This window comes from Scomber japonicus, chromosome 3, assembly GCF_027409825.1.
Source record: "Scomber japonicus isolate fScoJap1 chromosome 3, fScoJap1.pri, whole genome shotgun sequence".
Classification (NCBI taxonomy): Eukaryota; Metazoa; Chordata; class Actinopteri; order Scombriformes; family Scombridae; genus Scomber; species Scomber japonicus.
In genome coordinates, this window is record NC_070580.1 from 21,492,244 (window position 1) to 21,621,268 (window position 129,025).

Here is a 129,025-nt window from a genome sequence, read left to right on the forward strand (position 1 = left end):
TTTTTTTTAAATCATGAATAGATACTAATAGAGACTCATTGTCAGTCTTGCAGTGAGGACAAACTCAGCTGTAATAACCCAAGACACTGCCCCTACCTAGCAACACCTACCCCCTTGCAAATAAACACATATACATATTAACACAGAGAAACACACACCTTACCTCATTAGTGTTGTTAGTCTCCATGGAAACACTAACAGGTGACATTATTCCAAAGGGGGAAAGTCTGGGGAACTGACAGGCTACCACCCTGTATGTGTATCTTGGTGTGTGTGTGTGTGTGTGTGTGTGTGTGTGTGTGTGTGTGTGTGTGTGTGTGTGTGTGTGTGTGTGTGTGTGTGTGTGTGTGTGTGTGTGTGTGTGTGTGTGTGTGTGTGTGTGTGTTCTTAGCTGTGCTTCCTGTGCTGGCTGTGAAGGGTAGGACTTTGGCTGTGATTGCACTCAGGCTTAGCTGTGTCTGGAGAGGCAGGACGGTGCCAGGTCACATTGACAGGACATGTCAGCTGCCTCTGGCCAGTAACATCCTCATACCTCAAATAGGTATACCAATAAGTATACTCATGCTGTAGGTAGCTCAGTCCTTGGCAGACTCACATCCACACACTCCTCTGAATTATTAAACATGTAAAAAGACGACATGGTTACTTTATCTGTCTTCTTACTCAAATGCTCTTTAGGGAATGATACACCAGGAGTTCCCAGAGAAATAAATGAATATTCTATTTTGTGCGCTTTTATTTTTAAGTGAAGCAAAAAAAAAAAGAATAATAAAACAGAAAATGTATTTTGTATTGTATCCTATATTAATATGACTATATGTATATATCACTGATGATTTCTGAAAAGTTAATGCTGTATTTGGGTCAAATTTCTGTAGGATTATCAGAATAACATGATGAGCACCCATGAGGTTGACTGGTGACACAAGCTAATGCCAGTGAGTGAGAGTCAAGGAAGTGATGCCAGTCTGCTTGTTAGTTTAATGGGCCAAGAAGATACTCAGATACAAAGAAATGCTTATATGTGAAGGCATGACCAGACGAAAGTGTCCTGAGGCATTTCCTATGTATGCCAGAACAGCAGGGATGAATCCACAGTGGATTAGTCGACCTCTTTGTAAATAGCCTTGTTACCACAACAAATAGGGTTGTTTGTGCACATAAGGAGAGACAACCAGAGGGTGGTCTGGTGGAGTGGGTGCAGGGATAACCCCAATTCAGAGCATGACCAGTTTAATATGTAGGGCAGCCTTAATGTCATGAAGCATGGTTTGGAGCTGAAAAGGAATGGTGTGCTGACATATTTCATGTAGGGCCACAGGTCAGAGTTCATCAATCTAGTTAGCCTTCACTTGTTGCAAGTGCAGCAGTGAGTGTGAGGCTATGCTCTCCTAAAATACTTGCAGCATAATGACATGAATCCACTTTAGATGCATGCTTTCTTCGTATGCCCCTAGAGCCCATGCGTCTGTGCGATCGTGCTGTGCCTGTAGACTCACTGTGAAAGAGACATCCTAGAGAGTGTTTGTACAGTTTACGTCGCCATGACAACAAAACTCAATTGGGACTGGAGAGAGGAAAGGATGATCACGCATGTACAGTAGATTCAAATGTTGCTACAGGTGAACACGTATCACCCCACATGGTCTCTGATGCTCTGACATGTCAGGCTTTCAACCATCGCTGCTGCACAGGGAGATAACTTACATATAGGGTTGATGAGGGAGAGACTTAGGCTGAAAACATCAGTGTGTCAGCAGCTCTCTCTCCACAGTGGGCTGTCAGACATAAACGAGGGCTCACTCCTTTCCTCTTGTTCGTATGCTGCACTGCAGGTGAGCGTCAGGCTTGAATCTGCTAAGGCTTCATTAATATTAAAAATTGAACCCACCAGCAGGCAGTGAGCACAGCTGTGCCTAAGAGCTGGTTGTGGGTGAGGCAGGAAAACTCTTCCAGCTGTGTGGAGAGATATGGAGAGAAAGATGTACAAAAAGACAGGCACAGGGAAGGACTAGGGAAGGTGCAGAAACATTTTTTGCAGCTAGCGAGTGTCAAGAAAAAGATCCAATTACAGAACAACTGTCACACGCAGGACATTACTTTAGGTTGATTTTGAAAAAATGCCACATTCCACAAGAAATGCCCATCATTTTACTGCAATTTTATTAGGAGTTGGAAAAACTCCCTGTCAGAGGTTTAGCCAGGTCCCTGTGAATATACAGTAAATGAGTGCCCTCTTGTCTAACCTGACTCTTTATGTTAATGAGAAGTGACACTGAAGATGTGGCTGATTTCCTACATGGCCCTGGCAGTCGCTTTGCGTTAGCAGGGATGACAGATGATTAAAGGGAGAGGCAGAAAGCGGTATCTCGCTGAGTGACAGTCAAATGAGGGGAACGCGAATAAGGCAACAACCTGCAAGAGGCAGGAGCTTGATTACTTGATCGCTCCCTCTCTGCTGCTGTGAATGCATGCAGGCTCCCCAGCAAATTTTAATGAGAAAAAGATGCAGATGTAGATAGTCCAGCTGAGTATCTATTAGCACAAGAAAAAAACATACTTGTTGGAAGAATTTGGCATTATCATGCTGTTTTATTCACTGCTATACCTAAATGTGTTATTATCTATGTGGTGGTGTAGAAAACAACACTTAACACCTCTGAGGAATCAGGAGACTGTGCCATTTATAGACTTGTAGCTTTTTTGCTGTTGGAATTTCAGCATTTGTATCCGACATTTAATCACCTCATGTCTTATATAAATGAACAGTTAACTGCAGTATCTCAAACAATAGCACATCATTATGTCTCATCAGTGTCTGAATTTGAAGTCTGATGCTGTTTACTTATTTGTATGAGGACAGCGTCACAGTTAATTGCAGATTGTAGATTGTAAATTCCCACAATCACCCTCCACAGATTGATGCCTGTAGTTCTATATGAGGTTTCTTTCACAATAGATACCTAAAGCCATATTCACTTAACGCACACACTCCCGCAGGTCTGCTAATTTTTTTTGGTTTGTTAAAAGCATTCCACCATCCTCCTTCCTCTTTCAGTCTGCCAAATAGTAGTTTCCTGACATTTAAAGGTCTGATTGTCATTGTTTGGATAATAAGGGTTTCCACCATCCCCCCTCAGCCTTATTGCTGGCATGTCAGTCCAGAAGGGACCAAAGAAATCTGGCTGCTGCAAGTCTTTGTGCCTCAGGGAGAGCTGCATGTGGGGTTTTCTCCTACTGTTTTCAGGAAGGGATTAGAAAATTTATTGTGATTACTGCTGCATTGTGTTCAACCTCCCTTCATTATCTCTTGTTGTACAGAAAAGCACCAAAGTCTAAGCTCATCAGGAATATCAGCCCCGGATGGCTCTCATTTGAATTTAATCCATATCATATTAATAACCTCAACTAATTAATTACCATGTTGTACACAAGTTGACCAGCTTCACCCAGTCTTCAGGACATTTCAAAGAAAAATAACAAAGCATACATGCCACTTAACATTTCCCATACATATCAGTTTACTTAACATTGGTTAGGCATGTAAGTACTGAAGAGGTGAGGGGTCATGTCAGAGCCTGGTGACCCAGGTCCAAGAAGCCTCTGGAGGGAAGTCCCTTCATGACACCCTGGGGTAGCTCATATTGCAAAGATGTCTAAAAGTCATAATCCTTCAGGAAAAGAAGGCCAATATCACATCCACTTCTGAGCCCTTCTGACCCCTTAGCCAATGTGGCAAAGAATTCAAGGCCTTTATTTTCCCCTGGTAACATCTTAAAGCATGCAAACAGATTTTCAGTTTGCTTGAAAACCTATCTGCTGATTCTCAGTTTAAATCATCTTGCACGTTTCTAGGTCTATATTTATGTTTTTGGGGCTATACTGGAGTATAAAATATATGTATGATTTACTGCTTACTTCAGCCTCTTTCTGAAACAGGTCGTTTTAGCTTAAGTCTCTTTAAGGCCCCTGCCTGATGAGCCCACACTGTTCTGATTGGCTGGTCTCGGGAGGTTTCCTCAGCAGACTTACATACAGACATACATAACAAACAATAGAAGTAGGATTTCACTTCTTTGTCTCATTCTTTACATGAAATGGCAGTTTCTCAAATACATCCATATATGTTTAAGCACAACACAACACAACACAACACAAAGAACCTCAACAACTAAAATTGTAAACCAACAGCCATGACACAATGAGCTGACGTCATCCCATGGAGAAAAATAAATGTAAATGAAGTGTTTAGAGCAGGATGAAACTTGCTTCTGACTTGCAGGGAGCATTTTTATACATTCACGTCAAATGTTGTAACTTTTACCAGGTTTAACATAGGCATTCAACAGCGTAACAGTATATAAATGACAGAAATTAATAAAAAGCATGATATGTCCCCTTTAAAAAATATAGAGCATCAATAACCAGCTTGCAAAGAATTTACAGTCATAGATCCATTGAAATATTTGTGCTTGAGAACGGTGACCTCTCAACAGAAGCTGCTGGGCACACAGAGTGGAGACAGCATCGCCTCATATCTTTTTTGATATAAGGCGATACCACATATCTGTCTTGACTACCTTTGGCCTTTATCAGCACGGGTGCATGAAGCATGACATACTGCATGCCAGTCTGACTCCAGCATGGATTAAATGTGGGATACTTCATATATCTGTGCGGGTTGTCACAAATCGCATTGCTGATGAGGGTTATTAAACACTGACACATTTTCCCGCTCCCATCCTCAGCTCTGTAAATAGGCCATATTATTTCCATCTTTTGCCAAAACTATTTCTCAATTTTATCATCCCCAGATTTAGACGTAATTCAAATGGACTTTGTATTACGTCAAACAACCAGCGTGTCGGAGATGGTTGGGAATCCTGATCTGCTTTGAGTGAAGCTAGCGCAGCCTTGACTAGCATGCTTGTCAAAGTGAACCATCCATGGCCCCTGTCCTGGGCATCATGCCACAGGTCTATTGCTGGAGGCATGAACTCTTGGGAATGTTGGGATAAACAGTAGGTCACTGTATGATTACAGCGCATGTCCTTTTTCCTGTAAGACAACAACCCCAAAAATAGGAAGAAAAAGGAGAAAAATGTGCAACTATATTTCGTATTAAAATAATTTAAATTATCTTTATTCATATCTTAAAGTGTGTTGCAAGTACTGAGGTTTTGCGTGAAATCCATTCATTAAAAAAAAAAAAACAGCGACTGGAACAAAGCCATAAATGACAAAACTTGAAAAACTATGGATTTGGCAAGTTTTAATTAACTTAAAGGACACGTTCACAATTTTTCAAGTTTGTCTTATGTCTTATGTCTAACACTGAAAGAGGTTTTTCTTCACTAATCATTTCTCCTGTTAATACTGAGTATTAAATGATCCCCTTTAAATGTGCTTTCAGTGTAAATGGTGCCCACCAAAGTCCACCATGTGTCCACACAGTCACTTTGCGCAAAAAAACCTTTAAAACTTTATTTGAAACTTATTCAGTGGTCTGCGTTAATAATATCAGGTGGTTATATGCCACATTCAAAAGTCTTTTTAGCATCAAATTCCCTCTTTGTGTTTCCCTGTTGAGCTGCAGTGGAAGTATAGTAACAAAAAAGGAGCTTTGGCACTAAAAAGACTGTAATGACTGTAATGTTTAAAAATGTGTACTTTAATTGACTAATTTGGATGGCTAAAGCTTCACATTAACTTCAGATAAAAAAAAGGACATTTTGCAGCTTTCTTTTTGATATTTGGATGAGGAGATATGTCACTTGTGTCTGTATGCTAAATATGAAACTCCAGCCATCATAAAATAGCATTAAATCCCAACCAAAACCAAAGTGTAAAAAAACAAGTGGATTCCTGGAGTCTTGTCAAGATTGTTAAGCTCTTAATTTTTCCACTTTAATTTTAGTATTAATTAAAATAGGTATAAAAAATTGACTGGTGACCTTTAGATGTGTTGATAGGCAGATTTCGAACAGACTCAAGCGACCTCCCCACCTCCCAGCTTTCTTTTTCAAGCATATATTTCGTGTTGTGCTTGGAGTTCTTGTTTTATTTGTTCTATATAAATCAATGTTTCTGCTGACAAAAATGAAAATTGCATCAATTCCTTTGTGCAGGGGGAACCTCACCAAAATGTATCAATCTATGCATGAGATGAATGAGTTAGTGATAGGGAGTTCCCAAGAGAGGGACAGATTTTTTGCATTTAAAAAAAAAGAAAAAAACGTACAAGACACTGGACCTTAATTTAGACTTGTAGGAAGGCAAGCTTCACATTTTAGCAGTGCAGTATTTGAATTATGATGTCATGTTCCCCTCTCAGCCAACTGCTTGGATTGTGCAGGGTCTTTTAAATACAAATGTAGCAGAGCAGGGCAGAGGGGAGCTGGGCTTTGAGACTGCAAAACAACCTCATACACCAGGGAAAAGGTGGAAAAGAAAAGGTCTGCTACCACCTGCCTTTTGACACAGCAGGTGGGATTTTTTTTTCTTTGGATTTGAGGTGGATGTGCTCGTTTGTGATTGGCAAGCCAGAGGTGAGAGGTTTTGACGGAGGCTGCGGGGCACACATAAGAGTCTGCCTGGACCCACTTGGTATGCTGTGGGCTCTCAAGGGGCAGAGAGGAAGGACGGGGGCTTCAGTCTTTGCTAATCTAGTTGGCAGATGACTGACGTCTCCCTGTCCATCAAAGTGTGACCTGGGGCATACTTTTAATGAGATCCATTCCACATGACAGGCGCCACTTCTCCCTGGGCTGCCTGTCTGATCGCCTCCTCTGTTCCAACCAGATTGCTGACTACATGTGTTGCTGCTTTATGTACATAGTCTATGTGTGTGTGTTTAGGGTATGCTCTTCAGTGTGTGTGATAAATATCTCAAACACAGAAAATGAAGTAATGTCAAGACCTCCAACAAAAACTGAATGAACATGTCAAACTCAACACCAGCCTGTCAGTTGCTTCTGTCAGGCACCAGTCTTTGACTTCAGTGTTTTGAGTAACAGCTCATTTTCCTGAAGATGAGGTCAGCTTTGTATAACAGCATATGTTCATGTCTTTACAGCCAGTACAAAACTCTCACATAGAGTATGTAAGTGTTTACATTGTGCAAAAAAGTGCCCTATACATTTGTGGAGGTTAGTATATTTACTCAACAGTTGAATTTGTCAACCTCTCTTTAGAGTACATGTGCTGATGTGGAATTTATGTGAGCGTGCCAGCATCCTTCATACACCCAGAAGAAAACTGCTGGAGCATCTAAGCCTTGGCTGAACTGTCTTGGCCTGTTGGTTTGTATCAGAAACACATCTTGCTGAGGGGGTTGTGCAACCTCCGCCACACATCTTTAAAACGGAGTCTTTAGCTGGAGTAAGAAGTACTACATATCAAGCTAGAGGAGAAGAGACATGTGGGGTCTGTGATTTTTGGCTCCTTCACTATTTCCCAATCTATTCAGTAATCATTACACAATTTTAGAACTGCTATCCATGTGGTATGAGACAATAGAGTAACTGTTTCTGCTCTCTATAAGTTACAAGTAACATAAGGAACCGTCATCCCACAAATGACAATTGCACACAAACACAATGTCAGTCCTCTTCGTTAAGTGGACAACACAGCACCAGATCTGAAATTTTATATAGACGCGAATGATCTGGCTGACAGCTTCACACAGGGAACATGAGATTAGCTTTCTTTGGCTGGCAACTGCTGGCACAACTTTTTACTGAGGGCTGCAGAATGAGGAGCCAGATGTGCCATTTACTGGCAGATGTCTGAGGCTGGACACTGTCCCCAGTGATTGACCATAAAACTGTCAACAGTACCTGGGTGTAATGTTTGTAAAGCAACTTTTATAATATTGTTTTATTGAACTTCTTGGTATTTTACTCTTATATTTCACTGTACATCTGAGCAAATTGATAAAATGACCATTATATTAAAGGGAGTGTATTATGCATGTTTCCAGGTCTATAGTTATATTCTGTGGTTTTACTGGAATATCTTTGCATGATTTACAGTTCAAAAAACAGATTTCTCTCATGCCAGCCCTTTATGCAACCACTCAGCTCAGCCTCTGCAGACTTCCCACAACTCTGGAGGCTACCTGAACAAACAGTGGTAGGATTTCACTTATTTGTCCTGTTCTTCACTCAGAATGGAAACTTCTTAAATATGATGTGAAATATGCAAGTGGACAATGCAAACAATCCATTAAACAACCATAGCATGAAATAAAATCATCACACAGAGGTAGAAGAGGTAACTTTGCACACAAAGTTCTGAGTGCCGGCTGATTCCCTGGCTTTTGACTTGCAGGCAGCATTTTAAAAGTCATGATACATCCCCTTTGACAATTTGTGGCCACTTTTAGAGCCCAGGGTCTGATGATAATGTTTTGCTTCTGTTTTGCTGCCAGAGCTGAATGAACCGCAGCTGACTAACAATATTACAGTGAAGCGGACAGAATCTTTTGTGAAATATGTGAGACCGATCGGTAACCTGAGTGTTAGAGTGGAGGGAGCGCTGATGGGAAAGCAGACGGTGATAAGACTGAATGACTCTCTTCAGGGATTGACCGGGGAGCCACCGACAGTTAATTAAATTGAGAACTAAGCCATAGTGAAAGACATAGTTTAGAATATGTGCTTGATGTGTCACACTGTCTCCAGACAAACTTACAAAAGGATCTTTTACAACACAACTGCTGCTGGAAATTGTGGGAACAGATGTCTGCTCAGATTTGCTCTCTTTTTGCAGAGCTTATAAGACTTTTCGTTAAGGCCACTGCTTCATGTATTTAAACAGATTCTTAATGTTACATAGAGAGCATTTCTTCTTATCATTGCAAGTGACTATATCTGTTTCAGCCGAACTTTGAAAAGCCACAGTCATGAATGCCTTTGTCCAATCTGTCATTGCTCCCAGCTCTTCATCTGTGATAATTTAGAACCAACAGTTTGTATCAAGATGGATTTCATTAACTTTAATTTAATTTAGGTGTGTTCTGCCAATAGCCTAAGAATCAAAGCAGAAGGAGTAATCTTACAAAATAACTGTAAAATATTGTATAAAGAAATGTGGTAGTAGGTTGCAGAGATTACCAGCCAGAGAAACGTTAACAAAAACAAAAAAGTAACTACATTTGTATTTTGTTTGTTATTGTTTTTCAGGGGTGGCCTCTCACTTTCTTCTTCTGTCACGCATGCACAGTCTTTCTCTGTGAATGTGACACACACACACACACACACACACACACACACACACACACATACACACACACTCGCACGCACACACACAACTGTTTGGTCTGCATCTCTCCTATGTCATTTTGAATTCTCGAGCCACCTGTTTCACGGCCTCATCAGAGCGAGTGATGACAGGAGGATGAGATGGGGAGAGAGGGGGGAGGAGGAGCTGAGGGAAAGGGTGAAGGACAAGGGACTCTACATAGTTCAACCAGAGGCGTTGCGAAAGGAGGATACATTAAAGACAGGCATCATAAAATGTATATTTTAAACACTGTATTGTAAAAACTTTCAACAAACAACCCTGTCCCTGTCTCTACATACAGGAACAGTTATATTTTACATTTCTTTTTTTCCCCATAAAAATCATAAGAAAAGGAGGAAGAGGAATGTGAAAAAGGGGAAAAGAAGGATGAGTTGTCATGTAACATTGTTTTGTTATAGCAGCAAAGTCATGTTTTGTAAGCCAACACTTCTTCTCCAAGATTTTCAGATGGAAAAGGGGGAAAACACAACACAAAATCGCACGTTTCACTCTGTAATTTATTTAAGAGCTTTACTAAAACAAAAACCCAAAAGTCCCATGTATTCTCCTATCAGACCACAGACTACATTAGATTGACATCAACTACAAATGTTGACCACTTCCTGCCCAATGAGTACAGTGTAGAACAAAAAGCACAGTCATTTCCTCTCGCTGTCTTCAGTCTCACACTCTGGCCAGAGACCTGCGGCTGAATGCCGATGAAGAATAACACTGACTGACTGGACCCTCAGGAGGCCCGTGTCAACGACACTGCATGGGAAAACTATTAAATGACCCCCACCAACCAACCACAGGTAGTATGGCTGAGGCACCTTCAGCCACAAAGTCATGCTAAATATACAACCATTGTTATTGTTTGCAGAATATTTTACTGTGAAGAACAAAATGATGAGGGGTAAAAAGAGCTGATGTGATATAATACACGCTCTTCTCGAGTTGATACTGGTGGAGGCGACCCACCAGACAAAGAGAACACAGGATCAGACCCTGTGGAGCCTGTTAGAAACAGCTTTAATTCATACCAAATCATCCCACCACAGCTGCCCTCCTCCCTTCGTTCCCAGGGAGGAGACATGTGAGCCAGATACAATGAGACAAACTTGTGTCATTTAAAAAAAGGCAGCTGTCCCACTTTTAGCCTTGCAAAGCTCCAGCTGAGTCATAGTCAGCTCCTGTGACAAAAGACTGAGGAACAAATACAAGCAGAAAAATGACAATCAGCCAAACACAGTGAGATCTGCATGGGAAAAAATAAGCACGGAGAAAAGAGTGCCATTAATCTTTAGAGTACAGCTCAATCCTCAATTGTGCTTTTCTGTTTATGATAAGGCATGTCATGGTTGAGAAGTTGAAAGAAGAAGAATTTATATCACAGCATAAATGTGTAGCTAATTACTTATTCAGTAAGCAATAACATTCCCCTCAAGCATTATAGAAAGACTGTTTTAGCTTTACAGAGTCTTGACTTAAATTGATAAAGTCAACATTTTAGTATCAAGCAGGCCAACAAAAATAGAAAGAATTCAAAGTATTTTTCTAGCTTGGGTTCACTTAAAAACTAACAATATGTGGTTTGAATGGGAATCTCCAAACATGTGGTGAATGTCTCCCCGCAGGCATTATTGAACAGTGGAGAAATATTGCTGTGTTTATTAAAACAATTGCTTAATTGTGGTTTTAATATTGACAAGAAAGACACTGCTCCAAAAACAAGTTAAAGATATTTTTATTTGAGATTTTTATGCTTTTTTGTTGTTTTGCTATCAAGTACATGAACAGGAAAACATCCGCTAATTCCTATTATCCATTAATCCATTAATCCACTATCCATTAAATCACTGTCATATGAAATTGGAGTTTTTACAAACTTCCCCAAGTGGACATCATCATATCATTGCAGCATCTTATAACCTGCTATAAAATGTTTATTGTCTTACAGTTATGAGCAACATACAGTAAAACACGTAATGACCCAATATTAGTAATAAAGTGCAGCTATTTCTGCTCTGAGGTATTTAAGAACAGCCAAAGTTTTCAAGGCCTGATACAAGTTTTCTTCTCTGTCTGCCAGCTTTGTGATGGAGGTATGACTCTAGGAAGTACGGCGTTATCTTTTTCCCATTTAAATGCTAATGAGCGTGCTGCCATACTAGTCAAAGCGCTGCAGAAACAGTGTGAATTTTTAATATCTTATCACACCAAAAGGTAACAGCACTCCCGGTGAGGTGGAGGGATGAGTACATGTTCCCCTCATTAAATTCGACACAAACGTTGCGCCCCTTAGAGAGCACTGAGGGCCATTCTGTGTGTGTCACAGCATCCACAGCGTGTTGCTAGTGTACTGTGCATGGTCAATTGTGTGAGAATGTGTGTTGCACTCACATCTGTCAATAGCATTTAGATGTGTCCGTACATGCAGTGTGCAGGTGTACTGATTTCTTCACCTCATCAGTAATGAACAGCTGTTAATTGCCTCCCCATCATGTGGTGAAGCCTGCTGACAGAGGTTAAGGTTGCCACAATCTGTTAATAATTACTTTCCATGGCTGGTGTAGTCATTGATGGCAAAAGGTTAGAGGAAAATTCATTGAATGTAATGAAACTCATATGAGAGAATAACCCCCAAATACTGCCTGGATTTGAATTCTTCATTCGTCCCTGTTTCCATGAAAACCACCAGTGTCTTTACATTAGATCTTAGTGTCTTTGTGCATATGTGCTTGTTATAGAATTGCAGGGGATAAATAAATAAGCAGCTCAGAGTGATAATAACAATGTTCTATGCAGTGTTACCTTCATGTCCTCCAGGGAAATTACAACATTTTTAAATAGATATGACCGACTAGTCAAAACCACGTAGTTAAAACTGACAAGTTTAGTTTGACTTTTTGTGATTAAAAAAAGCATTTAAAATGAAGAGATGCAACAAATATAAAACTTCTCAGGAAGAACAAAGTCTTCCACTAGAGACAATCAGATTTACAAACTTGGCTTCTCCTCTGAGGAACAAAAGGCCTTAATGTCACTTGTCTGACAGAACTCCTCTAAATGTGTTGCCTCTGTGGTCTGGCATCCACAGGTGATCGTTGGTTTCAGTATTATCTCTCAAATTGTATTCCTTATATAGCTGTTGGAGAAAGCAACACTAGAGGAAAAAACTGGAAGGCAAAGGGGACTTTTATGAAGGCGGGCGCTACTCAAAGCCAGGATTCAATAATTGCTTTCCTCTTGTCTCACGCGAGTGACAGATGGTGAAGCCACCAGAGGCCTGAAGATGGGAATAATATTGTTGATTAAAAAGAAATATAGGAAACAACATGCATCTGTTGGCTATGAGACAGAGAATGAAAGACAAAAAGAAAGTGGAAAGGGAGAAAATACTGTAGACATAGTGGAGCTGGGAAACAATAGAGAGTATCAGTAATGACACAATAAAAATTGGCTTGTCCACCCTCTTTTTGACTGGAGACTGTTTGAACTGCTGAGTTGTGAAGTTTGGGAAAGAGGCTTTTATTGTTTGACTGATTTATTCTTGCTGAGTCCTGAGGGATTGGGAGTTGTATTCCAGATATTTATGAAAGTTGTTATTTACTTGGATCTGTACAGTCTGATGTTCAGATCACCCTTCAAACATGAACGCCCACCTGTGTATGTGTGTGTGCGTCTTTTTGCGTGCGAGAACAAGAGTTTGATGATTTTTTAAGATTTAGATAGACTAAAAATGTATCAATATCTTCTTTCTCTAACCACTGTGTGCATGAGCTCATACGTGTGGGGGTAATTGTTTCCCACAGCTCTTTGCTGGTATCAAGGGAAATTTAACACTTTTAATGGCAAATGCTGATGCTGAGCTCTCTTCCTTTCTCTCTGCTATGAGCATCAAAGCGTGGAGTCTCACTGCGAAGCCTCTTTTGCATAGACTAATGTAATAATTGTCTTTCCTAGACAATCTTTCAAAGGACAGAAAACTCAAAGTCACAGCCAGATATCCAGTGTATGCAGGTTGGAAGTAGGCACAACCTTCTGAAAAATTACTAAATCAATGTGCAAATATTGAGAATACACTGCTTATTTTAAATGGAGTGCACAGCCTGCCACTGTAATAATATCCTTCCAGTGAACTAACAAACAGACAACACAGTAAATCAAATCTACAGCCATGATTAAATGAAAGAAAATCTCTGTAACCCCCTAATTCCTATCTGATTTTATACATTGCTATTGTAATGTCTCTTCGACTGCATGAAACCTAAGCTACTGTATTTAACATTTATGGAATAATAAGCATGCACACAGGGCGTCAGCTGCGCTGTGCGTTGACTGGATAAGAATCAAAATAAGCCAGTGCGATCAGGGGAGGGATCGGGTGAGATTAAAAGATTTAAGGCTCCATTTGCCCATGAATATCTGATGCCTATCTGAGGCCAGAGCCAGTGATCCTCTGTCAGGTCGTTGAGGTGTTGGCGGAAATCTACCTTATCTGCATCTGGCCACTTTTCCACAGTTTCTTATGTGAAAGTGCAACTACATTCCTGCTATGCAGCAGCTGTAAGTATCAGATAAAAACGGTTTTACTCATCTTCAACTGTTGGCGGCTTCATTTTCTTTCTGCTCTACCCGAGTCAAAATATAGTAAGTGATTCATACTTAATGCAGAAGGCAAACACTGCTCCACATACTGCGGAAAGTGCCAACATCAGAAGATACTGAACAATGATTTGACTCAAACATGGCAACTGAAAGCTTCACAGCACAACTCTCTCAAGTCAAGCAAATAAAATAGCAGTAGCTGGCAGTCACAGGCTAATCAAGTTGTGAAATGATCTCAGCATTATTTTGAAGCATTGCCATGTGAAGCAAGCTTTCTCTGGACATCCAAAGTAATAGTTCTCCCTCTAAAAACATCCCAAGTGGCTCTGTAACTCCTGAGTTCAGTGCTTATTCTTGCAATTTGGAAGCATGTTGCATGGTTGTGAATTTGTCATAGTAAAAAAAAAAAAAATTAAATTGCCTCCCTCATACAAAATAAAGCCTACATCAAGTTCCCATGTGCCCCGTATCACAGAGAGTATGTGTGTTTTGCTTCTTTTTTATTATTATTCTGCAATGATGTCATTAAGGGTATATTTGAATTGGAAATGTTACTGTTTTTGAATTCTGCAGAAAAACTAAACTTGTCTGTGTGCCTGCTTGCTGGCCTGTAAGTTTGATTAACCTATCTTTATCTTAATCTTTATCTTAATACATCTGCTTTTTCAGGACAAAGACATATGCTAAAAAATAAAAACAAATGACAGAATTTTTGCATACTCTAGGCTTTCATGTTTCATGTCAGTGTTTCATTAGAATGCTTTATATCAACTTAAGGATAACAAATCACAGTGACATTGCAGTAACTTGAATGCAACTGTGTTCCCACGCCTCACTGAAAAACATGAAAACCCCAAATTGCAGAAAAGTCTGAATGGGAGATATGGTATGATAATTACTGATCACAGAGATGTAAGTGCTCGCACAAATATGCAAAAAGGCTTTTAAACACATGTTGAATGTGATTTAAACTAAACTATATATATATATAAACTATAGGTTGCACTTTTTAAGGTAAATTATATATATGTTTAGATTTTAGCAAACATTTTTGGACAACTCCTCTTAACTCCTCCTCACTTCTCCTCCTCCCCTTCAAGGGAATTACATGAACATCAACTCTTGCTGCCGCCCTTTACACCACTTGAACAGTTTGTCCCCACTGTTATAAGCGAGTTTACCTCTATACCCCCGCCTGAAGTGCAAGAATATGCAGTTCAGATTTGTCTTATCTTTCATTTTGGGCGGGGTCTGAGCGCAGGGATGCTAAGGTAGGTTCCCTCCCCCATGGGTGTGTCCACTGCCGGGAGACCTCAGTCTATCCACCTGCAGAAGCCCCTCTCTGCACTCAACACTTAAGCGCCACCGCGCACGGCTGAACCTCCTCCGCTTCTCATCTCCAGGAAAAAGTCTTTGTTTCCGACCTCCTCCAGTGGAAAGTACAGAATCTGTTGATGCGATTTAGAGAGCACTTCAAGTTAAGGCGGCTGCGTCAAGTTAATTTAAATCCAAGCTTTGTTTGGCTCTGGGATAATCGTGCAGGATCTGCATCGGATTCACTGGCACTCCTGCGTGCGGACAGAGGAGCTCAAAGGATCTGGATGGATGGTTTTAAATGTTGACCAGTTTTATCACAATCTTCACAGGACATAACTAGAAGGTAGGACATGATGCAAGTGTCGTTATTGATACAGGACAAGTCAATTGAATGATTTCTATGAGACAGATGTGTTCATACATCAGTATAGGAAGCCACATGAGACGTGAGTCGAGCTAAAGGAATAATGCCTGCGTTACATGTGCAGGATAGAAGGCTCTGATAAATTATATATCTTTTTAAAGTTCAGTAAAATTATATTGGTATGTGATATATTGATATTAATGATATTTCTGAATATTTAGAATGGTTTATTTTAAGCAACAGGCTTCGGTATTTATATTTACGAGTAGGTTTGTCTTCTCTGGCAGGTAGTTTTGAAATGAGCTATACTCTCAAATACAGATTTTTAAGTATTGTAAGAACAGTTTGTGTGTGTGTGTGTGTGTGTGTGTGTGTGTGTGTGTGTGTGTGTGTGTGTGTGTGTGTGTGTGTGTGTGTGTGTGTGTGTGTAGTTTTTTTTTAAAGTGTTTGCTGCATATTGATGCTGTAGGCCCTACTTGAAAATTCTGCCATCTATATCTTCATCACAGTGAAGATGTGGGTGTCTCTAGTCCTCAGTACTATTTTTCATAATTTTAAATTACAGGTATCTCCAGCCTATAAATGACACGTGGTTCATGCTTGTCCTCATAACTCAGAGCCCTGTCACGCTTTATTTTGGTTAACGGCCTACTTTGGAGTTTTGCCTTCGGGGCTCAATGTGGAACTTGATCTTAAACCCGGACTGACAGTTTGACCTCAGCCTCAAATCCACGTTTACAAGTAGATCAGTGCCATGCATGGATAATTACAGCAAAGCACCGCGCGCTGAAGTTATTGTCTCCAAACCTCTGGCACCGTTATTTCTTTTCTTCAAGGCAGAGTTGTGCTGGCAATAAGCATAATCGTGCCACACTGATAACCTGGAGAGTCCTCAGATCCTTTTATGGGAGTATTATTATCTCCAGCTCCCTTTGTGGCAGATAACAGCATGTTGATGCGCTTTGTGATTCAATCTACGAGCACGCAGCGCGCGCCAGGCTTGACGAGCAACTCCGTGTCTAGCTATTAGTGAAATTTGCCGTAAGGAGTAATAATAATCCTTTAACTCTTGATACGTATTAATCAATATGTTTTCAATTGTATAATAGTGTAGAAAATGAGGATCCGATCTGTAGAGAGTGGCGCGGTGGTGCTGGCAGCAGCGCAGGCTCCTTCTGGCTCTCCCAGCTGGAAGAGGAGTCCGTCCATTCAGACTGCTGCCCTGTAGAAAACACAGACAAACCACAGCAATAATAATGTGGATGGTTAGGAAATATATTACAATGTTACAAAAAGAGGCCCATCAGAAAATCCAGCAGTGGCAATAGCCTAATTAAAACTACATTTTAAACTAGCAGGATTTCATTCAGACTCCAGAAAAGACTCCAGATTGGTTCAGGTTAAGTTCATTAGCAGACACGATGTCTATATTGCACAACCTAGTGAATTTAACTGTATTTCCATTCCCCCATAAAAACATATACACAATATGCACAACATGCATAAAAGTCTATAAAGGAAAGATTCAGTTTTTAGCTTTGGGTTTCTGTCCCTGGTTGATCTTCTGTCTTGTCATTATGATTAATGTTTCAGTACTAGAAGCTACTGACTAAGACTGTTCTATATGTAGCACCCTCTGTATTATAGAAAACTAGTTCATTACTGCAGTTCAGTGTCTGAGACTTGGTTGTTGCAGTTGCTGTGTGAGGTGGAAGTGTTTGCTCATTGTTTAAAGTTAGTCCTTCTCTGTCCCTCAGCTTCTGGATTCTCCTTCTCCTCTGTTAACAAATAGAGGGACAATGTTGTGGGACAAACTGTGCTGGCTGCTGGCCCTGTTGGCCTTATCATCCGGGACGCTGCCCACCTCCAACGAGCCCCTCTCTGCTCCCAGGATCTTCCTCTCCTTCAAAGGTAAGGCACTCTCAAACTGTTGGCTTGAAATACTACCGTGTCTGTGACCCAGTTTGTGTTTCTCTACAGAGAGATGTAGATTTGATTGCCGGTGTAACACTTATTTGTGTCATCAGTCTTTGATTTTTTGGTCTTGTCCGATAACTGGAATGGGTAAACTATTGGCACCAGCTGAATTCAAGGCTTGGCAAGCCTGGCATTTGTCCCCTCAGTGCTTAACAGAGAGTTTGATTGTGTGTCGGTGTGAGAGGCGTGATGAGAGGGATGAGGAGATGCTGCTGATTGTCCTGACCATTCAGGCCCAGAGAATATGTCTTCATTTAATCGCCTGGCTGCTATTAGTTCTCCAAACAGGCCTTTGTGTGACCTCAGCTCCCTTCTGAAATCAAGTCAGATTTAACACTTGGCTGGGCACACACTCAGGCTCTGATCCAGCACGTTATGAATGTTTGCCAGTGCCACATGAGACCCTCTGTGTGTTGAACTGTCCTGTTAAAATAGGTCTCAGTGGTGCAGTCTGTGGTGCTCTGTCATTCCAGTGCCGGTGTAGCTACCGTGTCCATGTAAAGCGCTTTATAGTTGGGTTTATAGTACCTACCTCTGAAAAGTTCAGATCTCTGTCTTTTCATGAGACCACCACACTTCAGATCTCAGCTCTGTGTCAAAAATAGGACAATAAAGTGGGAACTGGAGGTATCTCTGCAATTCATAGCATTGACACCACTTATGAATAATGAAAATCTTGTTTAGTTTTTGTCAGAATAACCCTACATCTATTCAACCCTAGAACAGCAGAAATGACTTATTTCCTTCATTTGTTTGTTTTTTACCTCACTTCTTCGTCTTCTGTTAAGCTGATAAACCCTTTAAATCGAAGGGCTTTGTGAATTAAGTTTTGCTCCTTCTCATTCTCTCCCTCCCCCTCAGACGTTTTTGCTTACTTGTTTGTTTTCTCCGTCTTTCTCCCTTGAATCCTATCTCTTTCTCTCTGTCTCTAATCAAGTTGGATTTAACACTCCACTGGTTTCACGTATACTTTGTAGAAAAGAGTTCATTTATTTTCTATTTCTTTTAATCGAGTTCTGTTTTGTTTTTAATTAGATTTGGAGGTTTCTTTATGCCTCACGGAGCAACTTTAGATAGCTGGAGACCTGAAATGCACATAAACTGTGCATTCCTTGATTATATTGGTTTTGCACTGCACTGCTGGGAATAGCTCTTTCAATGTTTTTTTTATAAATTTTTTATGTGCAAAGTATACTTAACCAAATAATTGATTTTCTCTTTCATAATAGCTGTCTGGCACTGGCATACAATGTCTCATGACAACGTAATCCAGCTAATTTTTAATAAGCATTTCAATTTTGATGATACAACAAAAGAAGACAAATGTAGGCTTTTAAGTGTGGAAGTTGTGTTTTTTTTACTGTGCTGTTGAGTTTGCTTCTGTCTGTGCCCCAGTCTCACATGTTTATCCATAAAGGTTACATAGTATTACTTTCCACTGATTATTTGCATATTATGAAGCTGGTAGAGGAGATTTAGCTGCTCCTGGCTGTGATCCAAAATGTAGACACAAAATTTTGTCTTCGCTTTTCGAACTGTTGCCCTCTGTCAAAGCAACAAACAACAGAGTTATAAACATATACACAGGCACACACACACACACACAAGAGAAAGAGTGGATAAGAGAAAATACATAATCCAAAGAAAACGGATCATATATTGTATACACCGAATATACAGTATATACAGTAGAGTTCAAAAGTCTGAATGTGAAAGTGGTCTCAGACTTTTGGACCCTGCTGTATACAATACTGGGACTCATTTCCATCTACTCAGAAATGCTTACATTAACATTCCAAAATAAGTCTGACCTCCTCACTCTGCAATGTATTAATCTCTTTTTTTTTTTTTTTTTTTTAAATGTGGCGTCTATTTAGTTTGATGGGTTTTATATCATATGTCAATTTTCCTGAAACTCAACATGTCTGAAAGCTAAGGTGTTTGCACGCTGATCAAATGTTGATCACATGTAACATCATTGTGACAACAGCTCAAGTTGAATTTCTGAGAGCATAAATCAGGCCATCACATTTTTGTATTATCTGGTATATTTGTATTAATATGTTTTGATTAATTGTTCTCTTACACCATAATCACATTTTCACATTAAAATAACATTTCCACACTTATTATGTATATTCTTGTTCAACATTTAGTTCCACTTAAAACAAACAAACAACCAAAAACAAAAATAATCTAGTAAGTTTTTACTACCATGTTTACAACGTAAACCACCATTTGAAACCTAAGCTAAATAATTTGGCTTTTGTGGTTCCTGAAGTAGCTACTGAGTATGTTAGTTCAGGCTGAGTTATTAACTGTGATAAGGGCCATGAAAGCAAACAGCGGCTAAGACCAAAGGAATGTCCATTCAAAGTGAGTGGGAGATCATCAACCCAGACTTCAAACAAGCTGAAAAATAGCACACACATACACATATACACACACTTAAAAACAAGACACCAGGCAGCAATCCATCTCTGAAAATAAGGATTTTGTGTTCAAATAAAAAATCGATTAAAGGACACACAGCGTATATACAGTGTATCCTACTCTAACCTTTCTTCATTAGTACATTAAATCAGAGTTATAGGTTAGGTTATGGAAATAACTTTTTCAAATGAGATTGTCAATTATTAAAAGCTTTCACTATGAAGAACAATAACAAATGTCACATGTGCACAGTTATGTAGGTGCATTCTCTCACAGAAAGACTGGACGAGCCTGGCTTAGATCAGCTGCTGAGAACTCCTATATTTACTTTTAAACAAGGTCTGTAATCACATGCTATTTTAGTGTGAGGAGCTCTGTGAGGTTGTGACCCTTCAAACAGAAGCCAGTCACACCCGAGGTTAACTGCCCTCAAACTATGGGAGAATGGCACCATATTAACAAGTAATAGCTTGTTACTCTAATCCTCAGGCCCATTTGAAAGTGTTTAACTTTGTTATTCCTTCTGCCTCTTAAGTCCACGGGGGAACACCTGGGTGCAAGGTTAGGTCTGGGAAGAAAGCCTGGAGAGAAAAAGACAAAGCTGGGCAGTCCTGTAATTGGACTAATTCTCAGGGACAATCTGAAGGGTTACCTCCGCCTTTGCACTCTTTTTGTCCCACGTAACGGGTCGATGATTGTCGCCTGAACAAAGACTTTACTATCGCCTCATCTCTCCTGACATTTTTCAGGGTTAAGATCAGAAGTGCAAGATGTCCTACACTGCTTTATTCTTTGAATAATTAGGAGTTGCTACTGAGTTTGAACTTGTTCTATTTCTGACTCTACAACAATAGACCTCATCCTCCACAGATTATGCTCAATAAGGCAGATTTATGTATATAGAATACATGAAAAGAGCCTTTTGTCCTCATCAAGTTGTATCAGTCTGACGTCCCTCTATGTAGGTGGTCCTTTTCCTTCAGTGTCCTTTCGACTTCTCTGAGAAGAGAGAAAGTTGTAGTAATCATTTTTGTCTTGCCATGTTACACCTTTCCCACAGATTGTTAGAAGGATACCAAAGCAAAGTTTATCTCTTTGCACTTCTCCCAGCCTTCTCACTTCTTATATGTAATTGTGACACTGGAGACAGAGCTAAGTGCTTGTTATAAAAGTGTTCCTGAAAGCTTATATAGTGCTAACCTGTCTACTAGCAGATGACCTCTGGTTACACAGGGCCGATATTGAGTCTGGCCAGTTGAAGTCCACACAAACCTGACAGGCGGGGCTTTGCTGCAACGCACCCACATATCTGCTAGCGGCTTCAATTGTCTTGATCCGTCTCCTTCAAACAAAGGTGAACAGACTCAATAATACCAGATACTGTGATTGTCTAATCACTTGGGAGACAGCAAATGCAGTCAGTCTGGGAGTACGTTGTTCTCATAACCCAGAAACCATCCCACTGCTTAGCTACAAAAATGTCATTAATTAGCCACATCATCACACTGCATTTCTCATTACAGTGTATTAAATTACACGCCTCGACAGATGTTTAACATAATGATACATGCATTGCACAGTGGAACATACTTTATTAGGCTGCCATAGTGCAATTAGGAAAGTAGTAATACATGAATATATTTGTAATAGTTAATAATGATAATGATCATATTTTTTGTGAGGTGCTAATGTTATTGCGTTGCCTAATGAAGAGTTGCATCATAAATTTCACTTTTTATAATTCTTCAACTGCAACATCCACATCCTCGTCATCATTATGTCAGAATCAGTTACTGTCATTTGAAATAAGCTTAGATGAGAAATGACATAAATGTTAAGCAAGCACTGCCTGGATCGACATATTCTTACTACTCTGATGTCTTTGAGCCAGGATCAAAGTGTATTAGCAATCTATTTGTTTTCAGCGATAAGATAATAATGACAAGAAACACTGGAGAAGAAAAGTAGCATAACAAGGGAGTAAAAGACATTAAGTTACTGTACATCAGTACCTCTATAATAAATAATGAGTGATGTGGTTATTTTTGAGAAAGAAGCAAAAACTGGTCTGCTGCAACTCTTCCACAAGACAAACTTGCATGCCTTAAATGCCTCACGTGCAACATTCATCCAATCACATCCTCTGTACCCTTTCACCTACCAGCTGTGCTTGTGTACTTTCTTTCCCAGCAGATAAACATCATTGGTGGTAACAAGTTTGTCACAGCCTTTTACTTTCCCTGTCCTGCAGATGCATTCAAATTCTGAGAAATTGTGGAGGACAGAAGGCTTTCATGAATGTCTTTTAGTCACGTTGCTGCTTGTACATACAATACTTGGATGCAGTTTGGTCACCTGGTATGTATCATGCATGCAACATTGTACCTGTTGGCTACAGTCAGTCGTCCAAAACAGCCTACCTTCCCTATTATCTCCATTAGAGAATGTCAGGCCACAAAAAATGTTTCCACAGAGAGCAATGTTTGATGGCTGTGGCACGCAAGCTCACAGCAATTATTACAATATTTGCTACTTTCTTTCAGAAAAGCTGCTGGTAGAGGAGGGGGGGGAGGAGGGGGGGGGGGGGGGGGGTTACCGCATCCCAGCAACCTCTGCTCTGCAGGATACATGCTGTCAAACTATGATTATTCAGGAGAGAGAAACAGAAGGCGACAGCTCCAGTGCTAAATATAGTGTCCTTCCTGTCTGTTTCTTTCTCTTTTTATCTCCCTGTCCTCCTCTGCCTCATCGTCCTCCTCCTCCTCTCCTGTTACTCTACACTCATACCCTCTCTATTTGCTTGTTGATAAGAGGTTGGCAGTGCAAGCTGAGGGAGGAGAGGACCCAGTATGCCGCCCACAGCAGGGGCGCGCTGTTTTAGTACATTCAAAGGCGAAAGAGAAGAGGGGGGTCTCTAAAGTGCTCAGAGTTTCCTTGAGACAAGGGTGAGAGGGTGCATATAGGGCACAACGGCACCGGAGCAGGAGAATGTATAAGGGAGGTGTGGGTGGACAAATGTATCTAAGAGCACAGAAAGGTTTTGCATAACAGCTAATATGTAGCTGAAAGGAAATAATGTCTCTTTTGCATATTCAGCCTTTTTTTTATTACCTTTCACTCCTTAATTTGCTATCTCCCCATCCTTTAATTATGTCACAGAGAGGAATACAAGTCACTGCCTCTAGTGAAAGGCACTTTATTGAACATGTCTTCTGAGCTGTGCAAGCAGAGCCCATGCTGAAGCACTTAGAAATGCTGGGATCTCCCCCTGTGGTGACATAAATGCACAACATCCAAATGAAACCATGATCACTCCGCTATTTATTATTTCAGTCTTTAGCTGTTAGGCATTTTAATTATAGATTTAAATATTTGTACTGGGGAAGAGCAGATCTATTCGTCCAGTCGTATTCGGTGAAGCTCCAAACAAACATGCACAGTTGAAGCTCAATGCCTGTATATATTTGTGTTGAGTAATGATGAACAACAGTGTGCAAGGTTGATTCAGAACCAGAGCTGAAACTTGGAACTCTGAATCACGAGAGTGTGGTCAAGAGGGAGACGTACTGTAATGCAATATTATGATGCTGTAAACAGAATAGATGAGGCTTGCTGTTGGTGCAGAACTCCCTTACTACAGTATACACACACAATTAATGTAATATGCAGTAGTCGATTTGTTTTAACTCCTGTCCTCAGAGTCACTGATAGTAATGGCATAAGATGATGAAATCTTGTACTTAAGTAATTTACATTTTTTTGTGTATGGTTCCTGAAATACTATAATAATATAGTGGTCGCCTGGATAATGACAACTTTAATATCTAGCCGTCAAGTCTAATGATATTTTTTTTCCTGAGAGATCACAATTTTTGCCATAAATTTGATACAACAAATGGCTCTAAATACTTCAGTAATCATCCATCAGTATTGCTATGGAGAAGAAGCTGCTTTGTCATTGCAGCTGGGAAACAAAATACTGTGCCAAAGTTGTGAAGTATATATCTAACACTGATACAGAATCTGAAACATGACTAATTTAAACTGCTGAATGTCTTCAAACCATTAACTTCCACTCACCATTAGAGTTGCACGCTACTGAATTTAAAGTTCTGTGATTGTGACTGAAATGCTCAATGGGTTTCGTGCTTCTCTGCTTAATGTATTCAGGATTGTACCTTTTGACTCTGTATCACAGAACCACACATTTTCTATCGGACCTGCTCATCTTTTGCAGAAATTGTAGTTGAATGCCCATCCAAGTCAAGCCATGTACTCCAATGGTCAATTCCCTAACTTGCAAAAAAAGACTGGGACTTTTACTTCAAGAACCCTGAATATCTGAAGTAGCTCATCCCACTATGCATCTCTGAGTTTTCTTGTTGATTGTCTTTATTCAGATCTTCTGTGTGTAAATGATAGTTTTGTGTGCGCAGGGGACGCTTTGGCAGGTTTGATAAATAGCCCTTCCATTTCTCTGTCTGCTGTGTAAAGGGGGGCAACACTCAGTGGGAGGTGAAAGACAGCCACACTATGATGAATGTGGGTGTATGTGTGTGGGTGAGTGAGTATGTGCTAGACAGTGCATGCATGTGTACATCCCGGTGTGTGTTTGTGTCTCTTGGTCTCGACTACAGCCAGTTTTTTGTAGATCGAAATGTCGCAGACAGGATAAAAATAGGCGTGAGCCACAGTGGTACAGCAGGCTCAATGTTTTTTTTTTTTTATGTTTTAGGAACTTGATTGGATTGGCTTGTTCAGTTTAAGTGGTCAGTGTACAGTAGCATTTGTAATTGTTATCTATTGGGCCTGCGAGCACTTTACAGAGGCCCATCATTCTTGAGATGGTGATTTTAATCATTATTAAATGCAGATTAACATGCAAGGCTGTGATCAACCCTAACCACCTGCAGAAGAAGAGCAGGAGGGAAATGGAGTTGAAGACAGTTGTTCTGGTTAGAGACAGTGAGAGAGAGAGTTAGAGAGCAAGATGGTAATGGCTTTTACAAGAGGAGGTTTTCTTCAGATTCAAAGTGACAGAGAGGAATGGGAGGGAGTCTTTTAAAATTCATGTCGTGTGTGTGTGTGTGTGTGTGTGTGTGTGTGTGTGTGTGTGTGTGTGTGTGAAGGAGAGAGAGCACACATGCTTGCAGAGCTTCTGTAAAGAGCTATATATGACACTGCTTTGGTTTGGTTGCCATAGCAGCGTCTACCTGTCACTCCTCTCAAACTGAATCGGGTTCAAATGATTCTCTCCACAGAGAGGTGGGATATAATCACAGCATTGTGCTTATTTCCCCTGGCATCTGCTGTCTTGTGTGCTCAGAGGAAATCCTGAAGTAAAACGGCGTTAATGCTTCAAGGCTTACGAGAAACTGAATTTACTAAAACAATTGGCTTTGACAAGACAGAGGTGAGGTGTTGTGAAGTTGTTGTGGAGTGTTGGACAGTTTTGTGAGTGAGAAAGTGAAGCATTAGTTTCTCTACCCGACTAGATGTGCTCTCCAGATGTGGCCGAGGCTCAGGAGTCCTCAGGGGCTTTGCCGCCTGAACTGAAATTAAGGAGACACCGGGTCAAGGGCACCTCTTCACTTGTTTACTCAGACAGCTATCATTCATTATCATTTGTCTGTCAGTGCTGGGATCTTGTTACTGCAGTGCCATTGACCTCGCTCACATGGTGGCCATTTTAGAAATCTACTTTTGAATATATGCATGTGTGTAAGTGTGTTTTAAACAGCACTTAACATGAATGAAAGGAAATGAGTCAACAGCAATTTAAATTCTTTCTGTTCAAGCCGTTAAAATGAACAGCAAAATATCTTCTTTTGAAACTTCTCTCCTGTGATTTGAGATTAACCTTCACAGACAACAATTTAAAAAGGCATCAGTTGTCACCGGTAACTGCTATCTATCTGACTGTCACCGTTCTGTTCAGCACTTCCATAAGGCGGAGGGTAATTGCGCTTTGGTAGTGGTAAACCAGAGTCTATTCTGAACAATACTATGTTTTTTAAAAATGTAGCAATACAAGTGGATATATTGCGAAATATTACAATATCACTGTTTTTGTCCCACCCCTAGTGTCTAAGGAGATTCTCTGCAGCCCTATCAGTTCTGTAGTCCTCCCTATGGTCAGAGACTGATGTGTTGAACCCAAGGAGCTCTTCTTGTTCCAGCTCAGACAATATGCAGGAGGAAAGGAGGAGGTGAAGGAGACAGAGAGACAGAAAGACAGAGTAGAGAGTCAGATAAGGGGCGAGAGAGGAGAAGAGAGAACTGGCAAGGAGATAGGGTGAGTGGAGTAAAATGTGAAGGGAGCAATAGAGCAGATTCAGACAGCGCTCTGAAAGTGCTAATGGACTACAGGGCATCAGTGTCAGGTTTGCTATCTCAGCCAGAGCATGGATAGATGGAGGGATTTGAGAATGAGAAGGAGGAGAGGAGTGTGGGTGCACAAAGGCATACTCAGGACAAATTGTGTGTCTGTTTCCCATTAGCTATGTATGAGTGTTGGTTGAGATGGTTTACCTCAGCTAGTGACTGTTCAAACTGCCTCCACAGTTCAGCTGCTTGTCAGTGTCCTGACCATAACCTCACACTGCAAAGTCCGATGTTGGAGGCAATGAAAACTATCGACTTTCTTCACACTTACATATTGTCATACAAATTGTCTTAGAGGAAGTGTTGTAAGTGATTTGGCACAATGGAACATTTGGAGGAAAGCCCAAAGGGCGTTCTGAACTATACATCTATTCACTGACGATACAAAATGATGTGAAGCCAAAGTACAAACTAGTACAAATATTTCTTTTTGCTGAGTGTTTAAAGCAATCAAAGTCACTCGCACTGTGTCAGTTTGGCAAAGTTCTATGGGAAATGTTTCCCTCTTTTTTTCACTGCTAAATGAAATGTCAGAGTTGTTTTTTACGTTGAGTCAGAAGCTGGGTAACCTCAAACACCCACAGCCTCATGAAATTTCTCAGGTGTGGGAGATTCAGAGTGTAGTCTACCAAGCCTCGGTGTGTATACGTTGGATGTGCACCAAGTTGCTGTCTATGTGATTATAGGAGAAATGAGGCCTGTGGTTGAGCCTGACCATGATCCTGTGGGAGGTTGCAATAGTTGTGTCTCACTATTGGATTAAAAAAGCCGGAACATTCCTTCTTGTCTTCCTGCTCCTGTCAGAGCTGTATTTCATGTTTTAGCTACAGCCCTCTCTTACTTCCTATGCTCTGCATACAGTCTCTTTGCTGGATGCTTAATTGGTGAAAACTGAGCCCCAGTCAGATGCTAACATCATTACTAAGCCCACCTTCAAGGTTTTAGATCTAAATTCTTGGTAAATAGCAAAGCCCTCCTTGTCAGATTGATCTTGCTTCAATCGGATTTGTATTCCCCATGTTCCATTAGCTGCTGTGGCTTCAGGCAAGTAATGCCTGAGTTTGAAGGTCGGACCTCTGAGTGAGATCACCCCTGTGTGGGCAAGAACCCCCTGAACCCATCTCAGCACCCAACAGAGAGCAGACGAGTACAGGAGGAAGGACAGAATGTGGTGGAACATGAGGTATCCAGGTCCTGTTTTCTGGGTTGATGCACTGATGGGCTTCCTGCGTGGCCGATAATGTGCTGATTGTGGAGGGGAGGAGATGGCCTCTCATCCCCGATCATTGTGGCAGTTGCATTGACGTGATGCCAAGATTTTCTCTATGCCTGCCCTGTTCACGCCCCTTTGCCTCCAAGCTTTGTTAGTCAGCCCTGTTCTCAGGAACCCTCTCTAGGTGTCCCTAATGGTATGTTGGCAGCCTTGTCTATGGTATCTGTGCCATATGTGTGTGTCTGTGACTGCATACATATGTATGAATGAGAAATAGAAGTAAGGGCCTCCTATGTTGCTGTTGTTATTGTTGTTGTTGGTGTTGACGCCTCACTCATCCCCATGAATGGACTGCTTGGTCTCAATAGAAGAGGGGCGTTTGTGTGGGCTGGGTCCATCATTCATTTACTTCATTCATGTCCCTGGGGAAGCGGAGGGGTAGTAGCATACAACACTGGCATGGCATTAACACTCAAAGCATCTCTGTCCGTCCCTTACCTCCCTCTACTCGCTCTCTCTCTCTCTCTGTGTCTCATCACTCTCATCTCTCACTTTTCCTCCTCTTGGCACAAATGCTGAAACAGTCATCACTCAGAGCTTGGCTGTGATCCTGGGCTTTCATGTTCTGTAGGATTTCATGTTAGATGAATTGATGTGCTCCTCTGGACCATGTGCTTCACTACACTACAATGATGGAAGACCACAGGCAGCCCCTTATAGGAAGCAGCACATCCTGGCACAAACACAGAGGCACGGACCTCTTTCCATGGTTGACAGATGTAGTTTTAATGTGGTCGTCTCAGCTGAGAATCAGACAGAGGAGACAAAAAGTGCCTTTTGACACAGGGAAGTTCTAACTAAACAATGCTTTGTTTAAGTATAATCACATTTAGTATGAAAAGCTTTGAATTCATTAGCTGATGGCTTTTGCTATATCACTCATTGGTGAACAGCAAGAAATGCAGCTTTTCATTACTGTGACCGGATTACACTGTCCTATTAAACCATCTATGCATGATTAATTGGTCACAAAGCATTGCAATGCATTACGAGCAAATTAGACTATAACGACAACAGAAACAGAAGGTTATTTTAATTGTGACACTGCACTGCATGCTTCAGTGTTTCACTGAATTGTCACTTAAATTAATTTTGTAGTAGCAAATATTTTTGTTAGTAATGCATGCTGTAGTTTTGCAGATTTGTCTAGCATGAGCTTTTTACGGATTTGTACTAATATTGACAGTTACCCTGTTGGAGTTACTTCTTGACTTCTGTTTATTCATTTCCAGCTACATCAGGTTACTCAGGATTTTGTTGATGATTAAGTTAAACACTGTACCTCCAAACATGTAAGTGCTCTTAAAATTAATATGCAATACACAAAAATGTGTATGTGAATAATACAGCGAAAGTGTATTTTTTCACTTTTGATGGAGATATGTGAGCTGCTTTGCACACAGCCCCACACTGCCAAATGTGAATCACATGAGTTTATAGCCCAATCTAGGAAAGGCAGCAAATGCCTGAAAATATGTACGTTCCTTTTATGGTATTAAAAAAAGTGATTTGTGAAGGTTATCTCAACGCGAAGTATCATAAATTAGTGGTAAACACAGAAATTATATTCATCATCAATCCACAAAACAGCATAAAATCTAATAAGATCATTCTTAATAATAAATTCTGGGTTTGCCTACAAAATAACCGTAGGCACTGTAGTTAAAGCTTTTTTCTTTCTTTTTTTTATTTTAGCAGGACTTCAAAACCACATTCCTCAGCACTCCCAGCTCATTCTTGTTTGACTATTACAAATGATTCACAAGTTCTTCTGATGATCATAACCAGACTGCTGGAAAATCTACAAGAGAAAAAATATGGCAGGCTGCAAACAAACAAACTCCAAGCAGGGGAAAAAAATAACTTGTCTGCTGTTCAAATCTGATGAATGAAAAACAGATAACGAAGATAGGGAAGAGAGTGTGAGAGAGAGAGAAAAGGCCACTCATAAAAGAGGAAAACTCTCTCTCCCTCTCCATTCCTGGTCTAGATCAGTCTGTGTTTGGTTGCCTTATCAGTGCAGAACGGATGGCTAAGCGCTGATTTATGAAGAGGTATGACAGTGTAAGATAAGAAGGTTTTTAGCCTCCATGTGTCTGTGCAATCACCGGTCTTCTTCAACACCCCATGTGCACACGGATGGAGGGACTGTGACCAAAATTTCCCACTGTCACGCATGTTGCCTTCCTCTCAAGTGATAAGACTCTTGCCTTCCTCTCTCTTTCTCTTTATATCTTGCTATCTCATACTCATTCTCCAATCAAAACAGGTACTTCCAACTAACACTTTCTTTTGTCAAGCCTGTCTGAGCATCTCCCACCTGGGGGTTTGAGAACAGATGTGCTGCATTCAGTGCGTGTGAGCCTAAAGCTAAATAGCTATGGTTTGCTGAGTCTTACTGTACAAAATAATAGGCGAATTAGGAGACGCTACCGCTATGATTGTGTTGCATCATGACTGTTTACCTGTTGGAAAGGTCATTTCAACAGTGCTTATCTATCTCCATTTGTGTGCATACTAAGTCTCACTGAGCAGAACTGCCAACAATAACATGCCAGAGCAATGGCAACCATTTTCTGATCTGCTGTTGGTATTTGGGCACATAGAGTTTTGCTCCATTTGCTGCATGTCATTGATAAAGCCTGTAATCTGAAGAGCGGGTTTACCCATGTCATGCCTGGTGTGCAGTAATTGCTGTGCAGTATTGACATCAAGCATTTATGAGAACCAGAGGCCTTGATGTGGTTTGTGCAGGGCAAACATGCCAACTTGTATGAATTTGTCCATCTGTTACTCTCTTCTCAGTTTTGCCACCAGTGCCTCTTTTGAGTATAAAACCTTAACATCCAAATTGTAATAATTTTTCTAAGAGAAATTTGAAATGATTGTATTTTGGAAACTTATTCATATGAATTTGACACAAACTAGAACCATTCAAAAGCCTCTCCGTGTTACCCCTAAGGAGCCATACACTGACCCTTATGGTCACGGGTGAGAAAAAGGCCACAGGGTCACAGGGTAGGATGTCCCATCTGTCCATCAAACATGAAAGCCTCCAAATCAACAAGCGCTGGTGTTTTAAATGGGAGGGGTGTGTATGTCAGTCAGCAAGGGGAGTAAAAAGGCTGTGGATTACACAGACAGACAGTAATCTATAGGTTTGTCAGCCTGTCAGTCAGCCTGACCTTGGGTAGCTTTGCTTTAATTGTAGGCTGGGAGGAGAGACCCTTTGCAGACAATTCACATTATCCATTAAACATGTAATGGCTGCCAACATGTTTCATCTTGAATTTTTTTTTCTGCTTTCAATGCACATACTTAACTTATTGGAATGTAAATGGTTGCTTTTAGCCTAGTAATTATTTTCTGTGAAGCCCCCTCATTTTTAAAGTTACTACAAGGAACTTTTGTATTGATTTTAGTGGCCCCTGTGGACAAAAGTGGTTTGAAGAAGACTGCAGTTCCCATGAGCACCACTGCCTCGTGTTGTAAAATCTTGTCGAGTTCATGCTTTTGTTTTAAAAGCATGTTTGCAGGATGCATAGCGATAAGGTAACGTGTCTATTTGTGACCATGCAAGATTAAATATTTTAATATGACGAAGCAGGTAACTTTTTTTAGCACCATTAATGCACCTAACATGACAAGCTACATTCACACCAAATCTGGCAATGCGGCACCTTCCCACAGGGCAGACTATTTCATTACCAGTTAAAACTTCTTTGTGGTAACTTTAAGTAAATCATAATAATGAGTAATTCATTCTCATGTTGGGAAACATCATCACATACAACATTCCTCTGGTCACACTGAACATCATACTTCCTACTCTGCTGCTCATGGCACTATGGTGGTTTAAGTTGACTGCTGCCATGTGAGATTACACTTCAACACGCCACCTGTTTGTTTTTTTCCTGCAGCTTTGTGATGCATCTCTTCCTTCACACCTCTGATAAGCTCAGCTTTCACCTTGTCAAATTATCATCTTCACAGAGAGACCCTCTGACATAGAAACATGACAGCTGGCATGTGATAGGAGAATTGCAAAAGTAAAATAAAAAATAAGCTATGAAATATTTTGGCATCTTGCAAAAGCCCAAAGATTTGTGCATCACTGGAACCAGGATGTGACTCCACGTTCTCTTTTTTTTTACTGTCATTACAGTTTGTAAATATGTTTCCAAACCCAACTATTTCCATAACAATGTTCTATAGCATTCACACATTCCTTTCCGTCACCCTAACCCCATTTCTGCCCCTTTTCCCTTTCACTTCAACTCCCTCCCTTCCCGCTATCATATCCATCATACAGCCATTCTTCACTAAGATGAATGCCCTTGACTGACGGTCATCATCCCCTACTTTGTTTCTCTGCTCCTCTCCTACCATTTATGCCAAAACAAAGCAGACACAGACAGTAAATGGACACGTTAACATGGATGCTCTGTCGCTCACAGCATCATATCAGCTCATTCTCACCAGTTGGTCTCTCTACTTCCTTTTCCTCCCACAGCACTCATCAAACTTTCCTGCTGTGTTCATTGAATGCTTGGATCAAATCTCTCTGTGTGTGAATGTGTTTGTGTCTGTTTTTGGATATTAGTTTTAGGATGTATTAAATGCCCCTCCTGTGCTTGCAAATGTACCAAAATAAAAACGGTTACTGTTGAAAGGGAGACAAAGAAAGATGGTTGTCATGAAAAGACGCAGTGGGATTCTAGCCTCCAAAGAATCACTAAAGAGAGGACTACTGGATCACAGACACAAAGAACAGCAATCGCCAAGATGCTACTTCATTTTTGCCTGTTCTGGGAAGCATTCAGTGATAGGGGATACTTAGTGTAAGCAGCGCCAGTGTCGGGCTCAAAGCAAAGAAATTAAACATTTGTGGGGCTCGAGCTGCTCTCACCCAGGCCGTAAGAAGTAAACGTAATATTGTTCCTGGGCTTCTCCCAAGTAATAACAGCTCAAGAGTTACCTGTAATAACTTGTTAGGGAATATTTGTGTGTTTTGTTTGAGAATGTACTCAGGAACTGTCTGGGGATACTGCTGGGTAATTTGTTTTTCTGCAAGCTTGTGGTTACAGAGCTTAAAAGACAAGAAAGGCAGAGTTTGTGCTCCCAGTGTAATTACCTTAAGAATCATCTGCTAAGGTCAATGCCATATTGATTTGTTGGTTTACTGCTGGACTAATGGAATGGATTACTAGAGCAATGTTATGGTTGATCTATTTCCAAAGAAATAAAGCATGTTTTGAAGAATCTTGAACCTCTAGAGTATATTCATGTGTCAATCAACCATGATTTATAGTGGCAGCTACTGGAACAAATATTTATATTTCTTTGCCAGAGTAGAAAATCATTTATTGAGACAAAAAATCCAAATTCTCAAGAAGCAGCAGACACTGTAGGAAAAAGTTGGAAGGATATTCCGTAAGGAGGTAAATTGAGCTGGTTTGAAAAGGACATTGGTGTCTTATGGAATTGCATGCTTGTCTCAGTCTTTGTAACAAAGCTTCCAGCCGCAGTTAACTGAGCACAAAGCCTGTCAGACAAATGAGCAGGTCCTCACTGCAGACCTGACTCTGCCACCCCATCTGAGGACCACGCCATGCTGCTCAACAACCAGCCGCCTGATTGTTAAGCATTATCCGGTTGTCCCCTGCCTGTCATGTGGCATTAGTGCACGAGGCTCGACCCGGGGTCTGTGCTGACACATACCTGGTCGGGGGTGACCCTGCCTTTGTCTTGCAGCGACGTGGGGTCAAGTGGGTGTATGCAGCAGCAGGGTGTGCGGTATTATGTGGACCGTTCAGAGGCAGATGCGTTTCTGGCACTCGCCCATTAGTGGCTTGTAGTATGATAACTTCACAGATGTCGGTGACCCCGGAGCTTGACTGACTTCCCTGGCTGGCCATTTGGGACCAAGGGCAGGTTTATATTCACATTAAAGACCTGTAATTGACCATCTCATTTCACGCCCAATCTAGGATAAGACATGTCCGGAGTAGTGCAGTGCATTCAACAATGACTTCCAGCTGAGCTCACAAAGTGCATTTCCATACAGCTGTTTTAATGCACATTTTTAATATCTGCATTTACAAAGTGAAGTGAAAATGCCATTAATCCCAAAAGATAAGGCAAAAAAAGTTATTCTGGTCTCTGCAGGTGTCCTGGTAGCTTAGGACATATAACATCCCTGTCTGTGTGTCTGTGGTGGGTGACAAAAGCAGCACATACTGGACACAAGAGTCATTTATTAAAATAACATACTTTAAATGCCACGTTAGCTGGGAAACAGCAATGAAACACCATGATTCATCAGTTACTAGTCCTGAATTTTCAGAAAAGTGCTAAAAATTTGCACTAGTATTTCAATGGAACCATATTTGTTAAATCTCACGAGACATGTCACTTCTCTCAATCCTTTCTCTTCACAATGGAGTGAAATACTTTTTAATGGATGAAGTGTGAGCCTGACAGTCATAGCTTAATACATCATCACATCATCACTGCACATATCATGCATGCACTTCCCCCATCACCCTGCTTCATCCACCTGTGGCATGCTGGGTGCTAAAGAAAGGAACGAGGGAATTAACAGAAAAAAAGCATGTGTTATCTCAGTGGTTTGGTATGTAGACAGGGCAAGAGGATGCTGGCAAGATCAGACAAGCCAAAGAAAAGGAAAGGTGTTATAGGAAGCTGATTGTGATAAATCAAAACAGCATTAACTGGGCGTTGAGAGGGAGATTTAAGATAGATGGGGATGGTATAATATTTTGGCCAAACTTCCATGACAACACCTTTTTAAAGAATCTTCTCAATGTTCTGGATGGTGTGCAAGGCTGGCGGAAATGCTCAAAAAGTCTGAGAAGGTTTATGCAGAACAGAAAAATGATAACTGATATTGAGATATTTGTTTCCTCATCACTCTTCACTGAGAGATAAGTATGTTTAATTTTGTCATCCAAATAAATGGTTGATTGAAATAACTAAATGGAAAATGTTTTGGCCTGTTGAATATGGGAGAGCTTTTTATCTGCAGACACACCACAATGTCAGATGTTGTTTAACATTATCTGGATGAGTAATAATCGGTGGATTGAGCCCTTAAAACATAAGCCATGGTCATGGTGAAAAGCCATGGTCGTAGTGTTTCTGTAGGAAACAGGGAGTGAACAGCACTCTCATACTTGGAACACTGTTCATATTGTTGTTCCAGCTATCCACCCAGATTTTGTCTTTCTGCAGACTTTGTGGATTTATTTCAATGTCACAATACTTCCTCCTTTACTCCAAACGAAAAGAGTCCTAATTCCTACAGCAGCTAAAGGGCTTTGTGCATTTGCTAAAACTACTGATTCTGTCATTTTAGTTGTGAGGACAGTCTCTCCAGGGTACGTACCGTAAATGCTGCATCAGCACTGCACCAGCATAACTAACAGTCCCATCGATCCATCCATCCTGTGGACAGTTTGCCCCAATTCCATCTCAGAAGACTCACAGAGCATCAAAATCAGTACCATCAGGTTACACTTTCATCCCCAAGGCCATTAGACCCCTCCAAACTCCCCTCATTTATTGCTGGAACTTAATGGATTACTTCTTTTTACCAACTAGGGTCTGGTTAATAAAAATCTGGTAGTTGACTCAAACTTTTGTTTTAATTGTTGGTGATGATGTAGTGATACAGTAAAAACTCTATTGTATGTGCTGTGCTGTCAAACTTGTGAATTGGGTCATTTGTAACAGAGGAATATTTATGTGCTATCTGTACATTAGCACTTGACCACTTAATCTTGCTCGCTCATTACCCCTTTCGACTCATCTCTTTTTCCACCCTCGCTCTTTACCTAAGCTGGCAGCCAAGGTCTTAATCAGTGTTTTGTGTGTGTGTGTGTGTGTGTGTGTGTGTGTGTGTGTGTGTGTGTGTATTTGGGCACATAATAAGGGTATTTTGTCCTCTGTCCAACTCATGATTAGAATACAAGTTGGAGAGCCCTTTGTGAGCTGTGTTTTTTGCCCCTCCAGCAGCTGTAAAGGGGATCTCAGCCTCTTGGTGTTGGCCGTATAGTTGAGCTCTCTCAGAGTTCGACTCAGAGTTTCCATGGCTCTCTCCTGCATGCTTTGATAAATGGAAGTTCTTAGGTTCGCTGTCAGGCCCCTCTCCCCTCGGGACTCCTCCCTCCAATCTCCCTCCTCTACCACACCATTTGCTGTTGTGGGTGAAAAATTACCACAGGGAATTTAGTAGATTCTCAGTGCTGGATGGGAGAGTGGAACACCCAGAGAGGGTAGAGGTGGCTGTTGTCCCCAGTGGACTTTGAGTCAACACTTGCTGCTAATGGTCTCTCTAAATTTACCTCCTAATGACCCCACTCTCATTGCCCCAAGCTAGTAACACACTGGCCATGACCTTGATACAGGAGCAAACAAGAGGGCACGCTTAAAATTGAGCTTTGTTCAGTTCTGAACAGAATCAGTGGGGAATAACTGATTTATTGACAACTTGGCTCTGTTTGGGACTAACTAACTTTAACGATCCCAGTCCAAAAAGAGGATTAGGAGAAATCCATAAAAAATTTACAGATTCAGCTGAGAAACTAGTGTGCATCTGAGTGTGTGTTGGTGCAGCTGACAGAGAAGGAGAGTGTTTGTTCTAAGTGCCAGGTCAGAGGTCAGCAAGGGAGAGGAGGATTTTTCACTCATTCACACTAGCTCCATCTCATTATTCAGCCCTTCCCATAATCCCTCTAAACTGCGTTGTCACTATTGACCACCGCCGCCGCCCTGACCAGCCCAATGCAAGCGACAGCACAGCTACATCAACAAACACAGCTTCATCATCATCACAGCTGCTTGCAGCATCTGCGTGACCCCAGTCCCACACACACATAAACACTTGGGCTTACAACAGCCAGACATGGGCCCAGACAGCGCCTTGGCATAGAGCATTTTGTAAACAACGTAAAGTACCAAGCAGTGTTTTTCATGTTCTCCAAAATCCAAAGATTAGTGCAAAAGAGAAAAAGAGTCAGGCAGAGGACCATGCTGATATCTTGAGAGGCAGGGCCACATTGTTCTTATGTATATTGGCAAATCCATTTTTTAAAATTGTTATAATGAAAATGTAAAAGTACGGTATGATTATAGAAATTATATACGTTTTGTGCAGTTTTAACATATCCTATTATACTTCTTAATGTGTAACAGCAGAAAAAAGGATTATGAAGAGTCAATAGTGAATGTATCTCAGTTGGTTAGATTTGCCTTTTTTTAAACAGCTGCAACTACAATATCATCCTTTCTTAGGAGGTGGATTTTTCTCTTCTCTCCCTGCTCTCCTCAAACATCCTTCCCCAGTATCATCATGACCACCCTTCTGTCTCCTGACCCAGCTCGGAGCAGACTCCCTGTCTGACTCCCCCAGAGATAATCCTGATTATGCTGAAGTGTGTAAAGGGGCCAGGATGAGCTTTCACCCTCGGACCCCTCATGGCCTCTAACCTTTCACCTGTGGTCCTGCAATGCCAATGAGGGCAGCTGTCCATGGCAGTGTGTGTGTGTGTGTGGGTGTGTTAAAAGCATGAACGCCTTGGTACCTCAAGCTTTAGTAGTCACACTGCATTGTTGTCTCAGTTTGAATATTTATCAAAAGCAGCATGCACAAAGCTTAAGAAAAGGTTATTGTTACTAAAAGTTATCTATGTTTCGTAAATAGTTTTCTTGAAAAGGAAGAATAATAGGACATTATTATTAATCATTTTGTGTGAAGGATGGAAAGCCGGTAGTATTACATTTGAAAAACAAATGAAAAGTCTTGTGCTCGCTGCACTTAATCCCCTTATATCCTATTCTGATAGCTATATGTACAGTATAAAGGAACTTAATGAAGGTTAGGTTTGCAGACCAGAAACAAATGAATAAGGAAACTATGACATTCCCTGTCAGTTGAACCAGAGATCCTCCTCAGCTCCCTCGTGCTTTAATTAACCTTTCCTGTCATCCGAAACAGCAGAAATAGATTTGTTATAATCTCTTCGTTTCCACTCAGGAAGTGAACTCACTACTTAAATCAATCTTTCTCTGCTCTTGATTTGTGCGGTGGAAGACAGGTGTCCCTGATTTGATGTGAGGATCAGGGAGCTCTACTTCTCTTTCTATGTACACAGACACAGACACACACACACACATAGACACAGTGTATCAGTGGCAGACAAGCGTGAAGAGAATCTGAGTGACAGCATCCGGAAGCTCAGAGATAAGACATAATCTGGTGCCAATTATTTCTTCTTGACAGGCACAGGTAAGCAGCAATCAGCTCCAGTGACATGTGTTGTGAGTCAATAGTCCTGGCCCCAGTGGGTAGTGAGAGCCTGATTATGAGGTGCTGAACGGAGACAAACACAAATCTGCGACAGGCTGGGCAGATAAAGGCTTCCCACTGCTTTTCAGCCCCTCTGATACCCACAATGACCTCTCCTTCCTGTGCACTAACACTTACAAATATACACTGGCCTCATACATTCAATACACACTTGGCATTTGCACCGATCATAAACATACTTATAATCTTTTTCTTATAACAAAACATGTTAAAAATGCCTCTCGTAATGACCCATGTGACCATTTCAGAGATGACCCATGAGCATTTTCTGATCTGCCACTTCTATGTGTAAAGCTTTTGATAAAGTTACAGCAATAGAGTGACATTTTGGGAAATCTGCATATTTGCTTTCTTGCACAGAGTTACAGTAGATTTAAAGATCAATACCTCTCCCATGTATGAAGTGAGTATGAAGATTTAATCTGCAGAAAGTTTTCTTTGACTAGAAATGGGTAAAAATGCAGGCTGGCTCTGTCTAAATGTAAATATGTACATACAAAATTCACACTTTTAACAGATTTTTGTATACATTTTTAATGTGTGAGCTTTGGAGATAGTACTTTGTTAGAGTCTGACTAGCTATTTCCCATTGTTTCCTGTCTTTATGCTAAAATAAGCTAAACAGCTGCTCACAGGAGCTTCAAATTTACAGTGCAGATATGAGAGTGCTCTCCTAATTCTCATCTAACTCCAACTCTTAGAAAGAAACCAGTGTGGATTGTTGTTAGGAGACAGACCATAATCACAGTCTCCAGTTTCAAAGTTTTATGTTTTATTGACCCAACCATTCACCCTGACCTCCTTCCTAAGTGGTTTTGTGATAGTATAACAACATTACATCACTTCTGCTACTGAGAAACATTGTTTATTGCAAAGCCATGGGGAAACTTGTCAGGAAAACAAAGGTCAGTATTGAGTGCCTGAGTGTCCTTTTTCTAGTGAAGGTAATCTCAATATAAACACAATGTGTGCTCTTCACTTGATAAAGAAAATCCATTTAGGGTAACATCCATGCACGCACGACTGCAGACAAGCTGCAGCAGGGTGGGGCCACACCTTTACTTTATGAGAATGTGAACATGAGTAGATCGGGGGAATTCAGACAACATGCCGGGGATGCCTGGGCAGGTATGTTGGATTTTTTGCTATCAGTTTCCCTCGAATCACCCGTTTGTCTTTCAACCAAACACACACACACAGTACACAGTCTGGCGGGCTATCACAGGACACGGGAAAGAAGGGGGAGATTTGCTATGCAGATAATGGCATGAAATGAAGTGCTAGTTATGTCTGGGACCTGCGTCTTCCATGGTCTCCATACACATACAAAATAGGGGTCACTTATGTGCCTTTTGAGGGTGACCCAGATAAACCACACCATGTGACAAAACCTGGCCAATGAGCTACATACCTTGGATACAGAACAAAGCAGAGAGTGACCACAGTGCAGAGGGACCACATCAGCAGGTGGACAGGCTACAGGCTCAGTTTACCAGCAGATGTCATTTACATTGTGTGAGAGAAATAGGAACAGATTGGGTTTTCTCGGACAAAGAGGATCTTCATCAAAGGCACCAAACTAAAAACTATTTCACATGCACACACTAGAGAGAAAAATACAATTTATTTCTGTCTGCCTGTGTGTCTGGTAGTGATTACAAAGGCCTTGCTGGGAAACTGTGATACACACCAGATCCTGCGGTCTTTATAGACACACACTTGTGCCCTATCATTGCTGAATTTACCAGTTGGTTGTAAATTCAACAGCTTAACACGATGTCAAGGCTGTGTATTGTTTGGTAACATTTTTCTTGGCTCAGAGGCATAGCCTATTAAGGCTGAGCTGAAACACACAGGAATGTTTCTGAGAAGATGAATTTGTGCTGACAATAGAGTGTATGAATGCTTTGAGGTGGACTGTTATCATACCTTAGTTCTTATCTCACAGGCATTATTTCAAAGAAAATATGTTTTAGCATGTCTCCTCTCACAACAATGTAATATTTCTCCTGACTGTAAGATCTGCACTTCATTTTCACAGATTCAAACAGTGAGATGAGTGGAGTTAATGTGATGTAAACCTATTTTAGTATCTTTTTATTTTAGCTGAACACATATCTGGGACACCTAGTTTTTATGTAGACTTTAAATATGCTCTAGAATGAGTCTTATATGACATCCTGTCCTGGTTGGTACTTGTAAGCCATGTGTTGACTCATGTTTCCCCCATTATCTCCCATATATTATGAGCTTTTACAATGCAGTTTTATGTAGTTTGAGTTCATAGCTGCATGTCCATACATGCATCACCCTGTGACTGTTTTTACGCTTTGGGCAGTCCTTGTTCCTGTGATTATCAGTACAATACAATAAGTTATCAGAAATATGCAGACTGACTGATGAGTAGATGGTTTCTTTTCTCCCTTTTCATGTTGTAAAATTGTATATTAACTTTATATTGTATTTCAATTGTATATTAAACACAACCAAAAGTCGTTTGTGTCAGTGATATCTCTGTTAGCTTTGGAAAAATAAGGAAAGAGAACAGCGTGCTTTTAAAATGGCTGTTTAATTATTAAAAGATGTCCAAACCACAATTGTATATAATTCCTAGCTTGCAAATTTGGAGAAACACAATTGCTCTGTTTTGAAAGCTACTCACACAATTTGTTCCAACATAATCTAGAACTTGATTGTGTGTTTGTTAGCATTCAGTTTTGATAGAGTTGGCAGTCGGTTGGTATTCATGTCCTGCTGGTTTAAGGTTTACATGATCCATGTGGCCTCAGTGAGATCAAGATAATATAAGTGATCCAGAATGTAACACTGATGCATCACTAGACAGACAGACAGAAAAACTACAGCCTGTCAGACACTTGAAGTCAGCCGATAATGTGTTTTGATGAATGTTTATTTGTAATGTAGTAGGTTATCTGTCTGTCTGCCTGTCTCGTCTGTCGCGTCTGTCTGTCTTTCCACTTTTGTTGAACTTTGCTGTGACCTAACCGCTGTCAGACTTGTGACAGCCAGTCAGCACTATGAGGCTTCCGTTCAGATGCCCCTGAGTGTGAATCTGAGTGCAGAGGTGATAAATGTGGGATGTCAGCTCTGGTGTCCCTGAAGCTGTAGGATCTTTCAACTGCTGGGCCTGTCGAAGCAGCGAGCTGGCTGAATGTGTGGTTGACAACCAGACAAAGACGGAAAACAAGCCGTGATGTTTATGGAGGAACAGTGAAGATGTACTGTTTAGAGATGTGCGTAAGTAGATGCTTAATGTGGGGTGTCAAATGGGCCAGTGATTCATCAGTGGGTTGCTGTCACCACCTGCACCTATGTCCTCGCGCTACATGCACTAGGGCTTGGAGATATGCTTGAAATTAATATCAACTGTTACAAAATTACAATCCGTGAGATTTTAGTCTTGGTTGATTGCAAACACTCCTTGAGCAACCCAAAATATGTTCATATTATCACGTAGTAAAAGTCAAATGTGCAGGTCTATAAATCGCTATTCATGAGACCATGTATTAAAGCACATGTGTTTGGAGGCAACTTATGAGAATTGCTTGGGTGACAGCCATGTCTCTTCCTACAGTATTTACTACCTTATCCAGCCCGCTGCATGCTGTGATGCTGCACCGTGACGACAGCATTTCACAGTTCATGAAGAATCTCAGCACACCAGCGGCTGAAAAGCCTCCTGGCTGAGGATTCATGTCAGTATTATGTTCTTTGCAGGTGGAGGTGTCTTTTATTCTAAGTAAAGCAATGAGACGTTCTGCTTCCTCACAGTCAAGGAAAGAAGTTGTAGCTGTTGTAGGGAATCTTATTCATGATCAATGAGTCTCAGACTTTGCTACAGAGAACAGTGGGGGGGGGGGGGGGGGGTTTGTCTGGTCCCATTGAAGTGGAACATGAACAGGTCCTCTATCTGGTCCTCTGGTTTTCTCTGCAAATAGAACAGCACAAGTGCAGGCTCAACTTTCTCAAGATCCACTTTCCCAAGTGTAGTTTGAAAGCGAGAGAGATGTCCTATCAGATTCACTAACAGCTCGGGAGGTAATGGGAGGACCGGGAGAAAAAGCTGTTTTCCGTACACCAGATCTCCACTTATCTCCCCTCACACCCCGGGTGTAACTTATACTCACACTCACACACCACTGGGTTTGCCCACAGCAGTATGTGAACCATTTGAGGACAGTTTTACTCCAGAATAGTTTTAACAGTGATATGGAGGGATGGGTGTTGCAGCGTTATGTGTGATATGATGAGAGACTAAGCCAGGGAGTGGTCAAAGTAGTCTCTGCTGCTATGGAGTGGATAATTCATATTATAGTTAAGGCCGTCATCCCTATCACAGCTACCAGAATTGAAAAGTGGTGGCGGAAAGCCAGGGTCAGAGTGCCAGGTCCTGAACATTATCTGGCTTTTTTTTTTTAAAGAGTGCATGTCATGTCACTGCAGCCCAGAATACCAGTCACAGTTCAGCATAGAGTGACCCAGTGTGGAAAACTAGCTGTAATGAATGGCCATTTAGCATTTTCTTGAGTCTTTACAGCAGCCCTACAGCAATAAATGTTGAATGTCCGTTCCGTTCCGTCTTCTTGCCGCTTATCCGGGGTCAGGTCGCGGGGGCAGCAGCCTAAGCAGGGAAGCCCAGACTTCCCTCTCCCCAGCCACTTCGTCCAGTTCTTCTCGGGGTCTCCTACCGATGGGACGTGCCCTGAACACCCCACCAGGGAGGCGTCCGTTGAATGTCTCCCTGCTTTTATCAAATACTGTTAAAATATATTATACCTGTCATTATCATAAAAAGAATATTGAACTGTAAATGTACCAAATAAGAGCATTCAGCACATCCTCACCCAGCTATCCAGGCAGGTAGGGAATACATAGGACAAAAGATATGAGAGAGTGCTCTCACTTTTTACTTGAACCGTAATTGAGTATTGCTATTTATATTGAATTAATTACTGTCCCTCATTACATAAAAAAATATTTTCATTGCTGTGCTGGTTTCTCATTAAGAGGTCGACCCTAGATTATATTGTTTTGGGCTGAGGAATATTATTCACATATTGTTCACAGAAATCTGTAAGATTGTATTCATTGTAATTGTTGTTTTTGCGCTGAACTGGCTTGCACATCTTGGGAAGCTTTACATGTATGATGTGATTTGGTTTAGTCTTTAAGCTCTGAAGAAGGCACACTTGTGCCGAAACGTCAGCTTATGGAATAAAGTCTATGCTGCATAACCGTCAAAGTGTTCCTACCTCTTTGCATGTTTTTATGCTTGTTCGCTGCCTACATTCATCAAACACAGTACTTTCATTTACTTACTGTTAAAGAAAAATCCTTTCTACTTTGTTTTAAAGGTTTCTATTTCTTGCACCTGTCTTGTGTGTATTTTCATTTTTATGTAAAGCATGTTGTATTGTGTCTTAATAAGTCTATGAATTAAGTTTTAATAATGGGCAGCACATAATTGCATTTGCAATTGCATTGCTGAAAATTAACAGCTTTTGTAAATTAATTTAGGAGAGTAGGGTAGGTTTGGTGCATTATATAGCATACAATCGTGTCATCAACATTAGCATCATCTGTGTGTGTATGCGCACTGTGCACACATGCATAGGGGGGGTATAGATTTGTAAAGTAAATGGAGAAAAGATCAACTCTAGACAAGAAAGAATGAGAGAAACCTTGGCAAACCAAAGGGCATCTCTGTGCCAAAAAAGAGCAGCCTACACACATCTCCTGTGACCATGTCTGTGGTTTGTGTTTCCCAATTTCATTGTGTGTTTTTCTACTACAGTAGTATCCACACAGCTTGAACAAAACCATTCATTTTCCTTTCTTTTTGGTTCTTTACAGAGTTAAAGTCTACCGGCACTGCTCACCACTTCTCCTTTTTGCTGAACTCAACCGACTATCGGATCCTTCGCATGGATGAGGACCACGACCGCATGTATGTGGGCAGCAAAGATTATATCCTGTCTTTGGATCTGCACGACATCAACAAGGAGCCACTGATAGTAAGAAATGTTATGCGCAAACGTTGAGCTGGATGAGATCAACAAAAGTTCTGCATCTCACCAGCTTGTTGATCTCTTCCTATCAGATCCACTGGCCTGTTGCCCCCCAGAGGAAGACTGAATGTGTCCTGTCAGGAAAAGACACCAATGTAAGTATTTGAAGATGTTAATAATAAAATTTGAAGTAGAGCTAAAATAAGACTGATCAATCAACAGAAAAATGTACTTTACTTTACTTACTTGTCAGCGCCCACTTTGGACACTTGAATAAAACAACAGAGACATTGTTATAGGGGAAAGTAACACCTGTGCTTTTCATACTAGTTCATTGACTGTCCGAATATTCCCATAATTTGTTAAAAACACAACTGACCTGCTACACATTTTAAACATAATTTTATCTGGTGAGATCCTGATGCAAAATCATGTGCAGTCTGTCTTTTTGGCAACACTAAAGATTTCAATGTGGCACTGGGGTCAATGGAGGACATTTTCAAGCTTCTTCCAATGTGTCACTAGCTGTGAAGCTCTTATTTATCGTCTCTACATCCCTGATTGCTGATTGCATACAGCTGCCACCAATTAAGCTCAAGCAGGAACTTGGAGTGTGCGACATGCAAATAGTCTTCATTGGGTGCTGGAAATGTATTCCATGCACAAACATATGTATTTTACAGACATCTCTTTTATATATGTTTTAGCATAATCTAATTAACTTTTTCCATATTAATTATTTACTCTTTGTTGTCCAGACAGGCAGACAAAATGCATTGGCCACTGGAAGCCTGTCTGAAGTGTTAATACGATTCAGACATTCAAACACTTGGATGTGATGGAAACTCGTGATTGAAATTCATGTAAAAACCAGACCCCCGCCCCCCCCCCCCCCCCCCCCCCTCCCTCCTCCCACACACACACACACACACACACACATTCATCTCACCCATATTAGGGGTGACTGCTGGCAGGAATGGTGAAAACTGAGGGAGTGATGAGGCTCTGGCTAATAACCATATTGGTAGAGAGCGCAGGCTGCTGTTTATCCAACTGGAATGTTCATTTATGCGTGTTTGGTGACCCGCACCTCTCTCCGCCTCTGGCTACATCAGATCGGCCTCTGTATGTTCATGTGTGAGCCCCTCAGTGTGTGTCAGAGGTGGGTTTAAAATTTCATCTCTAAAATAAGAAATAAAATTGGCTACTGGGAGACAACTTGGCAATACTGGCCGCTCTTTAGGGAATGACAGATGATGACAATTCAAAAGCAATTCAGAAGGGATGTCGGTTCAGGCAGGAGGTCAAAGGCAATCATACCCACTGTGCTCCCAGTGGGGGAGCACAACTGTGCGCTGAATAATGCACGTAGGCCCACACGCATAAACACACACACACAAAAACACATCCTCTGAAACCTCTGACTTGTGCATCTGTCGTGTTGCTAAGATCTGCCAAAATGTTTCATCCCCCCATCCTGCATACAATCTTTTTCTACGCTTGGTACATCCTTTCTTTTTCGCCAGCTGTCACTAGCAGCCAACATGATGGACAGATCTGAACAGATATCATTGGCCTGTACATTTCTGTATTTAGAAATTTGGTTTGGGTGGATTGAGACCAGGAAGGCGGACAGCTGGTCAGACAAATAGAGATTAGGAAGCCGCAGACCTCGAAAGCACAGAGCTGCTTTCACCAGCAGAACCTCTTTGTGTGCAAAAAAAGGAAGTATTGGTGGCACTATCATTGTACCGCCACCTGACTAATCTAAATTTTGAATAAACCAGTGTTGAGATTTAAAGGACCACTGTATAGAATTCAGTTGGATATCAACAACTGAATACCCTACAGTGGCTGCTGTGGAAACATTGCAGTGCAACATGTCAGACTCAATGTAAGAGGGCCCATGTAGGTATAAAAGGCTCATTCTAAGGTAACAAAAACACAACCATTTTTATTTTGAGGTGATTATACACTAATAAAAACATACTTTGTAATATTATATTCCATTTCTGACAAGGCCGTTCCACAAGATGCCACTAAATTATACACAGTGCACCTTTAAAAAGCTGGCAATAGCAAGCATGTCTTTATGTGTTCTTCACAAGAAAAACCCTAATTGGATTTTAAAATCTACTCTCTAAAAACCAAAATTTTGATTTAACACTCATGTTTGGTCTAACCAAAATGTTTTAAAGTTGTTAAGTGTGACAGAACATTGAATCTGGTTTACCATCAATCCCATAGCAAACACTCTTCACAGCTCAGATGCACTGCTTTTCTTGGTGTCTGCTGTATAGTTATGGTGTTTGGAAACATTTTCCCTCTGACAGTGTGGTCTGATCTGAAGCCTGGGCCAGGCTGACACACAGAGCCAGAGAACAGAGCTGCCAGACACAAGCCAGCCAACAGCAGAAATGATAGATGTGATGATTTTAAGCCAGGCAGAGGGGTTATTAACCATCAGTGGGGCATTATGTATTATGTAACCATTTTTCCCATTGCATTTTCATGATCAGATTTTTATTTTCATTTGAGGAACCTAACTTGGAACTAAAGGTAAAGCAGAGTTTTGTTGTGCTCTACCACAGGGAGAATGTGGAAACTTCATCCGTCTGATTGAGCCATGGAACCGGACCCACCTGTATGTGTGTGGAACAGGAGCGTACAACCCCATCTGCACCTATGTGGACCGAGGACGCAGGTCACAGGTAACCAAAGACACAGCCGGGCAGCCGTGGAGACATTTTGACCTTTTACTCTGCACCTCTTTTAAGAACCATATCTGTCAATCAGTCTCAGGTCAGAGAACCTCCTTCTGCTCTTGCTCTTCAGTTTCATGGGCTCTGCTTTTCTTCCATCATTTTCTGCCTCTTAGTTTTCATCGATTTGCACTGTTTCACGGTCTAGAGGACTCAAAGAAGAAGAAAAAAAGCTCATGGCCGGTGCTGTCTAGATCTCCATTATTATTGCAAAATTGCTGTTGGTGAGGTACCTAACTGCCACTGCTCACAGACCATTGAGGCACCAATCTTCTCTCACCACTGGGAATAGCACGTTGACAGTATATCTACAGTGAATACTACTGTGTTCCCTCCTTGTAGTCCTCCCTCCCCCCTCACCTGTTTATAGACAGCAGAGCCTGTGGTCTGTCTTTCTGTCTGGCTGTGAGAGCCTCTGAAAGGCCATCATTACTGATGGAGCCTCTCATCCATCATCAGCCTTGTAGCTCAACCCTCCCCTCCTCAGTCCCTTCCTTCATCCCTCCTTTGCTCCAGCAAGACGGCCACGCAGAGCTGCAGCAGCTGTTGGCCAGGCTGGTCCATGCACTTACATTCACTATGCTGCCTGTTTAGTCTCACTGTTCAAATGGGAGGGTTCAAATTTCAATGTAAAGGTCAGTCCGCCTCTTGTCATTCAGCTTCTCCCCTAAGGCCCAAAAGCTATGTTACTTCACACTATAAAGATTTTCCTCAGTAAGAGTAGATGTAAATAGAAACCGTTTGTTCAGAAATTCTTCCGATTGTTACATGAAGGGCTTCTCACACTTTTAGTCCTCTCAACTTTTCCTCTTAACTGCGAACGTTTTCCTTATAACTACATCACTCTTTGTACTTTTTTTTTTACTGCTGTTTCAAATGCTTCCTTTGCAGTTTCAAATTTCTTCAGATTTGGGGAAAAGGACTACTTAGTTTAGGAGTATTCTTTGTTCATGTAGATTGAAGATAATAACAATTTTGCTCTGTGAAATACCAGTATCATATTTTTTTTAATTCACTTTATTATTACTGAATTTACCGTAATGAATTTTTCACATGTTGGTTGACTCATTTTATTGCATTTCCTCTTCTGTTTCCTGGCACTGCATGTTTAATGCATGGAGTTTGCATGACACTGAGTCTAATGTCTAATCCAACATGGTTACTAAATGATGGATGTCAGCCACCAGGGTGTCTTCGGTCTACTTTGACCTTCATATTTGTCTACCTCCATTTTCTTCCTCCATTTTCTTGTTTTTTTGTGTTTGTTTTTTAGAATTATTTGTCTTCGCCGAGTCATTCTTTTTGCACTTTCCTTTTTTTTCCTACATATCTCTTGATGTCATGGTCATCGTCAGCTTAATTTTCTTTGTTCTGGGCTGTCGAATGTCAGTAACGAGATGGCCCAATGTGCCATGTCTCTGTTTTAGGGGTCCCACTACCTACAGGCACCCCAATCTGGAGGGAGAACAAGTCGGGCAGCAGACTACAGTACTACATCAGAGCCTTTGGAGGTGAAGGTGGGCTGAAGGGAGTTTTGTAAAAGGCTCTTAAGTTTGATGCCCACCTGGAGAATATTTCCAGTCTCAGTTGATGTAGGGCTAACATGGCTTTAAAAATATACACTACCGGTCAAAAGTTTTAGAACACCCCAATTTTTCCAGTTTTTTATTGAAATTCAAGCAGTTCAAGTCCAATGAATAGATTGAAATGGTACAAAGGTAAATGGTGAACTGCCAGAGGTTAAAAAAAGGTAAGGTTACCCAAAACTGAAAATTATACAAAAACACTTTCCTACAGAGATTGCGAAGAAAGTCAAGGTGTTATTGAGTACAGTTTCCTTCACCACCAAAAAGCACTCAGAAAATGGGGGAAACTCTGAAAGGAAGAGGTCTGGCAGACCCAAAGCCACAACAGAGTCAGAAGACAAGTTTCTGAGAGTCAACAGCTTGCGTGATAGGCGGCTCACAGGACAACAGCTTCAAGCACAGCTTAATAGTGGTCGTACTAAGTAAGTCTCAGTTTCAACTGTGAAGAGAAGACTTGGAGTTGCAGGTTTGACAGGTCAAGTTGCAGCAAGAAAGTCATTGCTAAGAGTCAGAATAAGAAGAAGAGGCTTGCCTGGGCCATGAAACACCACCAACGGACTACTGAAGACTGGAAGAAGGTGTTATGGACTGATGAATCAAAATTTAAAATATTCTGTTCATCATGCAGGAGTTTTGTATGCTGTCGAGTAGGCGAAAGGATGGTTCCTCAGTGTGTACATTAACTGTCAAATATGGAGGAGGAAGCATGATGGTCTGGGGCTGTTTTTCTGGATCCAGGGTCGGCTTCCACAGCATTCTGCAGCGCCATGCAGTATCCTCTGGTATGCACGTAGTTGGTCAGGGGTTCATCCTACAGCAAGATAATGACCCAAAACATAAGTCCAAGCTATGCCAGAACTACCTTAGGAAAAAAGACCAAGGGGGTAAGCTTGAAAATATTTTTTCAATAAAAAACTGGAAAAATTGGGGTGTTCTAAAACTTTTGACCTGTAGTGTATATCTTGGGTTATTAAGTGAACTGAACTGCAGAGTCTTCAAACAGCTCTACTGCCAAAATGTTCACCATGAATGGGGAAAACATGCTTCCCTCTTGTAAGACCCAGCACAAAAGATTTCTTTGTTAAAGTACTATTCTCATATCAGTGGAGAGTTGAATGCCTGTTTTCTTTTTTTCTTTAAGAATACAATATGAAAGTCTTTCAGTCAAAAGTTGTTGACCATAGCAGCATATCACTTTGAAGTTAATTTATAGGGTTTTATATTGTTTTTTTTTTCAAATCACCACCAAATCAACATATTTTTAGTCATACTGTATCTTATCTACAATAAAAAAATATTCACAGGCAGGTTACATATGCAGTCTTTACATTATTCTGCTTTTTCGTACATATTTCCTACATCAACCAGCTTTGAAGTACTTGACAAAACACATAGACACATATCCAGTGTTGACACAGATGTTCAAGATGTCCTCTTACACTGTGGAATAATGAATTCTTGTACGAGCCACTAACATCACAGGCATGGTGGATGAATTTTGGATTGCTCTCAGCATTTTCCTCCACCTCTCCATCTCACTGATAACTGGCTTTGTGAGCATTTTGTTCCCCTCAGCAGATCCAGTAGTGCTGTGAAGTGCGTGTTGGTCGCCTCACACCTCGTCATTGTTACCCTGTTTCCAAACTGATCACATTATTAGTGTGATTCTAATGTCGCATTTAAAGCTGCCTTTAACAACTAAGTATACTCAAAGTGCCTTGTACGTGCTGCATTCAAGGAATAACCTCCCTCCAACACACACACACACATATATCCAAACTAAATCTGTTACCAAATCAGAAAGAAAAGTAAGAAATGTTATTAATGTTTTCCTAAATCTTTACCGTTACAGGAGTATATTTTCCGCCTTGAACCTGGTAAAGTGGATTCTGGGAAAGGAAAATGTCCTTATGACCCAAAACTTAACAGCGTCTCTGCTTTGATCAGTAAGTACCTGCGCTTTTTTTTTCTTCTTCTTTTGACATGTGTGGACAGCTTGTGGAAAAACAAAGTTCTATTATACAGTGTGTCTTTAGTTTCCAGTCTGCATACCCCCAAGGATTTTTTTTACCACATACAGTATTGTCTCTAAAGCTGCAAAATATTGATTTCATATATGTCCTCTTATACAAAAATAATGTTTTTCATTTAAAGAAAATCTAAACCTCAATTTAAACCTTAACTTCTCATCATGCACAAGATCACACCGCTGTACTGTATAGATGTAATTTTATCAATGCATCCACTTCTTTGATCTGTCTGTTGTGTAGTTTCTTGTCAGTGTCAGTCTTTTGTTGTCAGCAGCTTGCAGGTGGTCAGAGATAGTTGTCGATCCGTGACCTCATGCCCTGTGTGCGTGTGTATGTGTGTAGGTGTGTGTGTGTGTGTGTGTGTGTGTGTGTGTGTGTAGGTGTGTGTGTGAATGCCTGTGGGTGCAAGCGAGCGTGCGTGTTTTTGAGAAAGAGACAAAGACTTCTTTTGCTACGCCATGTCAGCTCAATACCAGCTGACCCGAGCAAAACTGTAACACCAAGAAAATCAGCTCCAGGTTTTCTTACATAACTTGCCATGCTGAGAAATACCACACTGACATAACAGAAGAAGCTGGAATTCCCCTTTTCCTTAAACTTACTTAAAAATGCCATCTCTCATTTACTGCTTTAAAAATGTCACCACAGTAGAATACATAGTACTTCTATAGTAGTTTTTTTCATGCATCACATATAGACATTGCATCAGGAAGTGATGTAAGATGTGATGTCAAGGTTTTACCCAACAAATTATTTTAAAAATGTAATGGATAATTGCACTAATGGGCTTGATGGGGACACTATACCAAAGACCTAATATTAACCTTTGGTTGACCACTAACCTTTGCAATATGGATTCAGCTGAAACAAAATTGACTGTGTAAATCCAGCTGTCCTTTCAAATTACAATGATTGGCCTAATGAGTATGATGAGTATGAAGTGTAATTGCAATGTAATTGTGAGGTCAACATTTTTAACCTAAACATGACATTTCAAACACCTCTGAACTGATGCGAGTGATTGAGTATGATGTATTTTGGCACTGCGTTTGTTTGTAAGAAATTATGATCATCATGGAAAGTGACCACAGCTGCTGTGCATGCTATCCGTATGATTAAGATGAGATTTGGAAGGATGATGATGCAACTTTTTTAATGACTAGCTAAAGAAGTATTTGGATCAGACTAGCAGACGACGTGTTCCTTACTTTATGCTGAACATTTTTTTCATCCATCATGACTTCACCTCCGCAACACCCTTCCTTCTCTCTTTCTGTGTGACTGACAGATGGAGAGCTGTATGCAGGAGTCTACATTGACTTCATGGGAACAGACTCTGCTATCTTCCGTACACTGGGGAAGCAGACAGCCATGAGGACTGATCAGTACAACTCCAGATGGTTAAATGGTAATGTCTAAACTCATGGCTTGTTCTGCAGCCACCACTATTTCTTTTACTTATTCCTCTCCAGGCCAATTTTAATTTATTCCACAGCTTCTAATGTTCATTCCTGTAAAGTCTCCATATGTAGCTTTGGCGTCACCATGCAAATCGTCCACTGCTAGACTCTTCTAGGAATTAGATTGTTGATCTTTCCAGCCTGCTCCGCATGACCCAGTGATCATTCAACTCAAAGCATAAAATGGTCAACACTAATTGTTGACTGCATGCCTGCAGAGTCTGAAAGCGAGGTCAGTAGTGGGGGAAATGACTGAATGTCAATACTGACTCATAGTAGCCTCCACTCTCTAATGAACCATGATTGTCACAGCATTATAAATGCTGGTTGGATGCTTTTGGTTGATCCAAATCAATCACGGCCTCCCCCAGCGTTCCTGGCTCCCAGATTTTCCTCTGACCCTGTTGCCCTGACAACAGTCCCCTGATGGTGGTACACTGAATTGGGACACCTGAGTCCTGCTAATCAGCCATGTGGAATCCCTCGGATATTTCCCCTCCCCCATTACATGGCTCCTGGTTACCCCCCTCATTCTGGTTTTGGTTTGTCCCCATTTGGGACCCTGGTTGGGCACAGCAGGGAGGGGCACCCTGTGTTGCGTGTCCAGTGATGACCCAGTAAGTCAGCCAGTGGGAGCGTACTGCATTGTCACGAGGAAGAAACAAAGGGCTGGTTTTAGGAGAGTTAAGTGCTGTTTTAGGGTTCCAGGCGGCTATCATTGTTAATTTTCAATAGACCTCTCTCTCATTCAGATTCTGTGTCAGAGTTTAAATAATTTCTGGTGCCAAATCTTAATGCACTCCCTTCACGTCATGTCTGTGATAGATCTGAGCCACAAGGAGTCAAAATTCAACATGAGACAAGACTTGAAATCAATAAAGTAAGATAAAGGTTTATATGTAGCTATGAAACTTTCCATTTACTTTGATTATTTGAGCATTATCATATCTCAGCTGAATCCTCACAGCTTGAATGGTTGTTTTTCTAAGTTGGATGGATAATGTTATTGATTTCTTTCACATGGATATTGATATTAATTATATTAATTATTTCTAGCAAAGTCTAGTAAAGTCTACATCCCAAGAAGCAGGCTCTCTGAAAGTCTGCAGAAAGTCAGCTTGAAGCCCCTTGCAGACTTGATGAATTGAGGATTTGAACAGCCCTGGGCACTCACACATTTCCCGGTATATGCGCCTATGAAATGCAGTAAAGTCTGAACATTTGGATGTAGCCTATATGTAGAGCAACATGTACTGCAAGGCTAGTGATACTTACCCTGTCTTTTTAACTCCTCTACAGATCCCACATTCATCCACGCACACCTCATCCCCGACAGCGCTGAGAAGAATGATGACAAGCTCTACTTCTTCTTCCGCGAGAAAGCCTCTGAGATGGGACAGAGTCCCATGACCCAGTCTAGGATAGGGCGGATCTGCCTAGTGAGTTATCACACCAGTCAGCAAACCTCATGTTGATCATCACAACTGAAAGGTTTATATGTCTCCATAATGGTTAGTTATAGCCCATTGCCTGTTTTTTAGTCTCTCAAAGGCCCAGAAAGGAAGTGCCCCATGATCATCAGTAATTGCTCCACTGTAACACACCAATTACTAGTCAGAAAACAAAATCCTTGCTGTTTGCCTTAACAGCTAAGTTTGGAAAGAATTCTGTTATTTTTGTTCTTCTGGATGAAGTGTTTGAGCAGCAAAGTTTACTTTAGTCCGCATCTGTATACATGCATAGACATCTGTACAAAGCCAGAGCTTTGTTTACTCAGGGATGTAGTGCTGCGGCCCGGAGCATTGTTTTTAACCAAAAACAGCCAAATGATGATTCTGTTTCCAAAACTTTCAAAACATCTCTACATGGACAAACTGTCCATCAAGACTCTCCTGTGTTTGCTGAACACTTCACTAAACTATGATCTGAACAGAATGTGTTATACAATGCAGTGAAAAGAAAAACATCTCTATCATTGTCTGTAGGATATTAAAACATGTTGCCCTTTCACCGAATTCTTCCACAGTCCATGTTACAGGAGATAAAGATAGACACAAAATGTATTACTTCCAATGTTGCAAATCATTTGGACTCTGTGAAATGTCCTGGGTTTCAACCTATGAATCATTGTCCTGGGGCTTGATTTTTTACCTCAGCAGTAGTCAGAAGTTGGCTGACCTCCCTCATAGATGGGCCAAGTTGAAACACAGAGCCGGTCTTTATTGATACGGGCCCAATAACAACAGACCCGGTACAGTTAGTTTGGACTCTTTTCTGAAACACTCTCAGTGAGACGTTGGTCGGACTCGGCCCGTTGAGGTAGATTCATGACTACTGTGTGTCTCTGACTTGCAGAATGACGATGGTGGACACTGCTGCCTGGTCAACAAGTGGAGCACGTTCCTGAAGGCCCGTCTGATCTGTTCAGTGCCCGGAGCTGACGGCATTGAGACGCACTTTGATGAACTAAGTGAGTTTGAATTATTATTTCCCTCTTTAAGATTCTCTATTTATGACCTTTTTAGAGCATATACAGCTCTTTCTTTCATCTTTGGACAACATGCACTCTGTCCCCTTACCAAGTGTGTCCTGTGTCCACCACCTGTTGAGCATTTACACTCCGCTTAGCGTTGCACGCTCACTAAAAGTTTGCACATTTTAAAGCTGTGAGAGAGATGCCACTTCTTTTTCTCACAAAGACAAACGACACCAATTTGTCTTAAATACTTACAATGTGTTTTTACAGATTTCCCTCACTCAGGAAAAATATATAACCCATCTGCTTAGAGTTAGTGTTAGGCACATAATAAATATGTCCTGACAGAAAAATTGGCAGAGAAAAGTGAGAATTCTAACATGACAGTGTAACCACGACAATGCAAAACAAAGGTCTCCAGATGGACTTCTTGTTGACAGATTCAGTAACAACTCTCCCATTCGTAGAGTTCTCCTCACATTTTGCCCTCCATTTGCTTTGCATACTTTCACCATGATGTTACAGTTTCAAGGCCTACAGTGTTAATCCACATGTACTCAGATTTTGCTACAGTGTGTGGGGCCAACGGCTTACTGTAGGGACGCACACCAGACACTTAGCACGTCTCTGCATATGTACAGCAATACTGGGAAGATTAAGGTGTCACAGACTCATACATGTTAAGCTTGACATGTATCTTCCTTTGAACATCAATATGGCTCCTGTAGGCATCGTCCTTACTGTGATCATTCTGCTTTCAAGCACATCAGCAGGATCAGCAGAGAATTTGTACTGTCATTGAAAAAAGCAAGAAACAGAAAAATCAAATACACACACGCATACAAAGTAATCAAAATAATGAGCAGCTGGGATCAGTCCGACCCCCTGTGGATCATCCCCGGCCTGTCCGTTATTCACATGACTGACAGGATTACGGAGGGATTTGTAGTATCCTTGAAATTGTAATGACTTGTGGTATGAGCAGCAAATCTTTCACTACTTTTCACTGGGTTTTTTTGCTAAATTTTAGGAGAAAAAATGTTTTCACGCTACGAATGAAGCTCGTGAAATTTTACTATAGAAAGAAAGTGTGTACTGATTTCATAAAACTCACATTACCTTAAGCCATCTAACTAGTGCAGCTAAAAAGACTGGACTCAAGCTAAACTCAATTTAATACTGTTGTATCAACTTTTTCAGTCTTCTGTGTGGGAGCTTTTTGATGAAATGGTACTAATTGCATTACATGCATAAAATTATGTTTCATATTTTATTCACAAAAATGCATTTCATTCAAAGTGTAGCTATGATTATATATAATTATCCCAAAATGAAGACAAATCATCATAATGAAGCATGGCATGTGATCTACATGGTCCTGAAACACAAAGCTGGTTTGACAAAGCAAGGGCTGACATTGATAGATACGACCCTTAATTTTCTGTTAAAAGTTGAACTCCAACACATTGCATTGACTGCAGATGATGGCCAACAACATGCACATGCAGTGTGACCATATTAAATAATCCAAACACTGCTATAAACTGAATGTGTGCTAGCATCTTAATCCTGCTGTGATGAAGCTTTGCAAATTGCAAATGTATGTTCTGCATTAAGAGCACTCAGTGTCAGTGACAGAGGAGCACTCCTCTGTCACTGTTGCAGCATTTTAAGTCATCTATCCACACCGCAGCAGGTCAGTTGTAGTCTCAGTGCAGATGAGCACTCATGGTGAGGTCATTGTTAGCCCGAGGCATAGTGGAACATCCCACAGCTCTGCGGTCAGCCTTTCCACAACCACAGAGCGTCTGGTAGAAATGTATTCTGTCTCCAGCCCCGCTGGTCCTGATGGAGCCCAGCAGAGGCATCAGAGTGGTTGTATGAGGACTCAGGGGAGAGTATGGAGTAGATTCAGATGGTGAGGCGATGCCGAGGCGAACAGAGGAGAAAGCATTCAGTGTTTTACCAAGGGAGAGGAGGAATATAAAGACAGAGGGAAAGAGACGCACACACGCAAGAAAGATGAAAATGTCTGCCAGACAATAATGAGAATGACTGTGTGGGCAATAAAGTTTTATTGCCTTTACTGAATTGTAATTATGGAGTGAAACATTGTTATTCCATTGAATTATTCTTCTTGTCACTGTAGTCCAACCCCTAACCTCTCCCTCTCTACGTTACTATTCCGTAAATGGAGAAACTGTTTATTTTTGCTTTTGCTTTTCTGTTTGTTTTTCTGACCTGTATTTTTTCTGAGTGGACATGTTTTAAGATGTAGGTCCCTTGAAATGAGTATAAAGCAGATAAGGATATACTATCTGTAGTCATTTGACAGTCCTTCTTGTAACATCCACTTTCTCTTTTGTTTTTACTTTTTAAAACATCTTATTTATCTCCACTCACTTGTGTTCTTTCTTTGCTCACAGCAGTCATTGATGTTTCTCTGCTAATGTTATGCCGAGTGTCTCAAAGACTCAGTCTGATCTGACACATCAGAAACAAAAGTTAGAGTGACGCAACTTGTTCCAGTTCTCTGCTGATTTATTTCTTTTCTCTTTCACTGTGCTTATTCTGTAGCCAGGAGGTCTGTCAAACTGGCGTCAGATGGGTTATGAATTTCTACTTTGTTTGCCAAAAGTAAATTTTTGCTTTAGGGTGCAGCCATTACCTGTCATTTTCATACCTTGGCATGTGAGGAGATTTATTTTCTGAAAAGATTTCAAACTCATTATCAAAGTTAAGTTTGTTGATTTTGCATATTTGCAGAGTCAGAAATTATGTCTCTGTTCAAGCCATGTTGATTTAAGCTTCCTTCTGTTTACTTTCTGCGTGCTAGAAAACGCCATGGGCACGAGGATCAAACAATGTGTTATTAGACGTCAACCTCAATTCCACATGCATAATTGTGGCTTAGCATTTGGTTATTTTACATGTTGTTCAGATGAGATTTGAGTGATATATCTGTGAGGGCGGCTCTGCAGTCTTCCTGTGATGTGTCAGATTAATGCCTTGCCTCTTGTTTTACAGATAACTATGAAAAGATCTTAACAGGCATTATAAAGGAGAGGATAGGATGTCATACTTTTTCATTGTTATTGATATTTTCCAATTGTCCCTCTCTGTTCAAGGCCATTAAAAGAAAAACTAGTTCCCCACTGATGAATAGATTAAATGGACCTTTGTGTTCGTCTGTGGATACAGTGTTTTTCTACTCAACCTGTCCACTAAATTTATTTCAGTTTTCATCCTTATTGTTTTTCCGTGCACTTTTCTCTCATTAAGCCATCAGAGGATATGCAGTGTTCCTAAATTGCCCCAACCCCAGAGTCATTGGATGCATATGGCTCCTATTAAAGCCATGTTTCACCAGACATCTCTATTTCACTCCTATTCCCTGCTGAAACTCAGGAACTGTAGTTTCAGCATCGGAAGAGTTTGAATTCAGGATCTCGTAGAGGCTCTGATAACCACTGGCTTTCAAGTGCAAGAGGAATTCTCCTATACTGTAGTTCCCCCTCCTAAAAGTCTCCATATGTCACAATTACAACAACTTTGGGTTGGAGCCAAGACGAATCTGGGAAGTAATTAAGCCTTTAGATAGTTTGATTCGAGACACAGACACTAATATTTACTTAATATACCGTGTTTTCTTTGTCTGACAATTCATCATTTGGCAGTTATTGTGCTTCTGTAGAAAGACTACATTTTCGTGGTTTGTGACTAATCACTTTAAATTATTTATTTCCCTATTAGGAGATGTGTATATCCAGCCAACTCAAGACACAAAGAATCCTGTCATCTATGGAGTCTTCTCAGTTTCAGGGTAAGTGTCTGACAGCTTTCTCAAACTTGACAACTTTTATGCAGACGGGAGGGAAAGGTGTTTTTTTGGTTTCCCCCTGCAGTTTTTATTCCTTTCCCCCTCAGCCTGAAGGTGTCAGCTCTCTCTGATATTGAAATGCTGTGATGAGTATGGCCTGTCAGTTTCATGTTACAAAGACAAAACTAGGCAGCAGATCTGGAGCCCAGAGGGAGTCATGCTCTTCTGAGAGACTGACTGAGCCTATAGTTCCACAAAGGTCAGGTTTGATAGCAAGTTGTCATCTCAAAACACAGCATTAAAATTCAAGGAAAAACACGACCAACCAGACATGTAAATTGAGATTCTGGCTGCACACAAGCAAGGAGAGGTGCGCACTGAGTCATAATAAACATGTCTAGATTAATGTACTTTAGAAACAAATACTGTTATTGTTTCCGTCTTCTCCTTAGGCATCAAGCACGTTTAAACCCAGCTGATAAAAACACTTGCAGTGCTAATGATAGAGGCCCATGACAGGAGTTACAAACATAGTACACCCACCACACAGCAGTGAGAGCTTGTGCTCTGGCGATTCTCTGCAGTATGTGGGTGTTTGTATGTCAGTGTGTCAGACAGCTTGACTCTAGTTGAGTTGGTTTTAAAGTGTGTTTGTGCGTCATAATGTTTCATTGCGTTCCTGTAAGAGGCAGGCTGAGTACGTGGGAAGAAAGTAGATCCTACCAGTCACAGAGAGCACCCACAGTAATTATCTCAGGGAGTGAGTTAATCTGTATCCTCTAGCGTCTGTCTCTGTATTCACACTCTCTGTCCTGGCCTCCTCAAGATCCGTGTTTAAAGGCTCGGCAGTGTGCGTCTACTCCATGGCTGACATTCGTATGGTCTTCAATGGCCCTTTTGCCCACAAGGAAGGGCCCAACTACCAGTGGGTGGCTTACACTGGGAAGATCCCCTACCCCCGACCTGGCACTGTGAGTTATAAACATAAAAAAAATAAAACAAAATCATTTTTACTGCCTAGGAATTTGGTCAATTGCACATGAGAAAAATTGACAGTCAAATGTCTTATTTGTTAACAGTGTCCTGGAGGCACGTTCACCCCCAACATGAAATCCACAAAGGATTACCCTGATGAGGTTATCAACTTCATGAGAAACCATCCCACCATGTACAATGCTGTATACCCAGTGCACAAGCACCCCCTAGTGGTCAGAACCAACGTGGACTATGAGTTCACCACAATTGCAGTGGACCGAGTGACAGCTGCTGATGGGAGCTACGAGGTGCTCTTCCTGGGCACAGGTCAGTCCTCCAAGGCCTTAACTCACATTACGTGATGATTGTCTGCTAATATAATTGTCATATCAATATACAGTTTGAATTGTATTGTCAAGTATAAGAGAGGGTTCACACACAAGTAATGGGTCTGTTATAAATCAATCAGATTGAATGAGTCCTCAGATCAGTTTGAAGGGAGGAAGAAATAAGTGCCACCATTCTGGGAGTTTAGGTTCAAAGGTCAATAACTCAAAAGGTAAACAGGGGTTACATTTTCTTCTCTCCTGTGTCTCTCAGATCGGGGGACAGTTCAGAAAGTGATTGTCTTGCCTCGAGATGACTTGCAGACTGAGGAGCTGGTCCTGGAGGAAGTGGAGGTCTTTAAGGTCAGTTGCCTCACCATACAGTAGTCTGTTCACTCGTCCTCTCTATCTATCCCATTCAAACTTTATGTGGATTATATTTCTGATATAAGATTAAAAGGAAAGCTGTTGTTTCACTGCAGGTTCCCACCCCAATTACAACCATGAAGATTTCATCCAAACGGGTAAGTTAGTCTGGAATAACTAAGACTAACAGAGTGCATTATACCAAAAAAAATAATTGTTAGATAGTATGATATCTCATAATAATTATAAGAAATATTTACAATATTACTATTTCATATTTTTATGAACTAATCTTTACCTACTTTTCTTCTATATAGCAACAACTGTATGTAGGATCAGTCCTGGGTGTGACCAACCTGGCTATTCATCGCTGTGATGTGTATGGGGAGGCCTGCGCTGACTGCTGTCTGGCAAGGGACCCGTACTGCGCCTGGGACGGCAAATCCTGCTCTAGATACTCAGCATCACAGAAGAGGTGAGTATCACGATAGTATAGGACATGCATGGATACAAGCTTAGTATCAGTATGTGTACACAAGTATGTAAATGAGATATTCTTCCATGTACTCATGTGATATTTTTTGTTGAAGTTAAGCTCTTTATTCTCGTCTGTTGATCTGACCCCTCTAGACGTAGCCGTCGGCAGGATGTAAAGTACGGCAACCCAATCCGCCAGTGCAGAGGTTATAACTCTAATGGTGAGCATCAACACTTGCAGTACACCCGAACCCACAATTCCCAAATCAAATATTCTGCTACTGAGTAGAAATAAGATTATTGAAGTGATATGTCAGTCTCAGATTTCAGTTTAGTTTGTAGGGTTTATTATTGCAGTTAGTTTTTTACCTACTTCTTTAAGAATGTCCACATATTTTAATTTATGTAAAAATATATATATTCTTAGCAGTGACACCTCATTTGTATTTTACTTATTGTTTTATAGCCAATAAGAATACGCTGGAGACAGTTCAATATGGGGTGGAGGGTAGCACGACATTCCTGGAGTGCCAGGCCAGGTCTCCTCATGTGTCTCTCAAGTGGCACCTTCAGAGAGAAAACAGCGACCGGAGGAAAGAGGTGAGCAAAGCTTTTACTGTAAAGCAGTTGTTACCCCTCAATATTCTTATCTTGCTTTATAATCACTTCCATGGAACAAGAAGCGATCTGTGAATTTATATTTTTCATCCTGTGAGTGTCTTTCGAATAATGAAGAAATACATGTAAATAGGCTACAATTAATGGAAAACATGACTACTTGTGTGTGACAAGTTAATCCGTCAAAGAGATGAATCATCTGAATCTGCAGCTCCTCTAAGCTCTTTTATTGCAACTTTCCAGTCATTGCTTTGGTTTTACTGCCCCCAACTTTAATGTTTATTTAAACTCTCACCGCTCTCATTGTTTCCAGTAGCAGCAGGCAGCTGTTTTCTACAAACCAAATGCATACAAACAAGTTCTCCATATAAACTTTTAAAAAATCATTTTAAATTTTTCAATTCCTGTTTTAACAATTTTCAGGTGCCCAAAATGATAATTGAAACTGTTTTTTTTTTCTTGCTGTTACTCATTCATCCTGTTCGTACTGGCCATTAAAGATCTTTTCCTAATGTGCTTCCAATGTAAGTGATGGGAGAGGAAATGCACTTCAATGCAAAAATTAAAGTTAATCCAAAACTAATTTGAGGTGTCAGGCATCTAAATGTGTCAAATAAAGTGGATAACTTTCAAAGCTACTGCTGGTTTTTTGTTCCAAATGCCCAGATTTTGTTACTATTCTTCTTCTGCAGCTCAACAAAAAAACACTGTCCTGGGAAAACTATATGAATGAAATGATGAATTTTATTCTAGAAAGAAAATAACTATACCCACTTGCTTGAACTGATTTGGACTGCTGAAGCACCACATTAGCTTAAGATGAACTTTTTTACATAATAGTACATTTTTTTAACAAAATGAAGACCATGGGTTTTGTTTCCCATCCCTTGCATTGTAAGCATATTTGAAAGGGATCTTTTAATGACCAGTATTAGTGGGGGCAAGTATCACAAAACCTCTTTCATTGTATATAGGCACCTGACTGTTGTTTCAAGAAAGTTTTGAAAATTACGAACCTGTCCTTTAACATTAATGAAGTTTTAAAGAAGTTAATAAAATTGTCCTCTTTACTATCCTCCTGTTCCTTCCAGATTCGCTCAGAGGGACGCATCCTGAAAACAGACCAAGGTCTTTTGATCCGTTCCTTGCAGTCCTCTGACAGTGGCATCTACCAGTGTACGTCCACAGAGAAGAACTTCAAACACACACTTGTCAAACTGCAGCTTGTGGTCCTATCCAGTCGTACAGTTAACAACGTGTTGGTGGAGACTGGCAGCCCGGCCCTCCCTCCACTGCAATCCAGCGCCTGGACTCCGAGTGCCGGCCAGTATAAGGACCTGCTGACCATCCTGAGCCAGCCAGAGATGGGCCTGATCAACCAGTATTGCCAGGATTACTGGCAGCTTGGAGACAGCAGCGTCGGGGACAACAAAGCTAAAAGCTTAAAGGAGTTGAAAGAACAGAAGAAGCCCCGCAACCGTCGGCATCATGATGAGCAAACCACTCCTGCTGAGACATGAGGAGTTAGACAGACATCCTATCAAACATCCCCAGTCTACCTTTTCACACCACCTCCTAAACACTGCAACCCTCCATTTTGAGGAATGACTCCAGTCAAATCATAGAAAAATTATCATAAAGGACAAGACTGATACTGCAACCAAAAGCAACAGCGTCAAACAGTTTCTATGTAACTGTTGGGAAAAAAACACAATATTTATTGTAGGTTGTAAAAAGTAATTCTTTGTACCTATCTAGAAAACATGTTTTTTGTGAATAGGTAAATCTGTGCAAATATTGTTGTTATTATAATATTATTGTTAGTGTTATTGTTTATTACAATGTGTTATTATGTTGAAAATATCTTTATGTTTGGTGTTTTTAAGAAACAGCAAAAATAACCCAGAGGGGACATTGGGAGTATCTACACATGGACAAGGACTGACGGTATTCAGACCATGTTGGATCTCTAGACTGCTGGCAGTATTCAGTCTCTAAGCCAGAAGTTGGGTCACTGGTCCAGTGAAATTCTCGAACTTCCCTAAACTTCCTAACTAGAACACTCTACTGTATATCAGACAGTTTATTACTGCAAGTTATAAGCTGTTGAAAGATGACAAAATGGCATTTCACGGGACATGCAAGGATGATAGAAATGCCCACAGACTGCAGCTGTGACAACACGTCACGGCCATTACGTGAACAAACGAAAGGCCTTTTGCGGCAAGTAAGAAGTCTCTCCTTTCATTATTGCGGTCCAGCCTGGCCTTGAGTAAAGATGTTACATTACCCGCCCAAATTCTTCCAAAACCATTTGCCAAGTGTTTGTTTTGTTTCTATGTGAATGTCACATCTCAATGTTGTATCCTTAACAAACGTGAACCTTGTGATAAGCTTCTTTTTTCTGGGGGGGGGGGGGGGGTCTTTTAACAACACAAAAGCTGAAAATAACATTGCCTTCTCTTTTCTCTCATTAGAGATAAGAAATTCCAGCAGGCAGCTATATGTGAGTTTGTGACAGTTTGTGATTAAAAATATATATACTAGAGACAAAGCACCTTTTGTTGCCAAATTGGTGATCTTGATAAACAGTAAATACTTAACATGTATCTGTGGCATATGCAGTATCATCTAAGGGAGAACATACAAGATTTTTTTAGCTCTCAAACTCATCTTGGAGTACAGATCAAAAGTTTGCATTCCTGCCAGTTTCATGCTAAATAACAGTTTCTCTTAGTGAATATTGTGTTTGGCCATATAATCAGACCATTTGATTAGACTACAGCAACAAAGCTAACAACAAGTTTAGTTCAGAGCCACTCTACTTTCACATAGTACGTTCCACAGACTTCATATAAAACTGTTTGTACTGAGCAACTTCCATACAATAGAAAATGCCACAAGTACAATCAATAACAAGTTGATCACCACCAAACCTGAGGAGAAACATGTACCAAAATCTTCAGAAGGTGGCTTCTCGTTGTGCATGGCATGTACAGTGTATGTATATGGTATTTGTCTAAAATGCTACGTTGCTGTGGATGTCAGTGAATGTCTTTCTCGTTGTGGGACTATGGAAATACTATCAGTGCAAGAAAGGAATTGCTCCCACTTTTTTTAGGATGGGAAATGGTGAAAGTACAGAAAGGTTGGATTGTAATTTTCAAATCCTCTCTTTCTCTCATTCTCATTCTCTCTCTCTCTCATTCTCATTCTCACTCTCTCTCTCTCTCTCTCTCTCTCTCTCTCTCTCTCTCTCTCTCTCTCTCTCTCTCTCTCTCTCTCTCTCTCTCTCTCTCTCTCTCTCTCTCTCTCTCTCTCTCTCTCTCTCTCTCTCTCTCTCTCTCTCTCTCTCTCTCTCTCTCTCTCTCTCTCTCTCTCTCTCTCTCTCTTTTTGCAAAACAAATTTGCATATATTTCAAACATGTACATGTTTTATTTTCTCTGTCTGGCAGACTTTGCTCTGGGTCGTTGAGGTAAAGTAATGTATGATATAATGCACAGTTGATGTTATTGTAATGACTTGTAAAAAATTACTATCTTTTCTTCCCCATCAATGTTGCTGACTAATAAATTAAAGCTCTATATTTTATAATAACAGAGGGTCTATTCTGTTTGCCATTTGGTGGGCACACACACATGCTCACTGATTTCAGTGCTTATTGTTTTACTGACCTGTAGCAGTGTTTTTAATCATAGTTGTGACTCAGACGCTTAAAGGATAGGTTTCACAGTTGTCTTGTCATGTAGCTATGTGCACACTGACACGTTTTACTTGCTGTAATCATTCCTCCTGTTCATACTGACCAATAGAAGATCCCTTCAAATGTGCTTACAATGTAAACAATAGGACAAAATCCACAAGACCCCAAGCAAAAATGGGATCTTCTAATGGTCAGTATGAACAGCAGGAGTGATTACAGCAAGGCACCCCTGTTTGAGTGTTTTGAGACACACTTAAATGTCTCCTCCAAAACAGCATGATAAAGTTAAAGTGATAAACATTCACAGAGCATTTGTGTGCTTTACATTGAAAAAAACAGTTAAAGCCAAGTGATAGCAATACTGTCTATGCAGGTAAAGAAGCTCAATGGTCATGAACACACACATACTGTACATGCATGCATGCATACATAATTGAAAGTGAGAAGATTAGGATCCTTAACCGTCTTCAGATTGAGGTCAATCAGATCTGTCAGGTGAAACTGAAAAGCTCTTTAAGAACTTCAGAGCTCACCCTTCAGTCTGCAGTATCCTATAAGAAATATGAGTGTCTTACTGTATATTGGACCAGGAGTTGATGGTTTGGTTATTTATTTCAGTGACCCCAATTAGCTGTTTTTGTACTGTGTGGAGTAGGTACTAGTTCTTTTGTTTTAATGAAGACTGGCAAGCTGATGTCCTTATAATGGACTTCTCTGCAATTTAGGTTAAATCCCAGACTACACTCTTTCCAACATCAGATTTAACTTTAATTTTGGTCCTGGTGTGAAATCTAGGTAACCAACAAACTATTTTGCTTTACATGCTTCTCTTTTAAGGCACCTAATAACGGCATAGAGAGATAAGCACTTGAGCCGATGTTCATCTTCCGCTGAGCACAGCAAAGTCCCCCTAAAGGTTAGATCACTCCTACACTGATGTATGTCTGCCTCTCCTCACACCTTCCCCTCTGCCCTAAAACGCTCCTGTCCTTGTCCTCCATTGGCCATCCACAGTCAGGTGGGCAGAGGATGCCCAAAATCCTTTCCTAAGACAGGAAAATACTCAAGCATTCTTCAGTGTTTGCTGCAGGCAGTTGACGCATCAGCTGCGTAATTGACGGCACTGGTCAGACAGTAGGTGATCAACTTCCAATTTTTCCTGACACTTGGCTTAGCAGAGGGGCCCAAGCCGGGAAAAGTAGGATGGGGGCTGGAGGAAGCGCCGAGGACAAGCGCTCCAGGGAGCTGGAGAAGAAGCTAAAGGAGGATGCCGACATTGATGCAAGAACCGTCAAGCTGCTGCTGCTAGGTAAAGTCGGTCAAGCTGGCTCATTAACTGGAAACCTCATCATCTAGTTCCTCATCATCTGTTACACATATTCAAGGGCCCCATAAGGCCCCATAGAGGTGATGAGGCTTCTTAGGTCAAATATGACAGATAGTTAACCTAGCTGTCTATATGGATATATCTGTAAGTGTTAATATTAATCTGTCTCTTGTAAAAAAGTTTGGGGATGAAAAGATGATACATTCATAGTAATGTCTAGCCCTTGTAGTTATAGTATACTTTTAATCTTCCATACACTTCACCCTAATTTATCTGAATAACCTTAAAATATTTACTAAATTGCATAATTTCAACAAACAGTGCATTTATATTAACTGCAATGAAAACAAGCTACATGTCTGAGTGAAGGTAATTACCTGTGTCATTGAATTTCTAAGACACAATAATAATCACTCAGGCCAATCCCTTGTTAATCCTGAAACAACAGGTACTCCAGCACAAAGGGCTTAGTGCTGAAGGACACAGATACTCTCCAGGGGCTAGTGGATGCAGCCTGCAAACACCAAAATCTAAATGCATTACAGATAGTATATTATTATCTGAGTGAAATGAAAAATATTGGATTTATGAATGTAGGTGTATCTTTCTATTTAAGGACCATAAAATTCACCAAATGTGTCTGTTCTAATACAACAATAGTGAATTTGCTGCCAAGTACAAGCTTATACTGTTATAACTGGGCATTTATTGTTTTAAATAACTGTCAGATTATTACAGATATTTTATCCGATTCAGCTTGAGCCGCATGACAATGTAGGTCAGGGATAGGAAAGTTCCACCTGACATCAGCTTTGAACAAGATTAGATTTGAAGTAAGAAGCATTATGACCTATTGGGTCATCTATGCGATGAATGCCATGAAGACATAATTACTTTGTTATACATTTTGTATATGTTATTGAAAGTTATTGAAACCAAAAACAGAAGCACAAAAACAATAGTTACGAGTTCTCTGAAATCCTTCAAAAAAGAAATAAATCATCCTCGGAATAAAGCGTTCTCTATTTTATCTAAGTAACTACATTAAATGTGTTTGTCTTCTTTCATATAGGCGCTGGAGAATCAGGCAAAAGCACTATTGTCAAACAGATGAAGTAAGAACTTTGACTTTTCACAAGCTGTATTTCATTTATTGTCATGCATGAGTGTAAATCAAATAGTATTTGTATTTTTTCCCTAACAGAATTATCCACAAAGATGGTTACTCACTTGAAGAGTGCTTGGAGTTCATTGCCATCATCTACAGCAATACCCTGCAGTCCATCATGGCCATTGTGAAGTCTATGGGCACACTCAATATCAACTTTGGCCATCAAGATCAGGCGGTAATGACAGCTGAGACAGACTTCCACACACTTTGTTATTAGGTTCCTATATACAACCAAACTTAGCTCCTATGTGTCTGTCTGTGTCATCCCACCTGCAGGATGATGCCAGAAAGCTCATGCATCTTGCAGACACCATTGAGGAAGGTACAATGCCCAAAGAACTGGCAGACATCATTTTGCGCTTGTGGAAGGACTCTGGCATTCAGGCGTGCTTTGACAGAGCCTCAGAGTACCAACTCAACGACTCTGCTGGATAGTAAGAAATCCCTTTCTGGAACCACCAAACAAATTGTTATAAGGCCTCATAGTTGTAATTGTTAATGAATGAATTCTATTCTCCGTCAGCTACCTGAATGACTTGGAGCGACTGGTCCAGCCAGGCTATGTGCCCACTGAGCAGGATGTGCTGCGATCAAGAGTGAAGACCACTGGTATCATCGAGACCACATTTTCCTTCAAAGATCTCCATTTCAGGTGACATAAAATGACTCATTGCTATAGCACCAATAACTCAACAGCATTGATAATGCTCCCATTTCATTGCCGATGAAAATAATAAAGAAAATCCTGCTTCTGTTTCAATGCAGAATGTTTGATGTGGGTGGCCAGAGGTCAGAGAGGAAGAAGTGGATTCATTGTTTTGAAGGTGTGACCTGTATCATTTTCATTGCTGCTTTGAGCGCCTACGACATGGTGCTGGTGGAGGATGATGAAGTGGTATGAAACTTATATTACAAGTTAACTGCTTTACACTTAATATTTTGTACTATTTACTACTATTTGTGTCTTTGTATCCTTTTCATTTGTGCTCACCCTTTTTTCTTTTAGAATCGAATGCATGAGAGTCTGCACTTGTTCAACAGTATCTGCAACCACCGCTACTTTGCTGCCACCTCCATTGTACTCTTCCTCAACAAGAAAGATGTGTTCACTGAGAAGATCAAGAAAGCTCATCTCAGCATGTGCTTCCCTGAATATGATGGTGAGGCCCTCACAGCACATACATTGCAGCAGGTTTAAAGACTTCTAAATACTTAAAGTTACAAATTATATTTGCTCCTTCATCTTGATATCTTTTCGTTAAGGCCCCAACACTTATGAGGATGCCGGTAACTACATCAAATTGCAGTTCTTGGACCTGAACCTGCGCCGAGATATCAAAGAAATCTACTCTCACATGACCTGTGCCACAGACACAGAGAACGTCAAGTTTGTGTTTGACGCTGTAACCGACATCATCATCAAAGAAAACCTGAAAGATTGTGGTCTCTTCTAAGAGCCACACTGAGAAACCCAAAGAAGGTGAGTCAAGTTAGAAAGAACTGTAATGATGAATATGACTAACTTTTTACAAACTAACCAGTATGAATTCTTTGTATGTTTTTTACAGGGTGATGTTGTACCCCTGTCACAATCCACAAACCCTCTTCTATTCAAACTGTGACATCCATTGAGGATCCAAGATGAGAAACTGTCCCCCCAAACAGCCGTTCTCAAATAGGCGAACGCATAAAAGAAAAAAATCTATTTGTTGTGTTCAAAACTAAGTTGTAGCTCTGACCAAAGACTTCGGGTCAACTAAAACTATAAGACAGCTCCTATGTCAGAAAATCCAGTACAGATTTCAGATGAGTTGAATTTTAGTCAAGCTAACTTTACTCTTGAGCCTCTTTGAACTCGTCTTTGGAGGGCTATGCAATCTGTAGTTAAGACATCAAAAGCTTCTGTCAGCATAAAGTGATTTCTTCTCACATGTACTCATGAATAGATGTCAAGGCTAATGCGCTGTCTGTATGCTCCAGTAACCAGTCAGTACAGCCCAAAAGTAAACAAGATGGCCTCACCACCTGCAAAAGCACTTCAACTTCTGTTAGAGATTTAATGAGAACTTGTCACTAGAAATGGCTTTCATGTACAGAAATGAAGAACACCACATAAAAGTTCAAGACATAGTTAAATAAAAGTGAATTTTTAAGAAAAATGTCATTGTTAGAAGATGTAACTTTTTTGCAATAGTTAAAAAGGGCCAGTGTATATAATTAAACTGATTTCTATTGGACAATTTGTGAAGTGTGGTGATACCATGTTGATCTGTAATACTGTTGAGTGGTAGATGTAATGTACTTCAATTTATAAAAACCTTGTCTAAAAGTTATTGGGTCTCTGAGCCAACAATCTTGTACAGAAACCAATCATTGTAAACCTTGACTAACCTATTAAAGCTTCTGTAGAGAACTGAGTACTTTTCCATTTTTCACAAATAAAAAGCAACACAGCAGTGTCTTGTTCATAATCTGTCATTTATTGATTTCACAGAATATTTTAGGTTGCTTTTCTAGTATTATGAGACCAGTGGATTGAACTGCCTTCACCTTCAACTGATTAAAGGAAGAGCTCGACATTTTGAGAAATATTCTTGCAGAGAGTTAGATGAGATAGATACCAATACACCTGAAGGTAAATATGGTAAATATGAAGCTACACAAGTAGCTGGTTATAGTAACGGGGAAACAGTTAGGCTGGCTCTGTCCAAAGGTAACAAAATCTGACTACAACCACATCTAAAGCTCACTAATTACGGTAGGTAGAGTTTATAACGTTTGAACAGATGCAAGCTCCGCTTCCTGACGGTGTGCTAAGCGAACTAGCTGCTGGAGGTAGCTTCATATTTATTGTAGGCCTACTGAGACATGTTGCACCAAATTTGTGCAAGCTGTGATTTACAATATGAGATAAAAATAATAATAAAACACCATAATTCCCTTTGATTGATTGATTGATGAGCATGTGAGAGCCCTGTAGGAGTGGCAAATGTATCTATAATTTCTGAGCAAAAAAGCGTGATACTTGATGCAGGCACCATTTGCAATCTGTGTGTGAACAATGCTCACAAATGCTCGCCCATGATTGGTATCAAGCAGTATCTGTTCATCTAACACTAAGCAGGTAAGCATATAATGAATTTCCCAAAATGTCAAATGATTTCTTTAATGGTAACCTGAGACAAAATGGTTGGGGGAATGTCAGCAAACTTGAAAATTGATGGAAATTAAATGGCCTGGAGCAGTTTTTGTGAACACTTGATAATATAACTGTTCATATTATCAACAAAACTGCTGTCTCACAAAGCCAAAGAAGCGGTCTTTATACTGTACGTGGTGATATCATTGAACCATGTAGCATAAAGCTCTGCTGAGTTTCATGGACACTTACAATGTTTGGTAAAGGATAAAGCAGTTAGAAAATGTGTCTTGGTAGAGCCATAAATGAAGCAAACATCACAGTTTCATACACTTTTGTGTCTGTGAGGAACAATAATGAACACTCAACTGTACTCATGTTCAATGCGGCTATTCTTTTACCTCAGATAAACAAGTAACATTTGCAATATAAATACCTGTCAAGAAAGTTTTATTTTTATATGAAAGCATTCATTGAGTTTTGTTTTTCCTTTAAACCCTGAGTTCTCGCCACAAGACAATTAACAGACATGTTGATGTGCAATTATGTAAAAGACAAAAACAGCAAATGAGACTTCCATGTGGACTGACTCCATCTACTTTACAAAAGAATTAATCAATATGAAGGAGAATCTGTGTACTAAACATCTGACAAAGAATTATGGAAGACAAATGTGTTTTCATTCATTAACATTAAAAATTACATTTTATGGCTTGTTTCATCATGTCTAAATAATTATTGTAAAACTGTACATAAACATGGAATGAAACCTATTGTGACATATCAACAGTGGCCTTTAAAAAAATACTTGACAATGTTATCTACAACTAATATGCACTGTACAGCATCCAAAAGTCCAAGAAAGATTTAAGGCACTTAAAACAATGAACCTCTCTCACACAGTCACAGCTCATCTGTTCACCCTTTGTAAGACATTGAGTAGCTAGAAGCCTGAGAGATGAATGTTTCGGCTTTCGTGTGGTTTATCAGAAAGGTTGAACCGCTAACAGGCAGGAAGCAGTTTGTGTTTGTTTTTCTGTTTCTCCCTGGATAGCAAATATCTAGCCTTGGCTGAAGGTTTACTTGATAAATGTGCAATACAAAAGCAAGACAAGCCACTTTAAAATTGTCCCAACATAGTTAATCCTATTTATAAAGAAAATTATGTATAGTGTAACAGTTTCAACATTTTGGAAAGCCATCCTCAGACCTACATAAGACCAAGAAAATACTTCAGGCACAATCTAAAACATGGTACAACCTCACAGCAAGCAGGGTTTTTACAGTATGCGCATAAGTCATCACCTGTCATTATCTGTTAATGTGCAGCCCTTGCGTAAAAGCACTGATCTAGTCATGTGAATCAACTACAAAGAGGCACTAATCATATTTAGTGACAGTTTGGTGAAGAGGTGAGTGTTTTTATAGGCTATACACTTTACATATGTGTGGCTAGATGGCACTGTTCCCATAAATACTATATTATGATTCACAGCTCAGCTGTAATTTCAAAATGCATACACACACACAAACGCAAACATACACACACACACACACGTTTGTGCACCGATCCTTGTTAGGACACTGCATTGACTTCCATTCGATGTAGACAGCCAAACCCAAACCCTAACCTTAACCAGGACCTCAAACATAACGTTTTGCCTCATTAGGACCGGTTAAGGTCCCTGTGAGGACTACTGGACTCGACAAGGTTGGTGTTTTCCTGAAGAAAGTTACACTGAGGAAACAAGAAACATGCGTACACATACCTGAACAGACATTTCTTCCTCCATACAAACACACCACTTATTCTAAAATCACTTACAGCCAAAAAGTAGTAAGCATGACTCCTCATTGTCCAGCAGAAAAGTTGTTCACCTTTGTTGACTAGATGCTCACCAACTGAGAACAAAAATACCCACGCACACCTTTTAATTAATACAGTAAGTAATCAAACTGCTTTCTCAGTATCTGAATTTCCTGCCTGGATCCTGAGCAGATGGGACAAGAAATCTGATTTGACAGTGGATCCCTTCAAACCTCACTGCCTCTTCACCTGATGGGAGTGTATTGAAGACTCGTTCATGCCAATGTCATCACATGCATCCTATCGTTCAGAAGAGTCCCACCATGTGATCAATCTGCCTCATGTAAACACTCTTTAATGGCAGAGCATAGCGTCGCTCCTCTGGGATCCTGTTGCACTGCAGAATGAGATAACAGAAAAGAAGAATGTCATGTTAGGAAGGAAAATGGCTCAATAACCAAAATATCAAAACCTGTAAAATGTTCTTTTTTGAGTAAATGGGTTGGGGTGGCCTTACATTGCTGATGTTGCTAATAGGTTGGTTCTCTTTCAGATCTCTTTCTGCCAGCGCTCCCTCTTCACAAGGAAACAAGTCGGTCCACTGTTTCTCCCTGAAGCGCTTGTCTGTAGGCACAACATGGCCCTCTGTAGTGAAGATGTACTTGTTATCAGATTTGTGTAGTGGGTTGTCCTCATCAAATAGCTGAAACACAAAAAAACAAAATATTATTGTTATAAGACAATATGGAGAATACAAAGTAGCAAAGTTTTAGCCAAAATCAATTAGGATGATAAATACATTGAAACTGATATTGTGACAAAATGCAGATTGCGATTACTGACAGGGCCTCTAAAACATAGTACTCAGTTAATTGTTCAAGTTATTAAACAAGCAAAAATGCCAAATATTGGTTGTTTACAAGCTGTCAAATATTGGGATTTGCTGGTTACTCTATTTCATATCATTGTAAATTTAATATATGGGTTTGCAACTCTTAAATCACATAAAAGAAGCTATTTGATGATGCTTCCTTGAGCTCTGGGAAAGCGTGATGTACATTTTTCACTATTGTCTAACATTTTATAGACAGACAGCAATCATTTTAACAAAAATATATGAAATGGGGTGATAGGGTAGTTATAGAAAAAATAAAATATTATAATCTCTTATCTATATTACATATACAGTAAAGACAAGCTTCGGCTGTGACATACCAGGTACAGGTATTTGCAGGTCTCACTGAGGAAGAAGCTCTCCATGCGATCCTCTTTGGATTTGTCCACGACGTGGTGGAGAGTGGCGTACCCACATCTGCAAATAACACAGCTGGGCTCAGCTCACAGTAGACACATTAAAACACTGTAAAGTTTCCAAAAAGATGCTCATGACATTGATGCCCACCTGACTTTGGCATTTTTCTCAAGGCTCTGAAGAATATCCATTCCAACATGCAAATAGAAAGGATTTTTGGTCGCCTGTTGAAAGTGAAGGAGAAGAAAAATGGCGTAAAAGGTGTAAAAGGTAACAGTAACCAAAAACCACCACCATCTTTGTGTTACAACAGATGAGTATTGTTACCTGGTACAGCAGATAGGTTGACTCCACCAGCTCTGGTCTCAAGGGGTAGAAGAGCACATCAGGAGCCTGCAGTTGCCAGTTGTATCTCTCTGGCAAAGCCCCAAAACGCTTCCAGATGGCATAGTAGAAGGCATGCAGGCAAATGGCATTGTCTACATCGCCGTTTAGCACCTAGTGATAGAGCCAAACTGTATTATAAGATAACAGCACATTTTTACACTTTCATATAGCTGAAAGGACATAATCTAACCTGCAGCCCAGGAAAGAAGGCCTGAAGCGAGTCTATCCAAGTGTTCATTATCTCACCACTGAACATGTTCACATTAACGTAGAGAGGTGGGTCACCCTCTCCTTCATTACAGGACTCCCTCCTGAAAAACAAACACAGGCAGGACAGGTTTTACCATATGTCATACGATTTGGTGTGTATACAAACAATTTTGTTGTAGCAGGTAAAATCAAATATGCTTGTGTTCTATCTTAATTACACATTTGCTTGAATAGTTGAGGTTGTGTGCTTTACTCAGAGGCAACAAATCAGTGGTTGCTGATGGAAAAGAAACTCTTGTTTCTCTGTGTCTGACTTAATGTAGGTGGCCCATCAGACATCTCAAGACAGCTGCAACCCTCTAAATTCTGCTTTCTATGTCACATTCTTCAGCACAAAAAGTAACACTGACAATCCATCTTTGTTCAACAGAGATTCCTTTACATAGCTGTGATAGTTTCAGGTGGGGCACAAGCTCATGTGAACCGGCCTCATGCAGCCAACACACCCAGTTGTTTGTACCTAAAATGCACACAATCTTCGATATCACACTCTGTCCGTGCGGGACTCACCCTCTCCTCATGTGGCTCTGTATGCTCTCATAAGCAGCTTGGAACATCCTGTAGTCCTCTTTCTCACCAAAAAGGATGTATGATTTGAGCAAATACTCATAGAAGGAGTCCATACCAGCTCCAAGACCACTCTGCTTGCTAACCCACTGGCCTGTTTGGATATTAACTACATTCCCTAAACACAGAAAATAGGGTAAGGGTTGTTGTAGACTTTACCATGTTGGTAACAACAGAATCAAAACAAAACGAAAGAGAGAAAAGAGTCTTTTCACATCACTACACAACTGTACTTACCTAACAAACCAGTTTCGTTGCTTCTCAGATTCCACAAAGCTCTGACAGCTCGTCTTGCTACCCACTCAAATGTGGAATCTCCAATCAAGCGGCTCAAAATCCCAAATTCCACCAGTAGGGAGCCAGCTCCTGCAGTACAAGTCTCATTGATGCTGTCAGGAGGGACTCCTGTCTTCAGGTTCACCTGAATTTAAGATATAAACCAAATATAGCTTGTTGGAAGGAATACAATTTCACTGGCATGATAACTAGGTAGTGCAAAGGTTGCTTGAATACAATGTGTGCAAATAATTAACCTCTAATCTGTGGACACAGTCTCACTCACCCTGGGGTAGGGAATGCCTGTGCTGGTGTTCTCAAAGGCCGGAAGTAAGCGGACTGCCAAGTCATGAGCCAAGTGAAGCAACTCATTATCATAACCTTCATAGCCCACCTTTCCAAATGGGTGTTTTGGGTCCGTCAGTAGAATGTGAGCTGAGATAAGACTTCCCAAGATCCTTTGGGGGAAAGGAGAAATATAAAACTGAGGTTCAAACTAGACACTGATCATGATTTTAATATCACATCTGTATGTCTGGATTAAAATTGGCTCAAACTGTTTTTTATTTGTCAACTTGAAACATTTATGGAAGGCATGCTCAATTCATTCAAAAATCATTGTAAATCTGACTTTACAACATATTTGTTAATTCAGAAACAAAAGAGTGTGCCACAATTAGAGCTACAGGTGAATAATGATCACAGTCAAGATTTGGCTTTTACAATTAAATTTGATCAGACGCAAAACTGATGGTGTTGAGGACCTGCCCCACTTGCCTCGCACACACAATTTAAATATGTGTGGTGTGTGTATATTTATAGTAGAAGTTTATGAATGTGATCATCTGTCATTTAAAATGGTCAAAGTACAAACAATTTTGTTTACTGAAATTTATTACCTATGAAACATCACTCCATCTAACTATAAATCTTTAACAGCAGCTGTATCAGCAGTATCCATCTCAATATTAACTTCAAACTTCAGCCAGATCAGTGGTTGTAGCCAAAGCAAGCTGATCAGTTTCAACTTGAGCACGACTCTAAAAATAAGTAACAACATTGGTACCTGATGTTTGCCTCAAAAACTTGCACAGTTGAGTCCTTGTCAAAAGATACTGTATCTATAACCAGCTTGACAGCTCTCTGGAACTCTGTCACATTGCCAAGCACCTGCAGAGAAACACCACATTATGTCACATTATAATAACTACAGTATGGCTTCCTGTAAAATGCTGTTTGATCTTTATAAAGTATATTTATTGTAAATAAGCTCTGTTTAATAATCTGAGCCATCCACTTACATGTCCTAAATAAAAGAGTCAGGATCTGGGAGAAACTGAGTATGAAACAACTTACCAGTAGGGTATCTAATGTGTCAATGAGTGTTAGGGAGTAATTCCCTAAAACATCATTTATGTTGATGTTTGACCTGAAATATAAGAAGTGAAACAAACTCAGAATTTGCTCACTAATGCACTTGTGGCAGAAACAGACACCAGAAAGCACATTCATACATTTGCATAACTCCAAGCGTTTATGTAGGGAAAACATTTTTTAAAGCAAAGACAAAAATCTGTTAGACATTTCAAAAGTGTTATTTCCACTGTGTGATTGAAAGGAATGTTGATGGTTAGCTCTGTTGGCTCAACAGCTGCAGGTGTCGAAGAAAGTTATTTGTCAGACATTGGACAACAGACACATTTAACTGAAATGGTGGTCTGGGAAATCCCAAGAACCCCAAGCCCCTTTCTGTGTTGCATCTAAGAGTAGTTTGGTTGTAAGACATGACTGATGATAGGGCCACCACACCACCAAAGCTTTAGAATAATAAATAAAATGTGATTATGTGGTGCCTCTTTCTTCATTAAAAAGTATGTTCAGTGTTATTGTTCAATGCTTTTAGCACCACAAAAGAAATCCAATCTCCCCTATTATATTTGTGTAGCAGCAGAGATTTCAAAACCTGTCACATAAAACAAAAAATACCTGCATGAATAGATATCACCATGGCAGAGTAAAAGACATAGCCCCTGTAATTTGAGTGAACTGACCTCTTAAAACATAAAGACCTGTTTTTAGATGAAATGACAAATTTGCTTCCGTTATGAATCTAATATTTAACATATCAATCTCAGGTGTCCTATATTTTTTGTTTTCATACAATGACTGCATTATTACTAATACCTGAAAGTTGTTTTCAAAGTGTAATGTGTTCAAATCAATTTAAAAACTGTTTGAGGAGGAATAAAAATGCACTGACACTTTAACTATACACTGAAAAAAAGCAAAGCTGAAATGCAGTCTTATTTTATTTCTTGTATCATTTTCAAGTATTCTTTCTCAAATCTCCTCTTTGTTTTTCCTTTGGTTGAGTGTTTTTGTTTAATCTGAAACAATTGGTCAATTCATCAGTTGGTTGATCAGCAGACAATGTTGGTTGTTAAATGAATCAATCAGGTCTAGAGATGCTAAAATTAGTTGATTTATCAATGGCACAGAAAATCAATTGGAGAATGTTGTCTAAATCAATGAATCATTTGAGCAACTTTTAAAAGAAAGAACGTTGTACATTTCTCTGGTTACAGCTTCTTAAATGTGCACATTTTCTTTAGTCTTCTTTGATAGTAAACTCAACATCTTTGAGTCGTGGACTGTCGATGGGAGATTTAAGGTTGCATCTTAAACTTTGTGAAATGGTGATCAACATTTTTCACCATTTTCTGAAACAATGTGTTGACTAATCAATTAGTTGTCAATTGTTAAATTAATCGCCAACTATTTTGATAATTGATTAATTGTTTGGAGTCTTTTGATTTTTTTAAGTCCAAATTGTCTGATTGATAAACATGTGGATTTTTTCTTTTCTTTATCATCACAATATAGTTGTGGACTGTTGGTAAGACAAAATAAAACATTTTTAGACATCAGCTTAGCCTTTCAGAAACAGTGATTTGACATTTATTACCATTGTCTGACATTTTATAGACCGAACAACTAATCGATTAATTGAGAATATAATCTCAACAATAGAAGAAGATAATATAATAGAATTGATCTAAATATTAAATTTAACCTAGGCAATCGTAAATCAGGAACCATTTAATTTTTTTATGAAGAAATTGTATCATTGCACTTTAACACACTCTAGGTGAATAAAATATTTATCATTTTTTGTGGTTACACCATTTGACATTTTCAGGAGCATTCAGTCTTACTTTGGTTAAAAACAAAAACAAACCTTATGCATGCTTCTAAGACAACTGTTTAAGATAATTTTGAATTACTCATTTTGCTAACTCTTATTTGTCACTGACCCGGGCAGCAGTGAGAGCAGCATGTTTACACTGATAGCTAATTTGATTACAAACTGCATGCAAATAGCTCGGTCTGCAGAGGACCGCTGAATTGTAGCTAGGTGCCAGCAGGTGTCTGTCAGCTCTGATAGACAGGACAGCTTTGAATGACTCACGGGTTAAGCACGTCTGGTCCCCTCCCTTCACAGTCAATGGGGTTCAGCTCGTCCTCGGGAAAAGCATGTTTCATATAATTGTCATATCCGAAGTAGAACATTTCTTTGGCCATGCCCTTCATCTTCGCCTTCAGTGTGTCCGGGAAGGAGCTGTACCTCCTCACGTACTCGTCCTTGTTGCCATCGTACAGGTTCAGGTAGGATCTGGTAGGTGACTCCTCTCCAGCCTTTTCACAGGTCGTCGCCGCCTCTTCATATTTGTGGTTGTGTATACGCCGAGACCACGAGTTACCCCCGGACTCTTCAACTTTCTCCTCCTTGAATAATAAGTCTAGTTTGTGCAAATTGAAACCGAGGGGGAAGTTGAATCCCCAGCTAGGTCCCAGTCCGAAGGCTAGCCACAGCACACAGCCGAGCGACAGTCTCAGTACTACCAGACCAACTACTAGTGACCTCCATTGCATCTTTGCCCCGGCTCGATCTTAAAGCGCATAATTTTGAAGTACTCACACCTTCAAAATGAGTGAACGACTGTGAATTCCTGTCTGTCAGGCTAAACTACAAACAGAGAGAGAGAGGGAGAGAAAGATTGTAGCGATTTCGCTTCACACGCTTCCTGTCAACAAACCGGCCCCTCCCAGATTCTGACGTGTGATTGGTTCCCCCGCTGTGTCGTCATCCGAACAGTGGCGCGGGCTCCTGCAGCGATTGGTCGAAGAGCTGTCAATCTCCCGGCTGCGTCTCGTGGCATCCCTGACGTGTCTTAAATGAACTTGTGCGCCAATAGAAAACAGCCACAAGAAACCTTCAAAATTTACATTGCAGAACATCTCTAAAGACAATTGTCAAGAAAAATTGAGTGACTCAGAATATATTTACTCGGCATTATTAAAAATATTTATGCCACTTTCTAATAAGACTCCACGGTTTTTAATGCCTGATTTGGTGATGGTTAATACATCATAGTCTATACTAAAGTTTTTTATATCCGTTAAAAGTCAAAATTGACTGGTTGCACTGGAGTACGGCTGCAGAGGATTTGGACCAAAATCCACAACTTCATCAGATGGCAGAAATTGTTCGTGTTTGATCTGTCTTGTATTGTCTGCTAATGCGGTTTTTAAACGTGGATTTTAACCTGTTTTTAACCGATCTGTCCCTAAAACCTTTTACTATACGTTCCCTCTGCTGTAGGGTTTCTAAATAAGCTTTAGGCTGGTGTTCCTGTACTGTGCACCCATCATCATTATAACTCAACTGATGACATTTATTATTTATATATAGCCTATGTTTCTATGTTTTGTGTTTTTATGTTTCACTACTATTGTTTGTTTTATTGTTCGTGCACTTCCTTATTGTTTTATTGTTGTTTATTCTTTCTACTGATGCTCTTAAAATTTTGCTATCCACTTGCTCCTGCAATAATGTAAATGTCCCCACTGTGGGACTAATAAAGGAATATAGACTATCATCTATTATAATTTAATTGTATACTGGCAGACCTGATTATGTAAACAAAAAAGACCTTTATTATGTTCTCATTAACATTTCTGAATTGAGGCTTGATTGTGGTTGGACAGTAAAATAATACTAGATTAACATTTTTATAAACAGAAATATCAGTGCATTATCGCAAACTACAAGATAAACATGAGCCAAAGGGAACAACATAGCTACCCAACATTTGTTCTTATTAATAATCTATAAAGTATATTTAAATGTTCTCAGGATCATTACTAAAGCCACTACCACTTATCTATGAAAGGCTACCCTCATTAGAGCATTACAACCGACATATTAGTACTTTTCAGCTCAGTGTGTGTACATGAGATTTTCTAAGAGTTTGGACAGAATTCAGGTTTTCCCAAAGATTTATGGCAAGGAAGGGGCACAACACCTAACAGCACAGAATTTAAAACACTAACCTGTGAGGCAAAAGAAATGCTGTTTCACAGCAAATTCCATGATTATTGTTTCAGTGACAGTTGACCACAAGACAACATGTCATGTGGGTGTGTTCGCACCTCCATAAAGAATCTCATGGTGTAAACTCAGGAATTTATAGTGATCATTTCTCTTGTGTGTTACTAATTATTTTGAAGATTAAGAGCTTTTGTTTGTTTTTAAAGTGCATTAAAAAAGAGCCATGTTACACCCATACAGGTGTTGTCACTTTGCGTGATTAGCCCATAGACTGTATGGATTAGCCCTCTTTTCAGGAGTGTGTGGATGTGTACACGCTGACTGTCCCGCAGGTTTTATTGCACCTGTTTGTGTACATGGACTTTGGTGACCTAATTCCCAGGATAGCTCCACCCAACATCAACCTGACCAGCTGTCTCATCAGCAAGGCAAGTAAAACTTTAAACTGTGGTATTTTAATGTTTTTTCCCCATTGTTGACTCTTACTGTCAAGGAATTAATGCCCATTCTTACAAGATCCTGTAGACATTAGTGCGCGAATCGTGAGAGGAGCGCATAGGAGAGAGTGTTTTTAGGGAGATGCAATCCTTTAGATGTCCCCAGTGACATCCTATACGAAAGGTACAGATTTTCAAGCGACATTAAGTTAGTTTAATATTCAACATTCATTTGACATTCAAAATACAAACCTATTATGCGCTTCAGCCATTTGAGTGAATGATGTCAAACCAAGTGTATAACATACAGACTATGCACTCATGTACAAGAAGGCTTATTTTTCAAATATCTTTTTGTCAATTTTTTACATATACAATAAATAAATAACCTTACCACCACTCCAGTTTCAGAACTTGTGTCAGGAAACCTGACAAAAACTCTCAATAAGAACATCTTGAGAGTAATCGCAGCAAGTGCAGAAAAGTAGAATTTTATTCATATTTTGTAATTGAAAAAAATAACCAAAATGTATATTTAAAAAAGAATCATTGTAGCACATGAGGGATATTAGTCTGTTATACAGTTGGTTTGACATCATTCACTCAAATAGTTGAAGCGTATACTAGGTTTGTATTTTGAATGTTGAATATCAAACTTGATGTCGGAAATTTTCTGCCAGCATTCCTTCCTGGCTTTAGCTGCAGCAGTGTTGCTTTTTGCCTGGATGATGTGTTTGAATTCTTCATATTGAAGAATAATTGTCTGCTCCTCCATAGTAAAGTAGTCTGCTCTGCAGGGTTTCTCCATGTTTGTGATTGGTCAGACGCTGCAAACACCTCCCCTTTATGTGAGCGCGCAGTGATCCAGATTGGTTCAATTGCCGAGTTCATAGTTGACCAGTTTCGTAGTACCGCTTATCAGGATTGCGAATGTCTGGGTAAATCTACCCATGTAACGGAGATATATCCCGGGTATGTTAATCCAGTTTCGTAGTACAGGCCTCTGGTTGTCTTACTTCCGGACAAGAGTATTGAAACCAAGTCTTACTACAAACTCTTCACTTTGTGTTAACCAGCTCTCAGCACGTGCCATTTAAATTAATTTTAATCCTACAAAGATTCAATCAGTAGTGACCACACCAATCTCAAAAGTTCTGTGAAATAAAATAAAAAACATAACAATCCAAATTAAAAAGCATGCCTTTTTATTTCTTGAATATATTGAAGTGGTGGTTTTTCCTCTACCCAGGTAGGCACACCTTGCATGCCGCTTTGCTTCAGAGATGAGACATTGCACAAGGCACTTTAAATTCTGCCACTCTCTCAGCTTCGAGGCAGCACAAAGGACATCATTCCACTGAGGCGACTTACAAACAGAGGCCAATATGCACGACACAACCCGTACAGCTTTACTTTTAGTACATTCAGACTTTAAATAGAATCTTATATTCATACACTCATATCTCACATCAGTAAAAATCATACTAGCTTGATATTTGTACAGACCTGCTTAAACTGACTTGCTTAAATGCAATACAATACAATTTTCTAAAACAACAGACATGTCTTTGAAAGAGGAAAACCTGATCAAGCAAAAGATGACAGTCCTCAAAAAACAATCAGAGTAGAGCTTGACAGAAATGGGAAAACTTGTATGTCCACATCAGCCATCTCCTGGCATCATATCTGACTGTGTGGAGAACATCTGTTGTAATGTGATGCCTGTTTGACCAAATAAAGTTTCCTTCCTCAGGATGTTGCTGAATACCCGAGATTAGTGTTATAAATCACTGGGTATGTTCAACTGAGTAATGCCTTGAGGATAAAAAGGTAGATCCCAAATTAGGTTCTAACTCTTTTGAAGTACAGCTTTACATCAAGAATAATGCCAATTACATTCCTTAAATTTGGTATCAGAATTAAGTTTTTGGTAGTGCATTCAAAGGATTGATGAAACTATCACATAGTAGAAAAAAAGGAGGGGAGAGAAAATAGTGTGAGACGAGCGGAACAGTGCAGCATGTGAGTTGACGATATGACTGTACATCATGGCAGAGCGATGAGGGTGTGGCATGATGGTAACATGGCAAACACAGCTGAGAAACATCTACTGCATTTTCAGCTCCTCCGTGATTTTGAGTGCTGGATGAGCCACTGAAGTGTAATATCTGGAATCACGAAAAACGTGGTATCAGTCAGACAATTGGTTAATCACTGAGGCACTTTTTAAAAACTCAGTAGCAACACAGCAACATGATGGCATACAATGTTGGATACGATTTAGCTACATAAAACCCAATAAAATGCCATAATTATTCCCCTTACTTATACAGTAGGTTCACACAAGGGTGCAGGTTTGGTTTCAAAAGGTGTTCAACAGAAAAAGATTAAATAAGTTATTGTGCTTTCCTAAAAGTAGTGAAATAAAAAAATGAATGCATTTTAAAAATATGCAAAAAAAACAGAAGTGCTTTTTCAGCTTCAACTAGTTCCTGCAGTCTTGTTGTCAGGGCACACACCAATCCAATTCAGAGGAACAAATCAACATTTTTATCAGATCGTCTCTTCTAGATTTGGGGGGCTGGACAGTTAAAGGATACTGTTTGAAGATAATTTAGTGACTAAATCTCCACTGAAGCAATAATAGTATGAGTGTGGTTGGTTGTGGAAAGATTTTAAAATTTGAAAAAACTGGAAATTACACGCAGTCATTAACTGCAACTCACCAATGTTGTCTTTCTCTTTGCAAGAAATTGAGTAGCAGCATATCTCTCTGTCCTGAATAGCTGCCAGATTCCTGTGAAGGAAGAGATTAATAATGAACAAATAAATACAAAAAAATGCATCCTGCTGGTGTGAAAGAGTGAGATACAGCTTAGGGGATGACAGTAACTTTCAGCACATTTATCCACTTGACAGCAGGGGGAGCTATTTCTTCACAATATGCTACAATATGCTTAACACAGCTCCAGTTTTCACAAAAATAGGAAATTAAGGAGAGATGGTCCCACTTTTCTGAACATTAACATACAAGTGGTTCAACTGATATCGAATTTAAAGTAGAATTAAAAAGTAATACATTGAGGAACAACAATAATAATAATATTCTAATGATTAAATCCCAAATTATTCCTCCAGTACAACTCTATGCAAGAATGAATCAGACAAATTTCATGACTTTGATTTCATAATCTTCATGTTGAGTGTAGTCTTCTTCTCATACTTACATTTTCTCAATGAGCTGCTTTTCATCTAAAGCACTGGGGATATCCCTTTTGTTACCGAGTACCAAAATCTAAAAAAAAAAAAAGATGCGTTACAAACAATAATGTGACAAAGCAGTGACTCTTATATGGAAGTGCAACAAGTAGTCACTGATATAAAACCACACATAGTTTTGCATGTCTGGTAAAAAAGAATCAGTCCATTGTTAAATCTAGTTTCGGGAGAACACTTACAGGAATTCCTTGCAACTGTGGTTTGTCTAATAAATTATGAAGCTCATTTCTAGACGCCTCCACCTTTTCACGATCTGCTGCATCAACCATGTACCTGTAAATGAGTAAAACTGAAACAGTTAGTAGGATGCATTTTAAAGACATTTACAGTATGCCCAGTCCAGCACCAGCAGCAAGTGATAGTTTCATTTATTTATCTGGCAAGCTTTAACGCCAGAACTTGCTCACTCACACGATTGCATTAACTCCCCGACAGTACCGCTCCCACATGCTCCTGAACCTTGGCTGCCCTCCTATATCCCAGATCTACAGAATGAAGGGCACATTATCACATGATATTCTGGTTTCAAATGTCATTAACATTGCATTTACAGTCCTACCTTCTGATAAAAAGCAGTGCGCTGTCAACATTTCACTAACTGTCCAGACTAATTGCAGTTATGTTTTGAAAAAAGTGAACAGGAAGACTCAAATATCTACCTTGATGGTGACGTTTCCTTTGGTGACCTTCCTCATATTGAACCCAACTGTAGGGATCATGTCTTCACTGAAATGCCCAGACTGAAAGGAAAAACATAAGCACACTTTTAAAGTCATTTCTTACACATTCGGGCTACAATTAACAATTCATTTCATTAATCTGTTTTTTATATTTTCTAATTAATCCATTAGTTATTTTGCTCATAAAATATGAGAGAATAGTGAACAATGCCCAGTGCTTGTTTCCCAAAGCACAAGATGAAATCGTCCACAAATGTCTTGTTTAACCTACAAAACAAATATATTCAGTTTACCGTCATGGAGGACTAAAGAAATCAGACATCATTATCATTATAATTACTATTAGTATTATTATTATTATTATTATTATTATTATTATTATTTATTGTTGTTGTTACTGTCACAGAGGACTAAAAAAACACACTATTCACATCTGAGAAGCTGTAACCAGAGAATTTTGAAATCAATCAAGTCAGTTGTCAATTAATTAAATAGTTGGCAACTAGAAAACTGTACACCGTGAACTACAGTTACTCACCCCAAAGCATAATAAAGCAGCTATTTCACACGCTCATTTTAAAATGGTCACTCAATTGTATCATGCATACATTTTAAAGTCCAAGTTTCTAGTAAGAAAAATTAGTCACATGTACAATTTTGTAATTATCCCTAAACCATATTAGTTTTAAGTTTTAAATAGCCTCAAAAAATCTGCACATAAAAAAATGAGCTGTTTTACTATTTGTTTTTAAGAGCATGAGACTAATAAAACAAGATCATCACATTTTCTAATATTTAACAATATGTGGTTTTTGAAATCTAGTTTATGTGTAACAAAGTTGAGTCAGAGTAAAGTTCATTATGGAAAAAAGAAGAGGGAAAGAACACATTAGCATACAGAATCTGTAGCAATTCCCCTTTCACATCAAACTCTATAAGCTGTTTATAGTCCCTCTCCCTGGCCTCCTTTAGTAAAGCTGAGAGCCTGCGCTGTGTGCTGCGTGCACATTTCACAGCACATGACTTGACAGAGTCACCTGATGAAGATAAGTGGAAATGAATGCAGCAGTCTTATGACCGAAGGAGGAAGGAGGAACCACCCACACTACAACTCATTCACTCAAAACTTGGCTGACTTTGACTGCTTTCATCTCTTTGGTGCAAGTTATGTTCCTACCTCAAACCAAACTTCCTCCTCTGACATCCGCCCACTGCAATCCAACTTGACAGACTGTGTTATTTTGTAAATATGTTGTCTTTTTTTAAACTGTAATGCACAATAAAACATGCACTGCTGATGTGCTTCCTCCTGTGCTTGAATTAGATAAACAACACTTCCATTAGCACTTGTACTGTAGTAATTAGATGCTGCCTAGAAGAACTTACACCTGTTGACTCTGCAAACTGGGGTTCTGTCTTTCTATGAATTACTTTATTTATAAAGATCAGGGCTGCAAACGACAATCATTTTTTATTATCAATTAATCTGCTTATTATTTTCTTGATAGAATATGTCTGACAACAGCAAAAAAAATACAGTCAGTGTCCTAAAGTCCAAGATGACTTCAAACAGAAACAAACAACTGAAAGCATTGAGATATTCAATCATACTAAACATAGAAAAGCTACAAATCCTCACAACTGAGAAGCTGAAACCAATGAAAGTTTTGGAGTTTTGATAGAAATAAGTGTTTCAGCTCTGTTGCCACTGATGTCAAACAAAACCTAAACCTAACATCTTATCAATGTAGTCCTAGGTAAATGTGTACAGATGGTAGCATCAAACAGGACAGACAGCAGACTGTATGTATGTACATTTCATGCATATATTTTGTGACACCCAGTTTGAAGGTCCATTAGTTATCGATGTCATTCCCTACCGTACCAAATTAAGCAAGGAATATTTTTACACTAAGCTCAAAGGCTGTGCACCAATGAAACGCAGTCACACTCATACTACAGCCAGTGAAGTTCAATTTGATTAGTCATCAGAGACAGCCAGTGGACTACAAGGCGCGTGTGCAAAATGTTGCTAGAGCCATCACCTCTGCAAGCTTATAACAATTCTGTTACCTAAAGAACTGAAGTTTGCTTTTCACAACACATTACTAAAAACTCTGTTGTCCTCAAATGATTAGCCAATGACACTTGCTCCATCAGAACCACCACTTTTGTGAAATCCCCGCAAAATTGCACAAGGGAAGCATCTTGCCAAGAACCCGATGCACTTCAGACTCAATGACAGGAGGTCAGAGCAGAAGATACAATCTGTGTACTTTTATTGCAGTTGTCATTTCACATGATCACAAAAAAAGCATTAACCACCGTTTGTGTGATGGGTTGAAGTGTAATTTTACCCTCAATCAACTGTTAAAAGGGTCATTTTTTTGTGTGTTTAAGTAACCTGTCTGTCTCACACAATAACTGAGAGAGAGATGAAGATTGTTCTTCTCACAAATGGACATGCAAGTTTAAAAATAACCAACCCCGTTTCGATGCATTATTAGTGAGCCAGCTCCAGTTCATCTCTATGAAACAAGTCCCTAAAATCAGAAGAATAATTTGTGGGTGTGTGAGCGAGTGAGATAGAGTGGATACCAGCTTCACTTTGCTGCAAGGTACCTTGGTACGTGTGTGTGTGTTTGGCTGCACTTCAGGTAGTTGTTGTAATGGTCAACATGTTTTTTATTCTGAACTTCCTGTAGGCTTTGTAGTCTTGAACTCAGTGAGAAATGATCCAACAGTTTGAAGGGGATCAAATTTAAGTTACAACTGAGCAGAAGCATGTATGCTACGTTTGGTTTTAGCATGCTAAACATTCATAACAACTAGCCGACAAGCAACACAGTTAGCTCAGCTGACTTGTTGACACATGATAAGCAACCTGACTCAGCTGTCGGGGTTGTTTTTATGGATGCTGAGGTCCCAGAAGACAAACCACACATACATTTTCGTTACATCAGACCTAGCTTGGTAACTGTTATCCCATTATTAGCGCTAATGGCATTAGCACTACACTAGCAAAGGTGGCTAGCAGCTGAAGACTTACAGCGATCACGTTTACAAATGTTGTTTTTCCCGAGTACTGGAGGCCGACCAGCGTCAGCTCCATCTCATCCTTCCAAAACAGAGACTTGAACCAGTCCAAAAGCCGGTTTATTAGTGCCAGCATCTTGAGGTCGGTGGTCACTCTCCCCTGTGTTGTGTCTGTTTCTCCCTCCCTGTCAGATGTGGCGTTTTCCAGCGAGGAAGGGAGGTGGGACGCAGGCAGCTGTCATATGATCAACCTGCAGAAATGTGCTCCACAGCGCCCCCATTGCTCACATGAAGGGAGTACATCTGCTCACATGCAAAGACTGTTTGGATTGATTTTTATTGGTGAAAATATTTAAATGTTTGAAGACCCCTTCCAGATAAAAAAAAAAAAAGACTCATATAAAATATTCCACTCTCCTTTTAAAATGGCATTGGTTGTATAATTTTTAGTGTGTCTCTCCCTCTTCTTCTCTTTTTTCTCTTTTCTCCCTCTTCTCCCTTACTCTCTCTTTCCCTCAACCCTAACCAGTCAAGGTAGATGGCTGCTCATGGGGGAAAGTTGGGTCTCTTTAAATTAAATGAAAGAGTACGGTCTAGACCTGCTCTATGTGAAAAGTACCATGAGATGACTTGTGTTGTGATTTGGTGCGTTATAAATAAAGATTGATTGATTGATTGATTGATTGATTGATTGATTGATCAATCTCCATCTTCACCCTCATAAAAAAATCCCAGAATCAATGAAAATGTAAATATTGTTAATTTCAGAGGTTTTACTGCTATCATAGGCTATTTCTGCACTCTCTCACACTTTCTCCATCTTTTCTCCCTTTCTCCCGCTTCTCTGTATTTCTCCTTTCTCCCATTTCTCCTTCTTTCCCTCTTGTCCCTTCCTCTCTCTCCTTCTAACCCCAACCAGCCACGTTCCAGCATGCATCCATCGTTAGAATACAAACAAAATACAATGTCTTTTTAACATTGGAGGTTGATGTCAACATTAACCCACCATATCATAATCCTATGGTAATCCAACGTTGGAGTACAACGTTGTTCTTTATGGGTTTCAGTTACAGTCAAGACCTTCTGAAAAGGGTGTGAAAAGTATCCTGAAATTTGGCACTATATAAACAAAAAATGATTTATTGATTGATTAGAGGCTTCAAGTTTTCACATCACATGTGTGAGTTGAATATTGGACCAAAGTGTTAAGTCAAAAATCATATATGAAGGCCACACCTTGAATCTGGATTTTAAGTGAGCACAGAGAAACTTTCCACTGTCAGCAGATGAAAGTGAAAACATCATTCTAGTGTCAAACTCTGCAAACACTCCACCCTGCAAAGTGAAGCACACACATCCAACTGAAGGAACAAGAAAAACACACACTTTGAATGGAGGGAGACTTTAAAGTCCATAAAAGAAATGTGTCTTGCCTATTACAGTTACAATGATGATTACAATACGTTGGACATTACAGTTGGACATTTGGCCTTTCATTATTCATCTGTGATGAATAATGTTTTAATGAGGGAGGAGGAGATGTAGGCTAATTTTAAGGATTCTTAACTTGGTAACAATGTTTTTTGTGGAAAAAACATATACACAAATGATGATAATAATAATAATAATAATAATAATAATTATTATTATTATTATTATTATTATCATTATTATCATTATTATTATTATTATTAGTAGTAGTAGTAGTAGTAGTGTATTATAAAACATGTCTGGAGGGGGTCTTCACATAAGACACATTTTACTAAAAATAAAAATGTACCTCATCAGTTAGCAGTGCAATTATTACATTATGTAATGAGGTATTCATTTGATTGTTTGGATTTACTGATACAAATTATTTAATAAGGAAAAATAACACATTTTACTAAAAGGGGGGGGCTCTGAGGTTATGTGCTCAAGGGTTTGGTGATGTGGTTTTTGTTACAGTAATATGCTGACTCCAGTCTGTGATATCCTGTGGTGTGCATACATTTTATAGCAATGGTTATGTTCATTTTTGATGTGGTTGGAATTTATTAAAATCGTTGATGAGTTCAATGATACATCTACACCTCTAATGTACTGTATAATACACCCTGTTAGAACACAAACCTGCTGTCTTTGTTTTTATATATAATATAACTTGTCAATATTTACATTAAAATATTCAGGATTTAGTCACTTTTTAGTCAATATGTCCAGAAATTATCTAACAGTATAACTCTTTGTAATCTGTTTGTAACGAAACAATTTTTATCTAAAAGAGCTACATTTAGTTTTCACCACTGTATCTAAAATTTTGGATATACCCCTGATAATGGCATGCTTTTGTCCTTACAATGACTTTCTTTCAAACTCTTCTCATCGTATTTGAATATGTTGGTATGTCATTGCACCAAGGAATATACCCAATAAATAAATATTCAGTCTGAGCTGAAAGGCTTGTTATAAAACACTGTGATACTGTAACTATAAATGATAAAATGTGTGTATATGTGTGTATTATAAAGTGTTTCTCCTTATAATGAGAAACAGAGCATATTTGTTCTCATAGTGCTGGAAGGACAGAACTAAGAAATGGGTTCCCTATCATCGTCACAGACAGAAACAAATTATCAAAACAGAAAAAAATGTTTTACTCATTTTGTACAATTGTCATTGTAATAAAGCTCACTTTTAATTCATAGGCTAATACATTTGTTTTGAGGCATCAACAAAATGAATCAAATTAATCTGATAAGGATCCTCCAGAGGGTCGTCAAGTCAGCCAAAACATCATTGGTTCACAGTTACCAGCACTTGAGGACTTGCACAAAAGCCAATGTCTTAGTAAGGCCACAAACATAATCAAGAACTCTTCTCACCCAGGACACCAACAATTCACACTGTTGCCCTCTGCAAGGCGGCACAGGTCCATGAGATCTCGCACTTCCAGACTCATTAACATTTTTTTATCAAACTGCCATTGAAATCACTGAATGTGCAGTACTGCATACTGCATATGCACTACTTTCATCTGTATTTATATTTATTTATTTATTATTTATACTCTCTTTTTTTACCCATAGTGTATTTTATGTCTCATCATTTGCTGGTTTTATTTCGTTGTACTGCTGTGCAATGACAATAAAGGCATTGAAAGTTGACTAAATTGCAAAATGGATATCATTTAGGAATTTAGTAATGAGTGCCAGATGCCTGAAATGGACTCTCACTCAGACTGCATTGCAGGACTGTGAATGTGACTAGACCTTGACATTCTAACCAATTAGCTCTTCAATTATTAGATTAGGCAGACGCTTTTGTCCAAAGTGGATTAAGATAAAATAAGATAATCTTTGCTAATCCCAGCAGGTGAATTCAGAAAATAGAGAATGAATTTTAAATAAACATTTTTATTATTACATATTTTCCTTCACATACACACACATTGGAAGCATTCAGTGTCACTTCATCATGTGGACAAAAAAAAGTTAAGAGTTAAAATCTTTGGCATTGTACAAAAATCCAGTTATTTACATAATTTCAGTGAATTTTCAAACATACTGTATCTTGTCTTGTCACAGTCTGGCCCTCTGTGTGTATATTTAAGCGGTAACTTTTGATTTTTATTTACTATATTGCATTTCAATCTAAACGCTCCATACTCACGGTTGCACACATTCAGACCTGAAAGTTGCAAGTGTTGTCTTAACTGTTCACCTCTGAGCTCTACTGGAGCAAAAGGAGGTTACATGCCTTGCTCAAGGACACCATAACAATGGTTATGATCAAGGCACATATACTGTTCTTTCACTTTCCTGAAACAGGCCTCCCTCCCCACCAAAATCGTCAGAGCATTCTACAGGGGTGTGGTCGAGAGCGTTCTGACATATTGCATATCCACATAGTATTCAAGCTGCAGTGTGTCAGACAAAAAAGCCCTGCAGAGGATTGTTAGGGGAGCTGAGAGGGTCATCGGAGTCTTTCTCCCCTCTGTACAAGAACTCTTCCAGAGCCGCTGCAGGAGCAGAGCACTGAACATTGTTGGGGACCCCTCACGCTTCATAAGGACTTTGAACTGCTGCCGTCAAGCAAAAGGTACAGAAGCTTGAAAACCAGAACCACCAGAATGATCAACAGCTTCCTTCCACATGCTGTTAGGTTCTTAAACTGCTGACCATTTTATACAGCTGACTATTTTATATTACTCCCACCCATAATTTATTATTGCCATTATTTATTACACTTATTTATTATACAGCATTTTAACTTGTTGTAAAGGACCCCTACTGCTGTAATGTGCAATAATTGCACTTCATGCAATAAAGTTTGATTTGATTTGATTTTTTAATGTGTGCTAGCATGGAGCAACATGCTTTTTATTATTAAATCAGCAGTAAACAGACAGATCTTGTCATCTCAGTCTTTTTTATCAAAACGTGTTGACCTTTTCCAGCAGCTGTGCGGCCATACTATTCATATCCTTGGATTCATCCTGAATGATGAGCTGGCACCCACTCTCCTCTTTTGACAGGTGAAAGTCACAGGTGTTGGTAGAGACTGTTACAATGTCAATAGGATTGTTATCTGAAACAGAGACAGTAATAACAAACAGCATTTTAAAATTAGTAGCAGGTTCAAATAATATCATCAAATGCCTGCTGCAGAAATGTAGCACTACAGAAATACGTACATTGAAGTGGGGGTGTTGGGCCTGCAAGACAACAACTAGACCCTTTTTTGAATTTTTGGAGCCAGAGGTGACCATATTTGGACAAAAGGGTGGAGCTGACCCTGACTACTAGCCTGGTTAGCACAGTGCCTATGGTTAACTGTGATAATACTAATACTAAAGCGCACTAGTGAAAAACAAGCAAATTGTACTTACCAGACACATGGTACAACCAACTCCTTAGAGGGTCTTTTAGCAACCAAAAGCTGAATAAAACTGCATAAAACTGATCATGAAAAAAGTTTCATGAAAAAAGTTTCATGATCTGAAACAGTAGTGGAAGATACACTGATACCCTGTGAATCATAATCAATGTTGTTGTGGTTGCCTTAGTAGACCTGTTTGCCAAGCCCTAAAACATACTTTACTTTTTGTCTATTATACTCTAAATGGGACCATAATTTACAAAATGAACGTCATGCCGCATTGAAGAAGACATGAAACTAGCGATTGAGACCATAAACGCATTAGGAAACTGTTAAATGGGGTAATAAATCAAGTGAGAAGTAGGGTAATTTTCTCATAGACTTCCATACAGCGCAGCCATTAGAAAGAATTCAGGTTTAAGGCACTTGCACATTGACTTTACTTTTCAGACTGGGAGCTATCCACTTGCATCACACTAAATTGTATAGGCTCCAGCTTCAATTGGCTCCAAACTACTTCCAAACTGGGTCATAGGCCCACCCCTTAAACTCTGATTTTTGATGAGCACAGAGAAACTGTTTAATGTTAACAAAACAGTCCTGTAAAGTCAAACTGCACTTACATTATTCTGCATAAGGACTTTAATGTTTTTGATAAACAAGAATAGAATAGAACTTATGTTTTTTGTAATGAATAAAATTAGTACATGTTTATATTTATATGTTCAGTTGACATATTGACATGTGCAGTATTTCTGTTGGAGCCCACTTACCTGCTTTGTACTTCCTTAGGACCTTTATACAGGCATAAGATACTAACATAAGAAGAGCTAGAGAAAGCAAAACGAAGCCGATGCCAAGAGTCACCTGCAACAAATCTCCATCTAGTAAAAAATCACCACATTCAAGTTATTTCAACAAAGCTGAACTGTCATTGAGTACTTTTGTACAACATAACAAATATTATTATTGTGATTATAAAATGTTGTTACATCTACATACCATTGCTATAGCATATTGAGTTGTGGGTTTTGTTCCCTGGAAACTGTTCTCTGAGTCCCAACACATTGCACCTGTTAACCAGGAATCATTTATGTCGCTGTCATTTGGAGTGCCAGAGCACTTACATTATAAATTATATACTCTTTTGAATAGGTCTTACTGTGTCCATGGCTTGCAGATATCCATTTTCACATCATAATATTCTTTTTCAAGGCATGCAGGTTTACACTGGTATGAATACTCGATCAACCCTAAACCAGTGAAGACAGAAAGAAACTAAAAGTCAAAGCACAGCTTGCATTCTGTACTCAGATCTGTCATGTAAAGCGCCAGTGTAAAAATACTCCTTTACAAGTAAAAGTCTTTCATAAGTACATAAGTAGTAGTGTTAAAGTAAAAGCACTCATTTCATCCATTGGACTGTTATATTATTATATATGACATCATTAGATTATTAATACTGAAGCCACAAAGGTTGGACACTGGTTTCATCTTTAACAATGTTCTTTCCACTGGGGTATATTCGTGCACCTTGACACCCCCTGACCCACACCCACAATCATGACAAATAAAATAGTAACAGATATATTCAAATAATCAAACCAGATTTGTGCCAGCCGCATATCATTTTGATAGTAATACAGTGCCATCACAGCTTATTTCTAATAGCTCAAAAGCAAAAGCATTCTTACCTGTCCTCAGTGGTTTCTCCCCTGTGACACATTTGTTTTCCTCACATTTTGAACACATATTGTTGGAGCACAGGAAACCAGAGCGGCAAGAACAGTTCGCATTTGTGGTCGCTGTACATTTCTCAGTATAATCTGTGAAAAGACCAGAGTTCAAACCACGGGATTTCCAGGTGATAACAGTATGGTCTTTTTTCCACTGTGTCAAACGCATTGTTTAATATAAGTAGCAGATGTTTTGTGGGATATTCTCAGAGCTGGGTATAATTTTTATCTATTATGATTTTCAGTCTTACCTTGTTTGCACAATCGACATTCTTCACATCTGTCAAAGATGTTATACGTGTGGGAGAAGGAGCCTTCCTTACAGGGACTACAGACAGTAGTGTTTGGGAGCTTTGAGCAGAACGTCTTCACATATGTTCCTTTGAAATAAGACAAATAAAGTCAGTTACTTTTAAAATTATGAATAGCATTTAAATTTACCTTGGGTGCAATCTTTCACTGGTTATATAAAGACAATGTTGCAATTATATTAAATGATACAACAGAATTATATTAATAAAATTGTTATTACTTTAAAAGTTAATCATTTTAATACATGTTTTACCTGGGGGACACTGATCACAGCATCTGCCATCTTCCATCTTAACCTGTCGGTCATTGCAGTCTGCAGAACAATCTGAAGTCAAAATACTCAATACATATATAATTGCCAAGGGATGGTTTAGAGAAATCATTCTGGCCAGTGTTCTACAGATGTGCTCAGGGTTTTATACTTGCTTCATTTGCTGACGTCATTGCAGTGTGAGTGTGGTTAGCAGAGTGAGTGAAGGGAAGAACACAGTTAATTTAATGATAGTAAAACAGAAATAGAAAAAACTGAATGACAACTTTATACCTATTTGTTTTGTTTTTGTAGTATGAATTAATTGTATGCAATTTGAACGCTAGATTGAGTGTAGACCCTCACAAGCTTTCATTCAAAGTGGGACCCAAGACAAAACTGAAACATATATAAATCATGTTGATGTCCTTTTGATCTGTGCACTCAAGCCACACAACAGAAACATTACCAAATTCTTAAAGCTACTATAAAGAGATTTTTAAAAAAAAATATCTTTGTTGGTAGGTTTGGTCCCATACATACTTGCCTCTGATCGCCAGTGTTACCTACTTTTTGTTTTGTTTTGCCATGAAGGCTTCTCTCCTTCATAGCCAACACAAATAATGGCTCAATATGACAAGGAACCATATCAAAATTCAAATCTGGAGAGTTATGCTGAAGAAGTAAGGGTATCATTGGTTGCTTGTAAAAATATAGCATTTTGTAATATGCTTCCTGTTTTGACAGCATGCTACCAAAAGCTTCCTATTTCTTTTTTATGTTTGTTTTTTTATTTAAATTGAAGTGCCTACAACAATAATGAGTGAGGCATAGCATTGACTCACTCGAGAAGCCAGTAATCTGAAAGACAATTGCAAAATTCTGTTTTGGTTACTGGAACACCTGCAACTTAGAGGGTGTGAACACAGTAAAAGCTGATGCTGTTACTGCTGCAGTTGAGGTTTCCTATAGGCTTCTGTAGTAAATGTACTGGGTTTTTTGTTGGTCAGCAGTATGTGATGCACAGCATTAAGCACCTGCATGCTAAGCTTGTACATTTCCAATATCTGCAGCTTCTAAGAATTTGCAGCTTAGTGTAGGTGTAGTGTGATTGGATTTGTTGAAAGAGTGAATACAATGAATCAAATTGTTAGGTTAAATGAAAGAGAATAAATCAGCAATAATGTTGAAAATCAGCTGATGATTTAAGTCATTTATCATGCAAAAATGCCAAATATATACTGGCTGCTTCATATTGTCAGTTGTACAACACAAGCAATGTGGAGACATTTCCTTGAGTTCAGGAAGTCTTTCTTTTTTGATCTTTACCACTTTCTGTCATTTAGATATACCACTCACTAAATTGATGAACCATAAAATAATTAACAAATTAATCTATAATGAAAACAATCATTAGTTGCAGCTTTGTTGAGTCTTATCGAGGTGTTGAATCACAAAGCCCACTTCATACAGTAGCTGATTATGTGCCTATGCTGACTCATCCAGTAAGCTCGCTACAGTATGTGATATATTAATAACAAAGCCCACCCAGATAGCAAAATTACGGATTATAGACCTGGCCAACTGCAGCAACCCCGGATCATAGCACTGCCCCCACAGGCTTGTACAGTTGGCACTAGGCATGATGGGTGCATCACTTCATCTGCCTCTCTTCTTACCCTGATGCGCCCATCACTCTGGAACAGGGTAAATCTGGACTCATCAGACCACATGACCTTCTTCCATTGCTCCAGAGTCCAATCTTTATGCTCCCTAGAAATTTGAAGCCTTTTTTTCTGATTAGCCTCACTGATTAGTGGGTTTCTTAAAGCTACACAGCTGTTCAGTCTCAATCCCTTGTGTTCCCTTCGCATTGTTCGCGTGGAAATGCTCTTACTTTCACTATTAAACATTGCTCTGACTTCTACTGTTGTTTTTCTATGATTTGATTTCACCAAACGTTTAAGTTTGGTGAAACGTTTGGTGAAATTAAATCGTAGAAAAACAACTCAGGGCTATGTTTACTACAGGCATGCACGGGCATATTCCAAAATGACAATGCCAGGATTCATCGGGCTTAAATTGTGAAAGAGGGGGCATGAGACACTTGGATTGTCCAGACCTTAACCCCATTGATAATCTAAGGAATGTGCTGGAGAAGACTTTGCGCAGTGGTCCGACTCTCCCATCATCAATACAAGATCTTGGTGAAAAATTAATTCAACACTGGACGGAACTAAATCTTGTGACATTGCAGAAGCTTATTGAAACAATGCCACAGTGAATGCGTGCCGTAATCAAAGCTAAAGTCGGTCCAACGAAATATTAGAGTGTGTGACCTTTTTTTTGGTGGCGACTTTTATTTTGGCCAGGCAGTGTATGTGCCACTTGGCCAAACACCTCAATGGTTAATTGTTACCACTTCAATCAGGAAGTAAGCACTATGAAAAGACCACAAGTGAGCACCTTTTTTTTTTTACAACAACAATGGAAGACGTTGCAGAGAGAGGAAGAGGAAGAGGGAGTCTGAGAATGAGAGGGGGAGGAAGAGTGAGAGGTTGGGGTAGGGGTAGAGCTGGTAGAGGAGTTCATGGCCAAAGAAGACAACAACTTTCAAATGAAATCAGAGCAACCTTAGTTGATCATGTCATCAACCATGGGCTGACAATGTGAGAGGCTGGACAGAGAATGCAGCCCAACTTGAGCTGTTTTACTGTCGCCTGTGTCATCTGGACATTTATACTGGAGTACAGGTATGTAACCAAAATTTCTTTCACACTATGTAGTACACCCCATGTCATAGTGTATCAGTTGGGTGACACCTGTTTATTTCATGAATGGCTGATGGCATGCACTGTCATAACTGTACAAGTTTCCTGTACACTTTACTCTACTGTGGGGGAAATATCTTTAGACTGCATTGTCCAAGCCCTATTATTTGTTTTTTTGGACTGAGAGACGCAACCATGGTGGAGGAAGGGGCCAAATGTTCACCAGGGTACAGGAAGCTGCCATTGTAAACTTGGTTTTGGAAAATAATGAAATCAGATTACGAGAAATTCAAAGTCACATCATCCAAGACAACACCATATTCAACAACATTCAACAAGTCAGTCTGTCCACATTGGCTTGCATTCTCAAGCAAAAACAAATCAGAATGAAACAACTTTATAAGGCGCCTTTTATGCTCACATTTTTATTGAGATTTTGAACATTTAAACAAAGAGATTTATGTATTCCATTGCAGTCCCAGAGTTGAACAGAAAGATGGGACAGATATGTTGAACAAAAAACAAAAACATAACAGATATGGTTACAGGCATCCATTATCAAAATACATAGTACTCAAATCTGAATCAGTTAGCGTTTATACATCTTTCATTGTGTCATGCAGCATCCATTTATTCCACTTAGTCACAAAGACACTTTCCCTCATGCTAAGCTGGTAGGTCATTCTCTCCATGGTGCAAACCTCTCTCATGATTTCTAGCCACTGAGTTATACTGGGTGGTTCAGTCTTGCACCAGTTTCTTGTTATTGCATTTTTGCATGTTATCAATAATATTTTGGTTAAATATCTATCTTTTTTTACATAGTCATTCAAACTTCCAAGATACATAACTCTCCATTCCCTAGGTATTATATATCCCAGAGTGTCTTTAATTATGTTATGGGCATGTGATGAATGATTATAAGGCCCCTTTTGAGAGAAACTCTCAAAGAAACAAAGAGGTCAGACGAGCATATGTGGATGTTGACTGCAGTACAATACACGCAACATTGTTTCCCAGTGTACTGGATAACACCATACTGACTGATTTTTGTTCTTTGTTTTCAGGGAGTACTGGAATGGGATGCTCATGCAATCCCACATGAGTTCATCTTTTAGATGAGGCTGGGAAGGGGAAGAAACATCATTGGCCGCAGAGCCATAATAGATGTTCCTGGCCAACGTGGTCGGAACATCACAATGTGCGCTGCCATCTCCAATACGCATGGTGTCCTCCACCGTCATGCCAACCTTGGACCATACAACACAGCCCATATTCTCACATTTCTGGACAGACTCCACAACATTCTCATACCACCACAGCGTATAAATGATGCAGACCATCAAAGAAACTGGTACGTTGTAGTATGGCGCTTCTTCCCTCGATGTCTGGCAAGGGAAGATATTGCCTGTGATGTAGACAAGGTGTTGTAGCCAGACCCAGCTGTGCGTGAAGATGCTGCCTAATTATTTTTCTTGCATCTTTCCTTTTCTAAAAGTTTTTTCTGCACATTTTTTCTGCTATTTTCTTTTTCAGTTTACTGTTTTTTGTGAGCATATTTTTGTTCACTCCAGTGTAAATATATCTGCTGTGCATATGTTGCACTGACTTGTTTGGTGGAAAATAAAAACAGCATGTGTGTGTGTGTGTGTGTGTATCTGCAAATATGTCTGTGCATGTGAACAATCTGAAGAATTTTCTACAATTTGAACTATTTTAGTATTATGGCAAAGCATACTAAATATGAGAATGCTTTTCATTATGCCCAACAGTGTGTAGTTGGTTAGACAACAATCTGGTAATATGAATGAAGTGTGTGCCATTTAGTGCAAAAGTTTGATTTTGATAATGCTATATGTAGTTTTGGTTGCAGTGTTTCATTTTGCAGGATATATGAGGTATTTTGCAGTTTGGGTGTGTGGTTTTGTGAATTGTGTTAAGTATTTTGATAAAAACCAGCCTAGTTTGCAATATTGTGTTTTAGCAGTTGGAAAAATCTGTAAGTAAAGTAATGAAGTATAAATTCTTTGTTATTTCCCACCTCTGCCCACTTCCATATGTCACTTCTCATTTTGTAAACCTCCTTCAGTGTGTGACGTACATATAGAGGTACATATTTGTAGAACACAACAGTAGTCAATGTTAATCATCGTCAGACAGCCACATAAGGTCACATGACACTGTCAACGGAGTTCCCTTTTTACTGCACAGTGTGCTTTGTGGTGAGAGTGGGTGAATGACATATGCAGAGCCTTCAACATTTCAATATAGTATAGCAGCTTATTGAAGGTTAAAGTATGACATTTGATGGTTAGATACAGGAAGCAGCGCCCAAACCCTAATACAGACAACCGTTCTATCTCTGTGAAATCTGATAATCACAGAGCAAACACACCCTCATATGGAAAATACACTGACTATAAAAATTTTGACAGAATGCAATATTCTTCCTACCTTGGAGAGTTTAATGTTAAATGTTAAATAAATTGATCATAAGTACGTACAAATTTAAAAGTTTTCTTGCAAAAGATTTGACAACGTGAGCTGCACTAGTTGTCTGTAGGATAAACAACACTACTGCCCAAGAGTATGTCAAATGAAAATATAATCAAGCTATTAACTATAATCAGCTTTACAGAATACAATATACATAAACATGTAAATAGTGTTTAAATGTACATGTATATATGTACAAAGGATGTGTGTTACGTATCAGCATTTGTTCAAATCATTTGTTTCTTTACTTTACAAAGGCAGCGATTTCCACTGAAACCTACCTTGAAAAGGTCTGTATATTTCTTTGAAACCCCACACCGACTTCCTGGCTCACTGACGTTTACAGAAAGTATATAAAGGGACTGCACTGTATTTGCATACTCTCCTCTGTACCACATGTTCATGTTCAGTTAATCTAGTTGCATGCAAAGTCAAGTTTATTTAGAAAGTCTTCATTCATACACTCTCTGGACATCACAATGCAATTTGACAACAGAAAAAGAAATATCAGAGACAAAAAATTACACAAAAAAACTAGCAATACAACAAAACAAAAAATCCTGAATATATTTGTTTGTAACCAGCTAAACACCAAACCACCTGTACTCTGAAGGCTTGTGTGACTGATTTGTTGGTGCAACATAATCAAGTAGGAACAATGAGGACATGCTTTCATGACTCCTCTGACTACACTGATCTGGGGAAAGTCTCCAGTGAGGTATAAAGAAAAGAATATGAAACCTCTCACATTTACATCAGTCTTTCCAAAGGCTGAAATGAAAACATGCATGAGATGAAGTGGGAAAAAGAGCACATTTAACTCCACAAGGGGAAGTTCCCCAGCCCCCACATACAACTGAAACCATGTTTTTTGTTTACTGTTCTCAGTTAAACAGAGCTGCCACAGGACGAACAGTGCTAACAAGCAAATCATGACAGTCAGTAGCCTATAGAGACAGAAAAATAACACTGTAAAATATCAAAATGATGTTGATTGTTATTACCTTTACTGCAATACTGCTCATACTGTTTATTTCTCAGAAACATGTCATTTGCCCCTATTAAACAATATGACATTATACAACATCATAAGCAGCAAAACATATGTATTGTGTGTGTGTGTGTGTGTGTGTGTGTGTGTGTGTGTGTGTGTGTGTGTGTGTGTGTGTGTGTGTGTGTGTGTGTGTGTGTGTGTGTGTGTGGTGTGCACGTGTGTGTGTTCCTTTTAGCAAAAGAAACAGGGATTACTTGAAAATATAATAATGATAATGATCTCTCAGGTCATTGTACAACATCTGCATCCAAATTCTGTAAGGTAATAAATATTAAGCTAACACAGAAAGCAAAAAATGTTCTGAGTAAAGTTTACTTACTGAAGTCGGCATGTCAGCTTAAGTAAAGCTACCTTACACTCCAAACTGGTTTACAGTTAAGTAACAAAAAGTGAGGCATTATACGCACAAATTGTTAATTCACCAATATTCTATTAAAACAGAACAAACAAACGTCAAATATTGACGACCCATATTGCAGACTGGGCATGCCTGCTATAAAAGAAAATGGTTTGCTAAAGCGTTTTCCCGCTGCATTTCCTGATGAAACAACAAATAAGATAAATATCTGTGATCAGTCTAAAATTATGGATGTAATAATAATCTGATCCAAACTTCACAGTATTACTTGACAGATTTAGTTTCACCTCAGGGCTCCCCTGGATTTAGTTTGAGAGAGGACAGACTGTCATCACCGCTTTCCTCAACTGGCCTCCGACACAACGGATCATTTGCTGGAACCAAACATGAAAGCAAAAGTCAGTATTCATGACATAGGCTGCTGTATATCCATAGTTAATAGCTATATCCCTTGGTTTTTTTTAAAGATATAAGTATTTGTTTGTACAGAGCCAATAGTAGACAATTTAATGTTAACCATAATAATATAATAAATAAATAAATACGTTTTCTACAACAATGGAAGTCATTCGTATGCGTAGAAATGTATTTAAGCTATAAAATTATTTTTTACTTTTAGAGCGTTTAAAGGAATAGTAAATTGTTTATGCAAAGAAATACATAGAAATAGAAATAGAAATGTTGCCAAACCATAAATAACAAAAATTACGACAAAACAAACATAACAGTAATAAAATCCTATAATAATTAAAATTGTGTTTCAGCTATAGCAGTGTATAGGCTGCAGCTTTCTATCCCTTTATTTGCCACATCTCACTGCACACACACACACACACACACAGACACACACACGCACATATCGACATAAACACACACAGACACACACAGACACACACAGAGAGAGACACACACACAGATACCCACAGAAACACACACACATACACACACACACACACACACACACACACACACACACACACACAGACACACACACACATATCGACATGGCGACAAATTTCAGACCTATTAATTGGGGACAGTGTGTCCAATTTAAAGCTCTGTCCCCAATTCGGAAAAAGCTGACATTTTGGGCAGTGGTTAAGGCTAGGGTTAGGTCTACATTAACTGTGTCATATTTATTGTAAAAACATGACTGTGGTATCAATCTAAGCTATCTTTCAGCAAAAGAGCAAACAGCACAGCACAATTCCCATAAGCTTGTGCTTAAAGTGGGGAATCACTCTTAATTCTGTTACATACTTTGTACTGCTGGCTTTCTCTGCTCACAAAGAGTGATGTGAAGTTTGCAGGTAACAGCGGTCAGAACAAGCAGTCCAATAATTCCAAATATGAGAAGAGTCATACCTAAAGAAGAGGCAAGCTATGAGTTACTTAATATTACATTTAAATTTGAGGTGATCAAATGGAAACAGGAAATGTTTTACCAATGTGGTTGTCTGTGTCGGGAGGATGGCCAGGATTAACTTTGGTTGATGAAGTAGAAGTCAGAGTAGCTGTGGTGGTGGTGGTGCTGGCTGTGGTGGTGGTGGTAGGACCCTGATTTATCTCCTGAGTTTTGGCCCCCTCATGTGGACGCTGGGATAGTAAGTGCTTGATGCCAGAGGTAATTTTGTTTGATGTAGGAGCTGTAGTGCTGTCAGTGTCACTCTTACAGATGACATCTGATGTGTCAGTGCCACTAACACTCACACCTGATTTGCATCTATGAATATTTACACACAAAAAAAACAACAACACTGTAAAAAAAATTGCTTTAGAAATGGTCAAGATTACATTTTTTGCATTGTAGTACATGTGTTAAAACACTAAAGTAGAGTGAACATACTCTTTCCATTTTTGACAGCGTGAATCGATAGTTTGGCTGAAATATCCATTTTCACATTTTGAACATTCTGCCAAGAAAACAAAGTATTTTTTAAAAGAAAGTTTCATTCATTACTTTAAGATACCATATTTTTTATACATATAGCATTTGGTGTTATGTGATTCATCTCCATACCTTCCCCATTTAGTCCAGATCCGTTGGGACAATAGCAAGAGGTAGGATCATTCACCCAGGGAAGAAATCCGTCACGGCACTTACATTCTGTGTTTGTCAATGCCGTACACTCTCGAACTGTAATCCCAGCTTCTACAACAACAACAAAAAAACAGACATCTGTTAATTAAAAGCGGGTTGAAATTTGGACAGAAGTAGCTGTCCTTTTAAAAAAAACAACACACACACATTTTTATGACCTTACTTGATGCAAAGTTTTTGCTCTATCAGCAGATTCATTAGTAATTACTGTGTGATATAAGACATATAGTGGGTTTAATCAGGTATTGCTCACAATACAATTTGTGAAATAAATACTTACTTTTATCACAGACTGTACATACTTGGCACCTTTTGGATTTATTTTCCACAGGCTGGAAATGTCCATTAGGACAAGCCTCACAATCGTTTGCCTTTACTCTTTGACCTTGAATTTAAACACATAAAGAATGAGAGCAAATCATAAAGCCAAAATACAGTAGTAAAATTAGAGTAAAGTACAAGAAAGTCACATTTTACCTTTTGGACAACTCTTTGCATCCAAATCAACAATGAGTGCAAAAAAAGTTAGAGTAAATATGAGCAATTTAGGCAGGTCCATGGTCAATATTTCAGTGCCGACAAGACCCACTGACTGTTTCCTATGAGGAACCCTACACACTATGAGAAGAAGAAGTACGGCAAGCCGGAAATGATCACATATGAGGACGACACCCACTTCTTTTTTTTCATTTGACAATGAATCATGCAATCAAGTCTTAACTTATAAACACTTTTTTTTTCCAGCTGGAAACATTTAAATGTAATAAACCAAAGTAAATCCTGAGTTCCAAGCTTATAATATATTACAGTGTAATTACAGAAGTGGATAACTGTCATACATTCTTTTTTTATCATAAAATTCCCTCTTTGTATTTTCTCACACAGTGTTTCCCTGTTGAGCTGCGGTGAAAATATGGTAATAAAAAGACAACCTTTGCACAAAAGACTGTAACATTGAAAGATATCTAATTGATATGACTGATTTGAACAGCTAACTAATTTGAACGTCAATATAAATAAGAAATGTCAAGGACTGTTTACAGAAATGTCACCAAGTGCTTTTGTGTTAAAAATAAATCATTTTACTTGTCTGACAAAAAAAACCTTTCTCACAGTGGATGTTGTCAGTTGTCATGGAGGTGGAAAAAGTTAGTTTACATGTGGGCCAGTTAAGTTTTGTTTGTCAAATAACACATTTACACAATAACACTTCAATTGTTCTTATTTGCCATGTAGTTTTTCATCTAAAATACGATATGACAGATGCTTTTGTTCTACCTCTGCATTATGAGCTGAATGTGGTTTTTCAAAGACGTCTGTAATTGTTTCTACTTTCCTGTCATGAGGAAGTAAGATAAATGTGTAAGACTGTGATAGACTTCACTGTTAATAGTTACTGTAGTTCAAACCATTTCTGTTTGACATACTGATTAACCATGATATGCATCATTGATGATGCTTGTAAAATCATAAAGTCTGTTGAGTTATCTTGAATAACATCAAATAAACAATCACAAAATAAATTTTTCAGGATGCTCTTTATTCAAAAATGATGATAATTTTCCATCGGTGCAAACTCCTTCTCCATAATAACTTGATATAATAACATAAGTTTCTACTGCAAAGTAGCTGAGGGATTTTTGTTATCTTTTTTTAAACAGTATCAGCAGGTTTGTTACCATTTATCTGGGGGTTTTTTTCCTTCCAGGAAAATAGGTAATATGGTTTAGCCATCGGAAATTGTGCAGCTTTATGCTGTTTTGCAAGTAAGAACAAGAGTAAGTACCTTTGCGTGCAGATGGAAACAATGACATTCTAGATCAATCTGCAAGATACAACTACACAGATGCTAGAGCATTGTCTTTAAAACGGATGTGTTCAAGCACCGCCGCTCAATTTTTCAAGTGGTTAAAATAAAATTAATTATTTAATTAGAGAATCACAAAACTGGTGAATGGTTAAGATCTTTAGGCGATCTTAACATTAACCAATATACCACGCAGAAAAAGTTTAATAAAATGACAGAGCTGTTATCACCAATCTGAAATGGAGTTAATTTGGTGGCAAAGAAAAAAGCTCAAAGCAAAATTCTGAGAAGCAAATTCTCTTTTTGACATCACAGAACATTTTACAGCCATTCTTTCTTTGATTTCTAACTTCAAGTGAGTTTGTTTTCTAAGGAATTGTTTTCTCTCCCACATGAAGTTTTATAATTTCCAAAGAAGTGAAACTTTAGATCCTGTTCTTGTACTTTTTCAACATAGCCCTCTCTTTCATCAAACATCTGACACCTGCATCTGTCCAAAAGTAATAAAGTTAAGTGAGGTGGCGTGACGTGAGGTGACCTGACGTGATGTGTCGTGACGTGACCTGACATGATGTGTCGTGACGTAGCCTGACGTGATGTGACGTGACGTAGCGTGACATGACGTGACGTTAGGTGGCGTGACATGATGTGGCGTGACGTGATGTGTTGTGACGTAGCCTGACGTGATGTGACGTGACGTAGACTGACGTGATGTGGCGTGACGTGACCTGACGTGATGTGTCGTGACGTAGCCTGACGTGATGTGACGTGACGTAGCGTGACGTGACGTGAGGTGGCGTGACATGATGCGGCGTGACGTGATGTGTCGTGACGTAGCCTGACGTGATGTGACGTGACGTAGCGTGACATGACGTGACGTGACGTGACGTGGCGTGACGTGGCGTGACGTGACGTGGCGTGACGTGGCGTGATGTGAAGTGGCGTGACGTGGCGTGAAGTGGCGTGGCGTGACATGACCTGACGTGACCTGACTCTCTAGCCCTCTCTTTCATCAAACATCTGACACCTGCATCTGTCCAAAAGTAATAAAGTTCAGTGAGGTGGTGTGACGTGAGGTGGCGTGACGTGAGGTGGCGTGACGTGAGGTGGCGGGACGTGAGGTGGCGGGACGTGATGTGGCGTGACGTGACCTGACGTGATGTGACGTGACCTGACGTGATGTGACGTGACGTGACGTAGCGTGACATGACGTGATGTGACGTGACATAGCGTGACGTGACGTGGCGTGACTTGGCGTGACGTGAGGTGGCATGACGTGACGTGACGTGACGTGACGTGACGTGACGTGACGTGGCGTGGCGTGACGTGACGTGACCTGACGTGACCTGACTTGGCGTGACGTAGCGTGGCATGGCGTGGCATGGTGTCACGTGGCGTGGCTTGACGTGGCGTGGCTTGACGTGGCGTGGCTTGACGTGGTGTGGCTTGACGTGGCGTGACGTGGCGTGGCGTGGCGTGGTGTGAGGTGATGTGGCATGGTGTCACGTGGCGTGGCGTGGCTTGACGTGGCGTGGCTTGACGTGAGGTGATGTGGCATGGTGTCACGTGGCGTGGCGTGGCTTGACGTGGCGTGGCTTGACGTGAGGTGATGTGGCATGGTGTGGCATGGTGTGACATGGCGTGGCGTGGCTTGACGTGGCATGATGTGGTGTGACGAGATTTTTCTGTGTGTATAGATGTGTCACACCAAAGTAAAATTTGCAGTGACATAAAGTTTGTGTTGTTTTTTTACACTAGAGCACATGTGGTGATACAGCCATACTGTGATGTTCCATTTAGACTTGAGGTTAGCTGCACCTGTAGTATAAATGGGACATCTCAGTGCGACTGTTAAAAGTTTAACACATGTTCCATGTGATTTCACACAAACATACACTTTTAGGTTCTCATAATTTTGCCATAAGAGGAAGCCTATGTGGAATGAATGCTGTTTTCTGTGTAGGTCCACACAAAAGAGGAATCATAATCATTTACTCTTGTGTTCGAAAAGTTTTTAAAGAGGGATGACGTTAATAGATGAAACTTGAAAGGTCACAAATGAGTCAAACTCGCCCAATCATCTTGTCCATATTGCAAAAGCACAGTAAACCAACCTTGAGGACACTGGGGCTGCACCCAGGGTGAGACAACAGAGATGAAGGTATAGATACACAGTATACAGACAGTAGCTGCTGTCTGGATACCAGAGCTGCTGTTCCAGTTTGATGTTCTGATGGGAAAACTGGACGTATGTGCGGCTGCGACACACTTGATTTTGAATTATAAAAACAATTCTTATCCTCAATTCTCACATCTTTGAATTCTCATTTTATATCTCTGTAAATATTTAATGACTTTAGTTACTATTTAAGAATTATGTTGCTTCAGAAAACATTATTCCCTGAAGAATAATACATATACCTTAATATAGTATTTAACTACCATTGAAAGGTTTTTGTTGAATGTGCTTTACAGTATATTTAATTTAATGTTGTCTCATAGCCCCACGTTTCTGTTGTACAGAAGATCAAATCTGACCATTTGTTGTTGTGTAGACTTCTGGATAATTATTATTAATTCTTTCATTAGGCAATATTAACAAAGGTATTATCAGACTTTTCCATTGCTCATAGGCTCAAAACATGGTACTTTTTAACTTGTAACAGAAGGCGTGTATGTGTGGCGGTTTCATGCTCTCCAGAATAGAAAGTGCAAAGTTTCTGTTGCAAAGTAGCTGAGGGATTTTTAGTGTCTGCATCTTTCTGAAATGCCATTGATTGTTAATTATCATGCCAATTGATGTTGTAAGATCACTCTTACGACAACAATAAGAGGCGCCAGTAATATTAAGTGATTTATAGTAATACGTAATAATAAAGTCATCTTCTAAAGCATATTCATTTTAAAACAAATTTACAATGTACTTCCACCATGCTCATAAAAGATTTTGCTGTTTCATGTTTTTTCACCAGATTTCAAGTAGATTAAAAGCTTCTGCACACCGGATGTACTGTGTTTCTTTGTTCCTTACAGCACCAGCCACATTAATGTGAACTAAAGTCCCAATCTCTATGGTTAGTATGTTCTAGTTGGCAAGGTTGACAAACTAACACTGGCAAAATCCAAGTAAACAGAAACCACAGTAAAGGTAACACCATTTGACTCAAAGAGCTGTAAAGTGTGACTGTACATGACAAACAGCTTGTGTTTGTGCTTTTGTGTTCACCAAGAAAATGCAGATAACTGAATGTGCATGTCCCACTTCCCTGCAGTGTGACGCTGAGCTGACTCAGCTGGTATATGATACCAGTAAGTTGTGGATTTTAAGTCGATAATAAAATGAATTCACTGCTCATTACAAAAGCTACACCTGTCAGATTGAATCTTTTTAAATCCGTCTCTCAGACGCCAGTCAACACCAAAGTGCATTTACTCAAGTAGCTTCATACCTAAGTTTTAAGTACTACTTCTTATTACTTCTACTCCACTACAATTTGAAAACAAATATTATACTTTTCACTCCACCACTTTTATGTCATATATAAACCTCTAGTTACTTTGCAGTTTCATGTTATTAACACATTCTGATGTATTTTTATAGATTAAACAACTCAGCAGTACGTATTTTTTTAATAATCATAATCCATAATCTATCTATATTCTGAAATGGGCCATTCTGTATATTCAGTGTAGTACTTTTGATACTTGATAGTATTAGTAGTATAATTTGATGCTAATACTGTACTTTTGGTACTGTACTTAGGTAAAAATTTGAATAAAGCCACAGAATATTTCTATAATGTGGTATTGTTACTTTAACTCAAGTTAAATATCTAAATACTTCTGCTACTACAAACATTAATACTATACGTAAATGTTATCATTAAAGATTAAAAAACTGAATTAGTTTTACTGTCACACTTTCTATAATCTTTACAGCAAAAGAACAGCAGCGATTCATTTTAAATCTGTGATCTCGAAATCTAAAGACCACGTCAGAAACCTTAGTGTAAACATGGTTTCTGTAGTTGACACATTAAAGTTTTTAATATAGCAAATTGGCTGTTCCACTGTAAACGGTTTCTGATTTATTGGGAAAATTGCTAAAAGTGTTACAACCGTACCTGGTCTCCCCTATTATTTATTTTTCACTTTCCTCATCTTCATTTTCTTGTTCAGTGCATTCTGTTATTGCCTCTGTGTGCAAAAATAAACTTGACTTGTCTTCTCAACTGCATTTGTTTGGTTTAATTGTTTAATGTTGTGGATTCCCTTTCCCTTGCAGTCAAAGTGAAAAGGTAAAAATGCCAGCTCCAAATTACACCACCAATGGATTAAAAACAACCAAAATAAACAATCCCTATAAAAATAATCTGCTTTATCTATGCTGCAGCTTGACTTTCGGGCTGTTGTTTGATTGAGTAAGGCATATAGATTATAAGAAACAAAGGCTACGTTCACACCGCAGGCCTTAATGCTCAATTCCGATTTATTACACAAATCCAATTGTTTTGTTTGGCTGTTCATATTACACTTTTAAATGTGGCCTCCTGAAGTGACCCGCATACTCAGTTGATCATTAATGACGTCACGCACAGACCGGTGTTTACGGAAGCAAACATGGCAACAGCAATAGCTGATGAAGTTATTGGTAGTCTCATTTATGGTCTAATGTTAAAAACAGTGTGTGGCGGCAGTCGGCAAACTTGTGAGCGGGTGATGTTAAAAAGAAAGAAAAAAAATAATACTTTAATGATGTCTTTATGCGGAGCTGTGTGTTGAATAACGTCAAAGTCAAATAAAAGACCTGACTGTTCAGATTGCGGTCGCATTAAAAAAAACGTCCGATATGTATCCGATTCAGTACCACATTTGAAAGTGGCCTGAATAGGATTTGGAAATGATTCAATGCGACTTGTGCTGTTCACATTGTCAGAAACAAATCAGATATGGGTCACATTTGAGCGAACAAATCGGATTCAGGTCACTTAACTGCAGAACGTAGCCATAGTTTCATTTACACTGTGTAAGCGCCGTAAGCCATATGAAAGTTGTATTTCTTGAATTAAGTAGATTTCAGTATGATCTGGTTTAGGAAAAGCAAAAGCTGATAATAATTATGTAATTAGTGTTAAATTATCAAAATCATAGAGAGCAAATATCAATAAAGAATAACAACAGCACTGGGATCAGGAGATAAGGGGGAGACATTGACATTCAATTTAAAACAGAAGAGATGGTGTAAGACACAGGAGAGAAAAGAGAAAAAAGAGATTGTAATTACAAGATTAAGAATAGGACACAGAAATCTACACAGTGCACGTTATGTTATAAGAAAGCATCAAACCGGTCTTTGTGAACATTGCCAGGTAGGCTATTATAAACCTATCAGGACAATGTATGAATTATTTGGCTCCAGAGGGTGGCATTAATGTAACTGGTTAAACATCAAAGAAGGTGGTGGGGGGGGGGGGGGGGGGGGGGGGGGGGGGTTTGGTTTTCTTTTACTTTATTTTTGGAAAGATATGGGGAGCATTTCAAATAGAAAAATGTGTATCAACTTACAAATGAATGTGATATTTTGTGGAAAGCAATATGACCGATTCAGCCTCTGATTATTTTTCACTAAATTTCACAAAGCCCTGTTTTATGGATTTGTTGTTTAATTTAAGCAGTATGGCACCTTAATTGAACAAAAGACTCTCAAGATTTTAAAATTGCATAAAATGAATGGATTTGGACATTTCTGTACGACAATTGTATATCTCTGTATTATAAACACCCAGATGCCTTGTCGCTTGGATGTGTGTACCTTCTATTCCAGTAGGTGGTGGTAATGAATCCTTGGCTCATCAGGTTATTCGTTGTTTACAGTCGAAGAAGAAACTACTCACGACTGCAAATTCTGTAATGCGACATGTCGAAAACAAGCTGGCTGACATCCATGGCTGAAATGCGGCATTACTGAGCAATACTTGATGTTGTGTAGTTGTTGATAAAACGAGAAAACGGTCACATCAGGCTTGTACCCAGTAAGTGCCAAACAGTCAATGTCTTCGGAGTATTATTAGTCTCAATTTTCAGACTTTTATCTGTAGAAATGCAGCTTTATCGTGGGTTTAAACCAAATGAACAAACAAGGAACTACACTAACCGCATTCTGTTCGCTGCAGGTTCGTCCAGGGTTTCTGCCCCCCAAAAAAGCGATGCTGGTCACCGTTTTCTGCGCACCGAGGGATCGCCCAGAAACCACCTTCGCCCTCGATGTGTCTCCAGAGCTGGAATTGAGAGACTTTGTAGCACTTTGTGAGCTAGAATCAGGAATCCCAGCTGGGGAGATTCAGGTGAGACCCCGGCTAGCTGTAGCCGGACAGCTAACGTAGCTAATAGCTAGTTAGTTAGCTGGCTTTGCTAGCATGAATTGGATTTATGCCGTTTTGACGTACGTGGTGTTGCGAAACTTCAGTTATCAACACCACTGAAACGTATCAACTGTTATGGCCAACATTTTATAACATTCACATTTATCAACGCCACTGAAATGTACCGACTGTTAGCTCCAACAGTTTATAACGTGTACATTTACCAACACCACTAAAACGTACCGACTGTTAGCGCCAACAGTTTATAACATTCACATTTATCAACACCACTTACGTGTACCAACTGTTAGCTCCAACACTTTAGAAAATACACATTTATCAACGCCACTGAAATGTACCCACTGTTAGCTCCAACAGTTTATAACATTCACATTTACCAACACTACTGAAATGTACCGACACTTAGCTCCAATAGATTCACATTTATCAACACCACTGAAACGTACCGACTGTTAGCTCCAACACTTTATAACATTCACATTTATCAACGCCACTGAAATGTACCGACACTTAGCTCCAACACTTTATAACATTCACATTTATCAACACTACTGAAACGTACCGACTGTTAGCTCCAACACTTTATAACATTCACATTTATCAACACTACTGAATTGTACCGACTGTTAGCTCCAACAGTGTATAACATTCATATGTATCAACACCAGACAAACTTTCTGACAGTTAACACTGACGGTTACAAACAGTTGGCTTTGTATGTGGGTGACGTGAACCGAAAGTCACTTTCTCACAGTTAACTAACACAGCTGACTTTTGTGAAACCCGCAGATGTTTAATGTTGGATTGGGACAAGATGACATGTAGCTGAATATTGTTACAGGTTAGATGGTTATAGTTAGATTATTATTTACATAAAATGAATCCGTTTTGATGGTTGTTTTATCGTTTCAGTTTCAGTTTTTCAGCTTATCACTTTTTTTTAATACCACCGTCTAAATGGTGAGATCCGCTGCTTTTGTCTTGTTTGATACTAATGGGAATTTAAATATAGAAAATAATTGGTGGACTTATTGAATAATGGCGAGTTACAGACTTAAGTGATAGGTTTGCAGTTTTTCAAGTCTATATCAAAACAACTGTAACATTATTTATGTTTCTGCTATTCTTTCTAATAAAGCAACAATCTCAGCAGCACATACTCCTGCAGCCTTCAAACAGGAGCAGAGAGCAAGTGGACCTTCACAGGTCATTATGCCATGTTTCTGTCCTTCCCAGAAACTGTTCACATCACCAAATGTTACCCCCACGTGGGGCAAACATACACAGAAAGAACAAATTTATTCCAAACAGAAAGAAATGAGTAATGGACGGATTATCAAAAGTTTACACCACTACGCTCAACCGACTTAAAAATCCTTCACAGATCTGGCCAGTCTCTTCCAAACGAGGTAGTTACATGAGGCATTTTTCTTCTGATTGGAATATTACTTCAATTAGTAGTGGAAAATTAGGGTCTGTGTAAACACAGCTACTAAAGGCTGATTTCCTGTAATCCTTCCTCCTGTTCATACTGGCAATTAAAACATCTCCTTCAAATACATTTTCAATATAAGTGATGGGCAAAACACATTGTGTCCACATTCATTTTGTGCAAAAAAGCATTTAAATATTCATCTGTAGCTTTTCAGCATCAAGTTTCCTCTTTGGGTTTCCTCCAATAGTGTTTCCCTGTGGAGCTAAGAGGGACTTTGGCACTAAAAAGACTGTACCATTGAAAGATATCTACTTGATTTAACTTTAATTTGCTTCACATTAGCTTCAGATAAACTTTTAAATACATTTTTGCACAGAAGGAGGACTGTGAACAGGAGGAATTATTATGAAAAGAAAAACCCTGCACTGTTCATTTGGGAACCTGACTATTGCTGTCCTTTAAATGCAGGTACACTGTAAAATCACAAAGCAACTAGCTGGTGAAAATAAATAATGCCATTTTCGCAGTCATGTTTACTCATGGAAAACAAAATATTTGACAAAGGAAGAACCACCAAATGACTTATGACAACTGTACAATTTTATGTAATCAAATATTTGTGTTAAACATGAGTTGTAAATCTTCTATATCATTACATTTTGTGTTTTTCATTCAGATCACATATGTAGAACAGCCCCTAAAAGACCCCACTCGTGCCTTGGGGACCTATGGTGTAAAGGATGGAGATGTGGTGGTTCTCAGGCAAGCAGACAGAAGGCCGCCGCCAACTCAGCCGGCCTTCCCAGGTAATACTGGTGTTGTCAAAATTACATGAAAGCTATTGATTGTTGTCTACTACCAATATTCAGTATGGACAGCAGTATGATGGATTTGAGAGTTCAAAAGTAGGCAGGACAGAATGTTCAAAATGTCAATGGGTAACAGTGTCAACTATAGGGAACTTATACACTCAAATAAAAAAATCCAACAGGGTTACTGCTGTTGGTTCTAGTTAGCGAGGTTGACCTGCAGGTTTAATATAATGGGAGGGGTTGGTTGGATTTCTCCCAAATAAAGACAAGTGACTGAAAACATCAGGTAATTAAGTGCAATTTACAGGAAGGGAAAGTATACAGTGTTATCTGGAGTTCTAGCCCTAGGGAAAAAAGGTAACAATAAAGTGATTTTACATTTTTATATCTTTTATTTTAAAAGAACATCTATTTAGAGAGCAAGATTTGTGTGCATGCAATGTCCTAGCTTCTCACCCTTTATCCTATTTACTTCTTAGGTCTGCCCCAGATTGACTTTCGTTCCATCACAGTTCCAGGCACCTCGTCTTCAACTAGTCAGCGTGGTGCCGTAAGGCCACAGCAACAAGCCTCACAGTCAGCACCACAGGTGCCACTGTCCCCACGTCCTGCACAACCTCCTACGCCAACGGCCTTGCGCGGCTCCTCTCCTCAGGGGCTGGATGACCCTGCCTTACTCCAGCAGATGCTGTTATCCAATCCACATGAGCTGTCCCTCCTCAAGGAGAGAAACCCACCGCTTGCTGAGGCCCTGCTCAGCGGAGACTTAGGTGAACAAAAAGACAAACTGATGTTCACATGTCATCATTGTATTTGTGTTAGATGTCCTTTACTTTCAATCAGATATCAGTTAGGTAATGTTAGTGTGACTGTGTATTTCCTTAGAGCGTTTCACCAAAGTGCTGTTGGAGCAACAACAGGATCGAGCCAAGAGGGAGCAAGAGAGAATCAGACTTCTGACTGCTGATCCTTTTGATTTGGAAGCCCAAGCAAAGATTGAGGAGGACATCAGGTACAGTCTAGAGACTTTCAGAGCAGTTCAACATCATGACACTGATTTTAGTTAAGCATCTGTGAATATTCATAAACCAACACATACTACCTCTCTACTACCTGATTATCAAAACTTTGACTGTAGTATTTGTAACTTAAATACAGATAAGGGAAAGCAGCCTGCTTTTCCACAGTTAGGTAGCATGTTTTCATTTATTTTAAAAATGTCTAGTCTCTTACCCTTGGATTTGTGCATTTTCCAGGCAGCACAATGTGGAAGAAAATATGACCATTGCAATGGAGGAGGCCCCAGAAAGCTTTGGACAGGTGGTTATGCTCTACATTAACTGCAAAGTCAATGGGCACCCCGTGAAAGCTTTTGTTGACTCAGGTAATGAGTATAAGATCCTGATCCTGATGCAGCCATGAGCTGTGGTTGTACTAAAAATGTTGGTCCACTTGTGTTACGTCGTAGTTTTTTGTATGTATCAGTATCTGCTTATGTTGTACTCAAATAATAGACTGATTCACATTAGAACAGGATTTTGAATTCTTATGATGGGCAGATGTGCAGACCTCAGCGTAATCCTCTGTGTCAGTTAGCCTCTGTCACATACACAAGGGGGTTTAAGTAAGAGCATATTTACATAATTTCCTGCTCAAACTACCTATTTATAGCTCTATAAATCTGTAAGTCATTTGCAAATTCAGAATTTCCACTGGTTGAAATCTGAGCGCAGACACCCTGCAAGAGAAACCAGTTTCAGTTGTTTGTATGCATGATCTCATTGCCCTTGCAATCCTTACAAGAGCAGTATGACTCAGCTAAGTCGAGAAATAATAACATCACCTCTGACTACAGACATTTGATACATTGGAAGACCAATACATTGGTTGCGTGTGAGAAGCATTGTCTGTTTCTTGTACATCAACTGCTTTTTGGGGGAAATTTACTGCCAGATTGATAACTTATTCTACTCAGATTCAGCATCTGTTTTCTGCCACTCACTCTACGCACTCAGCTAGACATTACACACCGGCCTAAAGGAGCTACGCTACTCTTACAACAGTAGCAGTGCACTGCCACTGCAGAATAAATATACAAGGAAACACTGATTGCATTCCCCTCTTTATTGCACATGCCATACAGTATATGTGGGATTTCATAGAGCATTATGTTGCTTTCTTTTTGTCATATCCACTGGCTCCTTGTACCTGATCCTGAACCTTGTTTTTAGGAGCCCAGATGACCATCATGAGCCAAGCATGCGCTGAACGCTGTAACATCATGCGCCTGGTGGACCGACGCTGGGCAGGGATCGCCAAGGGAGTGGGCACCCAGAAGATCATCGGCAGAGTTCATTTGGGTGAGTATCACTTGTGTTGTCTGTGATCTAAGTGTGTTTTTCTCATGCCTGTTTTTTTTATGTCTGCATTCAGTTTTAGAATAAACGCCTTATGGTGAGATGAATTTGCTTAGCTCAATTACAGGATCTCTGCAAAATCAAATATCAAGTCCATCTGCTATTTACAGGCACCCATCATTATTCAAGTACTGGATTTAGTATGTTTCCCATGGGCTTTTGTAAGAAACATTTTCAATGGTAGTTTAATGTTTAGACACTGTGTGTCTCTGGAGAATTCTTTCTACCAACTCAATCATAAATGATAAACTCAATCATAAACAATTGAGTTGTGTGCATGACATGTCATTGTACTTAAACTTGTGTTGTCCATCTAGCTCAGGTCCAGATTGAGGGGGATTTTCTACCTTGCTCTTTCTCCATCTTGGAGGACCAACCGATGGACATGCTGCTTGGTCTGGACATGCTGAAGAGACACCAGGTGTGAGCTCCTTTTATTTGATACTAGTACATCCCTGGGCTGGATTGAATTTCATTCAGCAGGAGTTTTGATTTTTCACTTCACTGTATACTAAATGTACCGGAAAGATGATCTGGGTTCATTATTGTCCTGTTTTTCTTGTAGTGTTCAATCGACCTGAAGAAGAGCGTGCTCCTAATAGGCACTACAGGCACTGAAACTCGCTTCCTGTCTGAGGCAGAGCTGCCAGAGTGTGCCCGACTGGCATACGGGGCAGAGGGGCGTGAAGACGCACGTCCAGATGAGATGGCTGACAGAGAACTGGCAGAAGCGCTTCAGAGGTCCATACAGGAAAGCGGTAAGAACAGTCTCTCATCTCTGCACTTCAGTCTGTTTTTCATTGAGCTTTTTTTCTAGCTTAGTTAGAAATACATTTGCATGTGCCACTTAATGCTTCTCAACCCCATTTTACGCAGTCATCTGAATTTTCAGTCACATGATCACTTCATGTCATCACCTCAGTAAATTAAATGTTCTTTAGAATAAGATGAGGTCATGCAAAGAAAACCATATAAAAGATAAATAAGATCTTAGCTGAGATCAAGCTTAAAGGGAAACATTCAGGAAAACGTGATTTTTTTCATGATACTTATTAAGCTAACACTGCAATCTACAGCCATACCACCCGGGTTTTAGCTGCCCTTGGTGGGTGTAATGTTGGTGAGCACTGACGGCTCCTTTGGGTTAAGTCTGAAGTTCCTCTGAATATAAAGCGGGTTTTTTACTAAACATCAGAACAGAGCATATTCAGTCTGTTGCAGTGAATTCAGTTGCGGACAGCAGTGCAGATGGATCTCTGAGGAGTGTCAGGACACCACTCAAAGCCACCTACACAGATAAAAGGAACATGTAGCGCAAACAGAAACGTAGGTGGTTGACTAGATGAGCCAGATAATGCTACACTGACCATTAAATTAAGAAATGTTAGGGCAGCACCAGAGACGTGCATATCAGTGAAAATCAGAAATGTTTTCATTATTATGATTTCTGTATGAATTAATATTGCATTGTGACATAGCACACAACTTTAAGATTATAAAATCTTGTCATTTTGAGTGTCTTTTAGTGTGTGTGCTTGAACAATGACTAACCATGTTTGCACAGTGTTGACATACTAATGACAATACCATCAACTTTACTAAGGAATCCCAATAACTCCCAATGCCTAAGTTACCGCAAGCTAGTTAAATCAGCTAGCATTGGCATATTCATGGAGATCAAATGGTGACAGCTCATAAGTAAATGAAAAGTTCCTCATATTTAAGAATAATTTGTAATATAACATGAAGTTGTGTTTGTTATTACATGTCAGACATGTAAGTGTTTCCCTTTAATGTTTTTAGAAGTCTTTTTTAGTTGTTTATCATCTGTTGGCTAATAATTGCTGCAGATAGTAAATGGAAATGGATCAAGAAGCAACAGCAAAACCTGTGTTGAATTCAGGCTCAGAGGAGACACTGTGGCGCAGCAGCAATGTTGTGAAAAGAGACAATCCTCCACTAGGGCATCAATCATTTAGACAGTAGAAACAAAACTCGAGTGATTTTGATTCAAGTATTCTTCTGATGTGACCTTGATTGAGCTTCTGAGGTTCAGTGACGGGCACGTGACTGCACTGTGACTTCTCCGTCAGGATGTAGGCTCAAGTTGTTCTTGGATGACACTTTTCACATCTGTGTGTGTGAAAAGGGTGATAGGTTGATGCATGCTCTGTGTGTGACCGCTAACTTTCTCCGTCCCTTTGCATGATGTGTGTGGTGTGTGCCCCCTAACCCCTGAGCAGGACAGCACTGATGCATTTGGAGACAGCTGGAGAGGGCCCTACCAACCAGGTACTGCAAATTCACAAGTCCATTGCCAGTGCTAAGTCCCATTGCTATTTATTTCTTTTATTTTGCTGTTATTTTGCCGCTGGATCTGTTAGTTGGTGTTACACTTTAGTTTTTTGTTATTCATGTATTTGCTCTAAATACATATAATAGGTTAAAAAAGTAATATGTGAAAATGATAATCAAGCATTTTACCAGAGTTTCATCAACGAAATTGCTGTTTTGGTCCCTAACCTATTATGGAAATGCAAATCATCCAAAGCAATGTTCCCAAACAGGATTCGCACAAATTCCATCTGTTTAATTCTTGATTATATTTTCTCTTACAATAGACACTGCAGATGGACAAACTACCTCACCACAGCCCCCACCATTTACATTACCCAGAACCTTAGACCAAATGTCCTCATCCACCTCCCCTTCCCAAAGTCCTTCCTCTGGTCAGACCCAGAACCCGGCCCTGGATCGCTCTCAGTCTGCCCCGGCCACCATGCAGCAGGCCCCAGCACCAAAGCAGCACCAGGACCAACCTGGCTGCCAGGAGCCTCCTGTGTCATCATGCTTAGCAGAGGATGCTGGTTCTAAACCACATCAGGTCCACCCTGTGCCAGACCATAGCATCTCTGAAGTGCCCCCTGCACCCGGCCCCTCGACTGACGCCCTCCCTCCTCCTGCAGACGTGACTACAAGTGGAAGTCCAGCTCTTCAGTTTCCAGAGGGTGGCGCACTTGCTGGAGCCGCAGAGGGGGGTGCTGAATCAGATGAGGTGGTGGACAGCTCCACGCTCCCCCATCCAGAGGAACTTTCCCCCACGCAGCCGATGGAGCAGGAGGTGACTGAGTGTGACACAGGTGATGCCACGGAAACTGGTGCGAGCGCTCCGAACCAGTCTGACTCGGTTGAAATGGAGTCTCCGACTACCCCCTCTCAGGGTCTGGTGTCGTCTGAGAGAGACCAGCCTGAAGGAGAGCGCTGCTCCAGCTCCGACAGCATCCCCTCACTGGCAGCCGCTCTGATGGAGCTGCACGAGCTGCTGGTGTCTAACAACTGTCAGTCTCAAAACCGCAGCACCTCCTGCTCCCCCTCACATCCATTCAGACAGGACACAGACGAAGTAGCCCCCGAGCCCCGTACCCCGACACCCGAAATCGCCCCACCTACCCCATCTACTGCCATTACAACCGGTGTAGAACCAAGCAATGCCAAAGCCAACCATGATGCTGCTGTGTCTGATGAGGGACCATCTAAGTGTCTTGTGCCTGAGCTCTCTGGCCAGGATGAGCATGTGGATGGAGATACAGCGCAGACTGTGGAGGGACTAGGACCGCCGCAATGTCCAGATGGCTGTGGGGAGAGGAGGGCAGATCAATGTGGACAAGATGAAGCTAGTAACATCAGCATCTCTCAGCCTGAGCCAGAGGTTCCTCCTGATCCTGCTGGGGACTTGGAGTTCAGGGAACCTCCTGAGGGGCAGCAGGGGAGAGGGGTCGCAGACGGAAGAGCCTCTGGCACAAACACCCCAGACACTCTCAGCCTCCAGACTGAGCACACTTTTCTCAGCCCCCTGTCGATGGCAGTGGGCTCACCTGAGGAAGTCTCTAGCACCTCGTCTCCCTCTGCCCCTCAAGCTCCCCAGCATACGTCTCCAGCCCTCCTTCTCCCCTCTCCGAATCCCTTTACAGAACAATTTCCAGCTGAGCACATCCAGAGAATCCAGGCAGCAGGGTTTTCTGCCAGGGAGGCTGCAGAGGCACTGGAACAAGCCCACGGGGTTGTAGAGCTAGCTCTGCTGGCACTACTAGCCCGTAGTATCACTGTGCCCACCTAGACTCATAACCAGCCATGCGAGTCCCAGACCTCCCAACTCAGCATCTGCCTGATTTATACCTTGTTACTGATCCAGATGTCTCAGTCCCTTCTCAGCAGGGAGCACGTAATAACACAGGGAAATGCTGTCTCTTGGTTTGTCATACAGAATATCCAAGAACAAACAGGACAACTTGTAACACTTTTCTGGATATAACAGATATGTGAGGTGTGTTTGCATGCAGGTGTTTTGGGTGCCCACCCATTTCATTGGTTTTTAGATATTTGGTATGGTAGATTGATTTTTCTTCTTGTTTTGTCGTCCAACAGACATATTATTAAATGCCCAATGTACGATTGAATCTTAAACCATTAAACATTATAATTTCCCCTTTTGACATTTAAAAAAACTATTGTGTAAGAATTTAAGTTGTGCAGCATCAATAAATAATCTCAAAATGGAGCAACATTACTCCCACTCCACATGCAAGGTTAACTCTGTCTTTCAGCATTTATGTTTATAACCCCCCCAATAAACAAAAATCAAAAAACCCACTGATGGAAAATATTGTGGGAGTTGCAGTTCAGGAGGATTGATCATTTTTTTTGATCTAAGTTTACAAATAATTCCTACAAATAAGTGGGAATCCCCTGAAATTCAGTCAATATCGTGAAAATATCAAGTGAGCCACAAGTGTTTGTTACAATATGATCATCGAAGGCATTTTGTGATTCAGTGTATTAAAGAAGGTATCTCGTACTGTATGAATCATTCACCTGAAAGCTTTGCCATATGTAGATTACAAAACAGTTCGTAGCTCCTGTTCAGAAACGTTTTTTCTTTTTATTTTGTGTCAAATCATCATAGTGTGTGTTCATACCTTTTAAAAAAAAAATTCATTTTGTGATCTGTTATGAAAATGGCCATCCGCGGCTGTCAGATGTTTTGTCAGTACAGCAGATATCAAGGATTTTAACGGCTTTATTTGAGTCATCTACCAACAATGTTCAGGCAGATTGAATTATTTACTTTTATCTTGTATGAAATTTTCAAATGCAAATAAAATGGAACTAGTATTTGTATACTGTTGTGTGTGAAGTTATTCTTTTGTGTAAATAAATTCAGGGTTAGGATTGCATTTTAATAATAAAGCCACTTTGCCGTCTTTTCATACTAAACATGATTCAACACATAATTAGTATGTTTCAGGTTCAAGCTACATGCTAATTGATTTATTCTACCATTTTTGCAGTGTCGCATACTAACAGGAAATACTACCACACAAGCACCAATGCATGTACATCAAACTGACTTTGGAGTGTCATTTAAAAATAGATAATTTCCGAAGATTTAATAGTTACTTTTTTTGTTTTCTTGGGTGTTTGTGCAATGCAAGTCTAGTCAAATGTTTTTTGTACACATACTAAAGGTTTTGTAACCTTTTTTTAAGAGTTGGCACACTAAATACTAAATCCTAGCTTGGAGTCAGGGCTGTAACTAATTATTTTCAGTATTGATTGTATGCACAAACCCTACATGGCAATAAACCTGGTTCTGATGCATCTGCCAATAAAGATATGGATTAGTCATTTGGTTTATCAATTGTCAACTAGTAATAAAATAAAGAAGGTTACATCTCCAAATTCTTTGTTTTGTTCTGTCAACAGTCAAACCCCGAATTTATTAAGTTCACTACCAAAGAAGGTTAAGAAAACCAGTAAATATTCAAATTTGAGGCGCTAGAACTAGTGAATGAACTAGTGAACACAGCTCGAGTTTGGCAGGAGCCTGAGAAACAACCACACCTGGCTCGAGTTTTTGTGATTGCTGCTCAGTAAAGCTCAGACTGCATCCAGCACTTGCCACCATTTCATCTGCATGATTGTGAGACCTGTGGAGGATCGGAAGTAAATAAACACATCTGCTGTTTCTTTTGGGCCGAGTTTTATAATCAGATTGGCAGCTTTGTGTGAGAAAACAGACGCATCATGGCTCAATTTGACTGCAGAGATGAAAATGACTACTGCTTGAGCAGAAGCACTGACTTGAGCCAACGCTTTGGAAACCCATTGAGCTATTTGATCTCACAAACCATGGAGATAATGGGGCAGTCTCCTTCAGGGTTTCCTACTCTGGAAAGCAGCAGTGCAGAGGAGCCTGAAGGTCCTGATGAGTGCAAAGACTGCCTTAAACAGCCTGAGGATTTCAGGTAAGTACCATGTGGTGCATGTAGAAAATCTGCTTAAACTGTATGTGAGATTATGTTGATGAAATATCTTTTGTCCTGTTCTAGTCCTGTTTTAGATATATCTTCAGCCCTCAGGTCAGTTGCCTTAATGGGCACCTGGAAATTTGGATCACGTCCATCATTTGAGGAAGATGACTCAACTTTGTCCTCAGTAGATGATCAGGATACAAGTGCAGAAGGGTAAGGGAGGTTGGCAAAACATTTACTTGCATTGCTTTACTTTCTCCTAAATGTCTTTTCTTTTCTTTTAATACTCAGGGCAGCTGCTGCAGCTAAAGAGGAAGCGCTGAGTATATCATTCCAGTCAAAGTACATTCTTACCTGTAGGCTTCCTTTCTCTCTTTGAGGCTTGTTTTCAGTCATCAGATAGTGTAACTTTAATAGAAATGTAATGAGTCTTGTTTCCATTTCCTCCTCACCCCCTTTTTTTTTTTTTTTTTAAATCTGCAGTCCCGCTGTATCAGGACTACTGTATGCAGGTGGCGAAAGATCTGTCCAGCCTCAGCAAGAGCTTTGTGTCTGAACCGATAGCACATCTCAGCTTTTACCACACTCCACAGAGTCCATCTCCTGTAGAGACAAACCAAATGGTGACTCTATCCTCACCTCCACCTAACCTTATAAGAGTGCATGCTGCATCTACCCTCTGGCAAGATCTAGATGAGGTGAAGGCAGCGGGCCTACTCAGCAGCTTGACTACCAGACAGATTCGCCTTCAGGAGGTGTGAAAATGCTTTAACTTTAGACATGATGAGTTACAATCAATAGAGAGGTTTTAATTAATCTGGGCTTAAAGTTAAATAAAGGTTTTAGTGTGACAGTGGCATAGTCTGTAAAAATGATTCACTCTTGCTCCCTCTCATTGTTGTCCTCCTAAAGTCAACATTTGAGCTGATTGGTTCTGAAGCATCTTACTTGAGGAGCCTCGGAGTTGCTGTCGACCATTTGTATGCGTCAAAGCCACTGAAACAGACCCTGTCTCAAATGGAGCATCACATTTTGTTCTCCAACATTCGGCGAGTGAAGGCAGCCAGTGAGAGGTGAGAGCTCCACACTCTGCACTTCTTAAATAGTGTTTTTGCTGAGCTGCTGTTCTGTATCCACTAGGTTTCTCATGGATCTGAAAATCCGACTGGGACAGAGTGTTGTAATACATCAGGTTGGAGACATTGTTCTCAAGCACTGCCCAGCATTTCGCACACTCTATGTGCCCTATGTGACGAACATGATGTACCAAGAGGCCCTAATTAACCAGCTGCTGTAAGCCTGCTCTACTCTGTACATCATATCACCAGTTTTATTCTGCAAGACCAACTTTCAAGAGCCATGTTCAGTCCCCTTTTCTTTTTCTTTTTTTTTCAAGGAAGCAGAATGCAGACTTTGTGTTTTCGCTCAGCAAGCTTGAAAGTGACCCAGTGTGTCAAAGACGGCGCCTCAAGTCATTCCTCGTTCTCCCCTTTCAGAGAATTACTCGTATTAAACTCATCTTGGAGGTTAGCTTTGAGTACATTAACAGTAAATGCATCCAAATATTTGTTTTTAGCTTGATATGACCTTTCAGGTGTTTTTTGTTTGTATTTCAGAGTATACTGAAACTGACTGACTCAGACTCTGTCACAGTTTCAACTCTTAAAAAGGCAATAGAAGCCATTCATGAGGTAATACTGTCCATTTCCAAGTGTTCAGATCAGTACTATCTTGCTGAGACAGACAGAAGTGAAAAGAACATGAATTACCTCTGAAATAGTTTTAAAATAATTCACAAACTGCATCATTGATGTTTTCCTCTAAACAGATAGTGATGGAGTGTGACAGGGGGGTCAGAAAAATGAAACAAATAGAGGAGCTGGTCTGTCTGGAAATGCTGCTGGATTTTGGCAAATTGAAGGTTATTTTTATTTTTTTCAGACTGTAAAGATTTCTAACAGTCTTGATTGTATTATGCAACCTACAAATAGCAGTAAATTCTAACAGACTGCCTCTTCATCTATCCAGTCCATCCCTCTAGTCGTAAACGGGCGTTTTCTGGTGCGCGAGGGGCCCGTTAGACAGCTGGACTTGGAGATGGCTTACAACTTAAGAACATCATTCATCAGCATCTACCTTCACCTCTTCAATGACCTTTTGATCATTTCCTCGAAAAAGTATTTGCTCTACACTCATTACTACAGTAAATGTTTGATATCTGTACTTGATTACTAAATGCATGATCCACATCATCTAATTGAGTCATTTCAGCCCTATTTAGAAATTCACTGTTGTCGTCAATTTGTAGTTTGACGTTAAACCAGCTGTTTTCCTTCTCTGCATCATGTCAGGGATCAGCGGTTTGTAGTGGAGGATCACGCCGAATACCCCACACATGTGAACGTTAAGCATCTGAAGACTGAAGTCCTGGTTTTACCCCCAGACTCCTTCCTGCTGCATCTCTCTCAGAGTCAAACTGGACAACCAACCATCATGATACTTGTTCCGCACACTAGGTACAAAAGGGCATCTTCTTGAAGTGGTTAATGACTTCTAAATTTGCTGTAGCAGCCAGTCAAGCACCTTCTGATTCCTGTCTGCTTTTTGATTGCAGGTCAGATTATGAGATGTGGATGAAGATGCTGTCATCCAAACAATGATTGAAAGATTTTATTTGGATTTTATGCACTTGGTGTTTTTAACTTTCACACAAATATACATTTTGATGATTGCACACTTAAAAGTTCACTCTAAGACCATATTCAGTCGACTCTAAAGCATTGTATGTCACCTGAAGCACTGAACATGTCACAGCTGGCAGGCACACAGTTGGTAAAATTATGATTTTATTTTTGGGGATTATGTTATCTGTATTAAAATGCTAGCCTCTTGAGCTATGTACACTCTTTTTCTATATGAAATAAATGATTTTTTTTTACCATATCAGATCGACCTCATGCAGTAACATTCTCAACTAAAAGACAGTAATAGGACAACTTGACAAAACTAGTTGATCTTGTCAAGATAACTGATTAAATACTTGAAGGAGTAATGTTTGAAGGAATATAAAATTCCACTTTGAATAATTTGTGTCCACAAAAGTTGAATTTTAAAATAGCAGTATAGTGTCAAGCTCTGCAAATACAACCAATCCATAAAATAATGTTGGACTCCACTTAATTGTATCTTGCTTCATGTTCCTTCACTTGGATGTTTGAGCTTCACTGTGCAGAATGATGTACAACCCCTGGGAGAAATGATGGAACCACCACTCTTGGAGGAAGTTCATTCAATTGTTTAATTTTGTAGAAAAAAAAAGCAAATCACTGACATGCCACAAAACTATATTTATTCAAAATGTCAACCATCTGGCTTCAAGAAACCTTAAGAAAAAAGAAAAATGTTGTCAGTCACAATTGCTTTTTTAAATTAATTTATTTATTTAGATCAAGCAGAGGGAAAAAAATATGGAATCAGTCAATTCTGAGTCAAGTCCAACATTATTTTATGGACACAGATGACCAGAAATGTTCACTTTCATTCAACCAGACCTCTTTAATGAATACTGAATATTTTATCTTTAGGCCAAATAAAAGGCAAGGCAATGGAACAACTTTAAACCACTATCACATTCATATAACCACAATCGCAGTCAATACTTGATCTCATATCATGATTCAACACCCTGCTGAAATGAGATGGGATGATTGATGTGGTGATTCGCATTAAACAGAACAGATCCCAACAGCCGCATCCTCCCAGACCAGCTGCTAAGTGCCGTCCCTCAAAGATAAGACAACCAGACCTCACCTGGAGTCCAATCCACTTCAACTGCCACCTGTTTAAAATCATGTTCAGTATCAAAATAGGGTTCCTGTCTCTTGCTGTGTGTGGTGGCCAGCTGATCCAGCTGTGACACAGTCCTGATGCCACAGGTTCTCTGCCAGGCAGTTGAGGATTGGGGCTACATCACCCAGGCCGTCACTGACCTCCCCACCGGTACGCAGCACTGGTAAGCTCCAAGTGTCCTGGAAGTCCCTCACATCTCTCTCCGCCACATCACAGTGCATGAAAAGGTCAAATCTGAATGAAAACATTAAGGGCAAACCCTCGTCTTTATACTGGCTTCTCCTTTTAAAGTCAGACAAGTTTCTATTCTTGTTTCTAAAAGCTTAATGGAAACATTTTGAATCATTCCTAAACTTAGTGTTTTATGTAGGCAACATTACAGTATACACATTTACAAAAGGATACTTAGTGCCAACCACCAATTTCACAACTCTGCCCACAGACAGCCCGGTCCACTTTGCAATTTGATTGGACAGATCATCAAAAGACGTCCGGTCAGTGAAGGAAAACAAGAAGAGAACGGCATCCACCTGCTCCTTACAGGACTGGAACAGATGGGAATGGTGAAAAAGATCTTGTGAGTTGTACATTTATTTTTTTTAATCCAAAGCAAACACTGCATCGGTTACTAATTCCTGTCTCAAAAAAAATGTATCAATACTGTATAATTCATACCGGAAGTAAATGGTCAAATCTCCGTAAGGCGTTTTCTCCACAGTCCCACAGCTGCAGACGGAAGAAAAGTACTCTGCCACTTTCTCTCAGCTTCACAGGCCAATACACCACTGTTGTCTCAATACCTTGAACAAGAAAGTATAAATCAGACTAATATTAGTATGACCTCATTAACCTCTAATTGGAGTTTTCTTTTTTTTTTATTGTATGAATTGCTTAAACATTCAGTCACAGCTCAGTGATCACGTTCAAATTTAGACCCCATCCCTTATTAACATAAGCGAAGCTGTTCAACTGTTCAACAAGGACGTACAGTACCTGTGGTTTCATAGTGCATGTTAGGAATATTCAGGCCTGCAAGACGTGCAGCAAGTGTCGTTTTCCCGACTCCACTTTTGCCTGAGATGAAGATCTTGTAGTGAACTGTGTCCACCGCTACGTGTGGGGGCATCACTGGAGACTCCAACAGGCCTGTTAAACAAATTATAAGAACAATCATCAGAATTTTAATTGCCTGTGTGATGCCTTTATTAGCCAACTAAATTAACTTTTCATACATTTCACCATTTAAATTAGGTCTGACTACCAAGAAAATGACTGAACCAATAATAGATGACTGTCAGTCTTTCTGTATGGATCCACCCCACACGCATTTCTTAAAAACTATCTAATTCGTCAAACACATGGACCTTTCAGCTTTACTTAACTTACTTTCAAAGTATTTTCTGGTCAATTAACATTTTTCTTAGCACATCTAGGACTTCAAATTCTAGTACACTTTAATGACATACAGTATGTTTGTACTTTACATAATAGCATGCCATGCAGGTAGCTCCAACACCAGTTAACTCAGTTGATTATGTATTATTATCTGATAGTTATTTAGATATAATGTTGATTATCCAGTGAAACAGCAAACTTAAACTCAAGGTTGGAACATGTCATTTTCTTTTCATGTATCTTTTTCTTCTTTAGATAACCTCAAACTCGGTCAATATAGGCCTATCCCAGATGTATTTAGCCTAGGTATATACCCATGTTCTCATTCAAGCGAGATTCTACTTCGTTCAGAAAGTTAGCATGACCACCAAGATCACATTTTCGCCTGAGATAGGGAAGTGGGCTCAAGACGATGATGACCGTAGAACGACTCTGTGTACATCCAGCATTTTATCTATTTCCTGAAGATATAATAATAAATTATTAAATTCCAAGTCAAGTTTACTGATGTCATGTTGGACAATAAAGTTTATTGTTAAAATGTAAAATATTATGCCTATGTTACATATCTTTGTCACAAGTGTTTGATATTTAAAGAATCATTGCAAAAAAATGTTTTATGGATGTATAATATCAGCCGATATGTTTACATTGGCCCCAAATATCCAATATAAATCAGACTCTACATAAAATATTTTATGCCATCATGAGACAATTTAATTTAGTTTGCAAATTTTACCAACTGTTTACACCTAGAGGCCATAAACCAAAAACAACTACATTTCTTTAAAATATTCAACATGAACCTCCACAAACAATAACCTGAAGGTTCGCTTGACACCTTTCTGGCAGTGATGTTTAAAACTTATACATGCAGTTTGTAAGACTATAAAGTAGCAGCTGTGACTGTCCCTTCAGTCTCATGAATGTACGAACTGACTTCATTCAACCAGAAAGTGTGCTTTTTTTATCATACCAAAGTTCTTGCGTCTCTT

At 39.7% G+C, this 129,025-nt stretch overlaps 8 protein-coding genes across 11 annotated transcripts in view; 3 read left to right on the forward strand and 5 right to left on the reverse strand.

The window, feature by feature from the left end:
- The first annotated feature begins 15,523 nt into the window (after nt 1-15,523).
- On the forward strand, nt 15,524-62,577 carry sema3fa (sema domain, immunoglobulin domain (Ig), short basic domain, secreted, (semaphorin) 3Fa). The gene is made up of 19 exons (XM_053316419.1): nt 15,524-15,556; nt 17,335-17,488; nt 43,909-44,069; nt 44,156-44,218; nt 46,655-46,774; nt 48,253-48,342; nt 50,264-50,357; nt 51,730-51,849; nt 53,201-53,340; nt 54,257-54,371; nt 58,131-58,200; nt 59,024-59,168; nt 59,277-59,499; nt 59,773-59,861; nt 59,981-60,022; nt 60,182-60,339; nt 60,495-60,562; nt 60,808-60,941; nt 62,051-62,577. The coding sequence occupies exons 2-19, from the start codon at nt 17,377-17,379 to the stop codon at nt 62,477-62,479; spliced, it is 2,373 nt and encodes a 790-aa protein (XP_053172394.1). The 5' UTR covers nt 15,524-15,556; nt 17,335-17,376; the 3' UTR covers nt 62,480-62,577.
- Nucleotides 62,578-65,866: 3,289 nt separating this feature from the next.
- On the forward strand, nt 65,867-68,615 carry gnat1 (guanine nucleotide binding protein (G protein), alpha transducing activity polypeptide 1). 2 transcript variants are annotated; one of them, XM_053316422.1, is made up of 8 exons: nt 65,867-65,981; nt 67,072-67,105; nt 67,195-67,336; nt 67,438-67,595; nt 67,685-67,813; nt 67,927-68,056; nt 68,168-68,321; nt 68,425-68,615. In XM_053316422.1, exons 1-8 carry the CDS (start codon nt 65,867-65,869, stop codon nt 68,613-68,615), a joined length of 1,053 nt encoding a protein of 350 aa, XP_053172397.1. The 2 variants fall into 2 exon arrangements, with proteins under 2 accessions (XP_053172397.1, XP_053172396.1); XM_053316421.1 differs by having other exon boundaries at nt 65,867-65,972; nt 67,063-67,105.
- Nucleotides 68,616-70,733: 2,118 nt separating this feature from the next.
- Nucleotides 70,734-78,888, reverse strand: edem1 (ER degradation enhancer, mannosidase alpha-like 1). The gene is made up of 12 exons (XM_053316099.1): nt 78,329-78,888; nt 76,216-76,288; nt 75,926-76,029; nt 75,146-75,317; nt 74,821-75,004; nt 74,527-74,701; nt 73,937-74,057; nt 73,687-73,857; nt 73,510-73,583; nt 73,323-73,419; nt 72,625-72,810; nt 70,734-72,504 (listed from the first exon to the last, which is right to left on the reverse strand). The coding sequence occupies exons 1-12, from the start codon at nt 78,790-78,792 to the stop codon at nt 72,415-72,417; spliced, it is 1,911 nt and encodes a 636-aa protein (XP_053172074.1). The 5' UTR covers nt 78,793-78,888; the 3' UTR covers nt 70,734-72,414.
- A 2,985-nt stretch (nt 78,889-81,873) lies between these two features.
- arl8ba (ADP-ribosylation factor-like 8Ba) lies at nt 81,874-87,919 on the reverse strand. Its single transcript, XM_053316255.1, has 7 exons — nt 87,697-87,919; nt 84,627-84,707; nt 84,379-84,452; nt 84,147-84,240; nt 83,916-83,983; nt 83,415-83,485; nt 81,874-82,856 (listed from the first exon to the last, which is right to left on the reverse strand). Exons 1-7 carry the CDS (start codon nt 87,817-87,819, stop codon nt 82,807-82,809), a joined length of 561 nt encoding a protein of 186 aa, XP_053172230.1. The 5' UTR covers nt 87,820-87,919; the 3' UTR covers nt 81,874-82,806.
- A 3,672-nt stretch (nt 87,920-91,591) lies between these two features.
- On the reverse strand, nt 91,592-98,856 carry tnfrsf18 (tumor necrosis factor receptor superfamily, member 18). Its single transcript, XM_053315536.1, has 8 exons — nt 98,657-98,856; nt 94,531-94,607; nt 94,238-94,369; nt 93,706-93,796; nt 93,546-93,616; nt 93,317-93,427; nt 92,113-92,252; nt 91,592-91,699 (listed from the first exon to the last, which is right to left on the reverse strand). Exons 1-8 carry the CDS (start codon nt 98,854-98,856, stop codon nt 91,592-91,594), a joined length of 930 nt encoding a protein of 309 aa, XP_053171511.1.
- Nucleotides 98,857-101,790: 2,934 nt separating this feature from the next.
- si:ch73-361p23.3 (uncharacterized) lies at nt 101,791-106,403 on the reverse strand. Its single transcript, XM_053315537.1, has 7 exons — nt 105,992-106,403; nt 103,902-104,006; nt 103,541-103,672; nt 103,367-103,433; nt 102,966-103,243; nt 102,781-102,885; nt 101,791-101,894 (listed from the first exon to the last, which is right to left on the reverse strand). Exons 1-7 carry the CDS (start codon nt 106,401-106,403, stop codon nt 101,809-101,811), a joined length of 1,185 nt encoding a protein of 394 aa, XP_053171512.1. The 3' UTR covers nt 101,791-101,808.
- A 4,936-nt stretch (nt 106,404-111,339) lies between these two features.
- ddi2 (DNA-damage inducible protein 2) lies at nt 111,340-121,653 on the forward strand. 3 transcript variants are annotated; one of them, XM_053316232.1, is made up of 11 exons: nt 111,340-111,460; nt 111,602-111,772; nt 113,923-114,052; nt 114,538-114,828; nt 114,944-115,070; nt 115,315-115,442; nt 116,290-116,418; nt 116,793-116,896; nt 117,041-117,233; nt 118,719-118,767; nt 119,097-119,170. In XM_053316232.1, the coding sequence occupies exons 2-10, from the start codon at nt 111,635-111,637 to the stop codon at nt 118,727-118,729; spliced, it is 1,251 nt and encodes a 416-aa protein (XP_053172207.1). In that variant the 5' UTR covers nt 111,340-111,460; nt 111,602-111,634; the 3' UTR covers nt 118,730-118,767; nt 119,097-119,170. The 3 variants fall into 3 exon arrangements, with proteins under 3 accessions (XP_053172207.1, XP_053172205.1, XP_053172206.1); XM_053316230.1 differs by lacking the exon at nt 118,719-118,767 and having other exon boundaries at nt 119,097-121,653; XM_053316231.1 differs by lacking the exon at nt 118,719-118,767 and having other exon boundaries at nt 114,571-114,828; nt 119,097-121,653.
- Nucleotides 121,654-126,444: 4,791 nt separating this feature from the next.
- cplane2 (ciliogenesis and planar polarity effector 2) overlaps nt 126,445-129,025 on the reverse strand; it is a 2,784-nt gene continuing 203 nt past the window's right edge. Inside the window, exons 1-5 of the mRNA XM_053316326.1 lie at nt 129,007-129,025; nt 127,629-127,781; nt 127,311-127,435; nt 127,041-127,180; nt 126,445-126,869 (exon numbers count right to left, since the gene is read on the reverse strand). The exon at nt 129,007-129,025 is cut by the window's right edge and continues 203 nt beyond it. Coding sequence (XP_053172301.1) covers nt 126,647-126,869; nt 127,041-127,180; nt 127,311-127,435; nt 127,629-127,781; nt 129,007-129,025 — 660 coding nt within the window. The 3' untranslated portion in view covers nt 126,445-126,646. The remainder of the gene's footprint in view (nt 126,870-127,040; nt 127,181-127,310; nt 127,436-127,628; nt 127,782-129,006) is intronic.

Excerpts from the sequence above, each read along its gene's own strand:
- sema3fa (XM_053316419.1), top strand. The coding sequence starts at position 17,377 with ATGTTGTGGGACAAACTGTGCTGGCTGCTGGCCCTGTTGGCCTTATCA. Across the intron at positions 44,070-44,155 it reads TCAACAAGGAGCCACTGATA|ATCCACTGGCCTGTTGCCCC; the intron begins GTAAGAAATGTT and ends TCTTCCTATCAG. Across the intron at positions 48,343-50,263 it reads CAGAGCCTTTGGAGGTGAAG|GAGTATATTTTCCGCCTTGA; the intron begins GTGGGCTGAAGG and ends TTACCGTTACAG.
- si:ch73-361p23.3 (XM_053315537.1), bottom strand. The coding sequence starts at position 106,403 with ATGTCACGCCACGCCACTTCACGCCACGTCACGCCACTTCACATCACG. Across the intron at positions 103,434-103,540 it reads ATCTGGACTAAATGGGGAAG|AATGTTCAAAATGTGAAAAT; the intron begins GTATGGAGATGA and ends TTTTCTTGGCAG. Across the intron at positions 102,886-102,965 it reads CGACACAGACAACCACATTG|GTATGACTCTTCTCATATTT; the intron begins GTAAAACATTTC and ends CCTCTTCTTTAG.
- arl8ba (XM_053316255.1), bottom strand. The coding sequence starts at position 87,819 with ATGCTGGCACTAATAAACCGGCTTTTGGACTGGTTCAAGTCTCTGTTT. Across the intron at positions 84,708-87,696 it reads CATTTGTAAACGTGATCGCT|TCTGGGCATTTCAGTGAAGA; the intron begins GTAAGTCTTCAG and ends TTTTCCTTTCAG. Across the intron at positions 84,241-84,378 it reads CGGGGAGTTAATGCAATCGT|GTACATGGTTGATGCAGCAG; the intron begins GTGAGTGAGCAA and ends ACTCATTTACAG.
- ddi2 (XM_053316230.1), top strand. The coding sequence starts at position 111,635 with ATGCTGGTCACCGTTTTCTGCGCACCGAGGGATCGCCCAGAAACCACC. Across the intron at positions 115,071-115,314 it reads AAGATTGAGGAGGACATCAG|GCAGCACAATGTGGAAGAAA; the intron begins GTACAGTCTAGA and ends TGCATTTTCCAG. Across the intron at positions 116,419-116,792 it reads CATCGGCAGAGTTCATTTGG|CTCAGGTCCAGATTGAGGGG; the intron begins GTGAGTATCACT and ends TTGTCCATCTAG.
- edem1 (XM_053316099.1), bottom strand. The coding sequence starts at position 78,792 with ATGCAATGGAGGTCACTAGTAGTTGGTCTGGTAGTACTGAGACTGTCG. Across the intron at positions 76,030-76,215 it reads ACACATTAGATACCCTACTG|GTGCTTGGCAATGTGACAGA; the intron begins GTAAGTTGTTTC and ends GTTTCTCTGCAG. Across the intron at positions 73,858-73,936 it reads CCTTCTTTCCTGGGCTGCAG|GTGCTAAACGGCGATGTAGA; the intron begins GTTAGATTATGT and ends CTCTATCACTAG.
- gnat1 (XM_053316422.1), top strand. The coding sequence starts at position 65,867 with ATGGGGGCTGGAGGAAGCGCCGAGGACAAGCGCTCCAGGGAGCTGGAG. Across the intron at positions 67,596-67,684 it reads CTCAACGACTCTGCTGGATA|CTACCTGAATGACTTGGAGC; the intron begins GTAAGAAATCCC and ends ATTCTCCGTCAG. Across the intron at positions 67,814-67,926 it reads TTCAAAGATCTCCATTTCAG|AATGTTTGATGTGGGTGGCC; the intron begins GTGACATAAAAT and ends GTTTCAATGCAG.
- tnfrsf18 (XM_053315536.1), bottom strand. The coding sequence starts at position 98,856 with ATGACGGTGGAGGACACCATGCGTATTGGAGATGGCAGCGCACATTGT. Across the intron at positions 94,370-94,530 it reads ATGTCGATTGTGCAAACAAG|ATTATACTGAGAAATGTACA; the intron begins GTAAGACTGAAA and ends GTCTTTTCACAG. Across the intron at positions 93,797-94,237 it reads GGAGAAACCACTGAGGACAG|GGTTGATCGAGTATTCATAC; the intron begins GTAAGAATGCTT and ends TCACTGGTTTAG.